This window comes from Cottoperca gobio, chromosome 11, assembly GCF_900634415.1.
Source record: "Cottoperca gobio chromosome 11, fCotGob3.1, whole genome shotgun sequence".
NCBI lineage: Eukaryota > Metazoa > Chordata > Actinopteri > Perciformes > Bovichtidae > Cottoperca > Cottoperca gobio.
In genome coordinates this window covers 17060319-17204497 of record NC_041365.1, presented here as the reverse complement: position 1 = coordinate 17204497, position 144179 = coordinate 17060319, and the positions used below count along the sequence as shown (strand labels likewise).

The window sequence follows — 144179 nt, the reverse complement described above, 5'->3', positions numbered from 1 at the left end:
GGATGGTTTCCAAGGTGATCTGCTGTACATGGTGGGTTATGAGTTATGTTTTCATAAGGTCTCCTACACCAGTGGTTCCAAACTGTTTTAGCTTGTGAACTCCTTGATGGAAAGAAATCATCGTCTCTGATTGCATATGTCTGTGGCCTATAAGGAATTCAACCAAAGAGTAATTTTCCCTTAAAAGTATTGTTCGATATTTTGGGATACACGCTTATTCGTTTTCCAAGTTAGATAAATAAGAAGATATATACTTCTTTCACATCTGTCTGTTAAATATAAGGCTACAGCCAGCGGCCAGTTAGATTAATATAACATGAGGAATGTAAACAGGAGGAACCGGCTAGCCAGATTTCACATGTTTAATCTGTACAGGAAACTAATGTGTGGTTTTACTGGGGGTTATGTGCAAGACTATTTCTTGGCATGGCGCAGTTACATCCTGGACACTTCACTGTGATGACAAGACTGCAGGAAGTCACTGCACCCGGCCAAGAAATAGTCCCGCAATTATTGATCTTTAGAGGATCTGGTGGATTCACTTCTTCAGTTTATTTTCAGGCTGAGCCAGGATAACTGTTTCCTGTCTTGTTGCTAAGCTAAGCTATCTGCCTTGTAGCCACAGCTTCCTATTGATCATGCAGACTTCAGAGTTGCATCAACATATTTTCCAAAATGTCAAACTATTCCTTTATTTTTTGGAATAATTTTCAGATTAGATTCCAGATTCATATTCTTTATTATCATATGCTCACCAATTACAGAGAAGCAATGGAAGTCTTGGATCTCAGGCTCCCTTCCTCCAACAATGCTCATTAAATATGTATAAAAAGAAAATCACCCAGATGAGAATCTGAGACATACAACAGTGCAAATTAAAATGTAGGCCTAAACTATAAACAAAAAAATACAATAAAATAAAGTAATATAAATGTGTGGTACAGTACTGCAAATGAATAAAGTAAACAGGAATGTAGTAAATGTACATAACGAGAAGTAATACATATATAAACAGTTTGTAAAACAGTAAGTAAAGTATATAAAAGGTAAAGTGGCAGTATAATGCTAAATTATATTAGTATTTGACGAGAAATAAGCATAAGGTTTAGACAATATTAAACATAATCTTTTGTTGGAAATCACTATTTTACATCTGTAACCACTATGAACACAAACATGCACTTCTTCTTAGCCTTTCTGTCTTTTGGAGTTCAATAATTATTGAGTAATTGAGTAATTCTCCATATACGAGGATGTGAAATAGCCCACACGAGGCAGAGAATGAACTCCATCATAAAGAAGACATGACCCCATAACCTTGATTCCAGATACAAGTACACGACTAAACTAAATTACTGCACAAGTTGATGTAACCGATATCCACAGCTTGGCCAATATCCTTGAAAATGACCCACAAGGCAGAGGGGTTAACACTTACATCACTGATCAACGTGGAGATTACCGTATTGTTAGCGTAACTTTCATTTGGTTTGGTTTTGAAACGTTGTCTCTCTTTGTTTCTGTAACACATTCCAGCCATATATTCTGCAAAACTTCGTCCCATTTCCCAAAGCGTCTGTCAGTCTGCACCGAGGCCCCACATGTCCCCACTCGACACTGAGCAGCACACTCACAGCTCCGGTTCAGACAGTGCAGCTGCACCGGAGGCCCAAGGTCTGACAGTTCCTGCGGCCCCATCACGTGAGAGAAGGTACATCACAGAGTTTGTGTGGTACAGTGTGGAGCAATTACAGCAAGGACAGAAACACATAAAGGCTGCAAACACTTCTTCGAGTAAAATCTAGAAATAAATGCATAAAGTCACAAAAGACGTTTCAGTGAATGCTGTCATGCTTTACTGAACTACAGTTTGCTTGAGCTGATACAACATTTATGGTCAGCATTAGTTCATTCCACAATGGCCTTTCAATGTATTTACATTTTGTAATAACCTCTTTATATAGTCGCTTGTATTTATAGTGCAGGGGTCCGCCATTCCCAAGCTAGATTCAATTAGCCTACCTACGCACAAGAGCTCCAAGTGATGCAGCATGAAATCCAATCTTACTATTGATTGTCCGATCAGCTGTAAGAAGCTGCTGCTAATGCTAATCAAATATTTCCTGCTGCTGCTTCACATTCAAAGCGTTCAACTAGCAACATATTGGCTGGCTTTTATTTCAAAGGAAACACAAATAATTGTTTTTATCTTACTAACTTTACTTTTCACTTTGTAGGCTACACAATAACGTTCTTTCTACAGTACCTACTCCATACACGTTTGTATTGTTAATGTGAAACATTTATTCATGATCTATATGCACTTTGCTGTCGTTAGTACTTTCAGCGTGGATGCTAAACTGTGTTCTGTTGCACGAGGATGTGGGATAAACCACCGGACCAAACAAAAACACTAGTAAAGGTATTCATTTGGTGCTGTTGTGAAACACTGCACCTTTTGCGCTTTTGTGGTCTGAGCTGTTTTTCTAGCATAAATATGTGTAAACATGCCAGTTACAGTCGCTCATTTGATTATGTGACTGTCTGTCTGCATTGACTCATGTTTCCTACGTGGAGCCTGCTCTCTACAACACAGTAAACACATTTCCTGTAAAGTATCTACTCCTTTGCAGTGCATGCGCTCGTTCATACGCCTGTGTTTCTAAGGGTGGAAGCAAACTGTTACAAGCAACAGCCACCGACTTCCAGAGAAACTCACACAGACACAAAAGGAAAGTGTTTACACTTCCTGCTATCACTCCATCATCCCACCGAGCAGCTCTGATCCTGTCGCTCTGCCCCGTCATTGAGCAATAATGTACCCTCTCCCTCACTGCTTTGGAGCTATCTCCCTGAAGCTAAACAAGACTGTGTGCACCTGCAGCATGTTGAGGCAGCCGTCCCCAAACAAAACTCTATCTCTGTCAACACCAGGCGAGCCAGCTGACACCCAGCACATCGCTAACCCAAATAACATGGAAGACTATCACAACCTCCACCTAATCTCCACCTAAACTGATGTCTTACAGAAAATGTGCCATTGAGAGGTTGGGAGGAATATTACATGACATATGAACAATAAAACTGGGATGATCATGTATGAATCTTTTGTCTGCAAATATAAGGAATATCATTATTCCTGCAAATCTTTTTGCTACTGTTCCAGGCCTCGAAATAAAGTGACACATAATCCCATGCAAAACCAAAACATGTCGTTTTCTATCTGTTTTTGTGCAGATTTAACAAATGAGATATAAGGTGTTCATCATGCTGGCTGTAGCTTCAGAGTGCTATTTCTCTTCTCTTCTTATTGGCAAGAAAGCGAATAAGTAAAGTTTCAAACTATTCCATTAAATTGTAATTCAAGAGTGCGATTCACATGGTAGAAAATCAGCGATTTTAACTTGTTCATGAGTTTGTGTCCAGAGTGTATTAGACCTGATGTGAACAAAAGAAGGGAGAGATCCGTTTATACTTCGAGATTACAGGAAACGGCCCATTGCAAATATATATTGCTGTTTTTCCCTTGGACTTGTGTAACAGTAGTTAAGGTAGCTGCTCAAAAGTAAATACTGATTTATTTTAAGTCTAAAGTTGAAAGTTAGCCAGCAATCACAATGGTGTCCAGTTCTCGTGTCGTGAGGGTGACAAACTCTTGTATTCCGTTTTCAAACCTAATTCAAAACATGTATAAGTATTAGCATTATACTGTTATCAGACTTAGAAATCCCTGCGACTGTTTCTGCTCATCAAGCAGTTCCACAGGAATGTCCCGACATTAGGACACTCACATAAGGTTTCCTCATTTGGGTCGGGGGCATATGAACTGCAGTAGTCTAGGTTAAGAAGATCACATTTACAAGACAATAGCACAGTAGTAATGCAGCTAGAAATAGACCTTCTTACGATTCATTATGAAAAATAATCGACTATGAAAATAAGTGTTTCTCGCGATAGATGAACTGAGTAGCTGAGGGTGAAGGTTAATCTGCCCTCTACAGTCACATTTGGTTTTGTCTTGACCTCATGTTCCCTGCTGGGTGTGACTGTAGGAGGGTCAGATCTCACCTCACCTCGCCTGTGGGACCCCTGATGCACCACTTGATCCCCACAGAGGTCTCACACCCACTATGCCTTTATGAGGGCTATTTGGGACGCCATTCAGGCCGTGATGACCTTCCCTGCAGGGACACGGCCTCTGGGGCTGAGAGGGAGTGGCAGGGAAACAACAGGGTCAACATTATCCTCTTCTGCTCTCAATGGCCTCCATTTGACCAAACTTCACAAGCTGTGGAAAGGTTTAGTGGCCACCCACTTGGAATGCACACATGAGGACAGTAAGAAGAGGGTTAGAGGCCACATGAGCGGCTTCTTGGTTTTATATCTATTAGACAAAGAGAACTTCTGACGCTCTCTAACATGCTCTAATATCAAGTATTACTATGTTGAATACAAACTGCTTATCAGCAGGTGGGACAGTGATGGACAGCTGCAGCATCTATAATCTGTTACTGCAGCACCTGCACATTCACAGGTGCTGCAGTAACAGATAGCAGCTGTGACTCCAAAGGACACATCTGTGAAACTGTGGACTGTGGATATGAGTTAAAGTTATTATTAAATGTATTTGTTTGGGTGCTGTAATAACAATAAATATTGAAAAAGCAATTATATTCTGACTTCACACACTGTACTCTTTGTGATGAATTCAAAATAAATTCAGTCCTCGTCAGCCTGTTAACATGGAGCAGCATGTTCCATAGTATTTAACTTGCTCTTGTAAGTGTCATATACACAGTGCACTGCCAACCCAGTGCAGTGTAAAGTGGTGGTGCATACTGGAAAGATCATTCTGAAGCTTCAATAGTGCTCATTAGAATCCACACTACAAACATTTGTCCCAATTTCACACATCAGGGTATAAAATAAATAGTATTACAGACTTTAATTGTATGCTTTACATTGTAATACTTTAGCAGGTGTTGAAGTTTGGAAATACAAGAAATCAATGCCCTTTTTGGTTTTGTACAAACAGGAAATGATAGCGTAACATATGGAACAAACTGCGACTTTGGATGGCCAATAAACACCACAGAGAAAATGAAAAATGTTTTTCCAAAGATGTAATACTTTTTTGGGTTGTTGTTTCTCGTCACAATCATCTGCCATTAATTCATTTTTGCAGTTGTAAGTACAGGATTGGAGGTCAGAGGACATGCGCGCACCGTGAGAGCAGATGGTCAGCCTCGTGGCGCTGTCCCCTTTTCATTTCAGCACAATCAGTCAATATAGCTCCATGTCTGCTGTGAGACGCCAGGACACAACAACAGATATGACAGCAGGATTGTTTCATTTCAAATGTTAAAACATTTTTGGTTTACAATTTTTCAAGGAGTATAATCGAATTCAAGCCTCCTCCTAAACTTGCTAATCAGCGACCTTGCTGCTGGATTCTGAGATGGATCATTTAAATCTACAGTGAATGATAAAAGGAAGAAATCGACAGGGGAGCTTGAATAAAATCTGCTGATTTGATTTTAATAATGTTTCTGTACAATTGAAAATTTGGCCTGAAAGACAAGAAAGACAAAAGTATTCCTGTTAGTCTTAGTGAAAGAATTCACAGCAAATGTAATGGGAATCCTGCAAGTTAGATTTAAGATGCCATGCTGTAGACATGAAGGGGGAATTCTGACCTGATTGTGACGCTGAACAAAAAGGTCAGAGGTCACCAAAATCATTTTGAATCATCCTCTGGGGAACAAAATGTCATACACACGCTCACACACACTCTAAGAGGTTAAAGCACCAATAAATAACAAAACAAAAAGGAATAAGAGATAAAACTAAGTGTCACAAAAATGATTTCAATGTGTCCAGTGTGTGTGTCTGAACTCTGAGCAGCTTATTTTGGCTGTGTCAGACAGAGTTTATGAGTGATAACGGAACAGACAACCGGCACTGCTCTTTGTCTTCCTCTCTTTACTCCGGTGAGTGACACCAAAAGATAAGTTGCAGCTCAGCCAGCGATCATCACTGATATTCTCCTCGCACACTGACAAACGGTCAAAGCAGTGTCACAGTGTTTCTGTGGGGCTTACTCTTGTATTCATATAGGCAGGGTGCCAACTATTACTGAACAAATGAATTGTGAAATGTTGGGTTCCTCAAACATGCATTTCTATTTTCCTGTATCTTCATGATCAAGGCACAAATTAGGCTATTATTGATGTATGATTTATGCATCCCGGTTATAATTCACTTTAATAAAAATACAGGCACGCTTGTGATTCTTGCCATCAACGTCCAAGCAAAATCTTCCCTCACTTTAAAGTCTTAGTCCCACTTAGCCCGCGTGCCAAATTGCCTTTTGCCATTATTCAATTCTCTGTTTTGCAGTCAGCATTCAGATATGTCAAAAAGAAAACAAGGAAGCTTGTTGCCCGTCCACATCATGGGCTTCTGGACATCGCTCTGTGGAGTACACCGAGCCTGCTATGGTTGGCTTTTGACCCATGTGGAGGATTAACTGATTATTATATACCTGATGTGCTGACAAACATAAAGCAAGTGAGCCTACATGCTGAGTACCAATGTTTCTTTGCAGAAAAATAATAATATAGATTTTTTAATTAAAAAAGTGATCTCCACCAAAAACCATGGTACAGTTCGCACACTGCATACAAGACACATTAAAGAGTAATTAAGATCCTATTGCCAATGCGCACACACTTCTTATAAAAGAAGTTCAAACTTGTTTAGCTGGTTATAAAGTGCATGCTGCAGCTCATGTCATCTTCCCTGTCTGGCTCTGCTACTCATTTAAATAGGACACTGATGCCATATCACTGACACTGTCAACAAGCAGCACATTTATTTAATCCATTTGTCTCACGTTTCTCTCCTGGCCTCCTAACTGGGCTGTACACATCCTTAAGGTGTTATGGTTTCCCCCTGAACCCTGACGTCACCACCAGCAACAAGGTGAGTAATATAAAAGGCTCATTAAGATCGATCTCAACATTGTTCTGTTCGGTCACATACCTAACGCTTTACACATTTTAAATGAAGATCGTTACAGGTGCAGGTGCACGTGTACTGGAGGCGTGAATGGAACAATGCTTAATCCAGATCTGATGATCATTAACCAGATGAAAAGAAGCAAACACACATGCAAACGCCCAGTTTAAGCATTCAGCCACAACAACACTTGTAAAGGAAGAGCATCTCTTCACGTTGATGCATTCAAATATGCCTCTGATCTTTTGACGTTGTGGGCATCTTGAGAGGATTACTTCAAGACTGGGAATACTGTGACAAATACATGTTGTTGAACCCTTTCAACATTCAGCACTGAAGACTGCTGGCTGCACCTGGTAGAAACGACATGTTTACACTTTGTAAAAGATAAAAGATAAGATGGTGCTTTTCTTTGTTTGCACCAACGAAAGGCTGAATTGTAACTCTGCTCACCAGTTCCTTAAGTCTTCCTTATGCATTGCGTAAAAGCTTAAAGGTGTTTTCAAAATTAATGTGAACGCAAATGTTTGAGGTTTGGTGACTTACAGAGTCAAGGAAAAGACCTGAGTGGACGTGAAAGGACATATATTGACGTCAACCATGTTTTTACCACAATTGGAGCGAAACATATGAGACTTGAACAAACAATGTGGCACAAAAACATGGAGGGTTCACGTCCCATCAAAGACCTTCATTATCATGTGCCTTTTATCAACCAGGATCTTTCTCAAACATTAATCATACTGCAGGTATACACAGATATTGTGAAAAGCAGATTTTAGAAAGGCAATGGATGTTTGATGTAACCCTGGCCTTTCCTCCAAAAGAAAAACAACGGCATGAGTCGCTCAGGGGGCCAGTGTGTAGTATTTAGGGGATCTACTAGCACAAATGGCATATAATATTCAGAATTATTTACTACCTGCAACTAAAGGCCCTGTCACACATATCCGTATGACAGAAATGTATGCTGGCGTATACGAAATATCGGCAATACGTTGATATAAATTAAGGGTAAGTTGCAATCGTTTGAAGGACGCAGACGATATGCCGAACACGCCAGACATACGGCCCTGTCACACAGTTCCGTATGGCAGAAACATGCCGGCGTATATGAAAAGTGCGTCAGATCGTCTGGCCAACGGAGCTGGAAATGCGTCATGCTGATGCTGGAGAACGGCTAGAATGTACTCTTGTCTCAGCCTCTCAGCATCCTCCATGCTCTCTGATGATGGCTTGATGTGTTCATCAAGACGTGCTGTGAAGAAGTGAGGATGAGCTACTCACAGGGACCCTATATACTATATTCAAACCCCAATAAGCTCCCAAAACTCTAGCTGAACGCTAGCTGTACTGTAGAAACACGTTTAATAAGTTACTCCTCCGTCAGGGATAAGTTTAACATAAGTTATGAATAGGTTATCCACTCGTTATCAATAAGTTGGCTGTAGAGTTCACCGTCAGCCGACGTAGCTTATATCTAACGTACCTCTAACGTATTCACGTACCGTATTTACTTGTAAAACTTGTAGTTACGGTAAGGATGGCCTCTGAGCGAGGTGAAGGATACCACGGCGTTACCATGGTTTTGCACTCAGCGGCTCGTTACCGTCAAATCCTACACACTGTTCCTTTAAGCAAATGCCCAGAAACAACATATGCTCACATATCATTATAGAGACACGAAGACGGCAGTGGGAGGAGGTCAACAAAACATTGGACACCCAAGACTGCTGTTCGCTTCCCATTTCCTACCGACTCAGCATTGTTCTTTTTCACCACTATCAAGATCAGAGTGCGTTATTCTGGATACTGTGTATTTTCTCATTTCATTAGGAGGACTTCTTGTGTAATCTGGGGTTCTGGGGACATTTTTCCAAAGTGAATTTGAAACGACAGAGAACATAGATAAACAGTGGGCAATGCCTTTGTTTGGCATTCCAAGATTGTAAAAGGGAAAATGTTGTGTTGTCTATCAGAGTGAGCGGAAGTGATAATAGCATTGTGACACATTTATCAATGCACAGGTCATCTTTGTTTAGCTGAGTGCATCCTGTCCACTGCTGCCCTTCAGTGTCATTGTGTCCTGCCATGTGGCTGCTGGTACCGCTCTCTAATCTCCTTAGTAAAACACCTCATATCAAGACTCTGGCCGTGCAATGCAGACATCCGGACAAATAAATGTAAATTTCCCTTTCATGCTCACTTGCCAAGAGCCACAGCCAGGAGGATGCAAACTGTGTGTGTGTTTGTGTGCAGTGAATGAAGCCGGAGAACAAATTGCTTTCTGCACCCTCTTAGTCTTTTGACCCTTTATCTGCCTCAGGACCGGTGCGGTGAGGTGACAGTAGCAGGATGAAATGGCAGCCTTTAGAACTGCGAGTGAAAAACATGTCATGATTTATCTTGGCAGCTTGTTTGTTATTCTTAACAAGCCATTTAGGGTGAACAGAGTAAAACATAAATGCATCTAATGTCCCTTTGTAGATAGGAGCAATTTCACAGCCAGAATCCAAACAGCCACTTTTCAAAAGTGACTTCTGGGAGATCTGTTGCTGCACGGCTGTGTCTCGCCTCGCTTCAGTGACTTGTGTGTTTTTGGAGAGGCGGGAAGTGAAAGATGACCGATGGTGTGACAGTTTGGGGGGCAAAGGAGGACTGGTGGTTAAGTGGAAGAGCTTGAGCCCCTTAATGTCACCGAACGTCTTTATATCCGTCTGCCTTGTGGCTGCTCCCCAAATGGTCTATATTAACCTGACTTGCCAGACTTAAAAAGGATAAGGCTGGTGACATTCTATGTTTTTGTCAACTAATCTCATGAAAAGACCGAAACAAACAATAAACTAGGCCCGAGACCATGTGTTCTTACTCAAGGTGTAAATCTTTAAGAAGCCCGTCACTATAAAAAACTTTATACTAATAAAGAAGACTCAGTTATTTTTTAAAACATCTGAACACTGTAGTTACTCAACAGGAGTAAATTGATGCAGATTAGGTGCTCTAGTGTATATTTCCAGCAGCAGGACGGTTGACTCAAAATAAACTACATTGGTAATTGTTTGTTGTATTTAATGAACATGTCATGCAGTGCAACAGTGAGGCTCTCTGATGTGTTTCAACAGGGTGTGGACAGCAATGAGCTCTATGGCAGAGGAATAAGCCACATCCCTTCGTACTCGTCAGGTGGATCCATTCATTGTTGTCTTTTCATGGAATTTCTTGACAACATGAACAATGAAGGATAACTCCAGACTTTTCTTTTGATAATTGACATTTTAACCCCGATAAAATGATAAAACTCTGTTCAGAAAACAATGCGTCTATTTTCTGTCATTTACAAACTGGAAATAACTGGATTTCTCAGCACAGGAACCAAGTTTCTCAGACTCTAAACGTTTGTGTTAAATGCCTGTTGGTCACTGAACCTGAAACGAGCACACTCTCCTGAAAGGCCAGAGGAAGACAAGAATCACACACAAAAGGCTTAAAGGAAGAGCAGAATGAAGAAAAGAAAAAAGAAGTGTCCAGGAAGGTGAGAGTGCAAAGTGGGCATGAGAGGAAGTAGAATCACTACAGCGTACATTTCTTCTTAATATGGCATTACACATATTGTTAGTAATGAGCACACGCTGGCATGCTTCCCTTTCTAGTTACCTGGACTACTTTTCAGGGTTCCCGCACCTTCTTGAAAATCTAATTCAAGCTATTTTCAGGTACTTCTAGAACCAACTTTCTCAACTTCAAGGACCCAACACGACATAGTTTGAAACACAGATCAAGGTTAATAACCGTCGCACTTCTTGAGTCAGGTGATGCTGAAACAATGACACACCTGTGGAAGACACACATGCAGACTGTAGCCTATTTACGAACGTTAATAATAAAAAAAATATCAAAAGCACTCCAATTTCTTGCACAATTTCAATGACCCATGACTATTTAAGTCTTTTTTCAAAACTTTCAAGACCATGATTTTTCCCCGTCAAATTCAGAGACTTTCAAGGACCTTCAGGAACCATTTATGTTCCCCCTGGCTGTGGTGTTTCAACACTTTTCACCATGTTGATGCCTCATGTATTCATTGGAATCCTAAAAATAGTGAAATAGAGTATAATATATGAGATTATGCAACACACTCATCGCAATGATCTGCGTGTCCAATGATGCATCATTAACTATGAAAATACTGTAAGATCACAGCTAATGCAACGTATTTGAGTCACTGAGCTTCACAATTTCATTTGATCTGGTGAATAGAAGCTGATGCAGTGTTTGTTCAATCCAGTTCACGTGGGGATGGTGACAACACTTCTGTTGCTAACATCACTGCTCACATGTTTTGTTTGAGATACCGGCTAGTTTTACTCAACCTACGTCTTCAAAACGCTGCGTTAAAGGAATAGTTCAGCATTTGGGGGAATATGTACGTTGACTTTCTTGCGGAGAGTTAGATTAGACAAGATTGATACCACTTGTATGTCTGATTGCAAAACATAAAGCTACAGAGAGCAGTGGATTAGCTTAGCACACGGACTGTATTTTTGTATGCACCCGTTTATAAACACCCTTTTTCCCGTGCAATATCATAGACATAATCATTAACATTAGGATAACCATTTTCACCACACATAGCTAACTCACCCAGAAGCAACTTGAGATATGAGCAACTTATGATCCTTTGCTTATATTTTTGGTTTTGGATATCTGTTCATTGATATTTTATATATTTGCACTCTTTCCTACTTTGTGCTGCACAACAATTTCAAAATGGATGAGAAGTGCTCAGAAAAACTGAGATTTGGGCAAAAACTTAATCTGCTGATGAAATCTGTGCGATACGATTGAAAGCTCCTGAACAGCTACTTAATGGTTGAAATGCACATTGTTAAGTAGTGCATAACATGTTAAAACAAAAGGGATCATTGTCCATGTCTCCTCTTAATTCTATGTTGTAACAACAATTATAAACAGAAATACATGCAGGCCTATAAAACATTGATGCTTGGAGATAAAATGTTTTCACCCGACAAAATGTCTGTGTGTTGTTATTGTTGGACGACAGAAGGAATCAGCAAACACCTGCGGAGAGAGTTTATAAATCCAGACGACTCCATTTGGACATGTGTTATTTTAATATCTATGCAGGCAGATCCTTACAAACAGCGTTATCCACATTCTTCATCTCGGCCTGATGCTGGTGTCCCCGGCAGCAGCATTCCCCCCCCACCTCCTCGCCTCCTCTCTCGCCTTACTTAGGTAATGAGCTCCGGGGGAAGCCTGGTTAAGCATGAAATATTTTGGCAAAGTGCTGGTGACACTGCCTGTTTGTAGAAGGAGCCTAACTCTCTCCTAATTCCTGACCCGTCCCTCAGAGATCCCGGGCAACAACATCATGGATCAAAGCTGGACCCAGAGGTCACAGAGTTCAGGCCCCTGGTGGGTCGATTAAGGCATCAAAGACGCTGCGGAAACAATGGCTACACAAACAAATGCAATAAAGTTTACAGTTTCTTGCTCTCTGACCATACCATGAAATATTTTTATTGTGTTACTCAGGCGATCAGAAAGGCTAATGGTATGCAGTGTGTCTTCAGCAGAAGATGAGGTCACCCAGTCAACTCAAATATAAGGAAACAGTCCGCTCTCTCCTCTGTCACGCTAATCCCAGAGCCATGGGCCTGCAGCACCCCGCCTGACACATACACACCTCAAAACAAATTTAACTGCTCCATTACCTCGCCGCCACAGGCCGCGGGCGTCGACAGACAGCTTCTTACTGGGGTAATCCTGCAGTGGGTTCAGGGAGATGAGGGGGTAAATGAGTCGAGGGGTGTGTGGGGGAGGTTTAGGGTGAAAGACGTTAAAGGCACCAGTGATGCCCAGAGGGAGCAGGGATGACTGACGCCACTAAGCTTCTGACAAGTTTTACTCTTGTACAAGACTTCTTTAATATTAATTATATAATAAGAGTCGTAATTTATAGAACAGCTTTATGTGATAAGAACAACGATCATCATTAAGCAGAGCACAGCGTAGTGCGTAGACTGATATGGATACCATCAACTCTGAAGAGAAACTTTTATTAAACCAAACTGATGAATTATCACTGTCGAGACAAAGAAAACAAATCCCTGATATTTCCAACTGTGTTGGTTGAGTGTTGACAGACACCTTGAGTCGACGGTCTGATTTTGTCCATTTTCATCTAGATAAAAGTAAAAAACTAGCTATAATTGTCGCCTTGTCTGCTTCCGCCAACCAGTCAATATGTAGTTTAAGGCCCTGTCACACATATCCATATGGGGGAAACGTATACAAAAAATAGCTCACAATTAGTCAGAGTCCAAATACGTCCAACTTTTCATCGGATCGGAAAAGTGAACATATCCAGATACGCATGTCTAACCTATTGATAGAGTATCACTTACTTATACAAAATGTATCAGACGAATACCCAACGAATGCATAACTTTTACAAAAATATGGCGTATACAAAATATACAGCAACACGCTGGTTTACGTCGATATAAGGTAAGGTATAAGTAGTATTTGTGTTACGCTGGGGTGCGTTGTTGAACGCTGAATCTGTGAAAATGTTTTGAGCATGTTCAAAGTTTTCGGACGTACCCAACATGTGCTTCATAAGTTATGCAGCCGTTACACATAAGTTACGTTACGTTAGACATACGTGAATACGTACGTCAATGCAACTTATTGATAAGCGAGTGGATAACCTATTCCTACCCTATGTTAAGATTATGCCTGACGGACGAGTAACTTATTAAACGTGTTTCTACAGTACAGCTAGCGTTCAGCTAGCGTTTTGGGAGCTTATTGAGGTTTGAATATAGTATATAGGGTCCTGTGAGTAGCTCATCCTCACTTCTTCACAGCACGTCTTGATGAACACATCAACCCATCATCAGAGAGCATGGAGGATGCTGAGAGGCTGAGACAAGAGAGAGACTTTTCATATACGCCGGCATGTTTCTGCCATACGGAACTGTGTGACAGGGCCGTGTGTCTGGCGTGTTCGGCGTATCGTCTGCGTCCTTCGAACGATCACAATTTACCCTTAATTTATATCAACGTATTGCCGATATTCCGTATGCGCCGGCATACGTTTCTGCCATACGGATATGTGTGACAGGGCCTTTACATACAGCATACAGTACATACCTGTCCAAAATGTCGTCACCTCATCATTTTATGCTGTTAGACAGTTGTGTGAAATTATCATAATTAGCTAATTAATTCTTGAGTTATGGCCAAAAATATGTTTTAAGAGGTCACAGTGACCTTTGATCTCCAAATTCTAATCAGTTCATCTTTCCAGACTCCAAGTGGATGTTAGTGCCAAATTTAAAGAAGTTACCTCCAGGCGTTCCTGAGATGTCGGGTTAACGAGAACGGGAGCGACAGACTGGAGGGACTGACGAACAACCCGAAAACATAATACGGCGCTGAGACATAACAATGGTGGTTCTGGATGTGGTCCGATATCGTATAATCTGACACATAATGAACAGGATTTATTTAGACTCATCTCCCACAGTGTGTTTAGAGGCTCCATTAAACTAGGCGGCTCTGAGACTGCACCTGAAAGTAAAAACATTGATGTTTTTGTACTAAAGATTAGGGACTATATCTACTTTGACCAAATCTACCTCCAAACACTGAAACACTGAGCCAAAAGAGCACTCGACGAAGAGAAACAGGAGAAGAGAGAGATGTTATCAAACAAAAGGAACTGTGGCGGTAGTGCTCGGTAATGCCTGACCAACTGACAGGAACTCCGTCTTATAAACGAGCTGAATGTGAGGACAGAGGTGATGGGAAACCTGTGGGGTCTGTCCAGTGCAGGTGGCACCTGGCATCATTCATTCACCACCACACTGTGAACACAGCATCCCCTTCCTCAGCACCGCCACCTCTCTCAGCATCATCTTAATGCATCCGAGTTTGTTTGTTCACTGGTCTGTTACAGTTGACAGACCTCCCTGCAGCTCTGAAAACTTTCCATGAACTGCTGCGTTCAGGTTGAGTGAAATCAGCTGGAAAAGGTGAATCGATTCGGTTGCATAACTCCTTTAAAGTGTTACTTCAAACATTGTGAACATGTTGGGCTTTCGGCTTCAGTTCCAAAAAGCTCCTCTGGAACATTTTCCACATTACAGATGGACGCAATGACAGAGCTGTTTTCCATATTTTAGGACTCCACATCCCAGGTGGCATCTGGAGAGTAAAACAAAAGAACGAGTTGTACAAGTCATCCTGTGGCTTAATGTTTAGCACGCAAGTCAATCAGACCAAGAATGCTGTGACTCAGAAGTCGCACAGAGACTTGCGTGATATCTGGGCGCCACGGTCCCCTTAGGGAAGATTACATGTACAGTAAGTATGCTTGCAGGCACCTGCTAAGGATTTTGGAAAAATAAATTCCTCACATTCATGTTCTGTGTGCTCCGCAGTGACCCCTCAGTTCACACACCAGCATTCCTGAGGTACTGGAGGAAGGAACGGTAATTTCTTTCCAGCTTCACTAATGCAACAAGCTACAGCCTTTGTCCTGCACACATTCCTCTGACACATGGAGCAGATTTGGCTGAACGTTGGCCTGACAGCTGATCTTTAGCTGATGATGTTTTGGAGCCACAGGCGAGTGTTACATGTGAAGAGGCAGGTTGATACACTGTCAACATTTTGCAGCCACATGCAGTGCCGTTTGTGATGGAAAGAGATGAAATCAACTGAATCATCGTGCAGAACTCACTTTGATCACCAACTTTGTAATGTAAGAGATAAATGAGCTGTCAGGCGGTACGATTACGTTACAGCAAAAAGGTCCCGACTTTGAACCAGGGCAGATTTTCCATTTGGACACTGGAGAGACTGCATGGTTTCCTCCAAGACATACAGGTTAAGTCACCAAGAAAATATAAATCGCCCAGAGATGCAAATGTCAGTCTTTTTCTATTATTGCCTAATTGCATATATATTTAACAGTGAAGACTAATAGGAAATGAAACACAAACACTAAGGTAACCCCATGTCCGTCTGCTTTTTGTTCTCTTTCACCCTGACTCTCGCCCCGGGTTGGGCTTCAAGCTCTTCATGACTTACACCGGACAACTTGGTATAGAAAGGTGGAATGGATGGAATAGTACTATGGTAATGACATAATCCTTTATAGTAATTCAGTGAGCTGAAATATTTCTACATCAACATACTTGTCCTCTTCAAGCGCATGAAATGAACTGTCCTTTCAAAACAGGACTAATTTGGCGGTGAGGTCAAAAGGGATATTATCATATATAGCCCTTTTACACGGACTCAGCAATGCACAAAGGTCATACGTACCAGATCTTGAAGATTTAAAACAGAAATTCATGCAATTATTTTCAGGAAGAGCGTTGATATTGTGGTGACCTCTCAGGTGGAAAAAAGAAAACCAGCCAGGTGTAAAGCACAAACCATCTTTGAAACAACACTGATAGCCGTTTCCAGTATTTGCGTGACGAAGACAAGCAAAGAAAATGTATCAGATGAGCCATGAAATATGATCGGGAACTCATTTTTCTGATTATTTCGACACCACTTGAATGCAGCAAAATTCCCTATTTATCGTTGGAATGCTAAATTAATGCATTAAAATGAATATTTTATCTTTAATAATGTTAATTTATACATTGAAGAGAAGTTGTGGGACGGGCAGCACCAGCTGTCACGGAGAAACTGACCCCATGTTTTCCAAGAAGTATCAAAAGTGGAAATGTTGGAAAGATTTGATGCAACTGTGAAAAGGGTCTGCACATCACAAGAGTAAAGCATGACATGTAATGATGCATCTGAAAAGCATCTGAAATGTCTTCAGTTCCCTGAGATAGTTCTGGATTAGATCTATAGGTAATCCAAGTTTTTTATAATTATTATACATGAATATCTTCAACACTAAAACTGTTTTTGATCAGCCATTCACAGAGGTGGTTTTTTGTGTCGGTCTTGGCATGACTGAGCTGACATGTTCACAGACTTCACGCAACATTTCTGAGTGGTCAGATCACTGTTTGTTTAGGGCTGAGATATCTGTGTGTAGCTGCAGGAGGTCTGGGCTCGGTGTCGGGCCAGACCAGAGAGGCCCCACCTGGAAGTACTTCTGCGGGGTCAAAGGTCCATGCTATTGAACCTGAGTGACAACATCTATACGTAAACAGAAAACACTAAGTGTAATGACAGAAATGTTGGGTTCACAGGAACAAAGGAAAATGTAGTCTTTCTCTGTCACATTACTCTTTCAAACAGCTGGTTTTCCTAAGATTTTCAAGACTTTAAATAAAAAACATTTTACAACTTTGATTCATTCTATACTTTCACAATCAATTATAGATATTGAAAAAAAAAAATTCAATTAAGTTGTAATACCAAATTGCATAGTCCAGGAGAAAGGAGATTCAGATTTGGTTAGATTTTTATAAAAATAATTGACAACGTTTTACACAGCATTAACAATAATTACAAGGAAGAACAAAGAAGACAAAGACAGTAATAATCACAGCAGCACTGACACACTTTGTGGATAGCAAAATTATTATTCAAACTATTAATAATTTGTAACTTTTTAAGCAAAGAAATGCAGAAATGCACATCTTTCAGCTTTTAAATGTGAATATTTGTTGGTTTTCTTACCTTTAGTCCTTCTTAATAAATTGAATAAATCTTTGGGACAGTTGTTCGGACAAAACAAGACATTTGAAGACGTCATTTAAGAATCTGGGAAACGATCGGACATTGATCAGGTTTCTAGATTAAAATGAGAAATCGATTAATCAAAAACTAAATATAGTCATAGAAAGTGATTGAGGATGAAAGCAGATTGTGTTCCTTTTAATTCAGGTGTGTGAGGTGAGATCCCAGTGAAAGGTTAATTAAGTCCAACAATTCTCACAGCCAGGTTTCATACCATAACATAAATTGTCTGTTCCCTTTAAAATAGCCACGAGACTTTCCATTGGGAGAACCTCGCAGTTTGGATATTGTCAAAGAAAATAAAGAAGTTTGATTTAAGTTTTTTTACTTGAATTGAAACAATCGATGTCTTAATTACAGGCCAAACCTTTGAGTTTCTCTTTGTAGCTTTGACCTTGATGCAACCGAATTGTTTCACACAATAATAGGAAGCATTAAAAAGATTTAATATCAGCAGAAGCATCTCCTCAGACATTGTTTATCATGTGGCAGCAGCAAAAACAACTGACAGCTACAGGAAGGCATCTGCACGGGAGGTTCCCTCGCATGAGCAGAGAAGAATAGCTGTCACTTTGTTTGGTAGCTCTGTTGTCAGGGTGTGGAGGATGCCAGCTAACACCAGTAGTAGAAAGTCCCTGAGAAACCATCAGGATGCCAAAGATGCCAGAACAATATGATGCCCGAGGAGGTGCAGGAAAGCCTCCTCTAACGAGAAACAATATCAACAACATGATTTCTATGAAACAACAACAGAGATCATTCCCGCAGATCAAGACCTTCTTATCGTCTGTTGGAGGCGATAAGATCAATTCCAAGAATCTAACCTCTGTGTAATTCCCCAAACAAAAAGAAACAGACACAACTCCAGGACCTGTGCAAAGTTTACATTAGCTTACCTTTTGAACTTTTTGGCCCAAATCATAAAGACACAAGCATCGATGGCATTTTGACCCACAAAGTCCAGATTCTAACCAAGGTCACTGAAGCATCTCAGCGAGTATTTAGTCTATTCAGCGATCGCTCCTCATAACATCCACAGGGGGGGGGGGGGGGGGGGAGGTTGTAATTCTTCCAGTCTCTGCTTATCGAGGCATGCCAGACATTCCCTCCACTGTGTGTGATCGTGTATGTGTTTGTTTGTGTGTGCATGCTCTGACCTGAGCACAGACATGAACATAACATATGAATTCACCTCCACCAAATTCCAAACACTTGTAGCGTCCACGAGCCAAAACAAGGGGATGGTATCCTGTTTTGTTCTCGGGCCTTTTGAAAGGGGAGACTCCCACCTTTCCACCACCCACCTTTCCACCTACAACCCCCCCCCCCCCCCTCCTCCTCATTAAAAAAGGATGGAAAGTCTGGAGAGGAAAGCTGAAAAGCTTTTAAAGTCTCCATCAGTAAGTAGTTTTCCATTTCAGACGTTTTCTCTGCGGAGAGATTTTATTCACAGCTTCTGTGTCACAAAAAGCTCCGTAATGCAGCTCTCCTTCCTGTTGTTCACTCCAGACTTTCCGAAGATCAAGTGGTACTAACCACAATAATACAGCTTGGTGCTTTTTCTTTAAAAGGTGCAGTCCATTGTGAGGGGATGGCGTCATTGGTTATGCACTCAATTGCAGTATTTTGAGATCTTCCACATATCATATCTAGAAATGTTGACTTGCTTTAGATACTCCTCCTCTTCTAGAAGTACACTGCCAGTTTATTAGGTACATCCAGCTAAATGCAGAATACAGTTCTACCGTCATGAAAGTTATAATCTTTCTTTAGAGAGGTGTTGATTCAACTGTGTGAGTTTTCTGTAGTGTTTCTGTAATTATCCTACCCTCATTGATATGAATAACACCCATCAGTCTAATGCAATACAACTCTAAAAGTCAATGTTTGTTAGCTAGAGCATCGGCTGTGCTTTCAGACAGCAAATAGCCACCGGCTACATATTAGAAACCTAGGATCCATGTTTTACTATCCGAAAATACATTTAAATGAGACAGCTCAGGCTAAAACCAACTATTAATTGTAAGCGACACAAAATGGTTGTGCAAATCGTAATACAATACATATAACTTATCATACATCTGGCAAAGCTGAAGATGCTACACTGACCACGCATCGCAATGCTCATCTCTATTTTTACGTGTCTGGTCTATTTTTTCCTCTCTACGCACAGCTACACAGCCCTCCAACAGGTGAAAACTACATTAACTGTGTAGTACTGTACTGTATCTGTTTGAAAATGATTAAAATAAATACCTCATTGTGCAATGAGATGAGCAGAACAACCTTGTGTTCTTTTTTTTTACATTTCACATTGAAATAAATAAATCAAATCTATGTGTATCCATGATCCTGTAGTTAAAACGATCCAGTAAATCAATTCAGTACCAGTAAATACAGCCTATGCTTCCAAACCCTGCATAACCATCTGCATTATCACTTGGAAAAAGTCCATATGCACACAGTGAATCTGGCATGTAACCACACGCTACAGAGACGGAGTCTGTGTAAAAGGTAAAAATGCTCCGCCCCGCATCGTGTCTGTGCCACATATATTTCGGCTGTTGGCCAACGGTCCATTATGGGAGGTTTCCTGAGGCGGAGGTTTAAAAACTGGACACTAAAGGTGGCCGATCAGCTACAATATAATTACAACAAATGTATGTCCGTGTTGAGAGAGGAGGGGAGCTGTGCGGGGGAGGGAGGGAGGCTCTTTTATTGCAACAGTTGATTGTTCTCAGAGTCAAAACAACGCACGCTCAAGCCACTGTAGACTGGCATTGTGATAACAAACAATCCTTATTTTCTGCCGTGGAGGTTTATACAATCTGAATTGTCGGGCAGTGGAAAAGGCGAGAGCTCTGGCCGCAGACAAAGTGGGTACAAGTATCTGCCGGCACACAGCGGGATCGCAATAACAGGAACCACAGAGTGGCTCCTGCAGTGCTGCAGATAAGAGGACGTGAAGCTGTTCGAGCTGCCTCATAAAAAGGTTCCAGTAATGAATAATGGCCATAATATACTGCCTGGAATAAAAGAACACAGAACCAAAATGTATGTGACACATCAAAACACCAGCCACTGCCGCCGTCCTGTGTGCATCATGGAATCACCTCTTATTCTTTAAAGACAATGCCAGGGCTGGCGTTGACAATGAAACACTTTTGTCTCACTAAATGACAGCAATTGTCTTCCCTTTATGTCCTTCAGACAGCTCTGATGTAATGGAAAACATAAAGTGACTTCTGGAATGCTGTTCACTTTAAATCCTTTCCTTGCCTCTACGCCCTCGCAAGCCATAAACTCAACTGGAAGTCGTTAAGCATGTAAAGGTGAAAGAATCGAATGCACCACGCTGATTTGGCCCGAATCAGCCGTTTTGGACGGGAATCTAGGACGACTTCCAATTAATGTCAAATGTATTGGCCGTTGGTCTTTCAGAGCAAAAATATTATGGAAATTCTAACCAATATTTCAAAAACAAAACAGTCTTATCGTCTTCTCCTATCAGTGAGCAGAAGAGACCTTCCAACACGTTATGTAACTCTAATATAGACACAGTTTTTTGTGGTAAAACGAGGTCAGGCGTTTCATTTAGTTAATATCTTGTTTACCACATAATACGAGTTGCTGAGGGTGTGCTACTGCTGACAAACGGCAGAGCTGAATGCAGACACCACTCTGTGATTAGGAGAAGCAAAAATGAATCTGCTACTTTGAAGGATATACTTGACATAAACAAGCCTGCGGTTTGCACTGACTTGCGTTTCAAGGTCTCGTAATCATCACACGCTTAAGATTAATCATTTTAAATATAGATACTGGCTCTTGCATAAAATTCTTCCTACGCTGCACAAAAATAACATGAGAGAAAAAGGAGGATACAGCAGGTATATCTGGAAATTGCTGTAATTTGATTGTAAACATTCATTAAAACCTCATTACATTTGAATTTGAGATTTGTGGCTTAAGTGCTAAAATTGTGGAGGTATGGACTAAACAACCCTCTCTCCTAGAAATTACAATTATATGATACTAAACGGTTTTGCAAAATACATTTTGAAGGAAATGTAATTGCTCTCTGGATTTTGTTGACTTGCATGATCTGTTCCACGCTCGGCATTCTCATGTTGTCCTGTGAGGTTCAAAACACTTGGGAGTTAGTGAACAGGTGCATATAATACATGATGAATAGATCCATGATGCACATCTAAAATGTTCAATGCAACAGAAGTTTTTCCAAAGAAATTCCAGTCATTTTGTGCACTAGACCAAACTCTGTAATACAGGGAGTGTCAAATATACGGCACCGTCATTACACAACATGTCTTTGTCAAAAAAGGAGAAAAGTAGTGAAGAGCCACATTCATTCGTGGTGTTGATGAGACTTTGACCGTCACCGAGGAGTTCCTTGAGTTGGTGCTATGACGGACACCACAACAGCAAATGACATTTTCAACGCTCTCGTTGGAGCGCTGGACCGGGTCGGAGTGGACTGGGCCCGTGCTGTTAATGTGGCTACAGATGGCGCGCCATCAATGATCGGGGAAGAAGCAGGTGCTATGACAACTCAGAGAGAAAGTACAGGCTGCAAATGGAGGACATGGTTTTTGGACATTTCACTGTATTTTGCACGAGGAAACATTGTGTTGCAAGTCGACAAAAATGGATCACGTCATGGCAGTGGTTTGTCCGAACAGTTAATTTCATCCGAGCCAGAGGTCTGAATCACCGTCAGTTTGACAGCCTCCTCAGTGATGAAGACGTTACCTGTAGCCTGCCATACTACACTTATTGCAAATGCTGCTTCAGACACTTTTGCACCATGAACAATATATTTCTGTGAAAATGAATTCTTACTTGGGAAATATTTGAAGACATTGAACATTGTGACATATAATGTCAGTCAGCAGCTTTCAGTACAAAGAGCCACAACTTTTATGTATTTTTTATGTATACATTTTATACATTTACAAGGCAGGCGGATAACTTCCTTCTTCCTTAATAGTTCCCACTTTAGTTTGTGTGGTGTGGTGTCAGTTCAGGTGATCAGGATTACTACACAGATGTGGAAATGAATGTACATTTAAAAATAATTTCTATAGCTTGACGAGTTGTTTTGATCATAAAGTAAAATACTATATTGTTCAGTTCCAGATACCTGTGACTAAATGTGTTGTGCTTTTGTAGACACACTGTGATGTGTATGTTGTACACATGTGTAAATGATAAACTGAGGCATAATATTGTTGAATTTGCACTTATTTTTCTTAAGAATTTTTTAGGTTGTTCATAATGTTTTGTAAAATATAGTTAATTAAATGTGAATATTTTCAGAATGTACTTTGTACTAAAACAAAGGGGAAAATTTGTTATTTACAGGTTATTATGGTATGATTTTTACTGGTCCGGCCCACTTGAGATCAAATTGGGCTGCATGTGGCCCCTGAACTGAAATGAGTTTGACACCCCTGCTGTAATAATGATGTCTATGAAATGAACTGAAAAATAGGAAAATAGTGTTTTTGGTTACATACTGTAAAAGTTAATACTTCCTGTCTCCAGATTAAAGTTGGAGTTTTAATATTTAACCAAAGCGACAATATTTCCCTACAATTGCCATTTTTGGGAATATGCTTATACATACATAATTAAGTTCTTTATTGTCCCATTGGGGAAATTCGGCAGAGCACAGACTAAACGGGTAAAAAATTGATACTAGATAGATCCAACATCCGTACGACCATAACAGGCTTATGAGCTGCTTACGAGCCTGTCGTCAAACACAGGCATATAAATAGTATGAAATTAAGTATGAGTATGAGATTAAGACGTTAATATTGGCCTTTTTTCTGGATTTTTGTGTACATGTCCTTACCACTCTTCTTTTGTACATTTAGGTGTACATGTGAAAACTGTACAATTATGGAAGCAATTGAAGAGCTGCTGCCAAGAAAAGGATGTCATGGAGGAACTCAATGAATATGAGGGACGTGGTGCAAACATAACCTGCAGAACAGATCACCCAGGATTCAAATCAAAGTGTCTGGATGTTTGGGTGTTGCAGACAGCCTACCAAAGGTATGTGAAGAGAGACAGACAACAAGCAGGTGATCAGCCACGTAATGAGGAAGTTACTTGTGTAATGTGTAGAGCTCAGAAACTTTGATGTATTTTTGGGAAGTCGAATGGTCACTCTGGCACAGTCACAGAATACATAGATAAATAAGCCAATAAGGTTGAAGTGATTACCATTGACATGTATTATCTTGTATGTTACAGAATGTATCACTATGTGGCATACCACCAGCTGGTGAGATTCTGTTGGGGAATACTTGGTAAGAACCACAGAATGCCATCATGCTGCCATTCAAAAGATCTGTGCTACGTTTCCATCTGACAACTACACGTCGTTCAAGTATCAGCACTTTATTAGAGTCAATAACAAAACACAATGTCAGTTCAGTGATTGAATCTGCTTCTCTACAGCACAACAGCATCCCTCTTGTTTGGTTCTTCCATCGACTGCTGAGTGGATCTGGGACTTCCAAAGGTTCCTCATCAACATTTTCTTGGCACAAAGCGTAGAGTCTCAGGTCAAGAGTTCAGTAACATACTCTGCAAAAAATATGTTTTATAATCAAGCATTATATATAATATAATATAATATATATATATATATATATATATATATATATATATATATATATATATATATATTATGATGCTGACCTTTGGAACGACCAACTTGGATTGGAACTTGCAGCTTCCTCCCCAGTGTGGATGTCCAATAGATGGTCGCTGATCATACAGGTATCCTCAGTTCTGTTAGTGGCTTCATTCAACAATGTTTCAATACCTCTGTAATAATAGGGTGATAGTTAAAAGTTAAATAGACTCACGCCTTTACTCAAACTACAAATAAAATGGGGAAGCCTGTTATAAACATTGAATCTATACTTAATCAAGCTAATGAAGTGTAATTAGCTAAAGTTATTAATACTACAAACAATAACACACATGGCTAGGGCCTGGTGTAAACTCGTTACATACAGTAGGCCTAGACCGATTATGGCTTTATGCTTGAAACAATAAATACAATTAACAAGTAGCACGGCTTACCTTCGCTCTCTCCCTTTTGGCGAATGCATTTCGTCGTCTCTCTGGTGGAGGACTCTGCACCGGCGGACATGTTTGAGTCGGCGTGCTGGCTTGTGCTGGCTGGGGTCTCGGCAGTATTGTAGGCACAGCATCTGCGTTCAGTTTTAAATTATTTTTGAATCTCATTTCCTTGGCGAGCAGTTTGTTCGAAACACGATCTCTCAAAGTGCTGCCCACAAATCATCGGTTTCATCGATGCACTTCTCTTGTCCATAAACGTAACATTTTATCATCTTTTGGCCACAGAAAGCTAGATTTGGAGACGGCCCCACATCCCCATACAACACATCGCTTCACAATGATCCTTGACGATCGATTGTTGTCCGTTCTTCCATCCATCCATCATCTACCTCTTATCCGGGATCGGGTCGTTGTCCGTTCTTTATCATAATAATTGACAGAAGTCTTTGCTGGACGTTACAACGCAGACAAACACTGGCGGCTGTGTTCTACTTGTGACGTCATCGCCCGAACATTGCCGAAGTGGATGTTCTCGGCGCAGCGATCGATTGTTGTTAGCGGAAGTCATTTTTATGCCGTTATGATCGTGATTTATTACGAATACATCAATATTAAAAATATATATATGGCACATTTCACAAAAGATATGAAACCTCTATCACAGTGGTCTTCACTATTTTTTACGTGAGAGCCACATTGATAGGACAAAGTCAATAGGAGAGCCACTTTTACCGCAAAGTATGAAAAGCTACATCCAGTCATAAAAAGCATGTCTGCTTATTAATCTGTCATCCCACCCAGAACATACAATATGCAATGCAGCCAACTAATGCATTCAATAAAAGCAGGATTAGCGTAATACTGGGATAATAATATATATATATATACACATATATATATATATATATATATATATATATATACACACATATATATACACATATATATATATATATATATATACACATATATATACAAATATATATGAGCACTGTCGGAGGAAGCCTGAGATCCAAGACTTTCATTGCTTTCTCTGTAATTGTTGTGCACATGACAGTAAAGAACTGGAAATTTAAAGGTTTATATGCAGAATTCAAAAACAATTTGAATAGTTTCTTTAACATAACAACAATGTAAATCATGATGTGTTTGCAAAAAACAAATGACATAAGCAGGCAGCATTACATACAGCAACATAATAATATATATATTATAACACAATGTATAGGAAATGGGGTTGGGACTAAGACAACACAAAACTATGGTAACTTTCATTTCATTTGAAATCTTTTTGTACTGAATAATGTCTTAATTTGTTTGTTTTGACCAAGATATTAAAAGTAGGGAGATGTGGAATAAAAGGACACCAAAGTGTGACGAACAGCTGCCATTTCAACTCCTCCATGATATTCATAGAAGCCTCGGTTTATTCCCGAACACAGCCAGTCAACCATTATGTTTAGTGAGAATCACTCTGAACTAAGGTTGCCCTGAGGAGTTTGGCATTGGAGCCAGAGCCACATTCTCACCACTCCTCAGGAGGAGTTCCCAACCAATCAAATCAGCTCAGAGGAAGGGGGGCTTCAAATCAAGGAGCTTCAAGGAATTAAGGTAAAAAAAAAAACCTAAAGTAGGAATGAGTCCCAATAGTTTGGTGACTCAGAGAAACATGAAGTTCTTTCTCACACTTAAAAACAACAAGCGTTTCCACCACTTCCCTGCTCCCTCGCTCTCACTCTCTGGCTCTGCTGCTGTTTTGCTGTTTGCTTGTTATTCAGGTTCAACTGAACACTCGCACGAGTTCCTCGTCATCACGGACTCTTCAATAAGAACGCCGGGTTATTATGTTTGGTAGACAGGTTCTGTTATGTTTGCAGTTATACCGACTTTGATCTGACTGCTACTGTATTTCGTATCTGGATTCCAGCTAAATATGTTGCTATGAGCATAAAAATGTTCTCACAACAAAACACTCCCTCTAAATGTTGTAGCTGAGTCACAAAAGTTTCAGTGCAAGTTCAGTCCCAGTCCTCAGCGTTTAAATGTAATGTATTCTAACTCAAAGAAGTCAAGTCTTTCATTTATAGTGCTAAAGTTCAGGAGAGATTCAACGGTTAGCGCATCAATTACAAAGAACGGTGGGGGCGTGACTAGACATGCAATCCTGTAGACACACAGCTAGACGGCTGCGCAAATACCTGATTTAAAAACAACCTCAAAGCAAGAATGTAGACGTGGAGGTGCATCCAACACAGATATCAGTTGGAAGGTATATTTATTCTAAATGTTTCCAAGCTGAGGAAATTCCCCACAAATGTTTGGCTTTGATACAAATCAAGCTTCACCATCCCTCACTGCCTTACCGCATGTATCTGTCGGCTTGTCACTTTGCTTCATGAGAACAACGAGGATGATTTATACAAACACATGTTGATGGAAACTAGAAAAACATTATGTGAAATGAATGAAAGCTTCTTTAAATTACTGCGTTTCTTCAAAAAACATTTTATAAAATCACAGGCAGGTTGCTTTTGGATTAAATACCAATTTTGATAAAACACAGATAGAGATCTGAGTGTAATGAAACTCTTCCTCCCGATTTCTTTTTTATTAGCAAATGCACATGTGCAACACAGGAAGGTAGCAAATAAGTATTCCATCTGCAACAACTCTACTCTAAACACCAATCTTTAAGTTCCCAGACAGTAGGGTTATTTTATAAACCTGATTCAACACAGGATTATAAATTTGATAAAATGCTTTTAAACCTCAATCTTACTCACTGCAGTAAATACGTCTGGATACAACTGTCAAAATAAATGATTATTAGTATTTATTACTTAGAAGGTTTAGGAGAAAAGAATGTCCTAAACTTAATTTCTTGTAATCACTACATTAAGTGTTACCCCATGAATGCTTATTTATTTATACATGCACTGCTAAATATATGTTGTTTTATTTAAAGTGCCAACATCTTCTGGATGAAGAGCCCGTGTCCCACGGATAACTGGATGAAGCTTTTTGACCTTGATAAGAATGTATGTCCTTGATTTGACCTTTTGCATATGTTGGTGCATCTTTGACCTTGGGCACATGCAGCTGTTATCAGATTCCATCTCATTACCACGTCCACATGTAGGCCTACTGAACTCAGGACATGTGTTGGAACATTACCTCTAGTAATCTCCTCAAAGTTAAAATTCATAGTGCATTCTTGACTTTTGAGACAGCAGTTAATGAAATATGCTCATATAATGAAGATTGTGTGACATGATTGAAAGCTCCAGAACAAAGAACTCAATGGACCTTGTGGTGACATTATTTTTATTAACTTAAATTTACAAAGTCAAGAATGAACTTTAAATTGGAAACTTGGTTTTAGTGTTGGACCATTTAAAAGCAAACTGCCCATTTTTTGACACAAAAACAAGCATCAGATCCACGAACAAGAACAAGGGCTACATTTAAAAACACACACTTAGACACAAGAGAAGAATCCTTTATGCAATGTGCATTGATCGCTGCACACATCTGCACATCCAAGAAAACACCTTTGGGAGCTCTGATTAGACAAATGTCTGCTCCTCACTTTCTCACTTTCTCACACACACACACACACACCTCTATTAATAACATCGCATGCCGGCAGTTTTTCTATCCCCAACTCTCACGCCATGACATCACAGGGTTTAACATATTCACAGAGTTACCGAGCGGCTCGCGTTAAGTTTGGACTGACAGCCTGTGACATTAAGCAGCATTCCTTACATGCTGCCCAGTTGGGGAAAGCAGTTAGAAGATCATAACATATTTGTGTGAAGTTTGATGAGCGTGCAGAGCTGAGGGGGAAGAGGCTTAAAGAGGATTTCACTGATCATGTTAGAGCCAATAAACGGTGTCAGTAAAAAAACAAATACATACATCACTGTAACATCGAAAAACATTCGTACATCGTATCTGTTTCAACATGTCGCCCTGGTGTTCAGTTCTGTGTCCCTCGGGCATCATCCCATCTGATTTTATAGCAGCTTGACTCATGTCCAATTGCTGAAATTAACTACAATGGATGTGTGCCAGACATGTCTTCCATCAAGGGTAAGACTTAAGAAGTGGTTGCAAGAACGGTCCTGGTGTAGCTAGCTTCACGAGCTTTGTTCAGCAACTTTTAGCAAAGTGACTCTTAAGTAAAGGGGACGGCAATTAAAAACCTTCCCTGAAACACTGAATCAGCCAAAAGCAGAGGTGATGTCATGGCTGCATCACATCAAACCCCGAACCCCAATTCACACCTTGTTTCATTCATAGAATTCCAGGCCAACTGAAGCATGTATGAAGGAGGCTCATGAGTTAGTTTGTCTTTGATTTAAATGTTTAATAGGGATGGGAATCGAGAACCGGTTCCCGCTGAGAATCAGTTTACTAGTTGTCTAATTCCTTCTTATCGATGTATTCCGACAGTTGTGCATGCAAAATGACGTAACGGCATTCGTACGCTGCATAATGTTTCGGCTTGTCTTTTGACCGGCACCAGTGGCAAAGAGAAACAAACGCTCAAAAGTGTGGCACTAAGAAGCCTGTATGTACTCTTTTTCCACACATCAATTTATCAGGAAACGATAAAGTAATTTATTAAGAATCAGATTGATGTAGACATATCAATATCTATAAAACCTGATCAATTCTGATCCATGAAATTGTTCTGTTTTTCCAAGAACTCCTGGGTGGACCTGAAAAGGAAACATTTCCATAAAAGGCTTACTGGTAGGGCACCCTGGTAGCTCAACTGGCACCCCATGTTCTTACCGCAGTGGTCCTGCAGGTCACCCCCTCTCTCTCTCACACGTTCCTGTCCATCTGCTGCTGTCCTATCCAATAAAGACTTATGTATGCACGGTACTTATTCTTATAATAATGTATCCTCAAGATCTTTGCTTACACGTAACTTTATACAAACCGGCCCTGGTCTGAGAGACACAGTCCAAATGTTTGTGAACGTCAAAGAGATTTCAGCACCATCTAAGATAAGAGATCACCTCCAATGATTGTCGACCTCCATAACTTCATTTGAAACGAGGGGAGAATCTGATACTGATACATGATCATGACTTACATTGAGAGAGGACAAAGTTTACTCCAGTATTTGGTGCCCGAGACCCTAAAATCGTCAGATCGGGCAAAAAACGTAACGTGGATAAGTTCCTGTTGCTGCATTAAAATGTTGTTTGTGCATGTTTGGGATCAGTCGTGTAGGGGCATTTCAGATAACAACCTGATCTCAAGAATATCCAAGCATAACTACGCCCTGGTAGAGACGCACGTATCCGGTATGCCATCTGATACAGCTAATCCGAAAGGCGTGAAAACTCTTCAGCATGACGAGATACGGGATGAATCATAGGGAAAAGTGTACAGTCACGAATAACCTCATCGCCTCCTGAACGTTACCGCTTTGACCGCCGTCACTTTGACGTAAACGTCAGCAGTGTGGTGACATAACTGAACAATTAACTGGGCGAAATAGGAGAGCAAGAAATGCACTGCAAGAAGGAAATGTTCATTCCTTATTTCAAGCAAAAAACTGAATCTAAACATTCCTGTACTAATGCGCTGAGAGCTGGTGTCAGTCACCATGTTTACAGGCAGCAGGCGGAGGCATGGCGTTTACACCGCTGGTGTACGGGTAGGCCGAGGCGAGGCGGTATCACCTTCCTGATGCATGATGTCATGGACCGCCACCTCCATCCACTATCTGTCCTTTCCCAACGGCCACTCATCCTCATCCCATCAGGGTATGAGGGCTTGTAACATCCCTCCTCTGCTTTCAAAGCTGCCTCTAGGTGACAGGTTGGTTTAAATGTGGAGTGACGGTTAAAAGAAACAAGGCGAAAAAATCATCTAAAATATGATGAAGAACACAAATGCTTGCATTAAGAAAAAGACCATCTCTGACAAATGCTTTGACCTGCTTAACGTCCCTTGAAGCGGGACGCTTGCCAGTCTGATTTCCTCTGGCTTTTGGACTGCAGGAAGCACATTTGAATGCATTCCTCCGAAGTTAATAAAACCCAGGAGAGTCTGCCTGCTTTCCTTCTCTCTCTGACAAAGCAGGATGAGGTTTGGTCAGCACTGCCGTGCTGGAAGCTGACAGAGGATACGGCTGGCAGCAAGAAGGTGGTTATGAAACAAAGCTCTCATCCAAACATTAAATATACAGAACACAGCGCTTAATAATAGTGAGCATCAGCCTGGTTAAGGCTTATTTGGTCAAACTGTCTCAGTGTTATTGCAGGTATGCAATATTTACTCAAATATGTCAGATAATACTATGTAAAGTTCAGTGTTTCCAGCACCACAGCAATGATTTTCATGCACTATACTTCTGCTTGTTCAAATCACAACCAAACACTCTGCGGATACATCAGCATACAGTAATCACATGCACATCACATATACGTGCTAAAGACTATTAAAACTTATTCTCAATTTTAAAAATTACTCTCTTATAAATTACGTTTATACAAAAGTAATCTGCAACAGCACATAAATTTGGTGAGAAATGTAATGCCGACCGGATGAAGTTTTCTATTAACAGAGACAAAAGGGGAAATAAGTTATCGGGCAAGTTGCAAATATGTTGCTACTGAACGTCACTGACAACATATTTCATTTGTTTTAAATGAAAACACTTTGATGTCAGAATAGTCATCCAGATACATAAAGGCAGTGTTTTAAGTTAAAATATCAGATCTTGTATTACGATATCCTCTTGTAGTGACTACAGCATTATTAAATGTTTTCATTATTTATGTGTCCAAGCGCTGGCAGCACTTGGACAGGGAAAGAGCTGGGAACAGAAAAAAGTTGTCAGTGACTTGACACAAAACATTTAACCAAAACCACAATCCTTCCTAAACTTTAACAAAAGAGCTTTTGATCCTAAACGTAATCTTATTTCAGTAAACTTTTAAAAATGGATTGGAAAGTGGAATTTTAAAATCAACAGAGAAGACAGAGACAGTTCAAGTTAAACAAACTGTAACCGCACCACAATTAAACCCCACTGATCCCTGACCCCAAAGTTTCCAAAGACGATATATCCTCGATATATCTCAGACATCTTAGGCTGAATTCTGGGGAAATATATAGAAAACTAGAAACCACCTCGCGATGGGATCACACCAGCCAAATCAGGGGCGTAAAGTTGGGGGGGGTCACACTCACACAAAACAATAAAGACATCTAGAATATTTCCATTTCATGTAGGCTATTGGTGCAGCCAACCATAAGAACGTGCAGCCGTAGCTTAAAATATTTCACTCAGTCTTAACATAATATCACTTCAATGATGAGAATGAACAAGCCGATTCAGAATATATATATATATATATATATATATATATATATATATATATATATATATATATATATATATATATATATATATATATAGCAAACTAAGAAAAACGATGCGAGCAAGTTAAAGTTAGTTAGATAACAATATTTTAAATGACCCAGAGTACAAGCCAATTGCAAACAGATGCCAACATGATCTAACTGAGAGCCTCCTGCCAGATCTCTTTACTCTGACTGCTCCACAATCATCCAAGCATTACCTGCTAGCGTGCCGATTAGGCATCAGTACAGTGTTTTCCAGTGGCCATGGCAACGAGGGAGACTGATTGAGCCGAATGAGCAGGAAGTGCTGCGAGGACAACAGGATGTGCCCTGGCTCCGCCGTCGAGGGTCGAAGAATTCAAGGAAGTTATTGTACTTTGTGGAATGGGCTCAGGAATGCAAGATGTCTGCCTTATTTTGTTTTTTGAGGTCTGAGTCGTATCACATGTTGGAGGCGGCAGGCTTTGAAGATAACGTGACCCTGTGTGATACATGAGTGGCACTGTGCACCCACCTCGATGTTCTCCCCAGCAGTTATTCAAGCGGTGGACACAGGACATTTGGCCATATCAGCAAGGTAGATGGAAACTGAAGACTAATGTGTTCCCTATAACCTCACTGGAAGGTGGTTATCAGCAAAAACAGTGATAAATTCACAATCATCAAAATCGGGAGGATGCAGAGTTCCAGATAATATAAACAGCGATGTAAAAGCAGGATCCTTGACCACTTGAACCCCAATGTTCCCCTGAAGTTTCCCTTTATTAGGTAACTTGTGCTTTGGCCTCAACATTCTTTCCATACATGTTCTATATGACAATGCTCAAAAGGAACATCTAACTTGCAATGTTTTCCCAAAACAAATGCAGGAAAAAGGCGGCTCTCCAGCGGTATGAAAGGCAAAATAATCACCTCATTGAACTAAATCTATGGCAAGCTTAAACTAAGTCAAATATTCCATCCATGACATGATGTATTATGTCTGCACCGTTGCATCCAAACACAGAATGTACATGTAAATATTTTTCCTGTAATTCAGTGCAGAAAATTTGGCATCTCTAGAAAGTCTGCACTTTTTTATGGCTACATCACATCAAATAATAATGTTAAATATGTTATGTTATGCATATTTTGCCCCTTCAGATATTAGTATCTAAGGTGATGTCTTCAAATGTGTCGTTTTGTCTGATCGTCAAAAGACTTGCAGCTTAAAATATGAAAAAGAGGAGCGCAACTGCTTCATCGGCACATACAAACTGCAGCTCATTACGGTGCTTTAAGATTTAAAGACAATTATAAATGTTAATGTAAAAAATGAGGGATTCCTTTATTAAACATACTGTAGTTGACACATCACAAAATTGCAAGCTTTTTGTTTTTTCTATCCAGCTCTTGACCCATTGAACTTCTGTGGATGTGTACATACAGTAACTATCTTTGCTTTTGATAACATTTAAACCGCTCTCTGCACACATCACTTGCTCCAAGAGACCTTTAACAAAGCTGAGCTCTTAATCCTGACCCTCCTCCCCAGCCTGGAGCATCTATTCACACTTTTCCTGCAGACAGATAATGTATCCGGTAGCCTGACACTCGTGACTCGCGATGTGGTTTTGATCCCCCTAATTGTCCCCCCGTCCCAGTCAGCTCTGCCCGTGCTCTGGATGTTTCCGTTGTGGCAGCCCTTCTCACAGACGCGTGGATGGAGCTGTCGTCCCTGTGGGTCAGAGGTCAGCGGGGTCATGGGTTAACACTACAGGCTGCTCTCCAACAACAAACAAGTAGTCCCAAAATCCCAAAACAGGGGCTGAAAGGCTTAACTTTCTGGCCTTATAAATCCCATCACACCCTAAATACACAGCTAATGTCTCAATTTCTAAACTGAAGCCACCGCCATGGATTTCTCTTTTAAGGCTGCGTTGTTGTGACTCTATACATGTCATCTGTCAGGAGATAAATCTTTCCCCTGTGTTGCCATCAGCGCTATTGCATCTATTCAAGCTGTACATCGGAAAAAAAAAGAAAAAGCAATGGAGTGAAACAGGCCGTGCTAATGGGCAGGGGGGGGTTAGTGTGCTGATCCGCTGTCGGATCAAATGTTTGCTCGCTGCTGAAAGCTAAGTTCTGCCTGTGGGATCAGGGTGTCTGTTTGTGTGCCTAAAGGTGTAGTGAATTGCACATCGTCCCCCCCCCCAATGATGTGGTCTTCAATGGAGAGGTTAACAGGTTTGACCCCGCACCCCCCCCTCCAAGGCATGATGGTTTAGGACAGACAGGTTGGCCAGCACACAAACATACAAGACGCCAGGAAGGAGGACTTTAGCATGATACAATTTAAATATTTATGGGTACATGTAGGAGAAAAACGTTAAGCATAGGGAGTCAAGGAACTCCTAATAGTTCCATGTTTGACCAAAGACCCCTTCATATAGTTTATACATTGTTTATCTTTAAGTCACAGATCACCCTAAACTCAACTGTGATTATTCCATCAAATAATAGAAATATTCATCAGTTTTCCAAAACCCAAAGTGACATATTCACATTTTACCTGAACAGTCCAAAACCAAAAAATATACAACTAACCAGACCTATCTTATATGTTCAACACGTACACAAATCTAAATGTAAACCCACACGTTTTGCCTACACTTCCTTTTCCTAGTCAATTAATTGACTAAATGTATGAAATTAATTTCTAAAACGTCTCACACTACAGATGGAAACAACAATTCAGTTAAACATTAGTTTAGTTCCACTGTATTAGTCCGCCAGACATACCGGTATTATTCTGCCGAATACTTTCTCCATTAATTGGTTGGTCTATAAAATGTCACAATAAGTGCAAATGTTCATTCCAATTTCCAAGAATCAAAAGGTTTGCTTTGTCCGACCAACAGTCCAAAAGTAATTAGTTTAATGGCATATAAGAAAACCAGCAAATAGGTAAAGTTGGGGATTAATTATTCATCCATTATCAAAACAGTTGCTACTTTTTTATTTATGTCAATCGATTAATGCACTAATTACTTGAGTTCTAGATAAATAATCTGTTTATCTGACTTGTTGTAATTTATAAAAGCAGTTGACACTACAGGTACACTGAAGACAAACACAGGCCTATGATTCGTACAGAAGCGCAATGCATCGACCTGAGGAAGAAAACGTTCTTCTCAAAATCCCAAGAGTAGCCCTCATTTACTTGAGCTCGATTTCATGGAAGCAAACATGTCTCGCTTGTTTAGTTTGAGAAAGCTCATGACTGACGTGTGAGCCGCTGTTGCCTGATTGTCTCTTGAGTCACCACCGGCCTGAAAGCATTTCAGATGCATCATCTTATATCCGTGAAGCTGCCCAATTGGTTCAACTGATCCTGGAGAAACACCACAGAGAAGCACATCAGAATGTCTCAACAATATTATCTGTATTACATAAAGACACAAGTATCTCCCAATATCTCAAACCCAAATAAAACACAAGACATGTTTGCTTCCATGGACTCAAACTCTCAAGTAAATCCCAATCTTGGGATTTTGAGATATCTCGTCAATTTCATGAAAACTGTTTCATGCGGTCTATTCTTGTTAATTCAGAAAAACAGGGCAAATATTGTTTTATGCATTAAGCTTCTATAGATTCAAATCCTTGTTTCTAAATACCTTTTCCAAATAGGGATACATTTTTGTCAACCATTATGAGAATAAACTATTTGTCAGCTGACATCCTGGCTTCCCTTAAAGGCCCCCGGACCCCTGTTTATTTCCATTTCATTAGCATTCCAGTCATACTGGATAATCATTTTCCAGGATCTTGTGGGAATGTAAATACTGTAAGTGGCCCTCTAATTTAGTCTTTCTGATCCCAACTGTAATATATGAATAACCAGCTCATCATGCAGCTGCTAATGATAGGCCTATTTAGTTGTATTGCTGCTGCCAAGCCCAGTGCTACTGTAAGACTCATTTAGAAGATTGCCAATACAGGTTAGGTCCAAACTCCAGTCACCAAAGGATTTCACATCAATCAATGTACAGAAAGGCAAGACGCAGCCAGGAGAATACAACACATTCACGTGTATGTAGGGCCCTCTACTGGAGAGTACTGTCAAAGACATCAGGTGCAACTAAGCGAGAGCAGAACAGCAATGTCCTGCACAACATCTCAGCTGTATAAAGCTCTCTCCACAGTGCAGTCTGGTGGAGAAAAAAAAGCCTTATTTGTTTATAAGGTTTTATATTTAAATACTGGAATCAACCTATATAATATCCATCAACTGGTAGTTTTCAATTGCAAAATGGAAACTACCTGAAATGTTGTTGAAACCTATTACATTGCCTGTAAGGCTGTAACTAACTATTACTTTCATAATTGATTAATCTGCCAATTATTATCTTGGTTAAAAAAGTAATTAGTTATTGTTTAGTCTATAAAACATCAGAAAACGGTGAGAAGTGCACATCACAATTTAAATGATATCCAGTTAATGTTAAGACAGAAGAAACACATTCTCACATTGTTAAAAAAATTAATGACGCTATAATTAGATTATCAAAATAGTCAAATAGCCCATTGAGTTTCAGTCAGTCGACTTATCGATGAATCAACTAATCGCTGCACCAAGCTCCTGCCATGCCTCTGATATTTTATCATAAACACCATCAAAACAGAACATTCCTGTTATAATCTTGAGCAATAATATAACATAATATAAATGTAGTTTTTGGTCTTAAAGTTCTGATACAGGTGAATAAGCACAATGGCTGCAGTGCACAATTAGTAACAGATATAAAAGGTTTAGGGGTGCAAGAGTTGCACGTAGCTGTATGCAGGATTCTCCAGCATCCCAACAATACCCATACCATTAGTTTATTTTTAATGAACGTTTACACAGATTTGACCAGGAAGTCATAAAAGAAAATCTCTTTACAAGAGTGACCAGCCAATGTAGACCATTAACCATTCAAATACAACATGATATACATAAATAACATGGTGGCCTCTCAAGAAAAACAACAAAAGTTGTAAGCAGTTTAACAAATTAAGTAATAACTATAAAACAAAATAGATAAGCATATTTGAAAGTTTAAAAAAGAAAATGTGAGTACACTCCTCTTTTATAAACAAAATGCCACAACACAACCACATCAGTTATGCTCAGCAGTCATTTACAAATTGTTTCTAACATCCATAACTGACATAAAGTGAAAGAGAAATGACATCAAATTATAGAGACGGTGTAAACAAATCAAGATAGCAACCGTACAGCACAGTTAGCCAATATCAGCCTACCTGGCACTCCTTCCTCCTGCCGGGAACAGGTGGACTGACGATTACCTAATGAATGTAATCTCACATGACAGTTCTTCAGGCTCTTACTTCAGTCGTTTGGCACGAAACAGTTATATTTTAGTGCGCCGTGTTTGTTTGTCTGTCTGTGAGCACGTTGGTTGACCAAAAAATGACGTCACAAGCCACGCCCACCACCACCTTGCTAAACAGACAGGTGTTGAGCACGTGAACACTCGAAAGTGAATCATATTACAGCCACTATGTCTCATTCCATATAATGATATATTAATTTTCTGGTTATATGTATATCTAAAGATGCTAAAATACAACAACATTTAGATTTATAATAGATATATAGTGAGTTAAACATCAGCCTAAATGAACAGCATAAACACATTTATCTCAATATCAACTAAATAGATGTACATTACTATACATTACAATAATAATAATAATAATAATAACAATAATAATAATAATAATAATACATCATAATACTATACATAATAATACATCATAATAATACATCATAATAATACATCATAATCTGATAGTTGATTTATTATTTCTTATTATTAATTGTAATGCAGTACTTGAGTAAATGTACACCCACTACTGGATATAATAGATAATAATATTTCAGTTGCAGCCGTCATTTTTCGGCAATTTACTTCTTTAAGTACTTTTTTACTCTTCTCAAAATGACATTCCCCGTTATAAACCCTGAATGTAAATCTGAACTGAGGATAGTCAACACAGACTTCAATTGTCCAGTAGAGAGCAGTATTAGCACACGTATGCAATAATATTAGGCTACATAGTAGACTGCAAGCCCTCCCTCTCATCCAAACAGCAACAGCCAATCTTGTGTCCAGTAATAAATCATTCATATGTGTGTGCACTTGTAATATTAGGTTTGTAAATGTGTACATTTAAGTTAGTAAACTTTGCGTTGTTCATCAAATATAACTGTCTGGCCTAATAACACAATGTGTCAACAGACTAAACTATATTGCAGTTATCAGCGCATTAGGGACCTCCGTCACGTCAGCAGTGGACATTGAATCAGGTAATTATCTGATAATAAAAGCCTGAACTATCATCATGCAATCACAACATGTGCATGTGTTGTATCTGCCCTACGGATGTGTCATCAGGTGAACCTGTCTGGCTCTGTGCCCTCGTTATTGTCTCTTCCCACACTCGTTCACCATTTCTCTCCTCCCTGCATCTCTATTCCCCTCTCTGTCTGTGTCCTCCTTTCACCCACCCTCCTTCTTTTTCTGTGAAATCACTGCCCTGGTTTTCTCTCATTTCTGATGTCTGACATCTTGTTTCTTGCTCTCTTTTTCTTTTCTTTTTTTAACGCTGTTCATCATTTTTGTTTTGATGTGTCTGCATCTGTTTCCTTTCTTTAAAGAATTGGACCATTCCCAACCTGACGTGCCGCCGGCTGAAACTAAATCCGGATTAGAATCAGTTATTGGTGTGCACACATACAAGGAATTTGACTCCTATTTTAAGTTGCTCCTACTTCACTACCACACCACTGTCACTTACTTTGTAACTTTGTATTTAATTGTATTGTATAGTTCATATTTTTACTTCTATTTGTTTTCTAGTTATAGAAAGCCTACCTCTTATTTCCTTTATTCTTATTTTTCTTTTTTACTTCCTCATATATCTGTACTTACTTCTGTCTTGACCTGAATCTCCCCTCTTGGGGTCAATAAAGGCTTATTTTATCCTATACGATATATATAAAGCAACAATGTCGATATACAAGTCAAGTATTTATGTAAATCGTAAACAAATAGTAAATAAAGTAGGTAAAGTACAGTATATGCAAGTATACTTGAGTCTATACAGTGTGCACGGGTTACATTTGACAGTAATGGAGGATATGTATATGTCAAAAACAGTGTATATTATTCCAAAGAGTCCATATATAATCTATGATTTGTAGGTAAATGGATGTTTCAGTGTTACAGGGCTACCTACACCTTATGACTTTATACAGTATTCAATTTAAGGCAAACAAGACAAGTGACAACAGCTACTGTACATTCAGAGATGTGAGGAAACAGAAGCTCCTTCTGCGTCAGAAAACTCCTCTTCGGTTTCATTTCGGTCCATTCATGCTGCTCTGTTTTTAAAAATGCATAAAATAAAATGAGTGGGTGTGTGACAGAAAGGCAAGACGGATCCACTGCGTTAGGAGGTGGATGAAAGTGTTTGTGATGAGAGCAGAAAAAAGGAAAAGGAAATACAGCTGCTGGGTATCATTTGTTAAAAAACAACAACAAAGAAACAAAGCAGGAAACTATTTTCTTTATCGACTGCACCACTTTTCTTCTCCTGCTGCAGTCTGCGGGACATGACAGTTCAAATCGCAATTACATAATGCAAATAGGTCAAACAACAGCGAACGGTACCAAAACAAGATTTGTGACCTAAAATTAGGATTAAAAGAGCTACAAAGCAGAAGCGGTAAATGAAGTACTCAGATCCTATTCTTGGATAAAAGTACAAATACCACAGTCTACAAATACTCTCACGTATACACACATATTATTATACGTTTTGTGTACAGAAATCAGAAGTTTTAAAGTACCTATAAACTAAAGCTGTCAAGCTTTCCCTCTGGATTGTAGTGGAGCAGAAGTATAAAGTGGCATGAGAAGAAAATACTCAAGTAAAGTTTAAGTTCTTCAAATGTATTTCTGAGGACAGTACTTTTAGATTATTGGTCACATATGAAGGGCTTTAATGTAGATTGACTCAGTTTAACAAATGCTTAGATTAAGTTTCATGCCATTCAATCACAGGGTTTAAAATAAAACGTCAAAATGGGAATTATGATGACACCAACAGCCATCACAGATCTGTGCTCGCGTTACCTGCTCTAAAGTCTGTGTGTGTGTGTGTGTGTGTGTGTGTGTGTGTGTGTGTGTGTGTGTGTGTGTGTGTGTGTGAGTGTGTGTGTGTGTGTGTGTGTGTGTGTGTGTGTGTGTGTGTGTGTGTGTGTGTGTGTGTGAGTGTGTGTGTGTGTGTGTGTGTGTGTGAGTGATATGCTTGTGTGTGTGTGTGTGTGTGTGTCTGTGTGTGTGTGTGTGTGTGTGTGTGTGTGTGTGTGTGTGTGTGTGTGTGTGAGTGATATGCCTGTGAGTGTGATTGTGTGTGTGTGTGTGTGTGTGTGTGTGCGTGAGTGATATGCTTGTGTGTGTGTGTGTGTGTGTGTGTGTGTGTGTGTGTGTGTGTGTGTGTGTGTGTGTGTGTGTGTGTGTGTGTGTGTGTGGGTCATCAGTGGACAACAACAGTCCTTTTCACAGTGTATCCGGGTCAGCTGTGCAGGAGAAGCTGAGAGTCCTGCAGCTGTTGGAGGGAAGAACAGCAGAGAAAATGAGGGCAGAGAAGGGTGTGTGTGTGTGTGTGTGTGTGTGTGTGTGTGTGTTGTGTGCTAAATGAGGAGATCTCCCCTATACAGCTCGACCGGCCAGTCAGTTCACACTGACATAAAAAACCTAAACAGAGGCGAAAAACAAAGATGGGTTTATGGCGGCAGAGGACTGCCTCAGCTTGTTTATTTAATCTGCATCTTATCGACTAAAACTAGTGTGTTATATTTATGTTTAAACGAGAAAATTAAAAATGTGATTGCATGTCAGTTGAGTAATCCACACATCATTTGCATTTCATGAGATTTAGAACAACTCTCTGTCAAGTAAAATGGTCCTACAACAAAATCTTCCTCTCACAAGCTTTGCATTGAGGTATAGAGGTTATTTGTAGAGCCGAGCTACTTGTAGTAGTGAATACTATGCTATGCTTGTTCACAGCTATTGACTTATGTTCGTCTCTTATTGTTGGCACATATAATTCATCGGTCGTTTGTCTCTTTTCTTCTGCGTTGCAGTGGTGTATTTTTTTCATTTAATTATTTATATGCCCTTTGGGCATTTTCAATATTTTTACTCCTTTAATGCATTATGTTATTTATGCAAATAAATAGGGTAAACTTAAAAAGATGTTTACACTGTCTAAAACCCCCGATGTTTGCCCTGAAGCCCAGTCTGTAAATTGCTATTTTTAGTGTGTCTGAGGAGTCGACGAGTATTACGATATCATGATCTTCACTCATATCTTGGAGGCATTGATCTCCTCCACTGGAAAGGTCCAAACATCCCTTTGTCTCCTTGTAGCGAGAAAATATTTGATGTCTTTTCTTTAGAATTAAATGTTATTCTGTAATTCATCACATGATTTTCTCACCTTTTTATTTGGCTTTCTTAAAGGAACAATTTGACATTTTGGGAAACATTTCTTGCTGAGAGTTAGATGAGAAGATACCACTCTCCTGTCTGTACGGTGATCTTATCTTAGCAGAAAGCTGAGCTAACCAGCTCCATGCAAACCAAACAAAACCCACCTACCAGCACTTCAGAGTTGTTCTAACACGTTATATCTTGTTTGTAATGCATACAAGACCAAGCAAAGGCTAGCTGTTTCCCCGTTTATAGTCTTTATGCTAAGCTTTGCTAAATTGTGGTCGAAATGATATTAATATTTGATATTCTCATCTTATCTCAGCAAAATGCAGAGATATTCCTTGCACTTATTTATTTAGTGTGGGGTTGAATGTGATTGTTCAGATGGTGATGGAGTGGGAAAAACAAGAACTAATCTTGCTTTATGACTGCAGTGTTATTAAATATACACATTTACAATAAAAGAGGTGTAGTGGATGCACAGCTGGGGGGGGGGGGGGGGGGGGGGGGGGGGGGGGTTGTTTCTTGAAGAGAATGACTCAGTGATAATAAATTAAATGGACAGCTTGTTTGAAATGCTGCCAAACTAGCTTTTAGACATATTCTGTAAGGTTATAAGGTGATTTGTGATCAATCAGATGATTAGTTTGAACCAAAAAGGCTCCCGATAAAGAAACTCTTGACCCGTCCTTTGTTGTGATTCTTATCCACCGTTGTATTCAGTATTTAGCTTTTGAAAACATTCCCTCATTGTTGTAATCTTGTTTACTGCTGTTTGTCTCTTTTTCTCTTGTTACTGAAGCGCTTGAATAAAGATTTCTGTTGCAAGGTTGAAGGAAACAGCAGGTTTCTGGTGCTTTGAGAGATCAAGAATGTGATGATGGTGGTGATGTCATCTTCCCTCTCTTCTGACTGTCTCAGGAGGTTTTCTGTCCCTCACAACTCCTGTGACGGCTTGGGAAATACACTCTGTATTGCACAACAATGAAATGCTTGAAGGCGTCAACACTGTCAAGTATGTTGGTCCAGTCTCTTCTTCTGTAGGCTGCTGGCACAAACAAAACAATGCACAAAGTTACGGGCTGATTACTCCTTTGGATCGATGATACAGTGGTCTCTGTGGCTAAATGGTTTATTTTTGGATGTATAAGCACAGTGCAGATTTCTTTGATTAGCTTACCTCTTGGAAGATAAGAAGAACCAGATCCAAGGGTCAAAGGTGAGTCAGTATTGATTGGACCGCTTGCAGCTGGTATTATACTGGAATTCAATTACTTTAAAATTGATCAACAATTAGGTGCTGTTATGGAAATTAAACAAGTACAGTCTGTGCTCTGTTCAGGACAATATGTTGGTGTTATTGGTGTCTTTCTTTGGCTGAGTGTGTGATGTGTTGCTGTTTAATGATATATAGACTATGTATGAGGTTGTATGAGTACTGACAATAAATGGGTGTTTTCAAAGTTCAGAACAATCTCTTCCCTCGCTGTAAAGTATCTTCTGTTTGTGCCGTCTTCTGCAAACTACCACCGCCCTTCTTCTTATCTCCTCTGCTCATTATCTTGTGTTTACTTTGTTTATTCTCTGGTTTCCCACAATTACCCATCTTTAGGGGATTCAAACAGTTCTTCCTTTTTTCCTGGCAGTCCACGGAGTCTTTGGCGAGGGAGATTAAAATATTATAGCATTTTAATATTTAAACTGTAATTGGGTATCACTTTTTTACAAGTTAGCATTTACTGAAGGTATATACAATTATTATTATATTGTTGAATATAAGAGAAGTTGAGAATGTTTTAATTCAGAGAGGTTAATGAATAATTTACTTACCTTATAGATCAGTTATAAATCTTTTGATTTGGCAATATTTCTGTAATAATTGTTAGTATTAATAAATGGGTTTCTCAGCCGCCAATCCAGCAAAGTTGGTGATAAATGGATTTTGGGAAAGGTATTTTTTACCTGGCAACCCAAAAGATTTTCTTAATAATCTGATTATTAATTCTTATAAAGCTGATCTATTAAGCATCAGTAAAGCATTCGTTAACTGTGTAATTAAGCCATTACTTAAAACTTATGAACATATAAACCACAGCAGCAAGATAACTTAATGCTTAATGATATATAGCACAGCACAGCACAAGGACCCTTAAGAAACATGTGTATTTATGATACATGAGTAAACTGAATACAAGAATAACACAGAGATCCAGAGCAGTAATGGATGAAACAAGTGATCGTTTCATTCATCTCGTATTACCCGTCCATTCAAACGTTGTGCTCTCAAACTCGACAGCTCAGGCAACTCCACAACCTACAATGCAGGCTGACGTGACAGTTGCATAATAAGACCAGACCTGTCACCATGTGAACCTTGGAGTAAAACCCTCCCAGGTGTGGGTTACTTCATCATCATCTCATCATTCCTTCATTATATTTGGATTTGATTCATAAAGTTTTATTGGTCTCAAAGGGGGTTTTAAGTTTATGAACAAGCAGTGGACTGACAGGGCAGGGATGAAGAAACAAGAACATGGTGTTTACTTTACCATACGAGGACAACAGTAAGTATAACACAGATTCCAGGGAGGTGTATGAGCAGCTCATAATCTTATAGAGTTGAAAAGAAGACATTTAATGTAATGTTTTGCATCAATGTTCCTATAAATCAATGTGAACCTACAGTTTGACCTTCCTGTGCATGTCACGTATATTTACAGGCTTCAGAGTGAATATTGTACAACTTCTTCCAAGTCATTTTGCTTTTATTCGGACTGCATGCATTCTGCACCATTTGCAGTTTATGTAGCTGAGAGCATTCATCAGACAAGTGCTACTTTGTGCAGAGCTGGCATAAAGATTTGTGCAGCATTTTACTTCTTAAACAACAAATAGTACTGCCGCCACTGCACTTCTACTGTTACCACTACCAGTACTACTACGATGACCAATTGCACTACTACCAGAGTGTTACTGTCCAGTGTTGTCTATTTACTCTGTTAAAAATGGTATCTGATGTAATTTATTGTGAGGTTCAAAGTTAATTTGTGAATTTTGAAATGGAACTCACAACCCCAGGCTCCATTTAGTAGCTGTTCTGGAGCTTTTGATCATATCGCATTGTCTTCACCAGCAAATGAGAACAAGTCTTACACAGAATTTGTTGAAGTGCTTGGAAAAAAATCTAAACTTTTGCTGAGATTGTTTTTCTTAACTTCCCTTATTTTTCTTTTAACTCTCATTTAATCTTAATTGTATTTATTTTTTACCAACTTGATTACAATCCAATCAGTAGTTATTATTTTGATTTGTATTGCTAACTTTTATTAGTATTATTTTATTTAGTTTTTTAGATTTACTTAATATTATATTGTGTTTTATTTTTCTTAATTTTACTTGTTTTAAATGTTTTCTCTAAATTTCATTAATCTTTTCATTTTTTTTAACATATTTTCCAAATATTTATAATTAATAGTTATATTTAATTTAAATTAATTGTACATTATTATATTTAGCAATATTGCATTACTATTACTACTATCAATATTATATTAATATGGGGTTAGAGTGTGTGTGCGTGTGTGTGTGTGTGTGTGTGTGTGTGTGTGTGTGTGTGTGTGTGTGTGTGTGTGTGTGTGTGTGTGTGTGAGGCAGCTGAGCCCCGTTAGGAGGAGCCAGTGTCGCAGGGAGGCGATGTGTGAGGAGCCGCTCTGTGCGCTCACTGGCTGCTCAGCCTCTGTGTGAGAGAAGCCCGTTCAGAGGTCGGACTGCCGGGACCGATCACCTGGCAGTAGGCGACTGAAGTGCTCAGCGTCCGGACTCACAGCTGCACAAGAGACCGGGAACAGAACCGGGGGAAGTCAGAGGAGACTTTACGCTCCGAGATGGAATGCATTGAAAAGACTCTGTGAAAGTTTATATTTCCGACATGGAGACACAAGCGAATAGACAATTAAGCACAATAAAATCAGCCAGCATTCTCGCCTGAGGTTTGATGTGCAGCAGGAGGATGACACCTGCACCCCGCCTGGCGAGGACCGACGCGTTGATCCACACTTCCACATCTTTGAAGAAGAGTAGGTCAAAGCTTCCGCAAGAGTGACTTTCTGCCTCTACTTCTGCAGAGAGGTCAGCATCCTGCTCGCTGCCATCTCCAGTTATCGGCTGTGGCTGCAGAAACAGCGCACTTGTTTTGCGCTTCTATATATCTTTGCACCATCGTGGACTGCGGCAAAACATCATCTCGCACCCGGACATCTCGTACACACAGGTGAGCACCAGAGCAGCTCTGACGAGGACAGTGATGGAGATTAAATGATTCAAATTCATGTCGTTATCTTTTAATAAAACTAAAATAAGGATGTTTATTGTCTATTTCTTTATATTTAATATCTTGTTGCAGAAGGGAATAAAAATGTGTCCTTTACGCACTATTCACCATCTTGGGTGCTTCATTTAGTCATTAAGACAAAGATATACAGTCCTTTTAATAGTTTTAAATGGAGGCTTGAGAGAATAGGAGCTCATTGATTAAATCACGCCGTTGATTTCAAATCCAGTTTTCATTCTATTTTCCCTTAAAGCTCGGCACAAATTGTCTTCCTCCACACTGTCTAACAATATCACACATATATTCTGTATAAAAAACACAAGACTGCATGTAAATATATGCATGTTTTTACATCATTTTATACACATGTGCCCAAATATTCAGTGTGGCATGTTTGGAAACTTTGAGATCAACTTCGAGCATGAGCTTGTAATGGCTGGGCAGGCAGTGAAGATGTTAATGTCACTTTACATATGGATTTAAAACGATTAGATGTTATTACTTTAGTGTTCATTTGTTTAAACTCTCTCTTCCTGTGTGTTTAATGTTCCAGGTGCCTGCAGCCACAGTCATTTAAACATGTCTGCACTCATGTCTTCATGCTGTTTCCCTGGTGAGACTTCACATCTGCTGGATGTTAAGAAATAAAAGAGCTTTTCTTTAAACTCTCTACACAACAGCAAGAAAGCAGTAATACCTGTGGAGCACTGACTCACCATGGGCACTGTACTATCGCTGTCTCCCGGCTCTCGGAAATCAGGCTACTATGACAACCGGCCAGGCTCGCTCAGCCACTACCCGAGCATCAGCAGCCGCTCTCTCAACAGCCAGAAAGACCGCGGTCTGAAGAGGGGACAGTCCATCTTCCTCCCGGCGCTCACGTGGAAGCGACTGGTGGCTTCAACCAAGAAGAAGGGCAACTCCAAGAAAGGTTCCGGTCAAGTGGCCCTCGGAGACCCTCTCAACAACAACAACATCAACATCTACCAAAAGGACCCCTTGCTGCACCTCAACCGCGAGAATGTGAAGAAGTCACTGTCGTGCGCCAACCTGTCCAGCTACGAGGGCCCAGCAGGACTGGGGCTGGGGCTGGGCTACGGCATGGGGATGGGTCAGGGGCACGGATGTGGCTACAGCAAGTCCCAACAGCTCTCTTCTGTGAAAAAATTTCCCCAAGGGACGGTGACCTCGTCCCCAAAGCGTGTCATCGTCCAGGCGTCCACAAGTGAGCTCCTGCGCTGCCTGGGGGAGTTCCTGTGCTGTCGCTGCTACCGCCTGAAACATCTGTCTCCGGCTGATCCGGTGCTGTGGCTGCGGGCCGTGGACCGCTCACTGCTGCTGCAGGGCTGGCAGGACCAGGCCTTCGTCACGCCCGCCAACGTGGTCTTCGTCTACATGCTGTGCCGAGACGTTGTGGACGGCGACGTGGTGGCGTCGGAGCACGAGCTGCAGGCCATCCTGCTCACCTGCCTCTACCTGTCCTACTCCTACATGGGCAACGAGATCTCGTATCCACTCAAGCCCTTCCTGGTCGAGGCGGGTAAGGAGGCATTCTGGGACCGTTGCCTCGCCATCATCAATGCCACCAGCGCCAAGATGCTACGCATTAACGCAGATCCGCACTTTTTCACACAATTATTTGCTGAAATGAAGAGGGAAGGCGGCTGCGGCCCTCAGGACTATAGTCGGGTGCTGGATCGGTGAGAGGACGTTTGCTGACCGCATGACTTTTTGAACACTCGTATATACATGTATATATACTTGCACACATACGCACACATTTGTCTAATGCAGATTCCTTTCCCCCTTTTCTTCTGCTGCTGCCCTGCAGGAGCGATGGCTCTAGTCTATCTTGACAGAGTTATGTTGACATGTTTAATCTTTCCATCTGTGTTTGTTGCTCCCATCCATCCACAAAAAGAAATGAGGAATTAAAACGTTGCCCCCCAAGATAATTGGCTAAAAGAAGCTCACATTTGTTGTTGCTTTGTTTGGTCCTGGAATATCCACCTGCGTTTACTTGAATTGAGAAACCATTTGGTCCCCCTGTCCCATCCGTCGTCCCAGCTGCTCCTCTGGACCTGCACAGTACTCCCGGCATCCTCACACACCATTTCTGAATGTGATCAATCAGTGTGCGCGGGACAAGAAGATGCTATCATCACTCTACAAATACCATCGAGGATTATTCACTGGTTGTATTCTAAACGTCCAAGTGGATTTACAGAAGAATAAAACAGACAACATAATCCACTGAGGCCAAGTTACATTTTCCAGGGCAACACAAGGAGACATGTTGACATCCGCTGCTGGATAAGCTCCATGTGCCAGCAGTGAAAAGTGAGTCAGACTGACGGGGACAGCTGAGAGGTCCATGTTAGGTCCTGCTGTGCGCTGTGTTATCAGTAGAGCAAAGCGAGCAGGCAGTGTTTTGTGGAGCCTTTTGAGGGTCGTCTGGCTTGAGGGGACAGTTGCTGCTGTTTTATCTTTTCCCACTCAAGCCTGCCTCCGTGCTTCTATTTTATCTCAGGAGACTTTCCTGGTTGAAGCAGAATTTGAGATGGATGTGTTTTGTGAGAGTGTATGGCCATGTGTGTGTGTCTCGGCATTGTGTGGTGGAAGGTAGCCATGGTCCTCAACTGTTTACTCTATCCTTTGTTCCCTGCGTCTTGTTGACAGGGCACCTACAGGCTGTGGTATTAATGAGATTAGCAGATTACTGCAGCCCCTCCCCTCTCACAACCTCTGCCCACTTCTTGTCTACTCGGCAGCCCTGCAGAGTTTCAGTGGCTAATCCAGGCCAGACTGGACCGTGCTGGACTGTAAACTTACACACAAACATACACACATTTAAATACCTTGTCGTGTGCGCTCTTCTCTACTCAGTGCATGAATAAAACACTGCGTGACACACATGTGCAGCTCAGGGTCCAGAGCAGAGGCAGTGAGGCGCTCTGCCTTCCTGGTGGAAGGGTTTTTGTTGTTGTTACTTCTGAATTTGTCCCACTTTCGCATCAGTCAAATGTGCATCCACATCTGCCATCAAGAGGCCTGTTTCCTCTCTCCATCAAGCGTTGGCATTTGTGCTTCAATGCCTTTAATCTCTATTTCCCAAGTGTTTTAATGTGTGTTGTCAGAGGTGGTCACAGATGAGCCCAAGGTTCGTCGCTATTGTTGTACTGAAAAATCTAGGAATTTAAAAGCAGATCAGAATAAATACAAAAAAATGTGGGACAGCACAAATTAGCTGCTAATGATGTACTTGGGTGCATCATTTTTGAGTGGCTTAAAAAGACAATAAACTGCTGAACTACAAAAGATATGTGTTTCAAATGGTATATTTAAAAAATGTGCCAATGAATATATTTACTAATTGTTGTATAAAAACTAAAATAGTGAGCCCTAGCTATGTTACGCTAGGTCTCGCGACCTTTTTGGCTTTCGATCCGTTAAAATGAAACGACCCCTCATTGTGGGTTGTAAATGTTTATCAGCGGTTACTTCTTTAACCAAAAAGTGATTTCTTCCAATGACAAATGTAAGAATAACCATTTACAAGAAAAAAGGAAAAATTAGAGCAAGAAATTAGTTATTTTCAGCTTTCCTCTTATAATCATATTGATAGCCCTCAAATTTGTCTTGTGACCCCTTTTTTTGGGCCCCCATCCCCCAGTTTGAGAACCCCTGCTTTACAATAGAATGCTGTTGGTTTAAGAAACAACCCTAAAAAATGACGAACACCAAGACACACTTTGCTGTATATAGTCCCCCACAAGGTCATATGATTAACAAGCATCCTCTCTAAGATCCGACCTTTACACACATGTGCAAACTAACACACTCTGATGCACATCCCCTCCTTGGGTAATCTAGTCCTAATCCTCCCACCCAATCAAATAGAGAGAGGGATGAAAACATGAGAGAATAAGTCAACGGTTCAGAATCCGATGAGATTTGGTGTCATACTTCCCTGTGTGCAGCCTTCAAATCCTGCTCAGAGGCCTTCAGCTGAACCCTGAACCTTCTCCAGCTCACCCAGGCTTTTTGGAGTCAAGCCTGCCACCCTGCCTGCCTGAGGGATCTGGCATGAAGTCACACCAGTCAACCAGAGAGCAGTGACGGCGGTGATTCATGCTCAGAGAGCAGAGACACCACCGTCTCCTTTTTATGGAGCTTTGACTGGCAGCCATTTTGGGCTCGTTGTTCCGGTCAGTGCAGCTTTCTGTCTCTGGCCCCGGCTTTGACAAGGACACTTGTGTCTTGACTCCCTCCCTCCGTCCTCTTTACACCCCTCCAACCCCATTTCCACACACACTCAGCTGTTGTTCCCGGCCTGTTTCATTAGATTTGACACCCCACACCCGCCAGCCATTGTCAGGACGAGGAAGGGCAGAATGGTTGTGTTTGTTGGTACCGTTTTGGTTGTGTTTGTGTGTGAATGTGGGTCAAAGTTAAGGGCAATATCTGCTTCCACCATATGCCTCCTGTAGACCTGGATTTTAATTAAGGTACAGTACAGCGTGTTCTGCTGATATTTACGTTTGCCCTAATATCAGTGACCAACAAATCTGCTGCAGCAGGTTGGGAGCCTTCCTTTGATGAACTCTTTTGGTCCGCTCATTAATGGCATGTTCATTTAAGCCTAATTTAAGCTTTAACGCAATTTGTCAAATGTAACGAAGTTTGGTCTTGACCAAGAAGGCGACTGTCCCCTCAGTTCAGAACCTCTGTCCATTCACGAAGCTGTTCCTACAATCGTGTCACATAGCGGAGCGGCTTTCAAGCCAATTAACTCACAACTCAACCGGAGCTGTAATTCTGTTCATCCAATCAAACCCCTCGGCTTGATACCTGACATACCTGACTACATCTCTGTGGGCAATATAGGACTCTTGTAACTGATAGACTCCAGCTCTTTAAACAAGATTACATTTAGTGCAAACTGGACCTTTTTCTGTGGATGGGACATTCATCTGGGACTTTACAGAATATTTCAGACGGGCCTTAGCTCTGTTTGGAAGACTTTCGGGGTTTGTGTGAACAATGTGATAGAAGATTTAACGGATAAGTCTGGTGTTATTCTATACTATTCTTGTTGTCAACATTCATAAGACTATTTTAGTGCTTTAGAACTTCTCTACCCTGTCTCTGTTTTCAGCCGAAAGCCCATTTGTTTTTACTGAAGACATAAATCTCTAAAAACATGTCATGAATGTAAACTTCAATTCTTTTAAAATGTTAAGTTCTTCGCTACAAAAGCTGGGCACTGTAGTTTTTAGCAAACGTTACTGAAAGTGATGTAAATATTGCTTTGTTGGGGACTATTTTCAGCTGCGGATGAATACACATTTAGAACATGACAACCAATGAAACTTTTGGACAAAATGTAGCTCTATGGCTCTGAGAAATAAGATTTATCAGGCTTTTAGTTGGTTAGTTTCGTCCTTCTTATAGGATCTGTTGACACAAAGAAAAAAATGGCATATCACACGACTTGTCCTTTAGTTCACCACAGCTCTATGAGTTGTGTTAAGTTGTTTCAGTATGCTGCTGCTGCTGGAGGTTGGTGTGAGATGTATTTTAATGGCACACCTTCGACTGATGATGTAAATACGTGGGTGTGTAACAAAAAGAGCTGTTAAGAATGAAAACATGAACAAAAAGAATTAGTCTTTCTGTGTAGTAGCATGCATGCAAACCAGGTAGTTTAGAAATGTTTCTTTTTTTTTTACCTCTGCTTTTGTTTGAATTTTACAATGTGATGTTTGAAATGAAAGATTATTTCTTTGGTCATTTAAAACTGGAGTGTTCCTTTATAGGAAACATGATGTGAACAGTATTAAAGTCTCTTATGACTGCAGGTGTACCTATCATCATTATAGTGGTCTGTTCATGTTTAGAATCAACAGCCACAGAGAAATAAATAAATGATCAACTCTTATGTTCTCAAGCTCGGTCTTGAAATAGCAAAGCATGTTAATTCACATGAGCTATGACAAGTTATAACTTAACATCTTTTATTTTAGACTCAGCCGTCTCACACCAGACTTCATGTGTTAATTTGCTGATTTAGATGTGGTCATGATGTGTCATCTTCCACAACAAGAACAAAGTACGGTATACATATAGAACTGATCAAGTTAGTAGCTTTTCTCATCAATGCACCAGCTGGTGACACAAAGACAGCCATTGTTAATGTAGCGTTTGTTTGTCGCGGGCGGCTCCAGCTCTGCCTGCGTCCTCGCCGATCGTAGCTTTGCCTCTAGATGCAAAAAGCTTTCGATTTCAAGACTTCTCATTCAACACCTCGTCTGTGTTGTGTCAACACTGGACAGATGTTAATACAGAGATAAATATACAACTGTCTCGTATCCTCTTCTGCCCGGGTTTCCATAGTTACCTTCCTCAGCCATCATTGTAACTATCACACCAAAATGAAGCAGCATATCAACTCGAGTGACTTTTGTAAAGCCACTAAAATGTGTGTGTGTGTGTGTAGCTAAAAGTAAAATACTGTTGATGGGGAAAACTTGAAGAAAAGTATATAAAATGTGACTGTTTCATTTATTTTGTTTGTTTGTTTGTCTTCCTTTTTCATGATGATGACGTTTACTATGTTGATAATTTAATAAAGTATTGAGTTGAAATCCAAATCTGGTGTTTTCTCTTTGTTCATACACGTGCAGCTTTTACATCTGCAGGGCTCACACACTTAACTAAAACTGCCTTTGTTCTCCACACAGTACACATGAAATACTCTCCGCCTGCAATCGCACTAATTTAAGACTGGCAGTAAATTCATGTGGAACATAAAATAGCTTAATGCACAGCCACACAATAGCCCGGGCGCTGCATGCAGATGGCCTTTTGGCTTCCTGTCAGAGGGGGGGTTGCGCTCCATCTGAGCATGTCTCTGCAGTCAATCACCAGCCTCTCTGCCCCGACCACAGGTGGAAATACTGTCATTCTGCTTCTGCTCAGCAACAGTCTCCTCTCAGTAGGATATGAACATTTGTGCAGTCCCATGAAAGTCTGTGCTGCAGAGTTCAGAGTGCTTTGTTCTAAGTGAGCGTCAACGAGTTTAAAATGACAAATAAAGAGAGGAAAGAAGGTTTTGTGTGCACTCTTATTCACATCTGCCTCAGGCTGCTTTGCACGACTGTTATCAGTCAAATTATTAATTCTAAATGAACTAATACATTCTGATGTGAAATTATAGATTAGGCTATGCAGCAGTATATAAAGTAACTTAGTTGAAATGAGCTGCACCTTTACCAGCTGAAACTTTAAAGTGATGAACACATTAATTCCTCACTAACTATATATTACATGTATTATTCTAAAATGGGAAACTCCACGTAATGATTTTTTAAAACTTTTGGTTCCAATTCTTATGTACTTTCAGCAATAACTATGTCTTTAAGCATCGATTGATACTTATATTTGCTTCTCATACGAGCTAAATGTTGAGTTTTTTCACAGAATGTATGTCGGTTGTGCTGCTCTGTATATAATTATGTGGTGATTATATTTTTAGAAGTGTTGAAGAAAATGTGCTAAAGCAAAATAAAAAAGCCTGTACATAAATACTGTGATATTTAAGTCAGAAAAGCCCCACAATCAAGCTAGAATAACTTAACGCATGTTTTTTTCAGTTTTAACACACATTTAGCTTTTTTTTACAGATGTCTGCCATAAAACTAAGACTCAAAGATGACTTTTTAGTCAAAGCAGCTTACTTGGCGAGGCGCTATGCGCCTGTCTGGGCTCTCTGTCTGATGACATTGGAAAATGATTATTTAAATGCCATTTATAATCTGTTCACAATGCTGGACTGAGAGTGCAGTGTGGTAAAAACCATATGGTGTTGGTCGGAGCCGGCATCAGTGGCAAAGGCTGGGGACACCTCAGAGGGCAGAGAGGTGAGGGAGGTGATGCTTTGATAAAATTAAATGAAGAAGCATCGCTGCAGATGGCTGCCACAGCCGGACCGAGTCCTTTCTAGCTTTCTCCTCTGAGGACACAAATCACGCAGCTCTCTGCCTCCCAGTGTCACACTTCTATACTGGCTCAGTGTGTTCCCAGTGGCTTTCTGAAAGCCTAGGCTGCTGTTCGCTGCCTTTTATCAGACCTCTGGGAGCTAACATGCTTTAAAAAACCTTCTGTTATGCTTCCTATAGATGGTATCCAGAGACATTATCAACCCAAGCTGGGTGTTAAAACTAGAATCACTCTCTAGTTCAGACTGCAAATTACTGCTTATGTCAGCTTTACATTTGAAAATCGTCAACAATTGGGAGCAATCTGAAGCCTGTATATCTATTTATGCTCTCTTCAAAGCCTCCATACTTCATTGACAAGTCAGTTATTTCTTGCAGAGGGTTGCTAGTCTAACGCTGCCTCGATCAGTTTGTGTTGTTGTGTTATTGTGTGTCTTTGTTGCGGGAAAACCAGCAAATCCTGTGTTCTGTGAGGTAGAATGTTCTGTTTTTGTCAATGGAGTCTGGTGGCCTTGAAGAGAGCAGAGATAAGAGCTTCTGTTCCCCCTCAGAAAGGGCTTAGCTTCTGTGCCGTAACTCCTGTCTGTTTCTCCAAACTGGGGGCGTGCAGACCGCCATCTACAGTAAGTAACACGCTGCCTATGGATAAGTACCTCATACAACCCCACTTGAAAAAATCTGAACTATCCCTTTAAATGAACTTGTTTCATCTATCAGTCTGGCACAGTTTTAACCATCTAATTAAGAATAAAGGATTTCCCTGAACTCTCTAAAAGGAAATTAAAATAATTTAAAATCGGGGTCAGTCTGAGATTGTTACAGATCAATGGTACACTTTGAGGACCTTGGAGAGCAGCAGCCTGCTGGCACATCCTGAGGGAACAGATGGTTCCCTCAGTCAGGCACCCATAAGTACTGGGAGAAAGACGCCCAGAGGGGACTCCAGAGGACTCTGTGGGGATGACAAAGAATGTGAAGAGCAGTCAGAGGTCCCATTAGAGCTTCGTAAACTGTTACAACCAATATGCAATCTTATATCTGTCAAACATCACTGCTGTAGTATGTACTGTACTTATAATACTGAGCCACTTGTACTTTACTTGGGTATTTTAATTTTATACAGTTTTTTACTACTACTTCTTCTTTTATTTTCCAGATTAGATTTCACAAATAAAACATATGACGAGTATATAAAATGTGATGCATTGTTATAAAAAGTAAGTATATAATACAGTAAAACAGTCCACCTTGACCAGCTGCAATATTAAAGTACAGATTAAATGTAAATAAGTACATTTTGTTCCAGTACTTCTGTATCTTCACTGTACAATACATATTTAACATTACTATTACTGTAAGATGTTTACTTTAAATAGGGGAACAAAGTAAACACTGATATATGCAAACCTTTGAATCCAGACTTGCTTTTGTTTTGATGAATGTATAGTCGGCTGTACGAATATTAGACTTCATAAGAATAATAGAAATAGGAAGCTATAGCCTGGAGATGCTAGTTTAGCTTAGCACAAATACTGGAAACAGACAAATACAGCTAGCCATGAAACTTCACCTTTTGCACTAACAATAAAAAAAAAAGTGCTAATCAGTGAGTTTAATAAGTGCTGATAGGCTCATTTTATTACCTTTAGACAGAGCCTGCCTGTTTCCACCTGTTTCCAGTCTTTATGCTAATCAGCAACGAGCTGTAGCTTTATATTTACCGAACAAACATGAGTCGTATCAATCTTCTCGTCTAAGTCTTATCTTTAACATAATGTGCAACTCTTCATTTGAACTTACATTTCGAGGGCAGGACTTTTACTTCTGATGGAGTATTTTAAGAGTATTTTTAGAGTGTGGTATAGAGTGCTGCTGGAATGAATCCTAAAGATCGGAAATGAGTCAACATTTCTTTACTTCCAGTTCTCTCGTCTCAAAGTCAATACGTTTTTTGAAAGGGGGTTTGGTTAGACGCCTAAAATAAGGCTCTGCACTCTCGTGTCATTTCTGGTTGCAAAAAACAAGATGGCGACGGCCAAAAACCAAGACGGCGATGGCCAAAATGCCAAACTCAAAGCTTCAAAAGCGTAGTCCACAGCCCAATGGGTGATGTCACGGTGACTGCGTCCCCTTCTTATATACAGTCTGTGATAATAACAAAAGGCCACATGAGACTTGAGAGGTTGTCAGGGACATTAAACATCACATTTTGTTTGCCACAGAGCTTATCTTCTGCAATAACGCCCGAGGGAACCAGGGTGATGATAACCTCAGGGTTAGCCTACAAAAAACGTCGTCCCTGCAGCACAGTAAAGAACTAAGTACTAAGTACTGAAGAATGCATCATTGTAAATACTTAAAAGTGCTATTTCGATTTAAAAAATCTAGTTTACGCGCTCTGGTTTCTCAAGTATTTCCCGATTAGTAAGCATTCCAGCTGATGGCATGTTGATTCAGAGCGAGCCAAAGTAAAAACCAATCTCCCCCCTCATGTTACTGTAATCTCCAGCATGTGACCTCCCCTCGGCCTCATGACGTAGAGATGCTGGAAAACCTGCAGCACTCACCGAACCAGTGGCCGTTCTGCCCTGAGAGGATTTAGAGGGAAAAACAACACAGCAGCTCTGGGACACATATTATATTCCCACTGCTAAATCCTCTCCAACTCATTACCAAATCCTCGTTGCAGGGCTGCTAATCTCTAAAGAGAGACAGACCAGGTGCCAGTCTTTTTGTAATGGAATTGCATGCCGCTTTAAGTGATTGAATCAACAATTGCCCGTCCTGATAAATTAGATTAGAAGTAGAAGAATCCTGTTTGTACGACGCTGCAAGAGGAAACTAAGAAACTTCATCATAATCCAAAACAAACGTTGCATGAAAATAATTGATTTACATGCATCTTCATTCTAACTACTCGACTGATTGCAATATTTATGTCTGCAAGTCTGTTCACAGGACTTTTCACAGCGAGGAGGGATGTGATTGGAGCTGTCAGAGAAGAAAATTATTGGGAACAATTATTTGGAAGAAAAAAGCCTGGCAGCGTGAGGCGGCTGTGGATGTGACGAGGAAACAATCGAGAGAATAATTGTTGCACTTGTGCAGATGGAAAAGCTGCCATCAAACTAAACCTATGACAGAATTAAAAAAAACATGATGGATAAATCTTTTGTCTGTGAAAAATATTGTGCTTTGGTGAATCCAAATGTCCTCGTTTGAACTGATGATTAACTGTTCATCTGTTTAGGAAATGTGTGTGTATGAAATAATCGGTGATGGAGAGGATATGGTTGCATTTGCATTGATCTCACACTTAATTTAGAAGCCATAGCTTTTACATCAATGATTAAAGTAGTGCACACAAGCACATATATCAGTGTGTGTGCTATAATCTCTGTTTGTGAGAAGAGCTATGTATCCAGTGTATCGTGGAGCAGCTGACGGTCTCTGCACAGCCTCCTCAGAGAACAGAGATTGTTTGTGGCATTTAAATAAACAAATCTCGCTCATTTGCTTGAGCACAAGTTCCCTCTGCAGCTGTGGAGAGCATTCAGACTTCTGACTCCACAGAAGATGTGAGCTTTCTGACCAAATCAAACTTCTTAAATTAGATTCACAATTATCTTTGATTTGCCACTAAACACAATTTGCTGTCAAAATAAGACACGAGAGCCAAAGGGGCAGACGACGGTTATTCCTGCTGGATGAAAACCAAAACCTCTGGACAATGAATCTGCCCAGCTGCTGACTTAGGCCCCCTAGTTACTAGAACCTGAAGGCAAAGAGCATTGTGGGTCCCAGCCATAATTCCTGATCCTGACGTAAACTTTATCAGTGGCAACCTGCCACATGAGACACAGAAACTCCGGGGATGATGCCCCGGATGATGAGTTAGTAACATACATTTACATAAATGCATACAGATAGAGAGGGAGAAGAAGAGAGGGAGGGGAGGAGAGAGGAAGAGAAGGAAGAGAGCAGGGAGGTGTCCCCCGGCAGTCTAAGCCTATAGCAGCATAACTAGGGGCTGATCCAGGGCAAACCTGAGCCAGCCCTAACTATAAGCTTTATCAAAAAGGAAAGTCTTTAGCCTGCTCTTAAATGTGGAGAGGGTGTCTGCCTCCCGAATACCAACTGGAAGCTGGTTCCACTGGAGAGGAGCTTGATAGCTGAAGGCTCTGGCTCCCTTTGTGCTCTTAGAGACTCTAGGAACCACAAGTAACCCTGCAGTCTGGGAGCGCAATGCTCTAGTTGGTTTATAAGGTACTATGAGATATTTAAGATATGCTGGAGCCTGACCATTAATTACTTTGTAAGTCAGGAGAAGGATTTTGAATTCTATTCTGTATTTTACCGGGAGCCAGTGCAGAGCAGCTAATACAGGAGTAATATGATCCCGTTTCCTTGTTCTTGTCAATACACATGCCGCTGCATTTTGGATCAACTGAAGAGTCTTGAGCGACTTTTTGGCACAACCTGATAACAATGAGTTGCAGTAATCCAGCCTTGAAGTAACAAATGCATGGACTAGTTTTTCTGCATCATTTTGAGACAGGATGTGTCTTATTTTTGCAATGTTACGTAGATGTTCTGTTAATGTAAAGGTTTCTCAGGCGACAAAACACTGCACTTCCTCTTCTCAACAATGTTATTTTTATGAAATTGGCTCGGCCACGGCCAGTTCAAAGCAGAAAAGGGAAGCTGTGTTTGAATTTGCATCAATTTACCGAAAGGATTCAGGTGTTTCTTTGTTGTGATCTATCTATCTATATATCTATCTATATATCTTTTTCTCTATCTCTCTATCTCGCTCTATCTCTCTATATCTCTCTCTCTCTCTCTCTCTGCAGTGCATGCTGGGAGTTTGTGTGTGAGTGAGACGCTGAGTATGGGTTTTCGTTTTCAATCTTTTTGATATTTTTGGTTTTGTAATGGGATTTAATTAGCAATTTATTGGTGATAGTTTGATTTAGTTTTACTTTTGGTGAGTTTGTGTGTGGTGGTTGAAGTGTTTGTGGAGTTTTCCCTTGCCGGTGTCTCGCCTGTCGGCGTCTGACGTCATAGTAAATGGGGAATTCACCAAGCTGACGAGGCATGAGCTGTGGGGGAAAGGTCGGACATGGCAATATAAAATCACTGGCGCAGATGAACAGCGCCGTTGTCATTTTCCTGGACCAGCTGGAGAAGGTGAACCGCGTCATCGAGACAGGTATCGTGGTGAATGATTTGTTTGTGCAGGTGTTGCCACTGGTAAAAGTGAAAAAACAAAAAAACGTTGAAGATGTCTATCTTGATTAATTAATTAGTTTTTATTTTTGCTTTTAACATCTCACTAGCTATGGATACTTTTAGAGTGGGTGTTTTAAATGTGAATGAGCCAAAGATTTGAAAAAAAGAGCGGATAAAATGAAACACATTGATGTAGCGACAGTTCTAATGAGATAGACTGAAGGAGAGAGTGGGAAGGGGAAGTAATTTTAAGCCTCAACACCTCTCTTAATGGAGGAGTGGGTTTCCTCTTCTCCAAGTCTTTTACTCCAGTCTCACTGGAGGTCGAGCATTTTATCGAGGGGAGGTTGCTTTTAGTCTAACCCTAACCCTAACCCTAACCCTAACCCTAACCCAAGGTTTGACCTTTTTACAGCTGTTTTTATAAATGTATACGCTCCAACAATCGGTGCAGAGAGCAAGCTGTTTTTACAAAAAGTTAATGATGTTTTAAATGGCTGTGCTTTGGAGGATTATTTATTCTTTGGAGGGGATTTTAACTGCACAGAAAATGCATCTTTAGATCGCAATCACGCGTCCCAGAATGCTCTGAGGCAGCTGATCCAATCCCATGGCCTGGTGGATGTATGGAGAAGAATGCACGCAGATGATCGACAGTATACATGTACACCAAGATGATAGGATTTCCTTAGCCAGATTGGATCGTATTTATTGTTTTAAACATCATTTTAATATTTTTAAACTGTGCAGCATCATTCCGGCTGGTTTTACAGATCATGCTTTGCTTTAATGAAATGTTTTTATGAGAAACATAAAGCCAAAAAGTGCATATTGGCATTTTAACTCAGTTTTAACTTTTGAAAAATAATTTAGACAGGTCCTTATGTATTTCTGGAGTGTTTTTAGACAGAGGAAGTGTGATTTTAGCAGTCTTAGGCAGTGGTGGGACCATGGTAAGACTGAAATAAAAATGCTCTGTCAACAGCACACCCTCAATGTCACACAAGGCATCACCAGATCTATGAAAGACCTGGAGGGTGATATAGTGGAACTATAAAGAATTAGTGAGTCCACAGGAGATCGAGGATATATTGAAATCCTCAAAATTAAGAAAATGGCTCTAGCCGACCTGCTCGACGTTAAAGGGTGCACTGGTCCGGTCCCGGTTTCAAAACGCCACCGAGATGGATGCTCCCTCTAGATTCTAAAAAATTTAAGTTGAGTGGGCTGCCTCCGTTTTATCAGGGTGTTTTTAAGTGTTGGGCCCTTTTTAAACATAAAAGGAGCCCACATTCTGACTCTCTGTACTGGTTGTTGAAGGAGGTTGAAGGTTGTTGAATCTAGATATAGATAGATAGATAGATAGATAGATAGATAGATAGATAGATAGATAGATAGATAGATAGATAGATAGATAGATAGATAGATAGATAGATATGAAAACACATATTTGTATACATGCAGGCACAAAACCAGACCACAGCACACAAAGGCAGAGATGAATTTGCACAGATCACACTATAATAACATGATGCACATTTGTTTTTGCAGTTACATTTATTTTAAGGTGCAGAGTGTTGATTGAGGAGGTGCAGGACTGTTCTTGTGTTAAACTGACGCTCATAGGTGTGAATGTACATAAACACAGCACAGTGTCTCAGAGGTAAAATAAAAACCAAATCACATTAGAAAGATCCAAAATAGTACATTCTGTTTCCACGTTATGGAAATCACACGCATCAAAAATAAACACACTCTCACAGAGGTTTGGGGAATCGCAGTGTCAGAGAGCCAAGTCTCACTAAGTCGCACTAACAGGTCACTGGAGAGAGATGATGAAAACTGGCAGCGGACGACAGAATTAAGCTTTCAGACTGAACTGTTCAATGAGATACAAAGAGTTTCAGTCCAAACTGAAATATCCTCCATTTAAAAAAAAACATGTTGCTGGCAGTTAAGTAACTACACGTGAAGCTTCACCGATATAACAGTGGATGTTATCATCTGTTATCACCCATTTCAAACATTAAAGTGTGTTTACAGGTCTTGGGGAGCACTACTGCATATATGAACAAAGTTGTACGAAGCCTTTTGTGGCTCCAGAAGTAGCTGTGAAGTGGGATAAATGACCTCAAGTGATGTCACTTCAGTCAGCGTAGGTTGAAGACTACAAGTTTTTAAAATTCAACCTCTGGCCAGCTCCTCGTCTCTGCTCGGGGCTTCATTAGCTGCTACTTGTTGGTGGCGGCGCTAGATTGGCATTGTGGGTAATGTAGGCGCCCGAAATGACAAGGAATGAGAGTGTGTGGAATAATGCTGCATAAATATGGTGTCGGAATAATTTGGAAACATTAGTTCCCGACGATTAATTGCTTGCCTCGTAGGGTGCCACTCACCTCCCTCACCTGCTAGCCACGCCTCCTCTGCAGCTCACCTGACTCTCCCTGCTGCAAGCAATTAAGACTAGTTAGTATTTAAGCCTCCTCTGGCCTCCACTTCACTGTCAGATTGTACTCTGCATCATGCAAGTCTTTCAAATCAAATTCAAATCAAATTTATTTGTATAGCCCAATATCACATATTATACAGACTGTACAGGTTACGACACCCTCTGTCCTTAGACCCTAACATCGCACAAGGAAAAACTTCCTAAAAGAAACCCCATAATTAAAGGGGAAAAATGGAAGAAACCTCAGGGAGAGCAACTGAGGAGGGGCAACCCAGGACGGACAGACGTGCAATATATGTCGTATGTATAGGATAAACAACATAGTAGAAGTAGAAAGTAGTCTTTCCAGCGCTCTTCCCTAAACAGAACTCTCGTTGCCCACACTGCCTGCCCCTGACCTGCCTGCTTTTCCTGTTTCCCGACCCTCTGCCTGGCCCCGACTTACCCCTTGCCTGCTACCTATTGGTTTGTCCTTGTGGATTATTATCATCCCACTCTGTTTACTCGGCTATAACCTGCTCCTGACTACTAATAAAAGTCATTACCAATTATCCTTGGTTTCCTGTGTGCTGCAATTGGGTCCACCATCGACTTGTTGTGACATCTCCAAGCTAGCTGTCAGATATCAAACCAGCTAACACTAGCTCAGTCTCTAACAACAATTTGCACATTTTATACCGGGACGCATTTGTATCTGTGTTTATACTCAAGCACAGAAGGTCTGTGAAAACTGGTATAAATATAATCTTTCAATGTCAACTGAAATATTATCCACCTCCATTGTACTGAGACCTACACGATATCTCAAAATGTGGACAAATGACAAGTGAGAAAACATCGGCTTCTCTTTTTTGTAATTTGGGTAACACTTTAAAACACTTTGTGACATTTTGTTTGACTGCATTGAACATCTTTCCACATTAGAGGCTCCTGACCCCTTTCATCCATATTTTCTTGTCTTTAAACCCAAAAGCACTTTTGAGAAATGTTTTAATCACTGTATAATGTAGACTTGTCTACAACATGTTGTCTGTTCATGTGGCAAAGGGAGAAATTAACACACAGAGAGCTCGCTTAAGTAAATCTTGAATAATTTATTTTCTTTCTTTTCATTACTTCTGACATGGAATAATTGTCAGTCTACCTTTTTTAAGGCAACAGCGTGAGACAAGGCACAAACATAGTTCTCATTTAATTTAAATTCAACTCAAATATACAAAAATATATCTGGAATGTTTTCTTGTGATTGTTTTGTTTTGTATCGTGATGTATAATTTGTCATCCAAAAAGTGCATTTATTTTGGTTCCATCTTCAAATATCTTGTAACATTAAAAGCAAAGACAGTTTAATACATGTGGCATGTGAGTTTCTACAACAACATGATAATCTCCTAATTTCTCTATTCAATACTTCCATAATTATCTGCTGCACATTGTCCTCCTGCAGCTCAGGATTAAGAAAGCAGACTTTTCTCTTCACACTTCAAAACTTGTGAAAAGTATTTAAACACTCTTAACGGTTGTTTTTCAAGGTGAAATTGAGGGACCAGTTCCCCAAACAGAGCATCTAGTTCCTGAGGTCAAACTGTGGGTTGGGTTGGACGGACAGTTAGTCAGCGGGGACGAGCAGGATGAAACCATCTCTGCTCTTCTTGAAATCCTCGATGGCCTGACCCTGTTTGGTTTCTACGGTGACGCTCTTTGGTTTCCCTCGCATGTGAAGCTGCACGGCTGAGCGGCAAACCTTCACGGGAAAGTGGACTTTTCTTATACTGAAAGAGAAAAAGACAAACACACAGGAATTAGGAACATACATATTATTCATCTTGTTAAGTATCTCAGGTTCAAAACATACTAGTCTGTTAACCCTGACAGGTGTGTTCGAATGCCTTGAACCATATGTAACCCTAAAACAGCTCCTCAGGGCAATGTCAATGGTCCATTAAAACTGTTTGTTATTGATCACTTCACACATTTTGTCTGACCACAGTCACATCCAGAGTGCAGGTGCTTCTGCTGACAGCTGAGACAAGGAAGCGTGGCACTGCTTGCTCAACAGGCCGGTTCCTGTACAGTCAGCTAAAGATGATCCGCTGTGAAGTCGCTGCTTCCTCTCGGGCCTCTGGGATCCTGCGACCTCGGCCCGGCCACGACGACCCCTCACACACAAGCTGGCTCTGCAGTATGCATACAAAGAGCCTTACACTGGATCCACCCTACGTCACAGTCGGACACTATGAGTGCATGGTTGATATTCCCAATTCCCTGGTGACTGTATTCAGATTGTTGTTTGTCTATCCTTGGACGCACTTTGTTTGAACCCAACTTGAAGGCTTTTAAAAAGCAGATGCAGAACAATATTTGCCAACCAGCTATTTGTGGACGCCTTTGAATGTTGATAATGTGACAGAGAAGCAGAGCTGGCTCATGCATGTAGGCCACCTTGGCAACTGTGTGCCTCCTTTGGCAAGAACAACCTAATATACGGTTTCAAACTGCTGTCCTCTTCTCCGCAGACTGACGGTCCTCTTCAAAAACACTGGCTGCAAATCAGTCCCACTTTTGAAAAGTTAATTTATGCAGATTACATAATGTATTAGCTGTTATGTAAAAGAGTTGGCAATCTGGTTTAATACAGTAGACACACACACACCAGGTGAGAGCGTCAGATTGACTCAAATCTGAGAATAGAGACAATCACACTCTAAACATGTATGATGTAAACACTGATTACTGCTCAGTAATAAACTGCATATGTGAAGTACTGTAGTGTATACACCATCATATTATTAAGATGCACAGTCACTTACACAAAATACTGTTTGGTTTAGATGAGGGGCTGCCCCTGTTAGAGCGTGCAGGAAGCATGATTACACCCCGGTTTGTAATTTGTTCATAAACAACCGAGTCTCTTGTCGTTCCTCGAATTTGTCTGATGATTTCGGCGTCGGCCCTTAAAGACAGACGTTCCTGAATCTCGACGTCGCTCCAGTTAGACATTTTTGTTGGTGTCTTCGTGTAAATTACCTTTTTTCTTCACCCTCGGATGTTTGTTTTCTCGCCTTGATAGAAAATTCATCAACTCGCTCGCCGTGAATTCTCTGCCATGAGAAGATATATTCACACAAGGTCTCTACACAGCCTTCGTACTGGGGAGCTTGCAGGGTAAAGTCCGTTTGATGTCCGGTCCGATGATATTTGCGTTCTCACATACAGCTCCTCCTGGCAATGTGTACATCACTTCAGGGTTGGAGTGTGAAAGTGGCAACATTTTCAAATGATCATAGGATTCATTCAACTGGTTTTTTTCACAAGCTGTTAAAAGACAAGTTTAGCTTAGCACAAACACCAGTGACAGGGGATTGGGTTACGCTAGCCTAGCGCTTTCAAAGGTCCCTTTCAAAAGGAACCAGTAGAGATAGAAAACGAGATGCATGCTAACAGTCTTTTTATTAAGCCAGGCTGAACACCTTGTGCAGCTTTTCTTGAACTGAAAGCAAAGAGATAAAAATAATGTTTTTCTCATCTAACTCTTGGTAAGACAGTAAATAAGCACATGTCCCAGACCTGGGCCAGCTCTCACTAGAGGTTTAACAAGGTTGTTATTTGCAAAGAACCTCCCTTAAATGCATATGCAATGAGGAGAGACACCTTGCAGACACTTGCACATATTACACTGCAAACTGTGACTCAAGCCTCATGCGTCTGCTTGACAAATACGGTCAGACATGTGTTTGGGGCAGTATGCATCACATTTGGTGCAAAAGCATGAGTAAAGTCTTTCTCTTTCCCACTTCCTACTGGGCATTCGGTATCTACATATGACACATGACGGAGCATGAAAGCAGATAATTGGTACATTCAGAGAGAGGAAGAGAGACAATTCTTATTAAATTACATTTAAAAATAACCAAACATGTATTTAGACCGCCTAACCCAAACCTGCAACCTGATACTTTGTCAGGACCCGGGTTGTTTGGGTCAAGACACGGGAGGTCTGAGAGATAAAAGATAAACACAGTTTGTGTAGGAACCTCATGTATTTCAAGCTTAAAATTCAAAATGACTCTCTTTAGGCTGCCACATTATTTGCTTTCTTGGGGCTAAAAGGAATTGACCACGTTTCCAAATGCGTGTCACTGTCCATCATAAGTCACTCCAACAGGTGTGGCCTTGCTCTCTTTTTCCCACTTGGCCCCTCGTCATCCTCAAACACCGCCTGGCTGAACCCCCTAAACCAGCTGTCCTGTCCTACTGCAGCAAGGCCGACACAGAAACCCACTGACCTCCGCAGGGTTTGAATTTTGTGTTTGATACTGATCTCATCATACCGGCTACCACTAGTGAAACACGACACCAGCTGTGTGTCGAGGAAGGCCCCTGGCTGCGCCTGACGACTGTGGACGATCGGTTGTGAAGACCTGTTGGAATGTGCAGCTTTCTGCAGCTGAAGACAGCAGGCTGAGACTGTCCACGGCAATTGAGTACTGTCACAAGTGAGTGCTTCTGTTCCAACACAATGTACCGAAAACACACCAGAGCAGTGGCCAAGTGCGGGGAGCTGTCAAGCAATGTCTGTGCAAAGCTGCGCCGTGCACTCCGAGGTTAGCCAGCTGCGGTCGCTTTGATTCTGCGGCGAAATGCGGCCAAACAAAAGTTGAGAAAAGTTCAACTTTTATTGGTGAATTTCAGCCAGAGAATACCTGCAGCCAATAAGGTCCTGTGACTCCTGTGACATGTAGACAAACTGTATGTTACAAAGAATCTCTTCCCGCCTGAAATGCATGAGCACGCCTCCGGGCCGCAGACAAAGGCAATCATTGTGGCGAGCTTCACTTCGCGTTGTTTTCGGCGTCATTGTATAAAATGGAAGTTATGTTTAATCACTGCAGAGATTATGCTTAACATAAAACAATCAAACGTTTTTTTTCTGTGATGCTTTGAAGTCTGTCGTCATTGAAAACAGCAACAGCATTTGTCATTTCTTCAAATCTCTCTGACAAGATGATGGAGCGAAAAGAAAGGTGGATACACGACATTGTTACCGCTAACTTTACTTCAAAAAGAAATTTCCTCTGCTGTCAGGATCTGAACTTGACACTGTCTGCTTTGCTTTAAAGCTAATTGTCAGTATTTAAAGTTTCTTTTACTTTCAGTTTACACGTTTGGTTGCTGTGAACAGTGACGAAGCATTTTCTCAGGCTACCACAGTCACCATTGTTAGAAACTATAAGCCTTGTTCTCAACTATCACGAGACGTGCAAATGAAAAACTGTTCGTCGAGCTTTCTTCACTCTGCAGAAGCATGTGTTGATGTAAGATCAAATGCATGCATGCGTTCCTATGGTCACACTATGTGTTAAATAGAAACACATGCAAGAAATACTTTTACACTGTAACCCTCCCGCTCCCTCCTTCCACTGATTTCACTTGTCTGTGCAATGCCCTTGTATTGTCATATTGTCTATGTTTGTCAGTCAGGGTACATTTATAATAAAATCTAAATGGAAAAAAGGAGAAAAGAACCTCTGCAAAAGCATGTGGAGTGTAACTCAATACTTACACTCTTTTGCTGTCTCAACACGACTCAGGAAAGCACTGTACTGTTGTGTACTAAAATGTTTTGATTCCTCACTAAAAAAGTAATCTGAAGAAAGAATCCTGAAACTAAATCCGCCTGCCAGCACCTATAAAAGTTTACACGTTATATTGAGAATGTAAAAACGTGGTTGTTGTATGGTGGCTTTTGTGCCAGACTATGTCTTGGCTGGGAGCTGTAACTTCCTGGAGATTTCGCTGGTTGTCTGTCAGAGCCAAGAAATGTTTCTGCACATAACCCCTATTCAACAGCCGGTGTATCGTCAGCTTTATTCTACAGTTTTTGTACGGACTAAGCAAAAGAGATATAACATGTTAATTAGTGAGCTGTGGAGGGGCTGCCAGGTTATCTGTTCCCCCTGTTTCCAGTCTTTATGCTAAGCTAAGCTCACCGGCCTTATGTTCATACATTTATTGAAAGACCACAAGAGGAAACTGTCTCATGCTCACCTGTAGCTCTCCCTTCATCCCACCCATCCTCTCCACCCCGACTATACACCAACTCGCAACACAAGCCTGCAATTTCCTCTGCGCTATCTTAATTAGCACTTCCCCAGCTGCCTGGCAACCATCTCTGGGGCAACAGCAGCATCTGCGGCCCCGGCAGCAGGGGCAGCGTGGGCCGAGGCCACTCAAGTTCTCGGCGGTGAGGTGGCGGGGAGCAGACCATCACAGTGTTCATCATCCTTTCAAATTACCATCACAGTCATCAGAAACAGTGGGCCTATCTCAACCAGCTGCACCCTGCGTCTTGAGTCTCCTCAGGGTGCATTATGGGGGGAAATGAGTCATACTGTAACAACAGCAGAGCTTATGCATGAAGAGTTTTCAGAAACGGTTCAAATATGCTTTAAGATGGGGTCACAAATGTGTCATCAAGTGCGATGTACTTTCATAGAACTAACTTTTTCCTCAGAGACCACCAACACGTTTCTGAGATAAGAGCAAATTAGTTTAGCAGCGAGGGAGCTCGCAGAGGGAGAGCCGAGCGTCTCATCAAATTGATTATCAATAAGTGAAGATGATTGATCACTATCAGAGGTTTTTATGCAGCAGGAGCTTTGGACATGTTAGTGATTGTTTCTGAACTCATCATTTGAAATCAGCTGAGTGACAACACCAGAAGACGTGTGCCTCTTAAGATCAAATGATTATTTTACTAATGAATCGCTATGTAGTGTTCGACAGTACAGTGAGACTATTGTGAAGAATGAACATGTTGCAGAGGAACCCATTTGTTGCACTCTGCGGTGGATTTAAAGGCAGCACGTGTGCGCCGTTTGAATCCACAAAGAGGCCTTTTGATGCTGGTGCAGTTTTGAGGTCAGCAGCCGACTGAGTGCGCCCAGGAGGCTTTGAGATGCTCGAACAGAAAGTCCCCGAGATTTAACAACCGAGCCACCCGTCAGGACGTCTTCATAAAATCTGCTCCTCCACAGCCGAGTGTCTTTGATGTTAATGTGCGGGAATGAGCTCATGGGGAAAATATGATGTAAAGTATTCACTGTCTCCGAGTTACACCACCCATCCCATCATACTGTTAAATCCTTCCTCTACATCATATCACCATTTATGTCTGCCGGGACCTTCTTGTGAAATCCATTTCATGAGCATCAACATAATGAATCAGTGCACACGGGTCTGTTTAGCTCAGCGATGAAGGGCTGGTTAACCAGAAGGTACTGGGTATCATGTTCACTGGCATGTTATAATTTCATTTTGTTTATCATTTGATGATTTTCTGTCTGACTTCAAATTGCAGCACAGTATTTTCAAGCTTTTCATTCATCTCTCAACAGGACAGTGTGAGCAGGAGAATTAGACTCTTATTGATTTAAAATGCACATGCCTTGAATTATAAATACTCTTATTTGCTATGTACTGTAGGATTTTCAGTTAATTCCATGACGGCATTCTTAACCCCTATTAGGACGGGATTTTCCTCTCTATAACCTGCGCTGATCAGTGATTTTAATCCCGTCCAGAGAGCATATGTCTGGGATTTAACAACCCCCATCCAAGTAACAGTTACAGCCCTACATACTTCCTGTTTCTTTAGCTAACTCACTGGTCCTGCTGTTATTTAGGAGCCAGACTTAGCTTTGTCCATTTTGTGCTAATGTAGAAACATGACGGAGCAACATGGCGGATTATGTAGATATGAAGAGCTCATTCTAAGGTAACGAAAACACAACCATTCTTAGTTTCAGGTGATTATACACAAAGGAAAACATAGTTATGAATATTATATTCCATTTCTGCAAATAAATCCTCCTAAATCTTACAAACCTTTTACTAGTGTCTTTTTAACTGCCTGTGTTGAGGATGAAATCACAGTTTAACAATCACCAGAAGATAATATTAGATACTAAGTCACATGGTCACATGGTTTTCCCGCACAGCTGTGGTTAGTTGCCAGCGGCTAAAATGCCATTCGAATGACGACCTTTATTAATTTACTACCAACTTCCCTCTAATATTAATCACATCTGAATGGGCTTTTGTACATTACTTATACTTTAAATAGCATATCTACAGGCAGCGGTGATGCAGTACTTTGTGTTGGTATATGAAGACAGAACAATAAAAGTTATTTGGATTGTCTAGTGTTAGATATCTGACATGGACATATTTGAATAGACATTATATGGGTCATGTGAAAACATTTCTAAAGAAGAGTTATAGGTTGTAGTGACAGCATTATCTTGATCTGATATGTGCAAATATTGATTATTTATTATTCAGAATGCTGTGGTTAAAAATAAAGTCATGTTCATTACATTGAGATAAATGGTCTTTTAGTTGAGCTTATTCTTTATTTAGAAAAGTACATAACTTCTCAACTATGTCAGTACTGACTATGTGACCTTATAATTTAATATTACTCATGTATGCATGAAAATTGTAAAATGTATTTTCTTAATACGAGCATTTGGTCACAAGATGAAAGAGCCAGAAACACACTGAAACTAAATCTGGTGCCAGCTCTACTTATAGATGCTGAACTCTAATATGCTTATATGTCATGGAAATGTATGTACTAGGAAAAAAACATATTTGAATTATTCACACACGTGCAGTAATCAACAGATTCAGGCTGGACTTTGAGGCTAAATCACTGAACCACATGACCTGCGAACTGAGAAGGAAATAGGTCAGTGTTAGCATAGTATATGTGAGTTACTCAGTGAACTACTCAGATCCTTAAGTTAAAGAGATCCCTCTCTTCTTCTCCCTCTTTATCTGTATGCATTTATGTAAATGTATGTTACTAACTCATCATCCGGGGCATCATCCCCGGAGTGTCTGTGTCTCATGTGGCACGTTGCCACTGATAAAGTTTACGTCACGATCAGGAATCGTGGCTGCGCCTGCTGCCCTGGTCCTGCTGGACACCGGGAAGCCTTTTTGACATTTTCCTGGATTCATCCAAACTTTCTGTCAAATGTTGTATTTGTACTATGTTGTTTATTCTGTACACACGACATCTATTGCACGTCTGTCCGTCCTGGGAGAGGGATCCCTCCTCAGTTGCTCTCCCTGAGGTTTCTTCCATTTTTCCCCCTTTAATTATGGGGTTTCTTTTAGGAAGTTTTTCCTTGTGCGATGCGAGGGTCTAAGGACAGAGGGTCTAAGGACAGAGGGTCTAAGGACAGAGGGTCTAAGGACAGAGGATGTCGTATCCTGTACAGTCTGTAAAGCACACTGAGACAAATGTATAATTTGTGATATTGGGCTATACAAATAGTGAGAGTGAGAGGAGGAGAGAGAGTGAGAGTCAGTGAGGGAGTGAGGGAGTGAGAGAGTGAGAGTGAGAAAGAGAGAGTGAGAAAGAGTCAGTGAGAGAGTGAGAGAGAGTGAGAGTCAGTGAGGGAGTGAGAGAGTCAGTGAGTGAGTGAGAGAGAGTGAGAGTCAGTGAGGGAGTGAGAGAGAGAGTGAGAGTGAGAGAGAGAGTGAGAGTCAGTGAGGGAGTGAGGGAGTGAGAGAGTGAGAGTGAGAAAGAGAGAGTGAGAAAGAGTCAGTGAGAGAGTGAGAGAGAGTGAGAGTCAGTGAGGGAGTGAGAGAGTCAGTGAGTGAGTGAGAGAGAGTGAGAGTCAGTGAGGGAGTGAGAGAGTCAGTGAGTGAGAGAGAGTGAGAGTCAGTGAGAGAGAGTGAGAGTGAGAGAGAGAGAGTGAGAAAGAGTCAGTGAGAGAGTGAGAGAGAGTGAGAGTCAGTGAGGGAGTGAGAGAGTCAGTGAGTGAGAGAGAGTGAGAGTCAGTGAGAGAGAGTGAGAGAGATTCAGTGAGGGAGTGAGAGAGAGAGTGAGAGTCAGTGAGGGAGTGAGAGAGTCAGTGAGTGAGAGAGAGTGAGAGTCAGTGAGAGAGAGTGAGAGAGTCAGTGAGAGTCAGTGAGAGAGAGTGAGAGTCAGTGAGAGAGAGTGAGAGAGATTCAGTGAGGGAGTGAGAGAGAGTGAGAGAGTGAGTGAGAGAGTCAGTGAGGGAGTGAGAGAGTGAGAGTGAGAGAGAGAGAGTGAGAGTCAGTGAGGGAGTGAGAGTGAGAGAGAGAGTGAGAAAGAGTCAGTGAGAGAGTGAGAGAGAGTGAGAGTCAGTGAGGGAGTGAGAGAGTCAGTGAGTGAGAGGGAGTGAGAGTCAGTGAGAGAGAGTGAGAGAGATTCAGTGAGGGAGTGATAGAGAGTGAGAGAGTGAGTGAGAGAGTCAGTGAGGGAGTGAGAGAGAGAGTGAGAGAGTCAGTGAGGGAGTGAGAGAGTGAGAGAGTGTGAGAGAGTCAGTGAGGGAGTGAGAGAGTGAGAGAGTGAGAGAGAGAGTGAGAGAGTCAGTGAGGGAGTGAGAGAGTGAGAGAGTGAGTGAGAGAGAGTCAGTGAGGGAGTGAGAGAGTGAGTGAGAGAGAGAGAGAGTGAGAGAGAGTCAGTGAGGGAGTGAGAGAGTGAGAGAGTGAGTGAGAGAGTGAGAGAGAGAGTGAGAGTGAGAGAGAGTGAGAGTCAGTGAGGGAGTGAGAGAGTGAGAGTGAGAGAGTCAGTGAGAGAGTGAGAGAGAGTGAGAGTGAGGGAGTGAGAGAGTCAGTGAGTGAGAGAGAGTGAGAGTCAGTGAGAGAGAGTGAGAGAGATTCAGTGAGGGAGTGAGAGAGAGTGAGAGAGTGAGTGAGAGAGTCAGTGAGGGAGTGAGAGAGTGAGAGAGAGAGTGAGAGAGTCAGTGAGGGAGTGAGAGAGTGAGAGAGTGAGTGAGAGAGTGAGTGAGAGAGAGAGTCAGTGAGGGAGTGAGAGAGTGAGTGAGAGAGAGAGAGAGTGAGAGAGAGTCAGTGAGGGAGTGAGAGAGTGAGAGAGTGAGTGAGATATCTCTGTCCACAGCTATTCTCGCATACTATTGATATGATACATTGTATCAATTAGTCTAATATTGTGCTCAAATGATTTATTAATACTATTATTATATAACACTATAATTTATTTACTAACAACAAACAGCTAAAAACTATAGATGATAATAACAAAGTAGAGTCAGACACACCCGGAGCTCTTTGCAGTTACCATTGCATTAATGTAAAAGCAGGACTACACTGTTGGCTGAGGTGGAGCAACACTGTTTTTTATCAGACTGCAACTAATTGTTATTTTCAATATGTATGAATCTGCTGATCATTTTCTCCATTAATAGATTGATTGTTAGTTTTGTTAAAAACTAAATGTCCAATGGGCACTTTCGCAATGTTTGTTTTGTTCAAATCATTTGTGAAGATGGAACCATGAAATGAGGAGTTGACCATTTATTTTCTGTCAGTCGATTAATTGACTGATGGTTTCAGACGTACATTTCCCATCAACACCCACCACACTTTCATAATGAGCAGAACATATTTTTACACTTCTCAACGGGGGGTGTCGGCGCAGTGTGCCCTGGGGATTTAACTCTGCGGGTCAGAGACAGCTGCTTGGTGTGGTAGGATCCCCTGGTGGGACCTCTCCCCGGCTATAGGTTGGCTTGGAAAAGCTTGCAGCTCTGGCCATGAGCTTTACAGAGCCCCTTGCCCAGACCTCGTCACTTCCCGGGGGCCGTGGTCTTAGAGCTCGCTGCGCCGTCTCTCCCTGCGGGGAGGGACGGCGCAGTAAATGTACTTAATTACATTCCATCACTGGCTACTCTCCATATGATCAACACTGCATGAGCACTGATCCTGAGCCATGTATGAAACCAAAACTAAAAACAAGATCAGAAGTGAAAAAGTGGGAAAACAAACTAAAAAGACAAAACGAGGAACAGGAAGTGAGAAGGGATGAGCTGACCGAGGAGATCTCCGAGCATGAGCTGCCTCTCCTGTTGCTCCGGCCGTGAGACGAACACATCTAGGACAGCCACTGAGGGAGAAAAAGAGGGGAGGCAGAGAAACAGAGGAGGCTATTTCAGGCTTTGGATGACGCCTTTCACGACCTCAAAAGTGAATTTAGAATAGAGATGGCCTTCACTAACCGACAAACTGTTGACGTCCGACGAGGTAGCACAAGACAGTCAACAAGTCTTTCCACTTCAGTAACAGGTCACTGTGTGTCTTTGGTCATAAAAGCCACATCACAAGACCACTCACATATGCTTTGAGGTTAATGAAATCATGTTTTTTTCTCTCCTCTTTTTCTTGCTTCTTCCCTTGGAAGGGAGGGGGTGACCCAGAAGATTTCTATTAATGCAACACCGTCCCAGGTCTTTCCATATTCATAACTGAAAGTGCTGATTTAGAAAATGAGGGAGAAGAAGAGAGAAGCTGGGAGAGGAAGAGATGAGAGTAAATAAAAACAAATAAAAGGCAGGAGGGGAATAGCTGTTTTGCCCAAAAGCTAATGTGCTATTTTATAATGTGAGGTGTTAGCTTGTCATTCCAAATAACATTTGATTGGATGATTTCATAAACACACCCTCAAGGACAGCATGACTCATCAAAAATATGTTCATGTTTTACAGGAGAGAAAAGAGGAATTTTGATATTTAAAATTGGGGTGTCACTTTGAGTCTATTATTGAGCAAAATTGTGAAATGACTCACTGCATGCTTAGGCTTTTATCATAACACCAAACTAGCGGAGACGTAACGTGAGAGAGCATTTTGGATTCAATACCATAGATGGCAGAATGGTAAAAAAAGATAAAGTTGTTTGTTGACTTTGTTAGCTTCAATAATGCAGTGGAGGCACCACAGATGAACATAACAACGTACATTCTAGAGCGGCAACGATTAGATGACTAATCATTTAGTCGATCGACAGAAAAATATTTTGATAATTGATTAATCGCTGAAGCAAAAATGGCTTAAAAGGCTGTTTTCAGCCTCATATACAGAGATTTCCTGCTATTCTCTGATTTATATCCTGTTAAAGTGCAATCTTTTGGGTTTTGGACTGACCACCTTGGAAGAACTTGGACTTGGATATGCTTTCACTATTTTCTGATATTTTGTAGAATAAACGATTCATTGATTAATAAAAATAAATTAGATGAAAGATAATTGTTAGTTGCAGCCATAATAAATGCTACAACATAGTTAAGGATTAGGGTATGTGGGTTGCATTTAATCAATTAGAATTTTATGAAACTAATAAATACTCAAAGATGCCATTTTTGACAAACATTTGACTGAAACAATGAATGTAGGCACATAAGATAAGAACTTGTTCATGCATTCTTCATTTCAGTAAAAATGGCACAAACTAACCACTGCAATCTTTGGTGAAGCATCACAGCTGATGCAGAGACTTCTATTTTGTTCTGAAAACAGTCTCTGGCCGTGTTCAATAAGATAATAAAAACCCCAAATTGCCTTTTAAGTAAAGAATCCTCCTCAATCTTTTAAGGCCGGGGCGGATCATACCCTAAATCCTGCTTTTAGCCCACTCATACTCCCCCAGCTGTCCCAGCAGATGGTAAACGAGTCCAACCCCCTCCAAAACACACACAGTAAACACACGTACCGACACACACACACACACACACACACACACATGCCTCATTCATACAGACAGCTCAGACCCAGGTGACAGGAAGAGAAAGCAGGGAAGAGACGGGGATGAGGGTATGTACAGGAAAGAGGAGTGAGGGGAGGAATGAGCTCCGCCGAGGGAGCGACAGACGGATGTGACATGACAGAGAACCAGACAGCTCGTCTTCGCAGACAACACAGAGCAGCTTTGAAGTCAGATTTTACCTAACGCTGCCTTCCATGACCCAGTTTTGTACAACTCACTGTGCCACCAAACACTCACACACTCACAGATCAACGCTTTCGTGTTTGATTTCCAGAGATGAGAAAACACAATCGTTCCATTGACTGTTTCCTCCCCTGACCAATCTCCAAACTTTATAAACTAAACATGACGTGCGCGTGACTGTCTGGGGTTTGATTTCCTGACAGAAGAAAGCACAAGACGAGTGTGTTTGTATGTATGTTCTCCCCCCTCGCACATGCTCACACACTTACACAGTTCACCCCTGACTTTGTCTCGTGAGTTGAGGTCGCGACCCCTCTATTCACCACAGATGGTGGCACAATGACAGGCGGAGAGCTGAAACGGACTCCCGATGGTCGACTTTCCTCTGTGACGCCCGCCGCACCCCGACCAGAGCCAGGCAGCTGCTGCAGGGACCCCGGTGTTTCAGATACTAACCCCCCCCCCCCGCCCCCAAAAAAAAAAATCCAAACCAAAAGTCTAAGACTCGTAAAACCCACAAAAGCCTCACCAGGGATCTGGGATCAGCGAGCTGAACATACACAAGGAAAGACTCATAAAAGCATAAACACAAACTCCGGTGAGGCTGCCGTCTGCCCGGCCTCTGAGACGCAAAAACAAAACAAGTGACTGAACATAAGACGCAGCATCACAATGATGTGAGGGAGATGACAGCTAGTTTCATAATTTATCTCTACATGAGGAACATACAACTGACTCTTGACTGTGAACAAGGCTCATCTTTTTCACAGCTCGTCACTGATATGAGTACGGTGGACAAAACCTCAACACCTCTCTATGCTGAAGTGAACGTTATAATATTTATGAAGGTAGATTTATTGCAGGATTGTTGTATTAGACTGCATTCGTTCTAGCTAGGTGTACCTAATAAAAAGGTAACTGGGTGTATGTCACCACTATGGCTGCAACTGTTTATTTTCATTATCTGCCAAATATCTTCTCAATCTTTTTTACTATTTTCTGACACTTTATAGACAAATCACTGAAACGAGAAAATAATCTGTAATCGATAATGAAAATAACTTCATTCATTACATTTATTTATGTAAATGTATAATGCATGTGTGTTATGCAACGTCAACACAATACAAAACAATTATACATACAATAAAAATGTAGATTAACTGTCAGCTGAAGACCTGCCATTAAAAGTTAAACTACAGTGTTTACTCTGCACATGCTACTTTCAAAATTCAATTTTCATGATTAAATAATAAAGATAAATACCATAAAAAGTCTCACTTCCCACTCCCTTAGTGTTTGCAAAGCTCTCAGCCACATGTAATGGCTTTCTTCAGCACAGTGGTGTTTAATTGCAGTTAGTATGATTGCATTACCGCAGTGTAGGTACAGTATAGGTGTGTGTGTGTGTGTGTGTGTGTGTGTGTGTGTGTGTGTGTGTGTGTGTGTGTGTGTGAGAGTATATGAAGTGTGTTCAGCAGCTATGAATTGTTCTGTATAATTGAGTGTGTTTAAGTATGTATAATCATGTCTTTATATATACATGATGCGCATGTGTGCTATATTGATTTTAATATGAACTAACAGAGAACCCAACAAACAAAGATGCTTTCATTTGTTATCATCTGTATTTCTGTATCATACTTAGTGGCTGAAAGCTTCAGAAGCACCAAGTAAGGGGAACTTGTTTTGAAAATAATCCAGACAATAAAGAGGTCGAAGCACAATGAATCTTCAGCAGACGAGCTCCAGCTCCACTGTGCATATCTTTACGTCACTCGTGGTCCTGGCAAGATTTGGAGGATTAATACTTTGGAAGACCAATCACTGCAGACTGGATGCTGTCTCAGCGGGCCGTACTTACAACAACACACACACACACACACACACACACACACACACACACACACACACACACACACACACACACACACACACACACACACACACACACACAACAACCAAAACAGTCTGCTCCGGATGAAAACTTGTGCCATTGAAAAGGAGTCTGGCAGGGCTGCTTGTGGGCGGATGTGAATCAGGTTTATAAACATGATGACAAATCAGGCTCTGAGTGATAAATGTGATAAATGTCAGCGTGAGTGATTCATTTCACAGCATTTATTCAGAGTGGGGCGCAGACACCGACAACTATGACACTGATAAATGCCAAGAGTTTGATTTGCGTAACTGTTATGCTGCATTAATAGACTTTGTTTGACCAGTTACTCTGAGTCAGCTGTGCTGTTTATTCGTGTGACACAGAGACCCGAGCAGGCTGCATGTTTTCTCTCCAAACAATCACTTCACAATCACTAGTCCATTTGTCCTCTCTGTTGAAAGCTCTGCGACAAGAGAAATCAGCTGCTGCGGTGTTTAGTTCTAATGAAAACCTGCCTCATCTTAGAACAAACAAACAAATAAATGATCTGTACGAGCAAAGAATCAAAACATCTTGTTCCCATAGTGCTTCTGAATGTTAAGGACCTTAATGAGCTACTGCAACCTGTCAATATCTAAAAGTTATGAAAAAGAAAGAAAGCGTACAGTATGTACTTCTCAGCCACTAGGGGTCTCTCCTTTAAACATTAACAAAAGATGGAGTTAGGTGGTGCAGTGCATCATAGCAGTTTGTCATTGCAGTCAGCTTCACCCGGTTAGGATTATTTCAATATTCATCTTTCAGAAGGCTTTCCCGAGAGCCAGATACATCCACAGAGGTCTCCTCTCCAGAACAAACGGAGCAGGTGATGAAAACTAGTAGAAACACTGAAGGAAGCAGTTTCACGTAAAAAAAATCAGTGTTTTCCTGGCGGACACACGAAGGAGCGGCTTCAAGCTAACCGCTAACGTTTCCCTGTATTAAGATATTATGCATGTGCAAAGGGCATACAACGCCATCACAGGTGACCAAATGAAACGCACTCTTACCTTGATTAAAAGAAATGTAATTGTTGAAAACATTTGGGATAAAGTAAGTACACAACTTTACCAACATATATAACATAGGTCTAGTTGTTTTGTTTTTTTGTTTTTACGTTTTACACCTTTAAGAAACAAAGGTTCAGGACTAATTTATAAAATCTGTTATATTTCTGTTAAAGGGTCAGTTTATGGAAGTCGTGAGCTTTGTAAGGTTAAGTTCTTAAAATTAGCTTGCTTCCTAAGACAATGGAACATCTCAGGCCTTCAAAGGCTGCGGTGCAAACAGAGAAGGAAGCCTGAGGATCAAGTCAGCGAGGTTCTCCTGGTGTGTGCTTATGTGAACTGACCGTGTGAAATGGTCCACCAACGCTCCCACCAGCTCGCCCACTCGATCCTGGTTGGTGCACAGCTCCCCTCGCTGCAGACACAGCAGGACGTCATCCTGGGAGGACGTGTGCAGCGCCACCATCTGGTCAGCTCCGCTGGTCACACTCAGTCCTGTGAACTGTGGAGAGAAACAACCCACAGTCAGACACAACACCAACTCTACCTGAGTCTGACTGCTCCTGCTGACCACACAGCTCCACTTCTATGCATAACAAATTATATTTAAGACTTTGACTTCCATTTTCTGTTACTTTATCCTTCTACTCTACTACATGTCAGTACGTTTCACTTCACTACATTTGTTTGATAGTTGTAGTTACTTTGCTGGTTTATGATAAAATATGAAACCTTGTTACACATTAAACTACACAACGCTAAATCATTTAGTTCAAATAAACTCCAATTACAATAGTAAAGTGCTGCTTACATATTAGTGCATCAGCAGGTGCATAACAAATACAACACTTCTGTACTTTGCCCTAATTCTGAATGCAGGACTTGTTTGAATGTTCAGTTAAGTGAGAGAGAATACTGCTGACAGACTACAGCCTGAAGGATTGATATTCAGTGTCACACACTGGACAGCTGAACATTTCATTTGTATAAAAATGTCAGGGATTATCACGTCAGTGTATTATACCTGTGAATTTAATACAGGACAGCACAGTATATCCTGGATCAAAACTCACGCCATGAATGAAGTCTGGGGATTATTTCCTGCTCAGAGTGCAGGGAGGCAGAACATGTGGCCGGGGTGCACGTGTGCTGGAGGTGCAGTGGAGGGAAAGTCATGAAGTGTAACCCAGTTGGAATAATGTACAGATGTACTGCAACCAGCGAGGGAGGAAGTATTCAGATATTTTACTGGAGTAAAAGTAGCCTCAGGCCAAAAATACTAGTCAAGATCTTACTAATGTAAAAGTACAAACGTGTTAGTGTCAAAATAAACTTTGAGTACCAAGTACTCATTATGCAGAGTCCTGTATATTATATAACAGTGATGCATTAATGTGTTGATCACTTTAATGTTACAGCTTCTAAATGTGGGACTCATTTTATACTAACTAGACTAAATGTAATATTTTGTATTAATAATCTAAATCTGCAAAGTAGGCCTGACCAAAGATACCAAACAAATGTAGAGCAGTAAAAAGTACAATATTTGACTCCAAAATGTAGTGGAGTAGAAGTGTAAGAGTAAATGTAGTTAGTTACAGTCCACCACTGAGTGTGAGAGAGACAGAAGGACAGTGTGAGAGGTATGTAGACTGAGAGACAGGAAGTGAGCTGTGGCACAGATTTTAGAGACAGAGCAGATTAAGCACTTTTAAAGCCCACAGCAGCACACACAGGTTAATCCAGCGGGGACGACTGTGTGTCCCGACAGTGTCACACTCATGTCCCTCTAGTTTTCAGTGACAGTTATTTATTGTAAAAATGTGATGAACAGACATATTTATGGATTTAAAATAGTATGTCTTATACCTGTACTCTGCACAATGACAATAAAGTCGAATATAATCTAATAAAATAAAAAATCGGTGACATTTTCTGATCATTAACACATTTCCACGTCATATAAAGCCGTTTATATATCAATGTACTCAACTAAAGATTATTCTCACTATCCATTCATCTTTTTTTTTTATTAATTGTTTGGTTTACTTTATAAAATGTCAGGAAACTTCACAAAAGTGACACTTTTTTTGCCTCTGGAATTTGGTCACGGTGACACACTTCTCCATCAGTCTGTGGCCTGAGTGACATGTCAGCCTTCATTGCTGCGGGTTGAACTTGACTGTGGTGACACAAAGTGAGGGCAGAGTCTGCACTGCTCCTTCTCTGTTCTCTGTTTCTGACCTGGATAAGACTCATATCCTTCACTCTGAGCAGCAGAGCTTAATGGCATCAGCTATCTTTAGCTGCTCTGCTGCTGCATAATGATGCTTTTGAACCCTCTGGCATGTTTTGCGCTCCCTCCCTCCCTCTCTCTGTCTCTCTGTAAAACCACTGCTGGACGTCCAGCTGTGCTGACTCCTTGTGTGTTATGTAGGTGTTGTTACTGTCACTTAATAAAACTGCCACTCAACAATTCTGACACCAAAATGTTTGAATATGATGACATGCCATGGAAATGTCATACAGTAGCTCTTATATACGCCATGTTGCAAAGTACCGGTGGTTAATCCATAGAAAATCCCCCAAAATCCCCCCCACCATTAGAAATGTTTTGGTAACCATCACAGTGTAGTTACTAACCATAACTCTGCAATTAACAAACAATGCTGTTTCCTTCATTCCTCACCTGCTACATGCATCATGAGCAGGTGGGGATGCCGACTTTTTGTCACAGACATGTAGCTTCAGCCTCTGAAGCGGAGGATTTGGTATGTTTATCTTTGTTTACGTATCTGCAATAAAACTATCAGCAAATGAGGTTTCATTCCACTTGCTTTGTTCTTTCACCTCTCCCTATCTTTAGCTCACTCGCTCTCTCTCAGTCGTTATATCAGTACGAGAGTACTTCCTTGTTTTGTGAATGAAGATGCAGATGCTACAGATATGACTTCGGTCAAAACAGGAGACTTTGAGCACTGAACACTCTTCTGTTAAACACCCTGAACATTTGGAAAGTGCTAACCCCCCCCCCCCCAACCAGAGCAGAACTATTGTTCCTGTGATGAAAAGGCTCAGGGATCCTCAAAAGGTTCTTGGTCCCCTGGGAAAGTTCATGTAGCGATAACTGATAGAGTTTGAAAGATGTGGTCGCGTACCAGGAAGACAATCACAACCAGTAAGATGCCATGAGGGGAATCCGTAAGATCCTGCGTATTTTAGGAGCTGACCTACATTAGAAATCAAAAGTCAGGATCTCGGCCTCGGATGTTTTGATTATGAACATTCCATTTTTTTAATCTGTCTCTTTCCAAAAGGGGGAATACTACACTGCTGAGTTATTCCTTTAACATAACACATGATTTTATCTTTATTTTACTTTCACCAAAAGTCGTCCGTATCCACGTTTTCCCAACACAACACTGAGCGTCATAGTGATAAAGGTGTTGTGTACTGTATGTGTTTTTAATATTTGGATGACTGTGGACTGCTTTAGCATTAGATCAAGGTTGTGCATCGGTGCATGAATGTGGGAGAGTCTGCATGCAGCTCCCAGGCGAGTACTTACAGCGTCTAAGGGAAGCCTCTTCAACACCTTGTACTGTTTCTTTGGCTCTAATTTGTAGACGCATTTGTCTGTGATGAGCAGTCCTCGGTCTGTGCTTTTGTTGAATCTATTCACCTGAGAGCAGAGGAGGGAAAGAGAGAAGATGTTTGTACATTTTCTATTTTCTGTTGAGAGCCATTTCTTTGCAACATGTAGGATCTTGTGGGTTATCACTCATTTGACTTCAAATAGCTTTTCCTTGTGCAGCAACAAACGAGCGGCACACACAAAACTAAACAAATTCAGACAAAAAGACGAAGGCTCTGGTGGGTTTGTCAGTGTTGGAGGTTGTTTTATTTCACTTTATCAAAGCCTGCGCATCTTCAAATATACTCTGGCTAAGCCTTCACCCAGAGTTTAGTGAAAGCCCTTTCTCTACAATCCCTGATAAGGACGATACGGCCATTATTATCCACAGGGAGATGAACAGAGTTCATCATGAATAATAAGCAGGGCCTCAGCTGACTCCATTTAGTTGAGTCCCAAGAGGCAAACTTTACAAAATAAAATGAATTCACAGTTCAATCCCTTTCTGATTTTTTAAATCTCATTTCTTTATATTCCTGTCTGAGAGGGTTGTATTCAGAACTGTAACATGAAATCTCAAGTGGACACAGAAGAGAGAAAGGGGTGCGAGTGGGTGGAACAGAGAACACAGCGAGAAAAATATCCCAAAGCTAAAGGAAGCAACAAAGAAAAGTAACTCCTTACACAACACAGACATTTTCATTTCAACGCGTTCTTTCCCCCACGTACTGTACCTTCCTGCAGAAGCTAGAGAAGAGGACCTGACTGTACTCGTCTCTGTTCCTCAGCTCCTTAGAAACACGGATGAAGCCGGAGCTGGTCTGAGGGCAGTCTCGCACCTGCAGAAAAGAAAGACCCCGTGTTATACAAGCAGCCACCAGCTACAGCACGGCGGTAGAGGAATGCATGTCGTCGTTTAAACTGGGCGACCTCACTCAGCCGCTCCCGAGACTTTTTATCACTTTAATTCCATAAGCAGCAGATCAAAGCGTGTGGCCTCGGGCTGCTGTTACCAGACCCGGTGTTTGACGTGCTGTTAGAGAGGGAGCAGGGCGGCTGACACTGCAGCTAAACTAATGAAATGAATGTACTTCTATGTGACCGGCAACTATTTTGCCTTCAAGTGTATATTCAGCTAAATTCATATAAACATTTTCTCTGGAAATATTTCTTAAAGATGTATTCATACTGAATAAAACAAAGCATGTGGACATCCCTGAGTATCAGTGACGGAGAATCTTAATGCTACAGCACACAATAATATTTCAGTGTGCTTCCAGATTTGTGGACACAGTTTGGGGAAGATCCCCTCCTGTTTGGATCTGGATCACCATTCTCCGTGAGATCCAGCCTCGCCTCTCCTCTCCTCTCCTCTCCTCTCACTCCTTCAGTTTTGCTTGATCAGTCTGTCCTCTTTCCAGCTTACATGGTGTAGAGGAACATATACATATATATTATTCTGTCATATGGACATACATAGGTGTAGTGCTGCTGGAGCTCACCGGAATGACGCTCCACTTTTCTTCTGAGGAAATAGAGTATTTGCAGTTTGCATAATCCGGTTGAAAATCATTTGCATTTATTAAGCCTTAAAGTTCCAATCATCCCGAAAGCATATGTCATGAAAGAGAGTCAATATGGTGAAGGTGAATATAGATCAGCAGGTTTGGAGATTATTAAATGCTCTGAAACAGCTGATCCAATCACAGTTAAACGTGATAACTGTCACTGCCACTCAGCAAACCAAGACCTTCCGTCTGGATGGTTCAGACACATCACCAAAGACTTAGTTACTGTAATACCAATAGAAATTAAAATTGATTTGGTGAAACTGTTTCTATGATTATATCAGACCGGCGCTATTTTATGAATAATTCACATGGTCACATAGTTTAGTAATAATGTTACATAACAGGGGAGTGACGCCGAGGTCAAAAAGTGGCTGATGGTTTGCTGCTGTGGTTCAGCGGCACATGCCGATCCCTGGAGTATATGCCACTCGTGTTCCACCGGCATATACCGTTTCCTAACGGCATGTGCCGCTTGAAAGTGGTATGCAACTCAGACTGTCACACCTGTAACGTCCCCTGATGCATATTTCTCATGACATATGTTTTCTGTCTTTATTGACAATGTTGTGCAACAATAGCGCCGTAAATAAAGGATTGTATAACGTTAGGTTTCTCTGGTCTAACACAGTGGCCAGTCTGACAATCATAACATACACTGACTAAATACGTTAGTTATATTATGTTGGCGTGTTTAATAGCAGAACACGACCACACATTATATAAACGTTGTGGGACATTAACCAGGCATACGTTTGAAATAATATTTATTATTCACCACACTTTGAATGAGTACCTGTTGCTATCATTGTGGCATTAGCTGTTTTGAACATATTTCTTTATCAATACATACACAAGTTGTCAGACTATCAGAAGATAGATCATAGTGAATACCCCGTTTATCATATCTCTGCTGGTAGGAAACAGTACTGCCTCGGTGCTTCTCAGAAAGATTGTCTATATTGTAATTTAGTTGTTTATTCCGTACACACAACATCTGCTGCACGTGTCTGTCCTGGGAGAGCGATCCCTCCTCAGTTGCTATTCATGAGGTTTCTTCCAATTTCTTTTCCCCTGTTAAAGGTTTTTTTGGGGAGTTTTTACTTATCCAAAACAAGAGTCGTAAAAGACAGAGGGTGCCGTATGCTGTACAGACTGTAAAGCCCTCTGAGGCAAATTTGTGATTTGTCATATTGGGCCATTTGAATAAAATTGACTGGACTGTTTCAGACTCACAATGCCTCTGTGCACAAAGCCAGCTCTATAAAGAAATGGTGTTCGCATTAATAAACTCATCGCCCAACATCAGTGAATGCTCTTTTGGCTGAATGGGGTCAAATCTCTGCAGCCAGTTTCCAAAATCTTGTGGGAAGTCTTCAGAGGAATGTGGAGGTTGTTAAAGTTGGAGGTTAACGGTTTTGGATGTTTAACAATTACACCCCGTATCATGGATGTATTAAGATTTGATTACTGCTCTCAAAGATGGCTCTGTTCCTATGAAAGTTGCTATTTTGGCACATACGGCAAAAACATTTGCCTTCCTCACGCTTGTCTGTGTTTGGGTCCAAAGAGCTACTCAGCAGCTCCCCGCACACTTCATTGATTTCTAAAATGAGCTTGAATTGGAAATAATGAAGCAAACTTTTTGACTCTTGGTCTTGTTGAGGGTTTCTGAGAATAAATGACATACTGTACACTCATTTGTCTAACCTTCGTTCTACCCCTCCTCTCTGCTCTCAGTCATCTGATCTAAAGCAACGGCAGCCACATACAGGTCACGATTCAGGCTGGCTGCATGCTGGATTACATACACTTCTCTATAGGTCTTTGTGCAATTAGCAACGATCTTGTGAAGCTGGAGCCCTGAAGGGGACTGCGAGTCACAGGTCGTCTGACAAACTAACAAGGGGAGTGACTGAGTCATGCTCATGCTCCCTGAAGGCGTCTTTCAAGCCTTTGGCCACCAAACAAGCTCAGATTAGCAGTTAAATGAGCCAGCTGTGGGATTCATTAAAGAAGGGCTGTGTTCACAAACACCATCCTCCTTTAGTCATGCTGTGAGGCTCGATGTCACATGCACCATATACATTCACAAACACAAATGATTTCCTGTGATCCAATACACTGCTGAGCATTCAAGTCGTGTTTACTGTGATAAATTCAAATCAAAACATCCAATGGATTTCTCCAGTTATTTTCATTAAAGGAATGAGCATCTTGTTGTGTTGAGTTACAGGAAATACATCTCTGGCTTCTGGTAACACAGAGTGAAGAGAGGAGGGAAACCACAACTTCTGCTCATTGGACATTGGAGTTAAAATTATTAAAAATAGAAGATTAAACTATTATTAGCTGTTCCCACTGCATAGTGGATCTTGTTGCCGTAGCTTCAAAGCAAAACAAATGTCCGATAACAATTAGAAATGAAACCCTGGATTGCTTACAAAAGTAAGAAGCTGCTTTAACACATTAATAACATTAAAAAGATCTAGTTAAGGGTTTGTTTGTGTTTAGCAGAGTACTGTGGTCGATACCCAAATGAGTACAAATTAACTGTAAACACATAAACTGATTAATGACGTAAAATCCTCTTGACCCCTGTCCTTGTCGCAGGTCATGTGATGATCCCTGATTAGGCTCCATTCACTGAAGAAGGTCATGGGATACAATCAAAAGCACCAGATCTGTTTTATACATTTGACATTTGGTTGTTTACATTTGTTGTAGTTGTTGAAACCTGGATTGTAGATAGATAGATATATAGAGAGATGGATAGATGGATAGATAGATAGATAGATAGATAGATAGAGAGAGAGATAGAGAGATAGATGGATAGAGAGATGGAGAGAGAGATAGATGGATGGATGGATGGATGGATAGATAGATAGATAGATAGATAGATAGATAGATAGATAGATAGATAGATAGATAGATAGATAGATAGATAGATAGATAGATAGATAGATAGATAGATAGATAGAGAGAGATAGATGGATAGAGAGATGGAGATAGATGGATGGATGGATGGATGGATGGATGGATGGATGGATGGATGGATAGAGATGGAGAGATGGATAGATTTACTTTATTCATCCCGAGGGAAATTTAGGCATCCAGTAGCTTAAAAGACATTATACATTATTTAACATTACCCCCCCCCCCTCCATTAAAAAGTAAGTACAAATACAATTTAAAATAAGCGATAAAGGCTGTACATTATAAATACAAATGTAAGTGAAAGCAGCTTCTCCCTTGAAAAAACAAGTTTCCCGCCGCTTTGTTGCTTATCGTAAAATACAATATCCGTAGGATTTATAGAGTTCTGTACAGAAAATTCTAATTAACCAAATCAACTAAAGTGCTAAAACAACACGAAAAACACGGAGCTACTGGAGAGGCTGCCACTCGCGTCAGCGCCAACAACATGGATGTAGTGCTCATGTGTTGCATTGCATCTCCTCATGTAACAGATAAACTAAGAAGTACATCAATTACAGCTGAAACAAAGAGAACCACAATAGGAATAAGTTGTAATTGATCTTAATTGTGTTATCCTGGATATTTTAAAGGAATATGTATTTGTCGCAGTGTATGATCTGTTATATTTTTTTTTTTAGATGTCAAATCAAATCAACAATTAGTGACAGAAAATTAATCTGCAAACTTTTTCATAATCAGTTCGCAGTTATTCGACATTAGTAATCAAAAGTGCCATAATTGTGACTAGTTATAGTATTCTGTAGATTTGTATGATTATAAACTGAATATGTGAAGTTGCTCAGACAAAACAAGCTGTTTTGAGAACGTTAAATTGGGATTTAGGAAAACTGTCTATCTGACGTTTTATACACTATAAATCAATATCAATTAATGAATCAAAAATGTAAGCATAGTTGCTGACCTAGAATAAATACATTAGGTAAAAGTAAGCTTGACTTGTGAATGCTCTGAATATTGAACATATGTCTTCCCAAGGTAGAGAATGAATCCTCGTTCTTAACTGGAACTAGTTTCATGTAAATACCAAGAGTAATCAAGGACTTCATGAACTATCTCAACATGATGTGTGGTAGATCATAGATTGAAAATGGAGACTCAAGAGTACCCTGGCTCCACTTTGTTTGTGTGTTGTTCTTACGTTGGACAGGTAGTCCCTCTGCCAGGCTCTGCTGACTCCCCAGTCTTTCCTCTCTCCGCTCAGAGCCGTCAGAGCCGCCACTTTGGCCCGAACCTCCTGCATGTCAGAGGGAGGGATGTTCTTCACGATCTGCCTCGCCCACCACCTGACAACAAGGGATGGGAACAAGACAGCATGTCACGTGGGTGGAATAATATATCAAAGGTGCAACTGAGAACAATACAGGAGGAGGAACAGCTTCAAGAATACGACTGTGAGGGATAAAAATAAACTTTATCCGCAGTGCTAAAACACATAAACTGACACACCCAGAGACTCATTCAAGTTGTTCAAGCCTTTGTTTTAATATCATATTAAAGTGATGTCTTTAGATTTTTTACTGACAAAACAAAACATTTACAGGACTTTGAGAAGCTGGGATGTACTTTATCCACTATTTTGTGACATTCTCTTGCCCAAACAATTAATCAAATAGTTATAAAATAATCTGCAGATTAAGCAATAATGAAAATAATCCTCAAATGCAGCTCTAGTTTTCATTGCAAACCAGTGTTTTAAAGCTCAATGAGAAGATCGATGCCACTCTTACATCTGTGCGCTCAATATGAAGCTACAGCCAGGAGTGGAAGGAAGCATGGAAACAGTTAGCAGTACCTCTGAAGTTTACTAATCAACATGTTATATCTCGTATATTTAATATGTAAGAAAAACCAAAGTGTAAAAACAGCTTGATGTGCTATTTGAAGGCCATGATGTGAGAAATGTCTTTATAAACTAAGCTATCTGGCTGCTGACCGTTCATATTTCCCCTACGAAATGTAAAACTGTTCCTTTAAATCATTGTGTCAAGTGTCATTGTATTTCCTAATTCAAAACTCATTCATGCTTACTTTTGATACAAGTGGATGTATCTCTCTTCACTGGCAGTTTGTTTAAAGTAAAATATGTCTTCTTCAGGCTTTTCCCTTCATCCACCACTACCAGTGTCTAGACATCGTCCTGTCCCCTCATGACATCTCTAATCCCTAATAATTATGTAACTATTAGCAATGGAGTCTAATCCCCAAATGCTCTCACAATTCAACCTATTGTGCTCCATGTCAATACATTCATCTTTGCATCGCTGCTCCACCCTCTGGATCTCTCCACCTCAAACCCTCAGAGACTCCTCCTCACTCACCACATTCAGACTCACCTGTTCAACACTGACCGTCTCTTCTCCTTGTCCTGCCTTTTTGTTTGTTTATACATTTATTAATGTTTTGTATTACTCACTCTGTTAAGCGTCTTTGAGTTATTAGAACAGTGCAATAAAAGTATAATGTATTATTATTATTATTATAATCTGAAATGAAGTCTCTCCCCATTGAAAAGGTGTACGAGTTTCATGTTGCGGGCTCTGACCTGCGATGCAGCGTGACTGTGTTGTTGTGAAACCTGGACAGAGCTGCAGGCGGGGTCGGCCACTCCACGCTCTTTCCATAGTCGGCCATGGTTCGCACATTAGCGAACCTCCGCTCCACCTCCCAGAAGTGGGCCTTCACCTTGTAGCGCTTATAGCAGCCCATTATGGCGTAGATGGCCTTCATTCGCCGGCACCTCCTACGGGCCAAAGCCCCCCGCCACACCTGGTAGTTTTAGAAAGAAGAGGGACGTGTTAAAGACAGAAATCAAGAGAGGAAGAGGAGAGAGCTGAAGAAGAACTTGTGCTCCAGTTAAAGATCCAGACTTCTCTGCAGAGTCATCAAAGTAGGTCATGTGAAAGAGAACGGAGAAGGCGTTTCGTTGAGCAAGTGAAGTAATTGACTGTAATGTAACTGTTCTCTGGATCTCATTAATTATCCCCATTATTGCTACAGGAAATTAGGATTCGAGCTGGCAGGTGAATTTCAGTCAAACATAACCAGAAGCCACATATTCATGAGGCTTTGAAACCCAGAGAGCTGTGTTTTAAACTGGAGACGATAACGCTGTGGGTCATTATCGCTCATCACATGACATTACATCAGGTCTCTGTGTCAATTAATGGGACCGTCAGATCAATACATCAAAGTGCACGCATGGCGTAGAGATCTGACATTTAAAATGGTGTCGAGGCTGAGGACGAATACTGAAAGCAACAATGATGACAACATGATAAAAAAAAAAGATTTGGTTCAAAAAATCAATAATTTTTTGGATCAATAGTATCCAAAAGTTGTTAGGAAGGAGAGAGAGTGAATGTGACCTTAGAGGAATGTGTATGTTCAAGAAACAATGAGTCGGGACTAATGCAAAATATCATTGTGTTGCAGTCAAAGGAGTTCATGAGGAACTGAAGAGAGGGGACTGGCAGAGTCAGAGAGGGTGCAGGGCATGCTGCTTGTTGTTGTTGTCTGATTGAATTGTTCTTTTTTTGTTTTGAATGCTTCATTTGTGTTTGATTTGATTGAGGTGTGTATAGTTAACTCTGGAGGTAAAGTTTGAATATTTTTAACGTTAGGCTTATTGATAAAATATGAAAAAAACGGGTGGGACTTGATAAGTATTGATTTCTTCTTATTTCCTTTTTAAATACTAAATGATGTTGCTTTTTGAGATGTAGTTGTATATCTTTGCTGGGTATTCTTCTTTTGTTTTCTCACTTATATATATATATATATATTTTTTTTTACATGTACGAAATAAAATCTAAAGTATCCAATACTAATATGGCCGACCTTCTGCAAGAAAAGCACCAGGATGGGGATGAGGGCGGCTCTCTCCTGCTCCAGAGTAAAGAGAGACCGCGGCGTTCGGACAAACAGCTTGGTGTGTCCGTACGCCACATCGTCCTGGAAACCATGCTGGACGACGATGGCCTCCACGGCCTCTCTGTCCGAGGCCATCAGGTGGTTGGGCCAGGTGTACTCGCACGTCATTTTATACCTGCGGAACGTTCAGGAGGAGAAAGAGGAAATCAGGACTTACCGTTTGACGACAACGAGTGGAACAATTGCTCTTGGTACTGTAACCGTAAAATGTCTCTTTAGTCTCACATGTTAAAGTATATTTACTAGTCATGGGTTGTACTGCTCAGCTTGTGGAAACAGTTGTACAATGTCATCTGTGGGTCTGGAGATTTGTCAGGCCAAGAAAATGATTCTTGTGACTATTAAAGATGTGGGTGTTTAGCAGGCAGGGAGGGTCCACACAAAGAAGCTATCAAATTGCATCATGGGAAGTGCAGGATCTAGTGTGTTTGTATCTTGATCCATATAAGGAAACTAACATTCAGGGTAACGTCGCTTCATCAAAAAGGATGAGCTGAAACACTGCAGAAGTCTTTCTTCACAGAGCATCATGTTCTCTTACCGCTGCAGGACGCGAGGATAATGCTGCCTGTAGGCAAAGCCCGCTCTTCGCACCATCACATTCTCCATCAGGCCGAGGTAGGCCACCTGGTGCTGGCAGCGAGCGTTGTCAAACAACACCGGAGACTTCATCTCGTTGGGTTTGATGCACCGCACATAGTAAGGCTCCTGAAAGGCAAAAGAGATGCAGGTGACTCCTCAGCTGACTGTGTTCCAGTGCGGCGGCAGCACCGAGTTGCGAGAAGAGAGATGATTGTTCTACCAACAAATGCCTTTAAAACATATATTTTACTGGAGTTCCCAGCAGGGATCAGTGGAGTGTCATCACACTACTGTGACTCGATTGTGCATCTGTTTACAGAAAGTAGGCATTTAGAAGCACTGCCATAGCAAGACACAGTGTTGTGTATTATTGTTGATGTTATTATTATTATTACTGTGAATATGAATATATGATTATGATTATTATGGTTTTCATTTACTTCATTTAGAGTGTTCTGGTGTCTTTGACATCATGTCTGTGTGTATGGAAAAGAAGCATGGCAATACCATGTTTTATTATCTTTGAAACAGTGTTGTGTACTTCCAAAACTTGGGACTGATTCAGTATTTGTATGATTGAGGCAATATTTTTTCATAACACTCTTGTTTTATCACCTGCACAAACTTGTGTTTGTCTTTGATTGTTGCATGTTTTTATCATTGTTTTCATCACTGCTGTGTTCATCACTGTGCAAGTAAATAAACTAAACTATCGCAGAGCCACAGCCAAGCTGAACAACTGTAAAGCTGAGTTCACTGACCTTAATCAGACTTGCAGAATATTTCAACAGACGCTACAGTGAGCAGCCGAGCCTCATAACACATCCAGCACATCTACTTATTAACAGCACATTTAACTGCACATTAAAACTTTGAAAACGATAAAGCCTCCAGTGTGGAGTTAAGGTTGGTCGCCTGCACCTTGACAGGGATCTCTGAGGGACGCGTTATCCTGTCACAGAACAGAAACTGCTGGGGGTCATGAACTCTCTGTCCATGAAAGATGAACAAGGTGGAACAAAGTGAACACTTTCTGCTCGACACTGTCGTCCATCATATCAATGATGCATGTGCAAGTGTGCCCACAGTTTCAACTCAGTTCAGCAGAGATTGAAGACAAGAGTCAGTTAATGGCGTTTGGGAGCAACTGAGGTGGACAGACTGGTTCTGTTCAGCAGCTGAGGAAAGCATTCGCTGTTTCAACGTGACCTGAATGTTGCCAGGGGAGTTTCTTTTTCATTTTACCTCAGCCACACCGAGACGAGACGCTACAACATCCTGACAGCAGGCTGTCCCAAAATAACAGCAGGAAATGTCAGACTTCAGTCAGTGAGATGAGGCCAGGTGAGGTGAGCAGCACATTTTGTGGTCCAGCCCCCCCCCCACCACCCATCAACTCCACACACAGCCTGACAGGATGAGGACAAGCGACCTACAAAAACTGTTACTCCCTGACACCAAAAACAGCACATTGCTATGTATACATGTTCTTGCTGGACGGCTGCATACTGCTTCTCGCTCCATATTTTGCCATTCATGGTGACAAGCCGTCCTCCCAGAAGAGACATCGCACATTGGCAGCCTCAGAATAGCGTGTGACTCACACAGACTTTAGAGAGCAGAACAGGCAAACTGGTGCACAGCATCTTCCTGATGATGACAGCAACGTAAACTGAGGAGAAGATCTACTTCTACGCTAAATACTCCAACTGTAACATGCAGATATGATCACAACATCAAAACTCCAGTGGCTTTAAATTGACACTAACTCTCCCCGACAGAGCCCACAGATAGACTGCTTTTATATCATTCATATTTGGTTGAAATTGAGTTGTGACTTACCGTATTAAAACATATTATGCCATAGAAATGTTGTGGTACTTGTGGTAACAGAGCTAAAACAGGTGGAACCAGAGTAACTGGTAAGTTTATGTTCTTAAACTTTCGGACACAAAAGATGAAATAACCCAATTTGTTTGATGGCATTACAAACTTACTATCTTCTACACAGTTTTCCGGTCAGCCTGATTCTATAGTTACCGCTCTCTGCCTTTGTACAGCGGCCTCGCTTTACTTTATACTTGTCAGAATTAGGCATTTAATCAGGCAAACGGCAACCACAGCTTCGACCAGGGGTTAAAAGGAAGGGAACAGGAAGTCAATCTTAAGCTCAAACCACTGACCTTGCAGCCCAGTTTATCCACCAAGGCCACAATGGAGTTCTTGAAGAGGGTGGCTGCGGTCAGAGGTCGCTTGGTGACCTCTGTGATGCCCAGCTGACCATCTGGCCACATCTCCTTCAGGACTGGGTTAGCACTACGAGAGACAGACAGACAGACAGACAGACAGACAGACAGAGAGAGAGAGAGAGAGACACACACACACACACACACACACACACACACACACAGAGGGTGAGAGAGCAATAAAAGAGGGCAAAGAGCGAAGAGAGGACATCATTAACTTTGTAGCCAAGGAGTCAAATGCAATATACTCATTATACACTTAACCCAGTTACTGTCAAGAGCATCATGATGTTTGGCACCTGTTGTACATGAGACGCTTGAAATCTTGGAAAAGCAGGTCCTTGTTTTTGTCCAAAAAGCCCTCGACGGAATATCTGTAAAAGATGTAGAGGGAGGAAGTGAGAGTAATTGTAAATCAAGGTAGCTCAGAAGAAGAAGGGGGCCCCGCTGAGGAGCACATGGTGTGAAGTGATGTGTCAGAAAAAGATGTTAAAATTACAAGTACAGGTGAGACAGAAAGTAACACAGTTTAAACAGTAAGAGTCTGTCACTAAAAGGGTCCCTCTCAGTACCCGTTAACAGACTCTCTGCTCCACATGATTCACGGCCCTCAGGCTGGAGGATTAGAGCAACACTCATGGCGCTTAGACGATTTACAAATTAGGAACATGGTCAAATTTCCCCCACGGCTCACGTTTTGGAGGATAAAATACAAACTACAGACTAATCTGTCTGCCTTTTTTCAAAGTGCTCAGTTGGTTTTGGTGAGGCATCAGCAGGAGGTCAGGGGCGCACTGTAAGACACAGTTACATAAGCCATCGGGCCTTGGGGTAAAAGGCTGCTGTAGTGTAAGTGTTGCCTCAAATAAACCTCTCCCCCTCATCTCTCGTTCACAATGTAACAATAACTTATAAATATACTTATGCAGGGTTCACACACCTTCTTAAACATTAAATTCAGGCCTAAATCCTCCATATTCAAGGACCCTACATGGCACGGATCAAGGTTAATTACGGTAACAACACTGAGAATTTCTAAAATGAGAACTAGGAGGCTTTACAGGAGCTCACAGACAACGATCATTAAGAGAGACAGACGATGTGAACATCTGTCATTGTGCTGCTGTGTTACAGTGATGGCAGACGATCACCATGTAAGTCTGGGGTGGGGAACCTCCGGGCCGTATATGGCCCGCGAGGTAATTCATAAACACATGGTTACAAAGGTTCCCCACTCCTGATGTAAGATTTTAGATTTCTGTATTTTCTACTTTTAACAACTCTCTACACAGTTAGGTGGTTTAATCCAGGGGTCCAGCCCCCACCAGAGTGAAGATGCATTTTAGGTGTCGTGAGATGGTTAATCGGGAAGGAAAGAAGAAAAATACGTTTTGCTACAGATTTTCTTTTCCGTTTTTTGGGCATTTTTCGTTTATCCTTGAAATTGTACATCTTTGGGGCTCAAACTGTTACAATACATCAGCAGTGGAAGAAGCACTCAGATCCTTTACTTAAAGTAAAGCGTTTCCATGTGGTATTATTGTTGCCGATGCTGTTGCAAAGACGCTTCTCCTCAAAGCCTACTTCTAGCGAACAAATTTAGCGATTCATTCAGACCATCAGTGAAAAATAAAGAAATATTTATCCAATATATTACATTGTAATTAATTCCCTTTTTCTTCTCAGAGTAATTGCAGTCTCGTCTGCCAACAGCACGAGGTCTCTGCCTCTCCTCTTGGCAGTCTCTCCCTCGCTGCAACAACACAACCTTTAAGCTTTATGCAAATGAACGCGCGATGACGTTGCCAATACGCAGATGAGACTGTGGCAATGATGACTGACATTGGAAAAGAGTTGGCAACACTGCACAGGACACATTGCATTTTGTTTTTCCCGGCTTTGTACCGTAAATCGAGCTTATTTCCCCCGGATATCATACCTGGTGGCAGAAAAGAATTGCAAAGTAAAAGTGAAGCTTATAGTGAACCAATCTAAACACAGATGGAGTCATTATTCTACAGCCATTACATTGTGCAATCAACAGTTACTTCAGGAGTTAAAGCAAAATACATTCTCTAGTAAAAGTACCAATACAAGTAAAAGTCCTGTATGAGAAATCCTTCTCAAGCAAAAGTGTCTGATATATTATTCTATACGACATTATTCAACTGTTAATAGTGATGCATCAGTGTGTACTGTATGTAGCTGGTTGAGGCGGAACTAGTTTTAACCATTTTAAATACAACCTAGGGGTCGATCCCCCTCCAAAAGGGGCTAAATGTAGTTATTTTGTGCTTTGTTCTGGGTATAATGTCACATCTTTGGGTTTTGAACGGTTATTTAAATAAGATCAAGTGAGATATTTAGACTGGAAATCACCATTTGGATGGAACTGCTAGCAACTCAGAGATGCCCGGAGCCAAAACACTCGCTGACTATACATACATTATATTTACATTTTATGTCAAATCATAACCTGTACCTATAAGTGTCAGGTACATGTAGTTAAGTAATATCAGATAATAAGATGTATTCATTTTGTCTCACTGAAACCTGGCTGAGACATGAAGAATATGTCAGTCTAAATGAATCCACTCCACCTGGTCATATTAATACTCACATTCCTCGAGGCACTGGCCGAGGAGGTGGAGTTGGGGCCATATTTGACTCAAACCTCTTGATCAATCCTAAGCCTAAACTAAACTATAACTCTTTTGAAAGCCTTGTTCTTACGCTCTCAAACCCAACATGGAAAACAATAAAGCCAGTTTTATTAGTTACTGTGTACCGCCCTCCTGGTCCGTATTCTGAATTTCTATCTGAATTCTCAGAATTTTTATTAAGTTTAGTCCTTAAAACAGATAAAGTAATTATTGTAGGTGACTTTAATATTCATGTGGATGTTGATAGTGACAGCCTTAATAATGCATTTATCTCAATATTAGACTCAATTGGGTTCAGTCAGAATGTACATGAACCAACTCACTGTTTAAACCACACTCTGGACCTTGTTCTGGGATATGGTGTTGAAATTGAAAGTTTATTAGTGTGTCCACATAATCCTCTTTTATCAGACCATTTTTTGATAACTTTTGAAGTCCTGTTACTGGACTACAAGCCAGTAGGCAAAATATCCTACGCTCGATGTCTATCTGAGCATACGAAGGAAGCGATTCCATCAGCACTTAATTCAATACCAGGACTCAATATCAATATAATGGAGGACTCTAATTCTAACTTTAGTCCCTCCCAAATGAATCATCTTGTTGATAGCGCTGCAGCCTCACTGCGAATAACACTCAACTCTGTCTCTCCTCTAAGGAAGAAGATCATAAAACAGAAAAAGATTTTACAAATCCGCAAACTAAAACAAAAGTCGAGAAATCTTGAAAGTAAATTGTGTTCCACTAAATTGGAAGAATCTTGTTTAGTCTGGTTAGATAATATTAAAACATATAAGAAGGCTCTCCGTAATGCCAGAGCAGCTTATTACTCTCAAGGACTGCCTTCTTTCATCTACGTAACATTGCAAAAATAAGACACATCCTGTCTCAAAATGATGCAGAAAAACTAGTCCATGCATTTGTTACTTCAAGGCTGGATTACTGCAACTCATTGTTATCAGGTTGTGCCAAAAAGTCGCTCAAGACTCTTCAGTTGATCCAAAATGCAGCGGCACGTGTAGTGACAAGAACAAGGAAACGGGATCATCTTACTCCTGTATGAGCTGCTCTGCACTGGCTCCCGGTAAAATACAGAATAGAATTCAAAATCCTTCTCCTGACTTACAAAGCAATTAATGGTCAGGCTCCAGCATATCTTAAAGATCTCATAGTACCTTATAAACCAACTAGAGCATTACGCTCCCAGACTGCAGGGTTACTTGTAGTTCCTAGAGTCTCTAAGAGTACAATGGGAGCCAGAGCCTTCAGCTATCAAGCTCCTCTCCAGTGGAACCAGCTTCCAGTTTGTGTTCGGGAGGCAGACACCCTCTCCACATTTAAGAGTAGGCTAAAGACTTTCCTTTTTGATAAAGCTTATAGTTAGGGCTGGCTCAGGTTTGCCCTGGATCAGCCCTTAGTTATGCTGCTATAGGCTTAGACTGCCGGGGGACACCTCCCTGCTCTCCTCCTTCTCTTCCTCTCTCCTCCCCTCCTCTCCCTCTCTTCTTCTCCCTCTCTATCTGTATGCATTTATGTAAATGTCTGTTACTAACTCATCATCCGGGGCATCATCCCCGGAGTTTCTGTGTCTCTCATGTGGCAGGTTGCCACTGATAAAGTTTACGTCAGGATCATGAATCGTGGCTGCGCCTGCTGCTCTGGTCCTGCTGGACCAGGGCAGCCATACTTTCTCTTTTTCAACACAACATCATTTCTGTCAAATGTTGTATTTGTACTATGTTGTTTATCCTGTACACACGACATCTATTGCACGTCTGTCCGTCCTGGGAGAGGGATCCCTCCTCAGTTGCTCTCCCTGAGGTTTCTTCCATTGTTTCCCCCTTTAATTATGGGGTTTCTTTTAGGAATTTTTTCCTTGTGCGATGCGAGGGTCTAAGGACAGAGGGTGTCGTAACCTGTACAGTCTGTAATGCACACTGAGACAAATGTATAATTTGTGATATTGGACTATACAAATAAATTTGATTTGATTTGATTAAGTAAAAAGCACTTTTCCCTCTGAGATGTGGAGCGGAAGTATAAAGTAACATAATGTGGAAATACTCAAGTGTAGTACACGTACCTACATTTTCTTATTTGATTACAGCACTTGACTTGAGTAAATGTAGGCCTACTTCCACCTCTAAAGTCTTCCACACACACATTTCTCCTACATATTCTCTCTGCATCCCTCCCTCTATAACAAACAAACACACAGCATGTTACATGTCGTCTGCATGGCCCTGTCTGTGACTGTGTCCTAGGCTGTCACATCTGGAGGCAAAGAAGCGGAGGCCTGGCTATGACAGATGTGTCCCCTTGGTTCATGGGCAGTGAAACCACCTGACCAAATCCCGGGAAAGCTCGCCGGACAGAGACAGAGTGTGAAAGGAAGAGAGAGAGAGAGAGCAGTTAGAACAACACAATAACAAGTCACAGCGCTCATTTACAAGGACAGGACGGGAGAGGACGGACGGGAGAGGAGGGATAAAGGCAGCAGCTCCCCAGAGACAGCAGGATGATTTAGAGGAAAGTATATTAAAGTATGAAGGTCAAGGGCTGGTGCAAGGAGAGGGCTGTGTTGCACAAGGGAGCTCACACTGACTACATGCATAAAATAGTCCTTATTCCGAATAGGATATCATTCCTTCTCAGCCGTTTACATGGCTAATGAAATCGAATATTACACTAATATTCCTGTTTTCTTGCAGCCTTGCATATTCCACTAAACGTAACTCTCCCATGACGTACGTGCTACGCCCCCATTGTCACATAATAAAAAGTAAAAAGGTGTGTTTCTCCTTTTCTTTTGGGCATGCATCTCTGTCTCCGGCATGGCAAACTGCTGGCTAGTTGGTTTGTGTGCAGCGCACAGAGCTGGCCATAAACGGGCTAGAGGCCATGTGTTGCAACCTGCAGGTGAAACCCCAATAGAGACATATACTTCGAAATGTGCTGTATACATGTCCAAAGAATGCTCCTAAAACCTGAATAATATCGGCATATCCCACATGTCTTAATCGAAAAATGCATTTGGAATATCTAAACAGAATATTACTCATCTCAAATTCTGAATATTGGCCTATTCAGAATAATATTGGAATATAAGTGTGCATGTAAGCGTAGTCACTGAGAGACCCAGGCGACAAAGATGTGAGATTTCTTGGAATATAAAGTTGTGCAGTAAGGGAATATGATATATCGTATGGCTGCTCAAAAGTGCTGCATGTGCAGGCTGAAATACAGCAGGGAATTAAAATGTGGAGAGTCAGGTGAGGGTTGCAGTACAGTAAGAGGGAAAAAAAAGAGGGAAGAGAAAGAGGAGGGAGCGAAGTAGGTCAAAGCTCGGGACAGTGGTGGTATGGTGAGAGGTGAGGGGGGAGGCGAGGAGGATGAGGGCCATGACAGGCCAGCTGGAACTGAATGAACAAATATTCAGCTGCTCACATTACACATTCCTGACCATAGAGCGTGTGGGGCTCACAGTAATGTTGGGCATATTAATGCACACTGGATATTGAACTTGGAAACTGTGTTATTTTTGTGCACTTTTGTATTTTATTGTATTACATTTAATTGTAATCTCCTGATGTTCACGTGCAATAGCAACTATAGTATCTTAGTAGGTGAGGTTGTGATTACAATGAGTAAAGCTCACACAGACACAGGAGGGGCACAGGCATCATTCATTAGAGCGGGCCGACAGTAAGCAGCTATGTTGCAGTGATGTGTTTGTGTTTCTGTATTTCCAGGTGAGCAAAAGTAGTGAAAAGATGTACAAAGGTAGTGACACAGATGTGTAATGAATGTGTAAGTGTAATGCAGATATGAGATTTATATCTGAGTTTTACCAGTTAAATTAAGAGTATTTTTTATATAAAAGTATGCAAGTACAATCGGGAAAGTACTCAATGCAGAAAAATGTCCCCTGCAGCTGTTACACTATTATATCATTAGGTCATTATTACTGCATTAATATAAAAGCATTACTGTTGTAGTTGGTGGAGGTGGAGGTGGAGATCATTGTTTTACTTTTAACTGATGATCATTTTTTCAATCAATTGATTGTTTGATTTGTAAAAATACTTTTAAAAAGTGAGAAATAGTTTGCTTTGTTATCTAAAAATCTTATTTTGTAAAGTAACAAATAGCTTAAGCTGTGAGATAAATGTCGTGGAGTAAAAAGTCAAACTTCCCTCTGAATTAGTAGAGTAGTTAAGTAGAAGGTGGCATGAAACGTAAAGTGCAAATACCTTAAATGTGTACTGGAGCTTAATACATTCAGAGCTGAAAGAGAAAGTCTAATAATTGATTATTTGACCATCAGAAAATGAATCTGCAAACTTTTACCTCAAAACTGCTTAATCCTTTAAGTGTTTTCATGTTTAAATGACAAACATTTCATGTTTCTTTAGCTTCTCACATGTGAAGATGTCCTGATGTTCTTAAATTACAGTAAACTGAATCATTTTGTTGGACAAAACCAGACATTTGAAAGGTGTCCCTTGTTGGGATAATCGTGATGGACATTTCTTGCTATTTTCTGACGTTACACAAACCAAACAGTTAATGTAGAGATCAACAAAATAAGCAGATTTATCCATGATTTAAAAACTCATTAGCTACAACCCTATGAGAAATAGTTACAAATTAGCTCCACCCAAACCAGCTACAACAGAGAAATGCTGCCTCCTCATTACTGCATCAGTAATAATAATGTAATCATATAATAGCAGAACCCTTCACGCTGCTCATCTTTCTGCATGAACTACTTTGTCTTGGTACTTTTAGTTAAATGCACAATCTGTTATGTTCTGCTACTAGGGGTCTCTCAATCTATACAATAGTTTGGTGAGGAAGTTTTTGTCTTCACCACCATTGTTGTCATTGCAGTCAGTTTATCCCGGTTAGGATTCCTTCAGTGTTCAGTGTTGGTGTTATCCGCAGAGGTCTCCTCCTCTCCAAAACAAACGGACCAGGTGAGTGAAACGGGCAGAAACACTGAATAAAGCCCCCACGCTGTTCGCTGGACAAGAGCTAACGCTAACGTTTGCGCGGCTTGTTTCTCTGATAACTTGTCTCTCATAAGTGTATCATAAAACATTTGGCTAAAACTGGATAAAAGGTTCACTTATAGAAGCCTCTGGCAGACAGCCACAACGTTGCCTTGATTACAATGACAGATTTATCTAGGTTTAAAACTTGTGGAAACATTTGGGACAATGTTATATTTGAAGACTACTGACTACAAGAGGAGTGCGTTTAGGGAGGAAAAGCCTGGCGCAGTAATTGTCTGTGAAAGCGGGTTTGAACTTCAGAGATGGATGAAATTGCTCTGTGTGTCGTGTGTGTTCGACGTCGTGTCAGCCTGGATTTCCCCGATTCAAAAACCCTCAATAAACCCTACTCCAGTTCTCCTTGATTACTGCAGCTACATCTCGCAGAGCCAAAATTGTCTCATCAGCTGCCTCCATCCCTCCCTGCCCTCCTCCTCCTTTCGTATTCCCTTGACATATTAAGGTCCTTCCCCTCTCTAAATGGAGGGCAGTACACATGAGCAGCGGGGATCTTCTGAAACCAAAGCCATGACGAGTGACTTGTTGGCCAGGGGCCTCATCTGACCACTGTGACGTTTAAATCCAGTGAGCGCATTAAGGAAGTGGAGCAGTGATGGAGAAGGATCTCGAGCATGTTAATCATAAACCAAACAACCTCTACCATTAACAAAAAAATATTGTACTTTTGGAAGAGGATCAAATAAAAATAAAAACGCAAAAATGCATAAATTTGTTTTATAGCGTTATATTTGATTTATGAAATTCTGAACATTATGTGTTTGAATCTGGTCCAGTACCTTTTTTCAAGTCACCAAATCTTTCCTAACTGTCCCTGCTGTGATCCTTTCACGAAGGCACAAATATTTACTAAGAAGATCTTTAAAAAAGAAGAATAAAAGGGGAAAGACGCTTTAAACTACAAATCATAAGACCTAACAAGTTACAAAAGCACAAGGTCCTGCTGTTGTGAAGATCAGCAACATATCTTTCAGTTGAAGTGACATTTATATACATCACATATAACAAAAGATTCCATATGTTGCAAAACATGCATGTAAAATATAACTTATATATATATATAAATACATGTGTATATATATATATATATATACACACACAGTATATATATATATATATACTGTATATATATACAAATACATATATATATATATATATATATATATATATATATATATATATATATATATATATATATATATATATATATATATATATATATATATATATGCAGTATATATATACTGTATATATATATATTTATATATACACACACCATTGTTTGACAAACTCATAGCTCGTGGTAAGTCTACCTTGGTGGATTATGACATTATGGGAAATAATGAAAATCCTCGATTCAGAATATGATTAGGATTTTCAAGTCCAGAACCTGACTGTTGAGCTCAATAAGCCCATACACACATCAATAGTTTTAAGTAATTGTTAATATGGGAATTTACAATAACTTCTGATCAGCTAAGCTGGCACTAACAACACTACTGGAATGCCTCTATGAAAATTCACTCATGGCTGCCAATGTCATAAACTGACCTCCTTTAATAGGATTATTTAGCTTAAACTTCTGAACTCTGCAAAATTGCCCGTCACTTATCCAGCCACAGAGCAGCCCCGGGGCCGAAGCAGACGACTGTAGCAAAGTGTTTGAGCAACTCACGTGACGTCTCCAGCATAATGGAGAATACGGAAGTGTTTCTGAAAGTCCATGGTTTTGTCCGTGGGGCTGAGCTGGAAATGAGAAGGAGACGCTGTGAGTATAAAATATTACACACAATATGTAACAAACTTTAACAGAGTACAGCTTCAAGAGGAGGGAATGCCAGCTGCATGTTAGAGCCCCTGCTGTTTGAAAAGCATCTTATGATGTCTCTAAAGGAAAACATTAGAGAAACTCTGCTCTCTACTGACTGCAACACAAAACTGCACCTTCATATTAGTACATTTTAAAGTTACACTGCAGTATAGAATGACTCTGATTTTAACGAAAATACAACTTTTTTGAGAAGAAATACTAAAACATGGCTGAAAGCAATTCACTTTGGCATTTCTATCTTCTAAGCAACTTCTGGCAAAAAAGAAAAATGTCCTCTTTGTTTTTTAGAGTCTAAAGAGGAAATGTCAACAACTCATAAGAACTTCCTGCTAACTAAGGAAAGTTACAACAGCTTTCAGAGATTCCTTTTACTGTAAACATCATTTCAGCTTCATGTTGAGCAGCAGGTGTAATAATGTGGGCAGGGAGTGTTTGGTTCTTTGGTCTTCTGAATATCCATATGAGAAGGAGAGATGAAGCCCCACAGATGGTGTTGTGATCTGTTCTCACCTTGCGGGATGTGTAGTGGGGGTGCTGGGCCAGTTTGGTCTCCATGCTCTCCAGGCAGACCGTGTCGGTGACTTTACCAACAGTGAGGCAAGCTTCGTCCAAAATGGAGATGATGCCTTTGTGGGGCTGCTCCACGAGGTCCACTATGATCTGGTTGTTGAAGTAATCAATCTGTGTATGAACAGTACGATTGTTAGGTAGGAAGGAAATGCAGTTTATGAATCATGTTATGAAGCATGTACTGTGTTCAAGTGCACTTACACGTGCCGTAACCTTTGTGTGTCACATCTGAACCAAATGCATCTCCCACAAATAACTTTCCATAGGCTACTATTTCACTTTAGAAAAACACTTAAATAATGTTTCATGACGGAAAACTTTCATTAATTATTACCCTATCCTTCACACACATACTTCTCACTGCACTGTATGAACATTCGGTAATGTCCCCACAGCCGATGTTAAGTGAAGTTGTGTGTTTGTCTTTGTGACGTGTTGATGTTTATGTGTGTGTCTCACATGTTGCCAGGTGATGCCCTCTCTCTGGTATTCGCCTTGTTCCTGTTTGAGGATCAGCTCGATGAAGAGCTGCTGCAGCTTCTCGTTGCAGTAGTTGATGCAGAACTGTTCGAAGCTGTAGAGCAACAGAGGAACAAACTCTTGAGCGACACAACAGAATTTGTTCATCATGGAGGCGTGCGAGAAAAACAAAGTTTACTTCAAGAATTCAAGATAACACAGGGTGAGCAGTAATTGATATTCAAATCCTTTGAATACAAAGATTCAGTAGATTTCACAGCACAACACCAACCTGTTGTTGTCAAAGATCTCAAAGCCGTAGATATCCAGCACGCCAATGACCGTGTTTTTCCCATGGAGCACTGGGTTGTAGTCTTTAACTTCAATGACGGTGTTGATGCGGTTTACAATCCAGCCGAAAAGTCTCTCATATAAAGCCTGGAGTGGGGAAATAAGAGTGTTTAACAGAGCTGGAGATTAAAATAAAGTGACAACTGTGAAAATGAAATAAAAGGAAAGCATGTCACAGTGATGATGTTAACATTATGTCTAGAGAATCTGTAAAACAATTCATCTTAATAAAGCTTAAATCTCATCCTGATCATCTGTTTTGTGGCAGTAATGGGACAGTATGATTCGTAAATAAACAGCAACCTTGACGAAAGCGTTGCGTCCGAAGCAGGCGTCCTGCTCCGTGTGTCCCTTCTCGATGACCTCGCCGCCCCCGGTGGCCACAGTGCGGAACAGCAGGCTCTTACAGACGCTGTCCACCTCTGTGGCCTGTCAGCTCAGAGATGTGGTTAACAGCTTCCAGTCCCAGGATCTCAACGCTCTCACCATCGCTGTCAAACTGCACATTACCCTGAAGAACAGACCATTACAGTTCATTACAGATCCATAATCTTAGCACAGCTTGATGCTTTTAGCGTTGTGATCTCAGTCACAGGTTATCAGCATCTCTTCTCACGAGGCCGGTGAACAAGTCACAGAAAGCAACGGAAGCTTCATTGAGAGCTGCACATTTTTAAATCAAGAACAAGAAAGCATTTCGGACGGAGAGGTCTTGAAAGGTGCAATGATGGTTATTGAAAACACTGTTCAAAGACCAGAAGAAAGGTTCCGATGTGATCTCCTCTCTCTCTGATGTTACAAAGTTAGTGTTTGGACAAACAGGATATGAGTTGAAGATGTGACAGTTAATGATTTCCTATAAAATGTTACAGAAGTGATACTTTGCTACTAAAATACAACTGGTGTGATGTTGAACAAAATGCTACAAATGTGCTCATTCATACAAAACTGTCAATAAAGATATTTACAAAAATATCAGATGTGATAACTCTGACTTTCAAATGTTGAAATAGATTGAGAACATAATAATGTTGCATGTTTAAATATCTGTTTCCTACCATGGTAACTTATTGTTAATAATTATTGTGAGGAATAATTAACATTAACATGTGATCAGACAGTCTCTTCACATATATGAATATGTATTATGATTATTATTATTAATTATAATATTATCATTAAAGGTGAAACTATGTTATTCAGGAAGATTCTATCAAACAAGTAGCCCTTCGTATTATTCAGTACCCTCGAAGTAGCTCTCTGTATCAAAAAGGTTGGTGACCCCTGCTCCACATGGATGCAAAAAATAAACACAGTAGTGAAGGTACTTTTATATCGTTTTAATCCCAGAATATCTGCATTAACATTTCCTATTTTTAACAATTCATGCCATAACTTACCAGCAGAAGAATGGAAGCCAGAATCTGATAAATTGAGTTGATCTCCTCTTTTGAGAAGCCAATCACTTCCAGAGCACTCATCACCGCTCTGTGGCTTGAGCGATCATTGTTGGAGGTCTGAAAAAAGGGGGAGCGAGAAGAGATGAGGCTTTTGGAGGAGCTTAGAGTGAGGAAACACAGGACTATCCTACGCATAAGTCTTTTATCATGTATAATGCCATGCCTCCACATGTGACACAGCTGTGCAGCATATCATAAGTAACTGACGCTGCTTAAGGCTGACGATATAAAACCATGTATTTGGCATCAAAGACGTGAGTAAGAGGGAACCAGGTAGACACGTTAGCATAATAAGAAGTTCCCTGTGTCATCGGTGTGGAAGTTCAGCCTGAGTGAAGAAGACATAAAGCTCCAATGTGTAACACCTGCAAGTCCAAAATAAGCCTTAAAAACAAGGTGCTAACATCAAGAAGGTCCTGCACCTTGATGCAGTTTTAGAGAAAATATAAGTAGTGAATGTTTGACTATAAACAGACAATTTAATTTTTTTAAAAGTCATGAAAGAAAAGTTACAATAAAGGTTTCTGTGTGCCGTCGATTATAGTTCTGAGAAAGAAGGAAAATCGGAAATAGCCGAGATAATAATGCAATAATAATCTCTAACGTTAAGGCGACAAACTCACAGCAGTTGCAGCTCCCTCTTTGGTATACATGTAAACAGCAGGATCATTCTGGAGATGAAATGACTCCAGCATCTCATCTGAGCCTCCACGTAGTAACTGTCAGAAATACACATCAAACAAACAAGTTCAGGTCCAATTTAATGCATTTAATAATGTAAGTTCAGGGAGTAAAACACACACTAAAGATGCTGCATCATGTTTAGTGTGTGTTGTGCAGCAGGAGTTATAGAGTTTACCTGGTAGAATGAGTGGAAGTTCCTCTCCCCGTCTTGCTGCTGGATCACCCTTGACTTGAATAAGACAACAGATTATGGTTTTAAATCAAACATCCATCCTCAGACAGTCCGATGCGTTCGAGGGGCCGTTTTACAGAAGCTTCTTAACTTGCAGATCCTTTCTTAACAGTTTGGTAACCATGGTATTTAGGGTTAGGATAACACTTCCAGTGTCAATGTTCCCACCCTAACATATGAACAGTGCACTACACAAGTATTCTAACGTCTCAAAATCTTAATTAAACTCTGCTAACTTTAGGATAATTGTTAAGCTGTCCTAACTTTCACTTTTTCACCAAGTTTCTTCTGCTCTTTGGACATAACAGCTGCCCTCCTCTTTATATCACTGGTCAATGAACTCTGATCCTTTGATCGACGCTTTGTTAGATGTTGGGTACGGCGGAGACTGAGTCTGCTATCGTAGCTCTTTCCTTTATCTCCCGAGTTAGCATTGTTGTACATTTCTCAAAAAGAACATTGTGGGATTTCGCTACAGATGTGAGTAACATCTGTAACTCATCTGTCAGTGCCGTCTTTGTTTTTGCTCAATGTTTTTTATGTTCCAAAGAAGATGTTGTTTAGCCCTTGAGATGATGAAATGCATGTCACGTTCATGTGTCAGACAGAGCTTTCCCTGGTCGGTTGCTGAACTTTGGTGAGAAATTGTACATTTAAAAGGTTTTCTGCTCTTTGATTTTCAGGGATTGACATCAAATCCTTACATGAACTGAATTATTTGTCAGGCTAACAACAACCCTCACATTCACTTAGACAACTTGCAGTGTATTTGATCTGCTGAGATATGTGAAATCCACAAACTTGTTTATTTCTGTTTAAAGAAATGTAATTAGAATTGATGGTCCGACAGTGTGACTGTGCTTATTTTACGTACCGTGTTGCTTTGCTAGCTTCTTTGATAAACCAAATCTACCCAACAGCAACATCTCACTGCCGGTCGGACGAAACAGATAAATTAGGTCTCCCGCCCAACATTAGTGAAAGTGCTGTTATACGGAGATATGAAATCATCAAATATGTATTATGGATGAATCTCTCTCTTCAGTATATTTCTCTGGTCCCTCGCACTCGTTGGCTCAGTGCTGTTAAATTGCATGTACATGACGCGGGGGGGTTTCTACACAGAACAAACATTGTGATTGGTTGTACAGCGTGGGTGTTTTCGACAGGTGAAAATATATCCGATCTCCACTATGAATGCTCTTACAATGTCTAAAAGTCTAAAACCCTGTTTCCTGTAGAAATAAGGCAAATCCACCAACCAGCTACTTAACACTCAAAACCAAACTGATTACAAGTTATGTCCACACAGCAGCACTCTTTTGACTGCTGAAAGTTTATAAACCTTGTGGTTATTCCTGCCCTCTGAAAATGAATCATGGCACTATCTCTCACACCAGCTCTGAGTGCCAGACGGTTCTTTAACAGAGCGGATAAATACCCTCAGGTGAGCTATTCATTAACACGTAGCAGCAGCACATCAGCTTCACAGATCTATTCATGGATGTTCCCTCACACCTCTTTGTCGTCACCTCATGAAACATTCATGTCGTAAGTTGAAAACTAAATGAGCAGAATTTTCTGTACTTTCCTTCAGAGGTGTATCAAAAGTACATATAAGTAGTTTCTTTTTGTGTTTCTTGGAGCCATGAAGGTCCGCCCACCCACTCACCTTCTCCAGCAGGTAGTTGTTGATGTGTCCTCCGGTGGGTTCTCCGTTGAAGTTGAAGTTGATGTCCATGTACTTGCCGAAGCGGCTGGAGTTGTCGTTGCGATTTGTCTTGGCGTTCCCAAAGGCCTCCAGCACACAGTTGGATTTGAGCAGCACATTCTTCACACTGAGTTATCACATGGTGGGAATCGTTGATGAGAAACAGCCATCAGGGAGGTGGAATGGAGTCAGAAAAAAAGAAGAGAGTGAGGTGATTTATGGTAACATCATGTACTCATGATCCAATTAATAATTTGTGTTGAATTTGAGGATAAAACCCATCTGGATCTACTGTTCAGTTCAATGAGTCTCATGATGAAATAAGCTTCTGATGTCTTCCCTCACCTCTCAACCTCCTCCCTCTGGCTCGGGTTTGTGATGGCTGCAATGTACTGCATGATGTATTTACTAGCTTCTGTTTTTCCTGCCCCACTTTCACCTGAAACACAAAAACACACACGTTTCATAGCACAGACATACAGATCAGCAACGTGTCTTCACTCCTTTTATTTCTTGAATGAAGGATGTGAAGGTGTTTTTGGAGATGTGAGTACCTGAACCAAGCTACGTTTTCTTGTTGATCATGCATAACGAACAAGGATGCAGTCATGCATATATTGTTCTTAATGATTATAGTCTAAACAAGTTATGATGTACAGCAGGGGTATTGTGCATCTTAAAATAAAGTGCTTAATTTTAGAAAAATAAAATAAAGTGTAGCAGCAGCTTGAGTTTCCCTTGTTCTTTAACTGTTTCACATCTTGATTTAACTCTCAACCAATGTTAGAATAAATCAGTCTCAACACATCTTAACAATTGAACAGTTTAACCCAGACTAGCACATCCTGGGTTCAACTGTTCTCTGTGGCTGATGATGCCGACAGGTGGCCTATTTACTTTATTTAGTCACAAATCTAAACCACATTGGGCTCTGAGTGCTTATTTTCTGTGCCCTCAGTTCAGACCTTGAGTGGGTATGTTTGGTCAAAGTCGTTGTGCTTTGTCTCATCGTGGTGTTTCACATCACCACTGTTAATGAGCACCACGGTCTCTGAGCATATGAGACGCTGGTGTTGTGCTCCCAGTGGGAAGGATGAACATGAATGAGTCCATTCTGGGTTGAAAGCTCTGTTGACTTTTCTCTTCTTGGAGAGCGCCATGAGTAGATATTGTTCTCTCCCTGTCTGCCGCTCACTCGTCTCTTCGTCTGTGTTTCTCTCCCTTTCTCCGTCTTCTCTCTCTGTATCGCTAACTCGTCTGTCACTCGCCTCTCGCCTCTCATCTGTCTGTATTCAGAGTCTCAATGTTTGCCGCCTGGAATGCACAGATTTGATTGGCTGAGTAGCATCACGTGGGATAGCTTAACTCGCATGCAATTGGTCTGTGAGTTTCCTGAACCGCTAAACCAGTGCCGTAAAAACGAAAAAAACTGCGCCGGTTAAAATAGAAGCGCCCTGTCAAAATTGAAAATCCCTCAATAATTTATTGATTATAGGTCCGGGTCCAGATAGGTCGGCTTCTGGGTCCGCCTGTTAGTGACCCCTGATGTACAGTTACAAGATGTACAAGTATCAACACTACACTGCTTTGATAATCATAATGTGATGATTACATTTTATTCCTGGCAGGGTGAAATAGTATTTTGAACTCTCATGGGAACCAAAAACGCAAAACTGATAAAAGGTTATTTTAGTGTGAGCAGTTGTTTACGGTGAGTATTAACTATGAACCTGTGCTGATGGTTTGCTGAGACTAGTCTGACAGAGTCCAGCAAGCTGAGATGCGTAGCCGCAGTACAGAAGATGACAACAACATATCTTTTCATCTGGCGCCACACACAGACCAAACCTTGTGATTTACAAGAGGTCACAAGAATAGCAAAGCTGTCTCTCCATTTTTTATCCATCTGGAAATGTTGTTTTCATTAGTGTCATCATCATTCACTTCAAGGGATAGATGTGAAGCTATATTCATTTAGTCTTGTCAAACTATTAATTTATCGTGCTGGCAATGAATGCATCTGATACATATTACCACGAGGATCATTCCACAAACAAGAGAGTGAAGAATGTCTGCGATCAGGTCTGAATGTAAAGTGTGGGACGTATTGAAATGCACAGCAGAGTTGACACCTTGCAGGCCTTAGGTTCAAGCTTCAGAGTGTGAAAGAGACAGACCTGATATGACGATGCAAGTATCTTTGGCCCGTCTCTTCATGGCCTTGTAGGCAGCATCCGACACGGCAAACAGGTGAGGAGGGTTTTCATACAGCTCCCGGCCCCGGTACGCATCAATCCTGTCTTTGCCATAAATGTCCATCTGTCTGTACGGGTTAACGGAGACCACTACTTCTCCAATGTAGGTGTAGATACGGCCCTTCTCAAACCTGTCCAACCAAAGGAAATACAAACATACTTCACATACTTGTACAGATACCATATTATGTGTTTTGTTTAGATTTAGTCTGTCGCTTTCAACTTATACAACTGATATACACAAAAAATGATGTTTAAAAAAAGAAGAATTCATTACTTTTGAAGTAGTGACAAACCAAAGCAAGTATATACTGAAGCCTCAGCTTCACCTACACATTTTACTTTAATCATTTTGTACATATCTCATCAAATGTATACACTGAAAATGAAAGAAACTAAATAACATACTATTATATAATATAATTATATATACCCAAAAGTACCAAACAAAATTGAATATACAACACAGTTGTATATTTGTTGATCATCTTGTTTTGATATATATTTTTGAATCTATAAGTGTATTACACATTGTCATCTCCTTTTCAAAACTATTCCACAAATGATTTATTTTTTACAGTTGTTCTAATCTTTGTTTTTGTAACATAGATACAAACAATAGATGTACTAGATGCATTAACAATAAAGATGATGTGTGTACATACTACAGCAATGTATATGTATTTAAGTATTTCTTTTATTGAATCATTCATTTAGGTTAGGCAAAGAGCCGTTTAGCCATGTTCACACCACCCATGAAAACCCTTGAGCTAAAAGTTCCATAAAAGATCATACACCTTCATGTCACACGTAACTTCCTGACAGGAAGTGACACAAGAGTGTGTACTCTGAGAGCAGGAAATGAAACTTGTGGTTCTAAGGGTTTCACAGTCTTGTGTAAACTCAAGTGAGCAGGGAGAGGTACAATTGACGTGTTGACAATGGTTAATGGAGCAAAATGGAAAAAGTATTTTGTTCTGGGACTAAACACGTAAAGCGTCTCAACTCGAGGGCCGATCCTCTGACGCTCACGTCTGTACATCCAATTCATGATAACGGCACAAGGCTGAGACACGATGTCAGTGTACCGATCAGCCGTTTACTGGATCATTCATGAGTCACTGATGATGTGTCAATAGAACTGGATTAATACTATAGCTAATCAAAGCCGGGCATGAATCTATAAGTAATTATATTATTATAAGTATAAAAATGTTATTGTTTTATTTAAAAGGGACCGAGTACATTTAAAACATAAATGACACCTTTTGATGCTCTGTACCAGATTACAGCTTTAAGATGATTTGCATCTGGTATTCCCAGGTCAAATCAAAACAAAAGAGTACAGAGGAAAGTTATACAAAGAAAAGAACACAGGACACAAAGCTACACACGGTAGCACTCCACAAACGTCTGCTCGTCTGATAGAAGCATGATGATGATGCATGAAGAGCAAAGATAAAACTGGAGGTCAGTGAGTGCAGAGCAGCTTCTAGGTTGATTTTGAAAGTGCTGATAGACCTGCAGATTTGTGGCTTTTACAGTCAAATCTGATTTGAACTTAAGGTACAGTTTGTAAAGTAGTAGGCGTTTACATGTTAACTTAGAATTATCACTCTGAGAAGTTAAACATCACTTTAATATCACTTCTGTACTTTAACTTTTAACAATTTATTGCAGGAATTTTAACGTTTTACTACAGCAAAGGAATATTGAAGTCTAACTCATCCTAATTTCCCCCCTGGTACGTACACAGAGCTGCAGCTGTCCTCATTTATAAACTTTTTTTTGTGTTACTGTTGAGCTGAGAAGAAAACCTGAAAGCACCGTTAGTGTTGGTGTGTGGGAAGCTACACTTTGTCATTTTGAAAGCAAAAGCAGTTTTAGCCCAGAGTTCAGGTTCACTGCCTGTGTGGGTCCTGAAGGATCCCGCGTCTAAACTGAGACACAGCTACAGATAAGTACGACTGCGTCTGAGTCACTAAGAAGACTGTTTATGTAGCTTTCTTCACATATGGTTAAATCATCCCTGAAAGCAGGAACATTGCTCTCGCACTGGCACAGCAAAGCTTACTCTGAGTAATAGTTGGCTTTGGTGCAACCCCGATCTTCTTCCTGGTAAAACACTGAGCAATCAAGTAACAGGTAGCTGAGTCCATGTGAGATCTGATGTGAGCTAGAAGAAACTCAAAGTCCTGTTTTTGCCATTTTGCTGTTACATTAAAGGAATCAGTTCACCCACTACAATTGATGACTTAACGAAAAGATAGAAAAATTCCAATCAAGTCTCGATCTCAGGTAGTTTCACATGCAGCAAATGTGTAATGGCTGTGGAGCACGGGGCTGGGCGATTAACCAACTTGTATTTTTAATTATGGTTTTGGCTACCAACAATAAAAAAACATTTTTATTTAAAAGTTGAATTATTTGCACTGTTAAAAAGACTATAAAAAGTAAAAAAGTTCAATGAATGTATGATGTCAATGAGTAATCATGTTTAATAATCGTGATAATGAGCCCTGTTGGAGGATCACCACAGGTGCTTCTCTGTTTTCAGAGTATCCTGCTGACAGAGAAACACGGGACAGAAATATCAGTGGTGATAACCAGCCTAATGTGTAAAAGAAGACGGGGAAAATGCAAAAACAGAAATGCAAACACCAGATGTCACAGGTATGAAAAAGTAGAGCAAATCATTAGTAAATCAAGAAGGCACAAACTTAAGCGCCTGCCTCTGCTTTTCCACCGGACAAGTCTGATCAAGCTGTGATGAAACTCTACACATATTATTTTCCAACCAATAGTGACACAAAGCCTGGCTAACTATGTGAAAAATGTTCATTTAGAACCATCTGCAGTGCTCTACTGAAGGAGAGTTCACCGTTCTCTCTAGTCTGGAGCTGATTTGATATTGTTTGACATGTTGGTCTGTCAGTGCTGATCCTCAGATGAATGACGAGCAAAATCTTTATGAATTCTCACAGTTTGAACTAAAGACATGATGTCCGTGATGCGAAAGACACAGAGGAAGCGAGAATGGACACCACTGACTGGACCCAGAGTGTAAACCCCCCAAAGCTTTACACCCAGAAAGAGTTACAAAACCAGACAAACAAAAGAACAGTTACATTTACGTATTAACTGGAACACGTTTGATGAGACTAGCGTGCCATCACTGCCATGTGCTTCCTGTGTTTCACATGACAGCTAGTGTGTACTGTGGTGATGATCACATCCACCACAAGTTTATATATCTGAACCCCGAGTTTATATATCTGAACTTCCTTTGAGCGGGAAAGGAAGAAGTGAATTATGCTCAGTCTCCTTTTCTCTTTACATTTCATCATTATGTCCTCTCGCACTTGAGAGAAGTCATCAAGATAATGCCAACCTGGTAATTTAGTGCTATTTTGTTGATGTCAGAGACAGTAGAATATAAGTAAATAAGCCGTAATCTTACATAAGTTACACTCATTTTAACATAAATACCAAAGACTTGAAGAAACAGGCAGGCTTCCTTATGAAGCGTTCCCCTCTGCATCTCTGACACCCAGCTGCCTCTCCTCTCGTCCTCCTCTCTAACAGTATCGCAGGCTTCTTACCTCAACTTCAGATTCTCCATAAATTGCTCCATCGTCACCTCATCCAGCAGCACAAAGTCTGACTTCCCAAACTCCAGGCCCTCCAGCTCCGCCATCCCTGTTCGATTCACCAAACACACTAAAAATAAAAGACAGACGCAGAGGAACAGAAAGCAGCTTGAGGAAGAAGAAAGAGAAGTATGGTCGACTTCTGGGGCCCGGTAGTGTAGACAGTGTGTGTGTATGTGTATGTGTATGTGTGTGTGTGTATGTGCGTGTGTGTGTGTGTGAGTGTGTGTGTGTTCTGAGGGCGTGCCGAGCTCTTGGGTAGATTTGAGGGTGTGCTTAGTCAAGTCACAGAGAGCTGTGGTCTACATGCTACAGCACGTCACCCTGCCGGTCAGCCCATGCCCTCACGCAGATCTATATAAATAGCAGGAGGCTATCTTTAAGAGCTCATAGCACTTCTGCATCCTCCTCATCTCTCTCTTCCTGCCACAAGACCTTCACATTTCTAAACAGAGCGTGACTCTTACGACAAGGCTCTCTTGCTCTTGTGTATTTCGTGTATCTTTTCCCCTCAGAAACAAGAACCCACATCTGACATGCTGCCAGACAAGTGCAGTTAACCCTGGCTATTTAGTGGCAGAAAATATCTCCCAGGAAGGATCGTGGCATTTCCTTTCTTAAATTTGCATTGGCAGTACAACGTGTCCCTTAGGGGTTTCTCTAAACAAGAGGTTCCCAACTCCCAGCAGAGCCAAGCAGCGACGTGAGAAACGTTTTTGATGCTGGAGCCAAAAGGTTTAGCAGCACTGTTATAGTGTCATGTAAGCCTTGTAAATGTAGGTGTGTAAGTGTGTATGATGAAGTTCAGAGAGTGTACGGAATTCACGCCACTTGACCTTTTTCTTGAAATCAAAAACCTTTTCAAGAACTTTTTAAGCTAGTTTATCTCTTTTTCTCACCCAAGGAACACACTGTTCAAATGTCCCGATCCCAATGTCCACGCTCACGGACTCGCTTACGCTGAGGCACGTTCCTGCAAAGTCTGCAAGGGGTTAGGGCTGTCCTACTGTCAAATTGTCAAGTGCATGCGTGCTCTATCACAGACATTTTGAGCCCTATATGCACGCTTTCTGTAAGTCTGCAGTTCCGCAGACATTGCCTGAGGGAATAACTCACTAGTCATAGTGTTGTGACGTTTAACACAGGGTTTACCAGGGGAAGTCCAGAGACATTAAAAAACAGGAAACAAGGAGCACAAGAACATGGTGTTCAGTCTGACATATATATATTGGGTGCGCTGATATGCCTACATTTACAAAAGAACACTACAGCAACAAGGATTTAAAGGGACAGTGTGTAGGATGTTTTGCACCATCTAGCATTGGGGTTGCAGATTGCAACCAACTGAATACCCCTCCGCTCACCCCTCCCATTACAAGACTGCGGTACAAGCCGTGCAAAACCGTGCAAACTTTCAGCACTTTAGCCTTGCTCAGAGGCTAGCCAAAATCAGGCAGCGGCAGCAGTTTTACACGTGTGTCGGAGAACTATGCTGGCTTTCAGGTTACGTAAAAACGCGAAAGGCCCTCTCGAGAGCCAGAGTTTGGTTTGTCCTTTCAGGGCTCCTGTAGAAACATGACAGTGCAAATTGATTATTTTAAAATGACCTCTCGTCCACTCTATAAGGCAAGCCTGGAGGATATTTAAATCAGGAACCAAAACCTTAAGTCCCTGTATAAAGTGCTGTCCCATTCATATGTATACCAATGTGAGCCCATGCAGCCTCTCACATCAAGCACTTACCACATGATGTTAATCCCTAAGGGTTCAGTGTTTAGGGTTCAGGGGGGACTTTCACCAGAAGTGTTGCCACCTCTGTAGTTCTCTTCACCAAGTGGGATTTATTGTAGCTGTCAGAAATTCCTGATATCCCAAAGTCGCAATTACAACTCAGAGGCTTACTTGAACGGGTTTTTCCGACTCTGCAGGTCGTAATTACGCTCTGAATGATATGAACACTGCATAACTCTTGTTTATGCTACAGCCTTTTCTGCTTCGTAATCACTATCATTGAATTTGTTTTCCAATACTGTTTTCACTTTTTCACAATTGCCTCCAGTAAAAACCTCACAGGCCAACTGCTGTCTTCAATCCTTACAGGAAGTGTTTATAGCGTCAGTTAAAGAGGGGAAACGGAAAGCGTTTGTGCTTATACAGGCCAAAACTTAGCACTCAACATTTTATGTCATGTCCTCCTAATTTGACTGATCTTCATCTAATGTGCCTGATCTTTCACAGTTGTTAAGCTATAGTGGGATAGAAAACACAAACAAATGCAAAAAGCCTCATTTCTGCTTCAACCATCAAGTTCTTCCAGTCCCATGGATGAACTCTTGTGGTCAGCTTCAGCTCCAGAAGCCAACCTTTTATCTGCCTCTGCATCTGTATTCGAGATGTTCAGTACATATATACTCAACCTTTGAACTGAGAGACGCTATTCGAATCGGCAAAGTTATTCATGATTTCCTGCTCTAATCTGTATACCTGTCAGCAATGTGTGCAGTTCACAACTCACTTGACCTCATCGTCAGCTGCTGTAAGTTCTCCAACACAACATGTTTCAGCAGCGCGTTTAGCTTTCCAAACACAGTGACACAGGCTCAGCTCATGACTCAGATGGGGTTTTACATAATGAGCATAATCCACGCCTGTATTGTCTGTTTCATGAATAGAGTAAGTGATAAGGATGAGCAGCTACTTTGTATGACAACCTTTAAAAAGGCACTTTCAGAATGCGATCTTCACTAAAGTTCCTATTTGTTTATATCACTCGTTTCACAAAAAAGTTAAAGGCTCAGTTCACCCAAATTATAGAAAGACAAACATATTTTGTGTTTAGCCATGTGCTTTTGAAATATGTTTCTGAGATATCTGCTGTTCCAATAACAGTGAAGTGAATAGAATTGTATTTGTGGTCAAAACACGCAAAAGACCCGTTACAGCAACACTTTCCACTGAATAAATTGTCCCTATGAAAACAGTTGACAGCATGTAACATTAATCAAATTAGAAACAAGATGTTCACACACATTTTTAGGATGGCAGCACAAATCTGAGACAGACATCTCAAAACACTAATAACATCGATCCATCGTAGAACGATACCACTAAAATGTAAACGTTTGGTAAAGAAGTTTACGTTGCTTTGTCCAGAGCGTTCACACAGCACAGCAGCAGATCTGTTAAGCTGCTCTGATGCTAAAGCTTTAAGTAAAGAAGTGGACAATGAGTACTAACTGTGCTCGCATGTCAACAGATGCATCTCCATGACAAGTCAACAAACGCAATACAACGATGAAGACCATGTGATGCGGGTTAATGCTCAAGAGCAGGGGTGTCAAACATGCGGCCCGCCAGAGGGTCCAATCCAGATAGATTTTCTTTAAATCAATCCACAATTTTAGTAAAGATTTCATTTTGATGCTTATTATTTTTTGTAATTTGGGTGAGTCGGTCGGCCAATCCTTCAAATACGCCGTCATCTTTATGTTTGCTGGTTTTGTGTTGTGATGGAAATCAGACAGATTTCATGTAAAGTTTTTGAGATACCATAGCAGCAGACACTAACAGGGGAAACCCACAGGAGAGATTTGTCATCAGGCTGAGTTATAACGGTGTGAAAGAAGCTTCTGAGTCATATATATAGTCCCCAGTGCAGCCCTGTTTCAACAGCCTCTTCACTGCATACTTGAAAGAAGCATTGATTTGAAAATGATACGAGTAAAGGGACTTTACCACCAAACATTTGTATTTGTCAGAAATACAAAAACACCTATCGACTGTAGAGCATCTGGGTTTTGACAGCCTGCTTTGTAATTATTCTAAAGTTAGTTTTATCTTGTAAAAAGGCAACATCCAGTCAAACACCCAGTTACCTTTCCTGTACGTACATGTGCCCGTTAGATCCTCATCAGCCAGAAGTACTTCCTCTCTCAGCATGAGGTCATTGGACTGATTCACTTCCTCACGCCTGTTTCTGTCTCCATACAGATGTTGTGTTCAGGTGTTACAGTAACAACCAACCATCGTAACTAGAAGGGCACTCTGAGAGACCACGCAATGCTAACGAAAATGAAAAAGAAAACATTTTTCTGCCCCCTGAAATTGAATGGGTTCTTCCTCGGCCCACGCTTCACCATTCCACCACGCTTCATGAAAATCGGCCAGGAGTTTTTCCAAAATGCTGCTGACAAACGGATCGAAAGCTTCCCTCCTTAGTGGAGGTAACTATAGTAGCACAAACACATACATCTCATTATCACATTTAATTAAGACTTTCCTGTTAATTTCAGTGTTTTTAATACCCATTTGTTTAATTAATTGCCATAATTATTCTTCTGTTTATTACATTATTTACAGTGCAAGCATCGAGCAATAACACAATTGTGCGAGAGACTGACTGTGATCAGTGCAGAGGAAGTGATTTTATACCATGCGCGAGTAAGATTGTTCGAGAATGATGAATATTTTGACGTCAGAAGAACGGTGTCAGAGTCTAAATCAGTATATTGCACAACATTCATCAATCTAACTGATCAGTAAATCATCAATCTGACTGATCAGTAAACATTTTACACTTCAACAATAATCATCTAAAGCATAGGTCTTCAACAGGGGGTCCACGACCCCCAGGGGGTTACACATCTACAGTCAAAGACAAAGTGGAGGAAAGGAGAGGGGTGAACTAAAAGAAATTTCCGCCAAGCAAAATGATTATAACCTTGCAGTGTAAATATATTAGTGTGCTTCAGAGTTCCAGGGAGGCTGCGTTGGTGACCTTAGGACAGAGGCTAGATGTTACCCCCTGATAGTCTTTATGCTAAGCTAACCTGCTGCTGACCATAGCTTCATATTTACTCCAGATCTCCTATAGAACCATGTCACTGCATACGCAAACCTGCCACTCAATAAAACAAATAACATGGTCAAAAGTTTTGTATAAATTGTGACAAAAAAGGTTCATGTGCCAGTCTTTCTACCTTCATGAACGCAACTTCACTTCTCATTTTCCCCACACTTTTTCACTTGCCTTTATGTATGTTGAAAAACTTTAGAATTCGTGAGAACAGTTTCTTGGGTGATTTAGGAGTTCTGTTTACCACCTCTTGCATATTGACCCTTTCTTCCCGGGATCTTCTGCAGGGGTCAGAGCGGCTTCTCCTAAAATATCGAGAAACAGTAGCAGCTCTCAACTTGGGCTCAGCAGGTGGAGAGTAACCTGCAGCTGGAGATATCTTATCCACAGCACCCCTATCTCTTGTTGTGGAGCTTCTGACAAGTGTCCTCCCCGTACGTCCTGACTGCTCCCTCGGCCTCCCCAACAGCCTCTCCTTTAACTCGAAGCCCTCACCTGACGGTCCTATCAGGTGAACTTTGTCATTAATCAGACATACGAGTACTGAATTGTAAATGTTTTCGTCATTCCTTATCTTCCCTAAAAGAGCCTTGCCTTCATGATCCATGTCCTTCAGAGGGACTTCCTGTGTGCGCAGTGAATTGTTGAGATCATTCAGGAGGCTCTGTAGTTTACCAACAGCTGTTCTCGCTCTCTTCCCCTGTAAAGTGATGTTGATGCTCTCGCCAATGTCATCCACCTCCATGTTAACATCATGGTTCTTCAGAATTCCGACAATGTCTTCTTTCCTGAGCCGATCTGCATACCTAAACAGATCTACATCCACCACAAAGGACTCTCTTGACGCCCGAGACGGGAAGGTGGTGCGTGAGGATGGAGAAGCATGCGGAGGCTTGTTTCGGCCTCTGTTACCATCTGACACTGAGCTGTTACTGTTGTGGCGTTTGGAAATGGCTCCAGTGGAAGCCTTTGGGACCTGCGTGAAGTCTGTCGTAGTTTGTGAGTCAAGAAGCTGCTCCAAAGAGGCCTTCACAGCCTTAAGTTTCAGATACGACCCCTCTACACGCACCTGATCGCTGCCCAGATCTGTCAACACAAAGCCATGTGACCGGAGGAGGTCTCGCACCACTGTCTTATTTGAGAAGATATTCAGATGGACTGTTGCCACCACTGGTAAATCCATCTGAGAATAAGAGATAGGGAAAAACACAGGATGACACATGAAGAGATGGAGTAAAGGGATAATCTGACACAACTATCAATGTGTTTGCAATGTTCAGTTACCTGAAGATGTTCAGGTGCTTTCACTGTTCAATGATATTGTTGGCGAATCACCTCCGACACATGGGAGCCCTTTCTCAAGCCTCGAGCAGCAACTGTGGAAACAAAAACATGATTTGACTTATTGATTGATTGATTCAAAGATTGACTGACCTCAACCAGGGATGTAACACAGCAATAAAAAACAACAAGTGCCAAGTGAGTTTACCGACCTTTCTTTATTAGAGTGACATCTTCACAGAAGAGTCGTATGTGTTGCGTTTTCTCTGCACTGAAGAGCAAAAGGACCATCATTCTACTACTAATACCATAACAACACAGTATAGCTCTCAGAGGCTGACAGGGACTACAATACATTTCATTTATTAAGAATAAGATAATTGTGGAGGCATATTTCATCAATATATAATATGCTGTTGGTCTCTTCAACAACATTTGATAGCGGTCAAAATCAAGCCCTTTCCAAAGGTGCAACAGCGACACATTTTATCACATTTCTTGTCGACGTTGAAGATGAAGTGATAAAACTGACAACTGAGATGAGATGTCCACCCTCGTTTCATCTTCATCATCCTGGTAGATGGCAGCAGATTTTTTATCAAGAATGTCTCAGTACATTTTTCCATTCATCATTCCTTCAATGATATGAAGTTTGCAGTATGCTGAACGACACCCCCACCAGGATGTTCCACCTCCACACTTCACTGTTGGTTGGTGTGTTTGGGCTGATGTGCAGTGCCCTTTGACCTCCAAACATGGTGCGTATTAAGGAATCCAAAGAGTTTAATTCTGGTCTCATCTGACGACTATATTCTCCCAGTACTTCACACTTTAAACGAGCTTCAACATGCTTTTTCTTTAGCTGGAGTCAAGTTTAGAAATCCTTCTGTAACCAACGCATCAGTATTTTGTGCAACAATAAGGTTAATAAGGTTGTTAAGGTTGTTGCTTTTACCCATCATGATATGTTTGTGTGACACCTCAATAATGAGAGACCTTTTTATAGGCCATCAGTTGGGACTGAACCAGCTGATATTAATTTGCACTGACGAGCGGCAGCATTGCTTTCTAATTACTGATAGATTTCAGCTGGTTTCTTGGCTTCTTGCCTTTTTGCACCTCCCTTTCTTCATGTGTTCAATACTTTTTCCCCGTGTCATTCCATTTTATTACACATAACTTAATTTCTGAACTTATTTGTTTTGGTTTCTGTGTGGATTGCATGGGTTGTTACTGACATCTGGTGAAGATGTCATGTCAATAGCCCCTTTAGAAATATATTAACTGAGAAGAATGGTGATGTGTTCAATACTTATTTTACCCGCTGTATATAATGAGATTGATAACGATATAAAAATGATTTTATCCGTGTCTGTTTTTAAAAAGATATTAAGGCAGCAGTTGCTACTAAAATATGTCAGCTTGAATACCCTACATGGCTGTATTAATTAGTATTTACTCAAGTGAAACTTTTACTTCACTACATTTAATTGATAACTTTAGATACATGTTACTTTGCAGATTATTAATACAACATATAAATCAACTAATAAATGATGATATATTATTATAAGTTAAGCTACCCAGCAGTATATAAAGTAGTTCAAATTAGACCCACATTTATCAGCTGCAACATTAAAGTGATGAACACATTAATGCGTCAATAATTATAATCCAGTAATATAATATATATGATTCTCTACATATAATATATATGATCTGTTTCTTACACTTCTGTTCAAAGGTCAGAGACATGAACAGGAAGAAGCCTTTGCTTGTCATGTGCCACTATTATCACTGCAGCTCCCACTGATGCTCAGCAGATGACGACAAAGACCACAAATGCGTTAATAACAATTAAAAGAAGAAATTAACACTTAAAGGTGAGAAAGGGCGAGTAAAACAAGTAAATAATATAACAAGCAAAAGTGTAATTATTAACACTTTTAATTATTTAATTTATTGGGGGGGTTTTATTCAATTATTTAAAGTGCTAAGGAAAAGTAAAGTTAAAGATTTCCAGGGATAATAGAGATTATTTATTCAACCCCGTTTGTTTTTCTTACTGTCATTGTTATTTTTATTTTACTACTGTAGATACTTTTTATATAAAAGTAAGCACTTGATTTTGCTATAATTGTCAAAACACGTGTGAGGTAAAGTATGTGTGATAGTCTTCAGTAAATCATCTGGCTGCCAATAAAGAAACACCATTTAAAAAAAGAAGAAATTAAATTAAATATGTAGATTGAAACTTTCCAGAAAACCTTTGTTATATATATATAATATAAATATTTTATCTTTTAGGTTTAATGAGTCTAAAATCCTGCTTTCTGAGTATGTTGAGCTCCACCATGACTTACCCTCAAGGCTTCTCAACCGTGATGATGACAGGGGTACAGCACCTCTGCCCCTCCGTGTCTGCCTGTGAGGAAATACATGTGCAGGTGAAACATCTGGCACCCCCAAAAACCTCAATCATGCTTCCCTTTGTCTCCACCCTCACGTCGGTGTTAAACACACTGTGACAAGCAAAGGTAGACACTTTTTTTTATAATGCATCTTGTCCACTTTGTGTATGACAGCTGTATATGAAAGACTACATGATCATATGTTAAGAACTTTAAGTCCGAGAGGTTTCGTCGAAAGTGAAAGTGATTCCCGTCCCAGGTAAATTGAGGCTCTTTGGCAGCTGTGGCTTCTATTAAACTTCTGTAAATTAATCTTATAGTCGGTAATAACACTGCCTCCCGGAATATATGTAATACAGTTCAGAGACAATCTTTACAAACACTTATGTTTTCTGATTGGAAATATCCCCAAACTCCATTTCAAAACACTTTCCAGTCAACTTCACTTGCTAATATTTCCATTACAGGCAAACATGCTGCAGTAAATGCAAAATGAATGTACACAGTGAAGGTTTGTTGGACATTAACTTACTTTAAAACTCTTTCCCGTCAACTTCATGACATGACATTGTAATCAGTGCGCGGATGAAACCGAAAGTAATGTCGTCACTTCCGCTCTAGATTTACGGTTCAGTTTTCAGAAAGGAGAAGTACATCTGTTTAAAATAATATAAACATATGATAATATTAATTACAAAGAATACTTTCATTGTATCCATTAAAAAAAAAACCTTAAACAAAAACAATACATTGAAAAATGAAGGTGAATAAAATAACTCACTATGTAATAAGTTAAATACAAAGTGCTGCATTAAATTGCGAATATATTCATAATATATGAAAGTTTAATCACATAATTTCAGTGGTGGAATGTTACTAAGTATATTTACTCAAGTACTGTACTTAAGTACAAATTTGAGGTATTACTTGTACTTTAAATATGTTCTTCTCATGCCACTTTATTCTTCTCCTGCACAACATCTCAGAGGCAATATTGTACTTTTTACTCCAATCCATTTGCTTCGATCAGTTACTACACAAATTCAGATTGTTGCACACAAAACATGAAGACCTTATAAATGTAACTACCCAACAGTTTATACGTGCAACTACAGCTGAAACAACGGCAACTATTTTAGAAGTAATTGTCATTTTCTGTGCAAAACTAATTTCAAAATGTGCATATTTTCTGCTTTTCCTTTTAATTATTTAAATCTATTATAAATAATTTGGTTTTGTTTAGTCTAATTGTATGTATATTTAAGCCGCCCTTTATTTACAGTGTACACCGTGTTAAATCTAATGCAGTCGAAAGCAACGGCTCGGCTATCAACCCTACCTTTACAAAGAAAATGTTTTGATTGAGTGAGGTATTATTTCAAATTTAGGTTTATTATTGGTTACATTTATACATTTTGTATATTCTTCTAATCTCGTTTTTTTAGTAGGGTGGGTCATTCAGTACACCTGTTGCAAACAGAAATGCCTCATGATCTAATAAACCCAAACCTTTAGGCAGCAAACAAGAGGAAAGACTTTCATATTAATATTAATCTGACAGTTAAAGGTTGTTATCGGTAGATGTTTCGATTAACTGGATACAATTTCCCCTTAATCCACAGAAATGTTTATACTCAGGTGTGAGGTAGATGCCTCGCAGTAAAACCATCCTGAGAATCACAAAATATTTTTATTTGGTGTTAAAACTGAACAGGCAAAAAAAGAGTTTCTTCTTCAGCTTGCACAAAGATCCTGCAGCAAACACACGGTGCAATATCACCCTCACATGGATATCGACAGCATTACAGAATTAACAATTTACCATTTCAAACCGTACATCCCTAGAGGCTTCTCTTTTAAGGTGTACAGGATCTCACCTGCAGCCTTAATGTCCCTCTCAGATTAGACATTATGGTTGAGTTTCCACAAATTAATATTAAAAGCATAGGTCCTGTCAAACATTTCTCAGTCTGTTGGAACCACTTTAGTCTTTAAGTCACCAGGATCATCAAGTACAAGCTGCATTTGTCATCTAATCAGGGCAAGAAAGTAAATGTGTCACTTTTTCACAGTTTCAGGGTTTTAATGTATCCGTCTTTAGACAGTTGACCGTCCAAAGCACGACGATCGCCACAATCTGAAGTGGTAAGTATCAAACCAGCAAGAATTTATTTCTTGTTCTACGATTACCCCAGGACACTATTACTGTATTAACTATTGTGTTGTCTTTACCAACTTAAAAGTTTTCTCCAAATGACAATCAAATTACAGTCACAGCAAATGAGTTTAGAATGTTTATTTCAACAGTCTCATCAATACAATATAATTTAAAATGATTTTATCATCAACATCAACCTTACTGCAATTATTAAAACTCTAAACACAGTCTTTCCTCGTGCTCATTACAGAAATGAACTTTCACTTCAGATGTACAAATGTAACCTCTGGTCCTCCTTCATCAGATGAACTTCTGCTCCTATTCGGCCAAAATCTGCAGATGAATAAATACATTTCAATCAATTGTTTAAGTGAGAACATTAAGAGCAGCAAAATGTAATCTAGTCCTTGTGGTATAGAATAGAAATCTAAAAAAGGCTTTTTAGTCATTAGTCGTTTGACAAACCATCAAAAATATAATAGTTGAGTTATATCACTTGTATGGGAAATTAAACTGGACTCTGACGATCCAGGATGAATCAATGTTTTCATTTCTGGTGAAAAACTGAAAAGTAAAACTGGGTGACGTACCACTTGACCTCTCTTAAAGACCTTTGACATGACGTGTTCTGCACTGGACGTCTGACAGTAGTGCGGAGTCTTCCACTCCTGGAAAGCAAAAAGCAAAATATGTGAATATTTCTCAGTGAGCTACAGAAGGTGGTCCGTCTCCAAACCTAAGATGACATGTTGGAGACTTACCTATAACCCTGCCATAAAGAGTTACAGCAGGGCCTCAAACAGCCTCACATCTCTCTAGCAGACACAATAGGAAAGAGCAGAGCCACTGCAGGCTGAGCCTCGCTGGAAAGGTCTGCACACGTCTTTACAAGCAAGGTTTAAAGATAGGAATTGATCCAAAGCAATGTAGCAGTATTACAAGGACACAGACAGCCATCATCAGGCCACGTGTTCATTACAAAAACTAAACTTACTTTTTAGCTAAGTCATACTGGAGCCTCAGATGTCAGTCAGGAGGTCTGAGCTGGGCAGAGCCTGTCTTCATCTCTGCAGTCCTGGAAAACAAAACCAATATGTTTTACTCCCAAGTACTGGGTAAAAAAGAAAGAAAAGTCACATGTGACGCATTATGTACCATGAAGGGCTTAACAGCTGATGTGAGAGAATATTAAGCAGAACATGTGACATTAGTTTGTGTTGAAAGTATAAAATCAGTCCGTTTTAACTAGGGCTGTAAACAATAATTCATTAAAAATTATTGTGCAGATTATTTTCTTGAATATTTGGATTAATCGTTTAGTCTATAAAATGACAAATAGGGAAAATTGTCCATCACAGTTTCTTCAAGGTGATGTATTCAAAAGTGTCTCGTTTTGTCAGTCCAGAGTTATTCCCTTTAATATGACGTGAAACAGGTTAAATAAGAAATCTCTGTATTAAAGTGTGAAAACAGCATTTTCTGCCATTTTTGCATGAAATTACTGAAGAGATTATCAAAATAGTTGGTGATTATTTCTCCGGAGATCCACTTAGCGATCAGTTGTCTAATCGCTGCGGCGCTAGCTTTAACCCAGAGAGAAATGTGTACAAATAAAACTTAACATCGATGTCCGACTTTTAAATTATGTCTTGTGTAGGTTTCATAGGTTATCAAATACAACCATGTAGCACCAATATTAAAATTCTGATCTGGACTAATGTAATCTGCATTTGTAGAGATCGTTGCGACCAACTGAAAATGCCAGTTTCGGTGCGACTTCGTCTTAACAGGAGTACCATGATAGAAGCAGATTGTTGTCCATGTCTCAATAAATAATGTCTTCTACGTACTGTGGCATTTAGTTTTTCCTCGCCATTTTTTTTGCAACATCAAACGGGGATGGCGATAGCCTAGTGGTACGCCTTCCAAACCAGATGGTTGTGAGTTCAATACCAGGGCTGCCACCATTGTGCCCCTGAGCAAGGTACTTAACCCTGAGCTGCTCCAGGGAGACTGTCCCTGTAGTTAGTTCACTGTAAGTCGCTCTGGATAAGAGCGTCTGCTAAATGACCTGGAATGTAATAACAGATCAGCAGTTAAAGCTACTGATACAATTTTTTGCCTGAACACTCATCCCTTCATGGCACATGTCTCCTATTAGTTAAAGGAATTTCCCTTTAGAGTGAACATGCATAATAAAAAAGACAAAAAAACAGTACACAGATTGAGGGCAAGCTCAAACCTTTAGTATTAATTCACTTAGAATATCCATTTATTAACAAATGGATGCTTTGAACAATGAACTCTTAGTTTGTCTGAGACTTACCTATAACCCTGCCATAAAGAGTTACAGCAGGGCCTCAAACAGCCTCACATCTCTCTAGCAGACACAATAGGAAAGAGCAGAGCCACTGCAGGCCGAGCCTCGCTGGAAAGGTCTGCACACGTCTTTACAAGCAAGGTTTAAAGATAGGAATTGGTCCAAAGCAATGTAGCAGTATTACAAGGACACAGACAGCCATCATCAGGCCACGTGTTGTCTTTACATTACAAAAACTAAACTTACTTTTGAATTCAAAGTCATACTGGAGCACAGATGTCAGTCAGGAGGTCTGAGCTGGGCAGAGCCTGGCATCATCTCTGCAGTCCTGGAAAACAAAAATATTGTACTCCAATCACTAAGTTTCCTTTAATATACAAAATGTACCTCACACATTATGCACCATGAAGGGCTTAACAGCTTATGTAAAGCAATTTTGAGTAGAACACGACACAATATGTCTATTGCTTTTGTACGGATTGTCTTCTGCATATTGTGGCATTTATTTTTTCCCTGCCAAAGTTGCAACTATAAAACAGATAAGCAGTGAAATCTGCTTATACAATATTTTGCTTGCACCTCATCCCTTCATGGCACATGGTCTCCTATTGGTTTGAGGAATTTCCCTTACAGTGTCCATACATTTATATAAAACAGTACAGATTAAGGTCAAGCTCAAACCTTTAGTATTAATAATAATAATACTTTGTCTGAGGTTTACATATAACCCTGCCATGAAGAGTCACAGCAGGGCCTCAAACCGCCTCATGTCTCTCTAGCAGACACTATAGGAAAGGACATAACCACTGCAGGCTCGCCTCGCTGGAAAGGTCTGCAGAATTAACTTAATTCAGAAGTCTCTAAACATTTCATAACTATTAAAGTTTTTACTTGGCATGTGATAATAAAACAATTCAATGCATTCACAGGGGCTGGGAGATATACTGATGCCAAACAAAAATAAAGTTATACCTTGACATCGTTTGACCGCTTAAAAACAACATTTCCCCAACAAATCAACCAAGTTATCACAGTTTGGTGACTCTAACGATATTTCACCAAGTCAGAAACACTATATATTTTGTTAATTAAGTTGGATGGAGGCAGATGAATTAAACGTACCTCTCTGTTCGACTCCTGGATGTTTTAAGACCGTGTGGTCTACACTCACCAAAACATATAGTACCCGGATGTGACGTGACCAAGTGTGTGCACGGGGTTTCCTTCTGCAGATAGCATCCGTAACGATGCACGTTGTGTCCCAGCAGGGGGCGGTAACATACCAAATATGGTGGTAGGGTGTTAAAACATCCGTTGTCTGAACCTGAATTATTTCCCCTTCTCTTGTAACTGTAAAGAGATTTAGCCATTTTAATTGTTCTATCATTTTGGACAAGGGTGTGAGTTTATTTTGAAAGTTGCACCTCCTCCTTTAATAAGACTATAATAAACTGAAGCCACATGCACACAGTCAGACCCTTAAGGACAAAACTGTCCGCATTTAAACCCATCACAACCTCAATTGATCCCATGACCATTACAGCATAAAATCGTGCAGATTGTATCAGGCTTTCAATCTAGAGCCCTGCCCTTCAAAATTGTACTTTTACTATTTTCCACCAGACTATGGGGCATGCCACTGTCCTGGTTTCAACGAGGGTAATTGCTGGTGCATGTGTTTGATGCAATGCAATATTGTTGCTAATCATTAACATATTCCAGATTAACTAGGATTTAATATAGGCTACAGAAAATAATTCAAACAATTATTCATAAAAACAACAACTGTGGCATTACGTAAACAAACAAACATTTAAAGAGTTTTTATGAAGAAATGTTAAAAAGCTAACTCAGTGAAAGTGGAAAATAATATTAATATGTAGGCTAGTATTTATATAGTAGTTTATAGACATGTTTGTCCTCTAAGGAACCTTTTTAAAGTGAGGCAAACGGGTTAAAAGAAATTGATTTTAGGGTGAAAATCCATCTATAACTTAAAATAAAAATGAAATTACTGCAATAATAGGTTGATAAACATGGTATAAAGCAACCAGCACTTTTCACAGAAGTTAAGCTAAATACTGACTAGAAAGAGGAGAAAAAAGAGGAAATAAAGGACACAAGCCAAAATACTAAAACAAGAATATAACGGGTATAATATAAAGTTATAAAATTAAGAAAAGCCAAATAAATCATGTGGTTTGGAATTACAAGAACTTTATTTTATTAAAAATGATTAAATTAATTAAATGAACTAATACAGTAAATACAATCAAAACAAACCACAATCTATTCAACATTTTAATTTATTAAAATGAAATCAGACTGACTCATTTCCTCTTGCTGGAAATTTCTCAATAATAGCAAACAGAAAAACAAAACTTCACCTTTAATCCAAAATAAGATAGAGAATAGTAATTCCTTATATTATATTATGTTATTATATTATGATCACATGGTTTAAATATCACTTCCCATTTACCCATGTAGACTGATGACATGAAAGTTTGGCATGCAACTCATTCAGAGGGTGTTTACTTAGGCTATAAGATTATTGTTTTTGGACATTTGTTTGTTCCTTTAAAATATTTTTGACAAGTGTTGTTTGGCAACAATTGGTTTTGAATGACACCATCCACATAGTGTATATAAAGTGATTTGAAGACCTTTTTATCCACCTCAGACCATGTCTGTGTAGGAGGGCTTTTCCCAGTGGACAGCTGCTGCTGGTGGGTGCTGGCAGCTCGGGAGCATCCACGAGTAGGACGCTCGTGGTGGATGACTCAGACTGCATTGCAGTATAACAATACAAACCATAGAGGAGCAGACTTCTGTCGTGGCCTGCGCCATCAGCAGACGTCCGGGATGAATTTCAGCTTTGTTAGTCTGCAGTGATGCTGACCACTCGCCCAGCTGACGTGGTTTGCATACTGATGAAGAAAACTTGTGTTTAGACACAAACATGAGCCGCTCCTCTTGTTTCTGCATGACTGGGAGACTCTGAGGTTTAAAGACAGTGTGTGTATTTCATAAAAACAAAAGTGGCGCCATCAAAGATTTCAGCATCCTCTTTATTGAAACTATAAATAAGAAGAGGCTGCATTGTCTTTTTATGCACTGCCTCCGAAGACATCACCAAACTAGAGTTATCATAATTTGATCTCTTTGAATAATCTCATTTCCACCATGTCCTGGGATTAATCCTGACAGAGTCTGTATAATAGCAACAACAGATCAGGCCAAGCTTGAATTCATTTACCAGATGTGTTAGATAAAGATCAGATAATCACATTTCAGCTTCTGGGTAGAATCTTAAAATAGCTCACTGACCAAGATGCCTTTTTCAAAACTTAGTTTTACTTTCATATCAGTTGTTATTTGATAATAAGGCAGCGCTGTAGCTACTACTGAGCACTGTGAGGTCACGTCCTCTGACTGTACCGTGGGGAGAATATGACGGGTTTTAGAGAACAACACTAGGGGTGGGGGTTACATTGTAATTAAAACTCTTTCCTTCACACATTTTGGGATTCTTAAAAATGTCACTATTTTTAATTTCAATATGTTGAGATCAACTAAATTAAAGCTGCACCGATCAACAGTGGTGTAACGATCCATTCTTATATATCGATTCAATGATCAACCATCCAATATATCGATGCACAGTGAAAGCATCGATACATATCATCATCTCTCAGATACGCCCTTATTTTGAAATTCTTAACTGATAAAAAAACATTTGCACTAAAACAATAGAAATGTGGCGCTTTGTATTGAAACACAGAAGGTCTAGTTGACTTCTCTTTTATTAAATAGATTTGTTTTCATTTAAATGTCTGGAAGAGCCTAGTAATAAAATAGATTTTATAAAAAAATAAAACTTTTCAAAATCCAAAGAATGGATGTAATATTGTATCATGATTTACACGCCTGCTTATCAATATGTTTACATTAATAATTGATCAAATGTCTACATGTGGAAGTGTGTTCAATTTGGAATAAAAGTCTAGAAACAGAGGCGTTGCTCAAGGGCCACAGAGAGGTTAAACTGCTGAATCTCGTATCAGACGTCAGAGATCGCAGACACCACATCAACAAACCAGATCTGTAATCTGTCGAAAGGCGTTTCAGCCAGCAGGCAGCTCAGTGAACGCTGCTTCAAATGTCGTCACTGCTCTGTGATTTGCATCAAGCTGACGCTCTGTGGATCACCTCCAGCTCAGAGAGCCACACATAACAACTCCACCCTAAGAGCCTTTTCTCAGAATCCCTTTGAGATCACGTAATATACCTTTAATCCAGCTGTTGAGTGTGTATGTTAATGTATTTGTTGAGCTGCTGCAAAATAAACGTGCCGTGTGGAACAAGAGGGTTGCAGGGTTTGTTTTAAAACTTAAGTGAGAGTTGTGAGTCGGCGCGTGAATAATGCCTTTTGTGTGAGTGTGTTGTATCAGCTGAGCAACATGGCAGAGCGCCAGGAGACTGCTGGAGTTAAAAACACAGTCCTAAACACAAACCTATTAAAGGAAACAGACAAAAGCAAGACATCCTCACATTTGAGAATCTGTGATTTGATAAATGATTTATACAATCACACCATCATCAAACGTATCGTTTGTGTTTGTATTTCATTAGAATATGTAGGCCTGTTGGTTTGGGAAGATTTGTTGTGGTAAGAAAAGTTGTACAACAAAAAACTAATTGATGTCCTGCCTACTAATCTAAGAATGTGCAAGCTCTGTCTCTGTTTGGACTTTAATGTTAAGTGGCAGGGCCCCTTCTGTGTCGGTGTGTGTGCTGGGTCAGCCTGGTGACACAAACACAAGGCGAGCTGAGGTGCAGCTGAGGCTCCGGCTGGTTCACGAACTCCCAACCTCTCTTACGAAACCACGCAGCGACCTGAGAGGCTTTGTGAGGTTTGCAGTTTGAGGATAATTGAGGTTTGATTCAGACTTTAGGGGTTTAATGAGCACATAATCCTTTTCACCTGATCCCTGTTCGCCCAAATGAGATGAAATACTTCATCCCACCCCGTGGTCGAGGAAAAGGCGGAGTGAGGCCATAATGTCCCTATGATCCTCTTTTCAGTTTCATTGTTAGTTAATGGGATGGTGGAATGTAAGTACATTTACTCAAGTACTGCACATAAGTACAATTCTGAGGTAATTTCTGATACTTTCTCATTTCTACTTCAGCTCAGATGCAAATATTGTATTTTTTACCCCACTACACTACATTTGAAAAAAATGCATATGATCTTTGATGTGACGCAGTATGACCAATATCTATATAATATACAAAATATCTCAATTTGGCTCCACATTGACAAACTACAACATTAAAATGTACTTACATGTCGGCTGATCATGGCTGAACAACACAATAGTATACGTATATTAACAACGCTTTTCTGCACAATGAATACTTTTACTGATGATACTTTAAGTAAGATAAGACAAAACTTGAATTAACCCGAAGAGTGCAAAAATAAAAGTCTAAGAGAACAATTCTGCTGTACTTTTATTACAGTAGTTCTACTTTTACTTTAAAGGATCTGAGTACTTCTTCCAATCAACAATCAAAGCTAAGAAAACAGCACATACAGTATGGAGTCTTGAACAGAGTGCAGACAGTTTATGTGCATGAAAAATACACTAAGAAGTTTTCCAGTATAGGAGTGAGCATCTTAACGCTGCAGGATGTTCAGCCCCTCATCCTGGATGCCACCCTATCACCCCACCCATGCCCTCCTCCACCACCCTAACCAGCCTTCCATGTCTCTTTTACACTCAATGGCACCATGACAAGATTAAATCCAGGTTATTTAAGGAGTCCAGATCCTTCTCTAATAGCCTTATCACATGACACAGCGTCCAAGCTTCATGACTCTGCAAATGCTCTCACTGAAGCTCACGTCTCAGCGTCATGTCTGTGCACCAGCTCTGGGAACTCCACATCATGAGTTGACAACATGCAGAGGAGTTTTTTTTAGCAGTCAGGAAAAATACAAAACTCCTGAGCAGCATTACTCACACCTCACGCTGTGTTTGTATTTCACAACCTACAGTGCTGTAAAGTGTTGCTCATGAGTGTTTACAGTACAAGTGGATCACAATGTGTTGTTCTTGAGCTAACAAAGCAACAACACATTGCACACACAAAGTATTTCACAAGGTAAAGCAGTTGCATTAGCGATAAGAGCATTTTATGATCAGCAACAGAAGTTATATTGTAGCCTACTTTGGCAACGTTAAGCAGATTTCTTCCTCTAAATGGGAGGTGATCGTTGGTTTGTTGTCACGTTTTATTGCAATTCCGGAAATACTAACTCTAAACACCAGGGACACACACTTACAATGAGTGTTATGGTTTTGGTTGGTTCACATGAAGGGAACATTGTGATACTGACAGAGGAGTGACAGATACGTCTGAGCATGTGGAAATATCTAAATAAGACGGTATGTCAGCCGATGTTTGTACTGCTTCAGTTTTACACAAAACTTTACTCAGGGCCTTTTTTTTACATTATCACATAACAATCAATCTGAATATTATAATTATTCCCTTATTCACGAAGAATTATCAACAGATTTGTTTCACGTGTTTTTATTGTGACGCATCATTTTCACAGATAATAAAACATGATATTGCCATGCTGCTTTCCATATAAACAAACATAATGTCAAAGACACAAGTAGAACGCTCTGCAAAAAAAAACATCTGAAAGAAATCTGATTAAAAAAAAAGTATAAATAATAAATAAAGAAAATAATAAATAATATAGAGAAAAAATAAATAAATGAAAACAAAAACATAGTAATACAAATAATAATAATAATAATAATAATAGTAATAATAATAATAATAATAATAATAATAATAATAATAATAATAATAATAATAATAATAATAATAATAATAATAATAATAATAATAATAATAATAATAATAACAATACATCATTTGGTATTTTAACTGAAGCTTTGAATGCAGCACTTGTAATAAAGTATTTCTGTATTGTGGTATCACTACTTTCACTTGAGTGAATGATTAGAATACTTCTTCCCGCTCTGGAAACTTCCAGCATGCAGTTTTGCATGGCAGCCTGGAGAGGCTCAGTGGTGTTTATCTGCTGTATCCTGGGTGACGGTGCAGCAGAGGGAGGAAGAGACAGATGAAACATACTTTAACATCCCGTTTTGATCACATGCCCTCATCAGCTGCCTGGCAGATACTGCTGCAGAAACACAGCAGCGGATCTGAAGCATGATTTGATTGCTGCAGTGATTATCGCTCCATCAGACAGGCAGTAATTGTGAAGTAGATGTGAGGAGGCAGCCGGAGGCGGGGGGCTGAGCACCAGCAGCTTGACAACAGACCAGGTTAGAGGGAGGAGGTCCGGGACAGAACATGCTGATCTGCTGCTGCCGCTCATAATTGGTGGTTTGTTTCTCGGCTTACCTGTGGGTGTTGATCAAACCTAAGCCACGGTGTCAGGAGTCAAGCTATCCGGGGTTTGATGGTGCCCATGCAGGGACATTTTTCTGATCTACACAGGGGCTCCACTCAGGAAAATCAATTAGCAGTGGCTGATGGCAACAGAGACTTTTTTCCTCTGATGGATTTAATCCTTTTACATATATCAGGGACTGTTGTGGGGGGGGGGGGGCAACTCTCCACAGTACTACTGAATGCATCAGTGACTTTATCAGATTATGTTACGCAGTGTTTCCCTCTCTGACAAAAATGTCCTGAGTACTTCTTAATGAGCTGCTGAAGATACAGCTGGCCGTTCACATCAGAGAGTGACACAGCAAAAAACATTGGCATGTCTTCAGAAATAGGATGAATTTGGAAACATAGTGACTACTTGTGGTTTTGCAGTGGCTACCATTGGTGGTGATGTGTTGCCTCTCATTCAGCAGAGCAGAATTACACAAATCTGGATTTTACAGAAAAGCTAATATAATAGTTGCCTCTATACTGCACTCTCTATAAATAATAAATACAAGGTGTCCAAAGGCCTCCAACCTTCTCACCTCAGTCAGTGCACTCTGAAAGTATCCTGCAGGTTGTTGTTTTTTGAGGACATTATTTTAATTTAAAAGTACAACAACTCTGTCAGAAAAGTGAAAGAATGATAAAGTCCTGGACTTCTTTCCCTCGTTATCTCGGGTAAAATATAGTAGTTTACTAAACTAACGAGACTTTGTACTGAGACAAAGAAATCAGAATGTTTCCTTCCAACAAACAATATCTGACAATCTTTCCTGTTCACTTACTTATACAAAACGAATCATTGTGTCTGGCCAACGGAGCTGGAAAAGTGCCGGTTGGTTCACGTCATGCTGATGCTGGAGAACAGAATGTACTCTTGTCACAGCCTCTCAGCATCCTCCATGCTCTCTGATGATGGGTTGATGTGTTCATCAAGACGTGCTGTGAAGAAGTGAGGATGAGCTACTCACAGGGACCCTATATACTATAATCAAACCTCAATAAGCTCCCAAAACGCTAGCTGAACGCTAGCTGTACTGTAGAAACACGTTTAATAAGTTACTCTGTCGTCAGGCATAATCTTAACATAGGTTACGAATAGGTTATCCACTCGTTATCAATACATTGGCTGTAGGGTTCACCGTCAGCCGACGTAGCCTATATCTAACGTACCTCTAACGTACTCACGTAGGTATTTACGTACTATATTTACGTAGGTAAGCATAACTTATGAAGCACATGTCGGGTACGTCCGGTAATTTTGAACATGCTCAAAACATCAGCGTTCAACACCGCACCCCAGCGTAACACAGCGTGCTCTTAACAAATACTACTTATACCTTACCTTATATCAACGTACACCAGCGTGTTGTCGATATTTTGTATACGCCATGTTTTTGTATATGTTATGCATCCGTTGGGTATTCGTCTGATACGTTTTGTATAAGTAAGTGATGCTCTAGCAATAGGTTAGACATGCGTATCTGGATATGTTCACTTTTCTGATCCGATGAAAAGTTGGACGTATTTGGACTCTGACACATTGTGAGCTATTTTTTTATGTGTGACAGGGCCTTAACGGCTCCTCAGTGACCAACAGTAGGGCTGTCAGGAAGGCTGTCGGCTAATGAGGATGGAAGATCTTTACTTACAATGTTGACTGGCTCTGAGGAGATCACAGCCTCGTGTGTTTCACACCCACACAGTTATGCCAACTTCATCAGCCTCTGCTCTCACTGGAGAACAGATCTCTGCTAAAATCACATCTGGAGAATTTGTATATTAAGAGTTCCTGTTTTTCTGTTTGAGCTCGGCATCCTCCTAGCGCACTTTTCTGATCTGATGAAAAGTTGGACATATTTGGACTCTGACACATTTTCATATACGCCGGCATACGTTTCTGTCATACGGATATGTGTGTGACAGGGCCTTTACTAAAAATACATTTAGAAGCACTGACACATGTTCTTCTTTCATGTCCTTTAAATAAATTAAACCCTTAACTGCCGGACGGTTAAAGAGTTGAAAACACTGCCAATAATTTACTTTGTCTTCATGAATGAATCCACATCCACGTCACACGCTGAGGAAACTGCCCACCTCCTTCTGTTAACGTCAGTGAGTCAATCCCCTTAACCTGTTAGTTAAAGGTGCAGGATATAGACACAGGCCAGGAGAACAGCTCGTAACCACAGTAACATAGTGTGCACCCCCGAACAACAGCCCACTGGCACAGACACACATTTAAATGAACAGATGGATTTTTAGCTGCATTACTTGACATTTTTGAGCAGTTTATGAGGAAATAACCCTTTAAAATGTTATGCTCTAAACACTAACCACCTGCGTTATTTAAGTCATGCCTTGACTAGTTTATAATTATGAAATATTTAAAGTATGATATTATCTTCTCTAATAAATCTTGATTGCACTCTAATTGAGAGCTTTGCATTTTGACTCACTGGCGGAAAATGGCCATCAGTCATTATGAGGTGTGTCATATATTATTATGTGTTTCGTGTGATGTTGAGTGTTTGACCCCATGCCACTGATTGAACAGCTTAAACTGCTCTGTGGAAACACGGGTGGAAACTTCCACCTCAGTCTGATCAGCTGACAGCTGTCGATCAATGAGACCATCACAGTGCAGGGCTTTTACAAACTCTGATCTTCTGGCAGGTTTCCTCATGAGCAGGCTCAGTAATTACATCTCTCATGGAGAAAGAGGGGCAAGGCTGCAGGGATCTGTCTTTAACTGTATTATGTTTCCAGATCCAACAGATCATCCTGTTAGTCCGATCTGAACTGTATCCCAACACCACCCTCCTCCTCTACAAGCTTCATGTGCACTGTGTGAACAACAACAACTAATTGTTTCAGTTTTGATGTTTTTTTCTTTTTGGCTTTGTCGATTATTTTAACTATTTATTTATTACTCGACCCAGTAGTCTCTGACCAAACACTCACTTTCTTCCTGCTGCTTTTCATCTGAAAATGTAAGCTTATTCAACTTTCATGGCCCAGGAACTTTTCTCAAGTAATACCAATTCTTACCTTTTCAAATTCCACTCAAACTAATGATTGTCGATGAATCTGTGGATGATGTTTTTGTCTCTAAGGATGGCAATGTTGGTTGGTCTACCACTTTGTTTCAGATTGATTTCCATTGAATGTATTGCCATCAAATTATTATCTCTTTTAGTCACAACGGTGCGGTAAAGCGGATACAATACCGCCCCCGCTACTCCGATTCTCCGGCCAAGCTCTCGCTCCATCGTCCCTTCACTCGCGAACAAGACCCCGAGGTACTTGAACTCCTTCACTTGGGGTAAGGGCTCATTCTCTACCCGGAGTAGGCAATCCACCGGTTTCCTGCTGAGAGCCATGGCCTCAGATTTCGAGGTGCTGATCCTCATCCCAACCGCTGCACACTCGGCTGCGAACCGATCCAGTGACTGCTGAAGGTCACAGACCGATGACGCCATCAGGACCACATCATCTGCAAAGAGTAGCGATGAGATCCTCAGGCCACCGAACTGCAACCCCTCACCTCCTTATATTATACATATAATATAATATAAAACAGCAAAAAGCAACAAAACCTTACATTTCAGAAGTTGGAAACAGCAAATATTTGACATTTTTGATTGATACATTACTTAAAGGGGTACTGCAGGAATTAAGTTGTGCACCTCCATCAGAATGGGTGTGATCACAATGACATGTAAAAAGAATGATGGAAATCAAAGCAGCACAGGCTGAGATGTCTTGACTTTTAAACTCAAATTTTCACAGCAATAAATTGAGAGTAAGCTGTGTGACCTTATCACACATTACATTATAAAACCAGCGGAGAGCACAGATTGTATAACAACAACAAGGTATCGTCTCTTAGTGAACTTTGTTCAGAAACCGAGGAGTAACAGCTCACAACACCAGATGTCTGAAGACGTCCTGGTCGGCGAGCTGCTATAATTAGCCAGACACACTTGAGTCAGAGCCAAGTGAAGAGCGAATCTGCAGGAGGTGAAGTCCAAATCATCCAAAGTGCTGCTGGGAACACTCGGCTCACTTTTGATGTCTCTGGAGGAAACGCTCGGGACATAAAAATACTCGCTGGGCCCCGAGGGGGCGGCACCCATTGTTAAAAGCTCTGACGTCTCTCCCTGAGACAGCCTCATTTTAAAGGAAACCTACAGGGTGGCTCTTTTTCTGTTTTAAGCCTTTCTGTGCTGCATAAAGAGCTTAAATTCTGCACCATCAGTACAGACTGTGTCAGTCCGCTCAGTACAGTTAGTACAAATCAGAGCATTAATCTCTTTCACTTTGATATGTCTGGGTTTTATTTCCCCTGATTTCAGCTTGTTTGTGTTCCCGCTGCTCCAGCTGCTGTTGAGATTGGGTGATGGTGTAGAGTTCTCTCAGTTGTTTATGGAGACAAACAGTTGGTATGTGTGAGGTCAAGATCATTTGTGAGATAAATTGGGGTGAAACCCTATAAATAGACAGCAATAGGAGCAGAGAGACAATACAGGTAAGTTACTTTAACCATCCTTAGTTTCCCATTTTGGGAAATAGACAGACAGACCAGGCTAACTATTTCCAGTCCTCGTGCTAAGCTAACTGGCTGCTGGCTGTAGATATTTACTATGTTACAGACGTGAGAGCTGTATCGATCTTCTCAACAAACTCTAGGCAAGAAAGTAAATAAGTCTATATCCCAAAGTGTCAAACTATTTATTCCTCATTTCCTGTCAGCTCTATATAGTCTGCCCTCCAACGAAGCCCTACAATGACAAAAATATATATTAATATATTTTTAGAAAAAGTATAAAATAAGAGAGTTCACAGCTGGGACTTGAACCCCGATTATGTTGGGAGACTGCTCTTTAATGTAGAGCCATGCACTAAACTGAGAGCTACATCCTGCATTGTGCACATATTTGAAGATACTGTACTCATTTCAACACCCAGACCATCGTCCACCTTGTGCTTACGTCCTCAACCCTCCCTCAATGTCTCTGTTTCTATCTTTTTATCCTCATTGTCTCATGCTGTATTTTGTATTCAATGTCTTTTCTGCATTATAAGAAGATCTTTGATGTGCCCTTGAGTATGAAATGTTTCGCATGAATAAATTTGACTTCATAAATGATCTGGAGGTCATTCCCTGATAGAGAACAATAGAGGGTAGATGTACTTGTTTGTCACTGATGCACCTCAGTTTACTGAATAATGGTTCCTGCCATTTAAAGTGTGTGGGAGAAAATGCTAACCGAATATACTATTATCCATTTCCCTGTACCTGTCAGGAACATTAGATGTTATTACAATGACACACACACACACACACACACACACACACACACACACACACACACACACACACACACACACACACAGACCTCCCCTTTCTTCATCTATTCATCCTCTCATTCATTCATGAAGTCAGATTAAGTTAAATCCCTCCGTGCACTTTTCTCACCGCTCACGTATCCGCTCTACATTAGCTCTATAAACCTCATGGTCGGAGGGGGTCGCAACATTTTCTCCCCTGAATGATGGTTTTGTCTCCAGATTATTGTGCAGAATCACTCACCGAGGTTCAACTAATCCAAATTACGCATTCGGAAGATGTTTGATCCAACCAACACCCACTCCCAGCTGCAGTGATGTGCAGCGAAATGTATTTGATTAACATATTTAATAATCTTTTGTAATTCTGTGAAAATATGTTACAAAAGCTTTTTCACAGAGACACAAATTATTTGCAAATATTAAAGATGTAACTATTAAATGTTTATTCCTGGGTAACCTCATGCAGACATCCATGAATGAATGAATGAAATCCAACATGCAAAAGGTCAAACTAACAGATAAGACCATTTTCTACCGCTGACCTTGGGCTGAAAATATGAGCCTTAAAAATCAGTCAGTATTTAACTACTTCATAAATACATCATCAACCAGCCAATTATATGTTTAGCATCAACACTCAACACAGTACAGCTAATTACTCTGACGTGCAGCCTCTGGTGTCTAACAAAGCTTTAAATACCGTCATATAGCGTGGTGTAATGTTTTTAAACATGTCTGGGAAACACACTTCAGCACTCATAAACCTTTTTCTCATCTAACATAACTACAAACTGATTCTCCAGCGTCTTAGTGGTCCCATGCGTCTGCATTAGATAAAAAGCATATTAAGGTAACAGGCCGGGCGCCGGTAGAATACGTGCACAATTATTTAACTCCCTCATCGGATATTACCCTAATTCCACTCATGTGGCTCAGGAATGCACTCGCTAAACCATCTCATGAGCAGAAACATCAGTAGAAGAATGTGTGCGTATGTGTACTATATATGGATAGAGAGAAAAAGAGGGGGATAAAGTGAGTTCAGGAATGCAAGTAGTAAAAGTGTAAACCTCTCGGCTGCTGCCATATGATTTTGTAACATCAGGAGCCGAGGTTCCCATGACTCATGACCGCTGACAGGACTCTGTGAAGGCACGAGGGGCGAGAGGATCGTTCACTCGTGCTGTACACTGAATATTTCAGGGGCAATAGACAAGAGACATTAAAGTGGCAATAGAAAACGTATTATGGAGTAAATGTTGGTTGCACAATGTAAAGGCTGTATAATAATGACACTACCAGCGTTTAAATTGGTGCGTCAACCTTTGCTAAAAAACTAAATCTGCGACATATATTGCAATATGAAGAAATACTGGAAATTTGTTACATTTTAAATGTTAAAACGTTTTTTGTCACAAAATGTTATCATAAAGTATTTGGTTGTATAGATATGAATGGTGATGACACAAAGTTGTGTGTTTTCAATACGGGTGAGTTCAGTTTGAAGTTTGTTTGGAATTCAGTTCAATTCAATTTCAAATGATGATATTCAGACTCAGTTTTTCAATGCAATTATTCAAGTTATGCCATCCAGATACAGTTTTGTATTGCAATTATTCAAGTTGGGTAAAATAAATGTAAATATAAATAATTAAAATGTGTCTAGAGACACATATTTCTGGCAATACATGTCTCCCTTTAAACGTTTTAGTCCTGTCTGCGTCTTCTTCAGTGGAACATAAAGTGTTACTGGAGAAAGACTGAGATATTACTGGGATATTCATTAAAAGTTATCTGTTAAGCTTGTCTATAAATGAAAGCTTTACCTCATACTTAAATATTCATGATTAATTATTAAGTATTAAAACAATGAATTATTCCAGTTATTAGGGTCGCAGTAAACATTTCACATGCACACACAAACTCAGCAGTGATTGAATTTGTTTACACTTTGAAGTTCGGTGTGTGGCAGAGGTGCCTGCAGCGCACTTTGCCCGGGCTGTAATATTTCACACGGTTCATAGCGCTGGATAATTTGTTGCCTGTGGAAGATGAGCTATGTTTGGAGTCTCCTTGGATATAGGACACGAGCCTCTCATCTTCCTCTTCTACATAAACACTCCTGTCTGTTGTATAAGGCTTATACCAGCACATGCAGCAGTGATGTCACAGGGATTTTAAAGTACTTGTAAAAGATGGAAGATGTTCTTTTATCCCAAACTGAGGCTGCAGCACACTTCAAAGGCTGTAGAGCATCAGGCGGTGAAAGCAGAGGCCCGCGCTGCATCCTTTGATCTCTGATCTGGTTAAATGAACCAGCTGCTTCCTACGGAGCTACAAGAAGAACCACTTGCATCTCCACTTCCTTCACTAGCTGAAATGAAAAAGCTATTATCGGGGTCATGGAGGAAGGCAAGGAAGACACTCACATCAAAGTCCCGACAGGAGGACTGAGTGGATTAATCAGCTGAGTTTATGTAGTTTGGAGATTTTAAGTCACATTTGCTCCGAACTTGTATATAGCCTACTGTGTTATGTACTTTTATTGCTAATTGCAAACTTAAAAGTAAATCCTTTGTATGACTTTAAGCGTAAACAGATAACCTTTCGCCCTCTAGCGTTTCCAAGTAGTATTATTGTTGGTGCCGCTGTCGGATCTCTTTCCATTTCCTCAAAACTACCAACAACACTTGTATAAAGTTGTTCTTTATATATCGTTAACAACATGGCGACTGCTAGCAGCCGGGCTAACGTTACTGTCTAAAGCAGGGAACAACTGTAAGAATCCCCAGAAAACTGAAATCCCGATCTCAGAGCTGTGATAAAGGCAGAGTAAAACACCCGGTGGTATTAATAACTAGGCAAGATTTGTTACAGACTGATGTAGTAGAAAGAACGTTTTTTAACATTTTCCCTCTTTGCCTTCTCTGTCAGCGGCGCTCTTCTGCCGGGTAGAGTTTCCACAGTTACATTACTTCGGTTGTTCCGCTACCTGGGGATAGCTACTGTAAGCTACATTGTTGAGTTGTCAGTTATTTCTTTGGTTACCTTTCAGCGAAATGCTCTCTGGTAGGCAGTGATGCAGTGTATATGTCTAGGGCTTTTATTGTGAAAGGGAGAACATGACTGGAGGCAGACAGATTTGCTAGGGAACCAATCTAAACACTGATGGTGTCATTATTCCACAGCCTTTACATTGTGATAATTTATATGTACCCTCCTGTTACATTCAGGGTCAAATTGACTGATTGATTGAAAGTATTTTTTTTTATGAAACTTCTTCTGCTTACCTTAATTAGGTCAATAAACATGTAAAATGAAAATGGTTCATGTCATGTATTTGGAAAGGAAGAAGAAACCTCAGGAAGAGCAACTGAGGAGGGATCCCTCTCCCAGGACGGACAGACGTGCAATAGATGTCGTGTGTACAGGATAAACAACATAGTACAAATAAAACATTTGACAGAAATTATGTTGTGTTTAAAAAGAGAAAGTTTGGATGAATCCAGGAAAATGTCAAAAAGGCTACCCGGTGTCCAACAGGACCAGGGCAGCAGGCGCAGCCACGATTCCTGATCGTGACGTAAACTTTATCAGTGGCAACCTACCACATGAGAGCCACAGAAACTCCGGGGATGATGCCCCGGATGATGAGTTAGTAACATACATTTACATAAATGCATACAGATAGAGAGGGAGAAGAAGAGAGGGAGGGGAGGAGAGAGGAAGAGAAGGAGGAGAGCAGGGAGGTGTCCCCCGGCAGTCTAAGCCTATAGCAGCATAACTAGGGGCTGATCCAAGGCAAGCCTGAGCCAGCCCTAACTATAAGCTTTA

General features: G+C 40.5%; 3 protein-coding genes, 2 long non-coding RNA genes and 3 other non-coding genes across 11 annotated transcripts; 2 read left to right on the top strand and 6 right to left on the bottom strand.

The window, feature by feature from the left end:
- Positions 1 to 45551: 45551 nt before the first annotated feature.
- On the top strand, positions 45552 to 52823 carry LOC115015969 (cyclin-dependent kinase 5 activator 1). The gene is made up of 2 exons (XM_029443631.1): positions 45552 to 46110; positions 46724 to 52823. The coding sequence occupies exon 2, from the start codon at positions 46888 to 46890 to the stop codon at positions 47872 to 47874; it is 987 nt and encodes a 328-aa protein (XP_029299491.1). The 5' UTR covers positions 45552 to 46110; positions 46724 to 46887; the 3' UTR covers positions 47875 to 52823.
- A 10102-nt stretch (positions 52824 to 62925) lies between these two features.
- Positions 62926 to 114745, bottom strand: myo1g (myosin IG). Its single transcript, XM_029443073.1, is given in 23 exon segments — positions 62926 to 63623; positions 78909 to 79066; positions 82133 to 82246; positions 82933 to 83037; positions 87905 to 88049; positions 89309 to 89532; positions 90604 to 90811; positions 91238 to 91404; positions 93462 to 93594; positions 93824 to 93898; positions 102938 to 103008; positions 103604 to 103774; positions 104123 to 104237; positions 104415 to 104560; positions 104777 to 104902; positions 104904 to 104984; positions 105874 to 105990; positions 106557 to 106652; positions 106793 to 106846; positions 108522 to 108687; positions 108906 to 108999; positions 110738 to 110946; positions 114418 to 114745. Coding segments are annotated over 23 exon segments (3033 nt in total). The 5' UTR covers positions 114513 to 114745; the 3' UTR covers positions 62926 to 63460.
- A 2819-nt stretch (positions 114746 to 117564) lies between these two features.
- Positions 117565 to 120227, top strand: LOC115015713 (uncharacterized). Its single transcript, XR_003833022.1, has 3 exons — positions 117565 to 118688; positions 119608 to 119831; positions 120029 to 120227. It is a non-coding gene; the product is annotated as an uncharacterized LOC115015713 (long non-coding RNA).
- Positions 118527 to 123597, bottom strand: rbm43 (RNA binding motif protein 43). 4 transcript variants are annotated; one of them, XM_029443238.1, is made up of 5 exons: positions 123545 to 123597; positions 122965 to 123026; positions 120814 to 120872; positions 120605 to 120696; positions 118527 to 120503 (listed from the first exon to the last, which is right to left on the bottom strand). In XM_029443238.1, exon 5 carries the CDS (start codon positions 120501 to 120503, stop codon positions 119487 to 119489), a length of 1017 nt encoding a protein of 338 aa, XP_029299098.1. In that variant the 5' UTR covers positions 120605 to 120696; positions 120814 to 120872; positions 122965 to 123026; positions 123545 to 123597; the 3' UTR covers positions 118527 to 119486. The 4 variants fall into 4 exon arrangements, with proteins under 4 accessions (XP_029299098.1, XP_029299100.1, XP_029299099.1 ...); XM_029443240.1 differs by lacking the exon at positions 120814 to 120872 and having other exon boundaries at positions 123545 to 123583; XM_029443239.1 differs by lacking the exons at positions 122965 to 123026; positions 123545 to 123597 and adding an exon at positions 121134 to 121580.
- Positions 123598 to 125293: 1696 nt separating this feature from the next.
- LOC115015722 (uncharacterized) lies at positions 125294 to 128690 on the bottom strand. Its single transcript, XR_003833023.1, has 5 exons — positions 128613 to 128690; positions 127737 to 127818; positions 126165 to 126245; positions 125761 to 125838; positions 125294 to 125503 (listed from the first exon to the last, which is right to left on the bottom strand). It is a non-coding gene; the product is annotated as an uncharacterized LOC115015722 (long non-coding RNA).
- On the bottom strand, positions 125915 to 126049 carry LOC115016306 (small nucleolar RNA SNORA9). The gene has a single exon (XR_003833132.1). It is a non-coding gene; the product is annotated as a small nucleolar RNA SNORA9 (small nucleolar RNA).
- LOC115016305 (small nucleolar RNA SNORA9) lies at positions 127480 to 127614 on the bottom strand. Its single transcript, XR_003833131.1, has one exon. It is a non-coding gene; the product is annotated as a small nucleolar RNA SNORA9 (small nucleolar RNA).
- Positions 128195 to 128328, bottom strand: LOC115016304 (small nucleolar RNA SNORA9). The gene has a single exon (XR_003833129.1). It is a non-coding gene; the product is annotated as a small nucleolar RNA SNORA9 (small nucleolar RNA).
- Positions 128691 to 144179: the final 15489 nt, after the last annotated feature.

What these genes read in the sequence shown, in the direction of transcription:
- LOC115015969 (XM_029443631.1), top strand. Translation starts at nt 46,888, where the DNA reads ATGGGCACTGTACTATCGCTGTCTCCCGGCTCTCGGAAATCAGGCTAC.
- rbm43 (XM_029443238.1), bottom strand. Translation starts at nt 120,503, where the DNA reads ATGGATTTACCAGTGGTGGCAACAGTCCATCTGAATATCTTCTCAAAT.